This window comes from Carassius auratus, chromosome 21, assembly GCF_003368295.1.
Source record: "Carassius auratus strain Wakin chromosome 21, ASM336829v1, whole genome shotgun sequence".
In the NCBI taxonomy this organism is placed as follows: Eukaryota; Metazoa; Chordata; class Actinopteri; order Cypriniformes; family Cyprinidae; genus Carassius; species Carassius auratus.
This window is the reverse complement of record NC_039263.1, coordinates 8,565,006-8,705,997: the sequence shown is the minus strand read 5'-3', so window position 1 is coordinate 8,705,997 and position 140,992 is coordinate 8,565,006. Positions and strand designations below refer to the sequence as shown.

At 38.4% G+C, this 140,992-nt stretch overlaps 3 protein-coding genes and 1 long non-coding RNA gene across 4 annotated transcripts; 2 read left to right on the top strand and 2 right to left on the bottom strand.

Moving 5' to 3' along the window:
- Positions 1 to 1,721: 1,721 nt before the first annotated feature.
- serpinf1 (serpin peptidase inhibitor, clade F (alpha-2 antiplasmin, pigment epithelium derived factor), member 1) lies at positions 1,722 to 7,229 on the top strand. Its single transcript, XM_026195725.1, has 8 exons — positions 1,722 to 1,873; positions 2,999 to 3,062; positions 3,142 to 3,331; positions 3,439 to 3,594; positions 3,688 to 3,888; positions 4,137 to 4,276; positions 5,128 to 5,338; positions 5,440 to 7,229. Exons 2-8 carry the CDS (start codon positions 3,000 to 3,002, stop codon positions 5,703 to 5,705), a joined length of 1,227 nt encoding a protein of 408 aa, XP_026051510.1. The 5' UTR covers positions 1,722 to 1,873; position 2,999; the 3' UTR covers positions 5,706 to 7,229.
- A 32,729-nt stretch (positions 7,230 to 39,958) lies between these two features.
- On the bottom strand, positions 39,959 to 73,711 carry slco2b1 (solute carrier organic anion transporter family, member 2B1). The gene is made up of 15 exons (XM_026195724.1): positions 73,626 to 73,711; positions 72,789 to 72,894; positions 57,224 to 57,361; positions 56,852 to 57,008; positions 56,508 to 56,726; positions 56,311 to 56,409; positions 55,890 to 56,020; positions 54,040 to 54,145; positions 52,684 to 52,848; positions 51,974 to 52,163; positions 51,285 to 51,417; positions 49,413 to 49,594; positions 47,879 to 47,943; positions 47,159 to 47,279; positions 39,959 to 40,678 (listed from the first exon to the last, which is right to left on the bottom strand). The coding sequence occupies exons 2-15, from the start codon at positions 72,864 to 72,866 to the stop codon at positions 40,465 to 40,467; spliced, it is 1,998 nt and encodes a 665-aa protein (XP_026051509.1). The 5' UTR covers positions 72,867 to 72,894; positions 73,626 to 73,711; the 3' UTR covers positions 39,959 to 40,464.
- A 13,238-nt stretch (positions 73,712 to 86,949) lies between these two features.
- LOC113039170 (uncharacterized) lies at positions 86,950 to 89,808 on the top strand. The gene is made up of 3 exons (XR_003274890.1): positions 86,950 to 87,091; positions 87,193 to 87,424; positions 87,572 to 89,808. It is a non-coding gene; the product is annotated as an uncharacterized LOC113039170 (long non-coding RNA).
- Positions 89,809 to 129,467: 39,659 nt separating this feature from the next.
- Positions 129,468 to 134,617, bottom strand: LOC113038088 (uncharacterized). The gene is made up of 9 exons (XM_026195294.1): positions 134,522 to 134,617; positions 133,917 to 134,034; positions 133,684 to 133,829; positions 132,324 to 132,460; positions 131,577 to 131,670; positions 131,124 to 131,456; positions 130,891 to 131,047; positions 130,661 to 130,785; positions 129,468 to 129,788 (listed from the first exon to the last, which is right to left on the bottom strand). The coding sequence occupies exons 1-9, from the start codon at positions 134,525 to 134,527 to the stop codon at positions 129,468 to 129,470; spliced, it is 1,437 nt and encodes a 478-aa protein (XP_026051079.1). The 5' UTR covers positions 134,528 to 134,617.
- Positions 134,618 to 140,992: the final 6,375 nt, after the last annotated feature.

The following is a 140,992-nucleotide window of genomic DNA, read 5'->3' as shown; positions in this document are numbered from 1 at the left end:
ATTTTTTGACAAGAAAACTTTTTCAAACTATTTGGATGGAGTGCATGTATGGAGAGTATCCCAAATGCAAACTGAAAAGCTTGTTAATTTATTGACTTCTCATAATAAAAAAATAATGACTTTTGATTTATAAAGCACATTTATAAAACCCAATGCACTTGTGTGTATCAGTATAGATCAGTAACCTCAACATATTTTAGCCTATCTATCAGTAGAATAAATAAAAAAAACATGATTTTTAGGGTTGAAAACTGTAAAAACATGTATATTATGTATACTATTTGTAAGAAAAGTATGTCTGTTAAAATTCTCAGTCATCCAGGTCATAGTTATCCAAGAAGGGTTGGCTCAGGGGTGACAACCCCACAGAGGTTAAATGCCTGGCACTCCCCATCAGTCATTTAGAAATGAAGAAACCCCTTGGATGAGAGGCAATAGCTTAAAATATGGACGTACCTAGTCCAGTTGCCCTTGATTTAACCCTTCTTGTGTATACAACATGGGTAAGACACACAAAAGCGTACTTGGGTCAACCCTCTTACCCTGGAATGGTTACAGGGTTGACGGTAACAGGGTTGACGAAAAAGGTTATTGCCGGCCATTACTAGCCATGAGGTATAGGTAATGACACTACATTACGTGCCTTAATGAGAGGCTTAAATATTATCATATATGTACATTTTTAAATATGTACAAAAAACTTTTTAACATATGCTTTTCTGGTAACAGGGCTGACACAATGAGCGTGTCCCTGTCTTTCAGACATTACATAACCTCAAAGAAAATTCATTAAAAAGAAGAGAACACTTACTTGTCTTCTACCATCAACTTCATGAAAGTCAGATAATGTCACTTCCTGGAACTGATGCAACTTTTGGAACAGTCCATTATCTTTAAAGAGGTGTTTTTATAAAAAGTAACAGGGTTGACGAGAACCTAGGGACCCGACTAAATTGTGTGTTTTTTTATTTTATTTGACACGTTAAGAATAAAATCCATTTATGACTAATGAACTGACACTTAAGGCTTTATACAAGTATATGTTTTTTTATGATAGTTTGACTTTTTTGGCCTCGATAGCAAGTAGAAGTAGAAAAATCTTACTGAGGGACAGGCCATTTTCAACATTTCTTCAAGATGCTTTGTACAAAAATGTGATTAAAATCCTTTAAAAACCAAAGAAACAGAAAATAATTTATTCTTATATTATGAGACATTATGGAAACTAAAATATAAAATATTCTATTTCTTTTATGTTTTATTAAGATTTACAGAGCTTTTTTTTTCCTGAGGGACACAAAATGGCACGTTTTCGTATAATGACCCTACTTTGTGTTGTGCAATTAAACTGTATTATTGTTCTTTAGTTGCCAAGTATGTTTCTCATAATTTCTTTATGCTAAAATTTGTAACAAACAAAACACTAAAAATAAACGAATGACTATATATGACTAAATGAGATTTTACCCCTAATGCCTTTAAAGAGCAGCAAATGGATTCGTTACAAACTAATTCTCTCTGACATTTAAATATAAATGTAATCCAAAATAGGTATTTCTGAATTATTTCTGAGCTTATGTTCGTTTTCGTTTACATGTAGGCTACTAACACTGAATATGTTTCGTTGTCACGAGTTGAAAGAATCGGCAAAGAATCCGAACGATCATTTGGTTAGCGGACGTTGAGTCACTGAGATGAATCAAACTCAAGCTCTCACCACTATCTCCTCAGAAGTTACAGACCACCTTCTAGCGTCAGCAAAGGGTGGGATTCTTCACTAAAACACTGCTGATGCATCTGCTCGAGCACAGTTGGCGGAGACAGCTGTGAGCTGAGTTTGCACGAGACGACGGTAAAGAAAAAACAAAAACAGGTCAGCCCCTTTAAAATCAGTATGGAGGTTTTGTAATCCCTTTTAAATTCTTAAATTTAAATGGTTAAGTGTATAAGTTTGTTAAGCTGTCTAGATTCTTCTCTGCTCTGTGTGTTTGCTACAGCGTATTATTTCCAAGTAAACAAGAACTCGTTTGCTTCTCGGGATAAGAACGATGAATGCAACGAATATAAAATAGCTGCTATTTAATTTATATATATATATATATATATATATATATATATATATATATATATATATATATATATATATATATATATATGTGTGTGTGTGTGTGTGTGTGTGTGTGTGTGTCCTCTTAAAGTTTTTTTTTCTTCCTCCTAATAATTATTTTGATACTACATGAAAAGTTTTACAAATGTGTCTTTTTTCAGATTGTAGATTTGGAATGTGAATCGTGTTGAGCTCAAACATATGCACTGGATATGGAGTCACGCTCAACTATTTAACTGCGTGGCAGTGCGGGAGCCATTTAGATGAATGTGAAATCATTCGTGTTATGAGTATTTTTTTCCATTGACGGACAAGAACTCAGCAAGAAAGTTTAATGGCAACCAGATGTGCTCAAGAAGTGGAAAAATGTTAGACCATGTTGGAAACTGCTGCAGGGACATTTCTTGAACCTCTGCCTGAAGTTAACTTTGTCAAGTGTTATGTAAAGGCTAGGCATTTAACTTGCATTTTATGTTTTTATTGCAAATGATTGAAGGTCATTTAGTTTATATGTATACACCTATTATATATATATATATATATATATATATACATATATATATATATATACATATATATATATATATATATATATATATATATACATGTATATATACACATGTATATATATATATATATATATATATATATATATATATATATATATATATATATATATATATATATATATATATATATAAGGAGAGTTTGGTGTAACAGGTCACCATAGGTATTATTTTATTTGTTTATTTATTTATTTATTTATTTATAATTAACACTCTAAAATGGGAATTACTTAGGTACTTGTGATAGTATGAACAAAACTATCTGAACAAGGGGTACACGTGGTCTTCATCACAGATCCTGAGCTTTTAACTTTATATTTACCAGGATGAGGAAGGTAGTCGTGCTGTTTGGTTTATGGAGTCTTCTGTCCCTTTCACATGCTCAGTTGGTAAGGTCTTCATGTATCTCCTCAAATACATTCTCTTCAGTGTAATTCTACTGGCTATTATAGTACACTTCTGCTACAGACAGCTACAGCAGAGGGGGAAGGTGAAGAAGAGGCAGTTGAACTTTTTACTACCCCACGTACCAAGTTGGCTGCTGCAACCTCTGATTTTGGCTTCAACCTATTCCGTCAGCTGGCAGCACGTGATCCCAAGGCCAGCGTCTTCCTGTCACCTATGAGTATCTCAGCAGCCTTTACACAGCTTTCAATCGGTGGGGCTTAGCTTCACTATGGAAGACCATGCTTTTCTTACAGCAGTCATCTAAGATTATAACTTGAGATCATTAATCTCAAATGAGTTTTTTGCCATTTGTCATAGGGGCATCTGATCGGGCTGAGAAACAGATTTACAGGGCCCTCCGCTACCACACCCTAAAAGACAGTCAGCTCCATGACACACTGAGAGACCTTCTATCCTCCCTCAGAACATCTGCCAAGGGCTTCAAGTCAGCAGAACGCATCCTTTTGGCTAGGAGTTAGTGTTTTTCATTTTAAATGGGTGGGGTTGTGCATGTTTCCAAGAGGGAGAAGAGCTGTACATGTTTTCATGTATTTCTCTTTGTTTCAGAACTTCGTCTCAGGCTGGAATACCTCAACAGTGTTGAGAAGCAATATGGGATACGCCCTCAAACACTTGCGGGTGGAGCCCGGGACCTTAAGACTGTTAATGATTGGTTTAAACAGCAAACTGGTGGAAAAGTGGAACAAGTTGTTCCTTCACTTTCTCGTAACACAGCTGTGTTGCCTGTGGGAGCAGCCTTCTTAAAAGGTTGGGCTCTGATTTATTCTCTTGCTCTTTAATATCTCTTATACAGTATGTACTTTAACAGAGGGGAATGAGATGCAAAATGAATGAGACATGTACATGTACATTCGCTTGTCCAGCCTGATAAATATGTTTGTGATTTGAGCTAAATTTGTGACATTTAAAATATGTTTTTGAAATATAATCTTTTTAAGATTTATGCTTTTCACCAGGCAAGTGATAAGAGTGATTTTTATCTATTGTTTTTGTAGGTAAATGGATAACTAGGTTCAGCAAAGCTAATAAGATAGAGAACTTCCAGAGGGATGGAGAAGCCCCAGCTCTTATTCCCATGATGGAGCAGGAGAATTACCCAGTAAAGATGGGTATTGACCCTGACCTTGGCTGCACGGTATCAGTTCCTGTTGTTTTATGCATGTACAATTATTATATTAAGTGTGCAGTTCCATCTCCTTCTCTTTTAATGTGCTATGCACTATACAAACAAAGAAGCTGACAATATGAACAATAGAGGGTGGCCAGTACCAATGAATTAAGGATTTCCTACTTTCCATACAACTCTTTACAAAATTGTATTGTGAACATGCCAGATTTGAACATGGAAATGTGACAATAATAATGTGTCTAGGTTTGAAGGCAACTTGAAATTTGTTTTGTTACATGTGACATGTGGTTGAACACATGATGTCAGAATTATGCTTTTTATTACAACTATCCCTTTAAAGATGTACTTAGTATGTTTTTGTCATATGTTGTGTTGGAATTACACTGACAATTAGTGGTGGGGATGCAGCATAATGCAAATGGTTTCGGTTACCCTTGCAATTGTAGAAATTTGCAGTCAGCTGTAATTTATTCTTTAAGTATAAGTGTTCAATTACTCAGATACTGTAATAAAAAGAGCAGTATTCTGCAAGTAATGTGATCTCTACTCCAAATAGAATGAAGCATATTTTTATCTCACATTTTAAAGGAATAAAAATAAAACAATAAAGGCTGAATATATTACTTTATGAGTTTGCTACTTCAGCTGAACAGATTTGGAGAAATGTAGCATTACATTACTTGCTCACCAATGGATGATCCTCTGCATTGAATGGGTGCTGGAAAATTCCAAACAGCTGATAAAATATCATAGTAAATATCAGTTAATGTCATGTGAAGTGAATAAAATAAAATAAAATACTGAGTGCATTTGAATTAATTTGGTATTTGCTCATCGTATCTGTTTATCTGATACAGATAGCCCAGGTTCCTATGGAGGATGGAATAAGCATGTATTTCTTCTTACCTGATGAGGTGACACAGAATCTAACTCTAATAGAGGAAGCACTTACAGCTGAATTTGTCCAGGACCTTTCCAATACCCTCCATGCAGTAAAGGTGTTGCTTACACTTCCTGTTATCAAGCTAAGTTACAGCACAGACCTGCTGCCCTCCCTCTCTGACCTGGGTAAGAAAAAAACACCATTCCACATTTTTAGCTAGTTTATCACTTTATTGTGTTCTTGTATAAATTGTTACTGTCTCACTTATTTGTTTCTCCCTTTTCAGGCCTTTCTGAATGGTTGGCAGAGACAGACCTTGTCAAAATAACCAATCAGCCAGTCAAGTTAAATGCTGTCCATCATAAGGTTGTCATGGAAACAGCTCCAGAGGGTGCAGAGTATGCAAGCACCACCCCTACTGTCAACGGCCAGTCGCTGGCTCTAACGTACCGCGTAGACCGGCCTTTCCTCTTTCTAGTCAGAGATGAGCCATCAGGCACACTTCTCTTCATTGGGAAAGTGCTGAACCCACGTGACATAGGAAGGGTATGAGACAGACACACTTACACTAACAAATACAAACAAATGAGAAACAAGCAATTTATATATGAGCTCATTTAAACCCAAGTCTATAAACAGAAAATAAATATTTGACATATCTTGACTTACATGGCCATTTGGAGAAAAATGATCACAGCCCATTGACATTTTCAACATACTCAAACATTGGTTTGTGCACACATTCAATGTCCATTTATACTTCTCATGATATTGTCCACTTGTGCTTTTATTATGGATTTTTATGGATAGATTATTGTACATGTTCTAGATTTTAGCCATACAGTCTACATTAGAATTGATGGATAATAACTCTGCTCTGACTAACTTTTCACATGTAAAAAAATTCCTTAGATATCTGTAATGGCCTCCATCTTTTGTTTAACACTTTCTTTCAGTTTACTATACATTTATGACTTTGTGACCATATGAGTTTAATTAACAGTCCCTCAGCAATGATGAAATTATACTAAAATAAAAAAAAAATCAGTTGATATTCCCTGATACTTATTTTACTAAAATAAGTAAAAAAAGATATATAAAAAAAATAATAAAATAATTTTTTCAATCAGTATCTTCTTGTTCCATGACATTTGTTTATCAAATGCTTAAATAACTGAAATCTACAGTTGTTTGTGTGTGTGTGTGTGTGTGTGTGTGTGTGTGTATTTTAGTAAGGGATAATGTACATCCAGCCAGTTGTTATCGCAGAATAACCCCCAACTGGGTGATCAGGAGCCCAACGCAAAGTGCAGAGGTCTTGTATCAAAACTTAACATATAGCACAGTTTTATCACAGGTAAAAATGCAAAATGTTTCACTTCCTCTTATTACACGGCTTCTTGACCCATAGGTAAATTATTAGAAACAGAATATTGATTTCAGTTGAAATTTTTGAATGCAAAGCTTCCATGAACACATCAGTTGGGAGCAAGCAGCAAGTTCAAACTAGATGGAAATTTAAGTTATACGGTGCAGTCAAACCACTGATTACAGAACATTTCACCACATAAATAATTACGGCGATAAAAGATTTAAGACGAAAATGTTTTAAAATCTTACCAATGGGTTAGTTATCTTATAATCCATTACAGTATACAAAACAATCGTAGCAAAATGGCAGCAGCTGCGTTTGTATGAAACAGGAGTCTGCGATACCAGGATGACAATTTTTAATTTGAGATTTAATATTTTATTAGCTTAACAAACGCAAAGTTTCCACCAGGAAAAAAAAAAAAACCTTCCTAGCAAGAGTACAGCGCCAACTTTAGTTACCTGGATGAGCCTGTGTTATTAGTTTCTCCCGGTTATTAATGGATAACATCCCTCGGAATGTCACGACCAACCAATCAGAATCAAGTATTCCACAGAGCCATGTAATTATAATGTATTAGCATATAGCATATATGTATAGGATATTTAGAATTACATATTTTGTTTTTACATTGTATCTTAATTTTAATTCCAGGACTCAAACCACTTATTTTGTTATGATTATTAAAGAAATTTAAGAAACAAGAATATGCAAAAACGTTTTTATTACATGGTTTGATTGTAAATAAGCAAGCTCTAAGATCAGCTATTTTGTTTATGAGAGCATTTAAACCACTGTAGGCAAGGACAATAATATTTAGTGCAGCGGTTGACTTTCACTTCCTGTACTCTAACTTCTAATTCTGGCAATACAACCTTTGATACAGATATAATCTGTGTTCCTTTGGCTTCACAACCTAAAGATGTTGAACTGTAATTTGAATTGAAAAGACTGGAATGGGAACTTATTGAACTGCCATTTACAAACAAAATGACCAGATACCTTCTTTGGTGTTCTGCTTAAGGTTTCTACTGTATTTACAGTACATTTCCATTTAGTCATTTAGCAGACACTTATATCCAAAGTGACTTACAAATGAGAACAATAGAGGCAATCATAATCAACAAAAGAGCAATTTTTTTATTTGACCTTTATTTAACCAGGAGAGTCCCGTTGAGATTAAAAACCTCTTTTTCAAGGGAGTCCTGGCCAAGACGCAACAACATTTACATATAATGTTGCTGCACAATCTGACTTTGCTGCAGCCTGGAATTGAACTATTGGTTTCGTCTGGTCAGAGGAGAATTGACCCCCCAACTGAGCCTGGTTTCTCCCAAGGTTTTTTTCTCCATTCTGTCACCGATGGAGTTTCGGTTCCTTGCCGCTGTCACCTATGGCTTGCTTAGTTGGGGTCACTTCATCTACAGCGATATCATTGACTTGATTGCAAATAAATGCACAGACACTATTTAAACTGAACAGAGATGACATAAGTGAATTCAATGATGAACTGCCTTTAACTATAATTTTGCATTATTCAGACACTATTTTCCAAATGAATGTTGTTCAGTGCTTTGACGCAATGCATTTTGTTTAAAGCGCTATATAAATAAAGGTGAATTGATTGATTGATATAGATATATATATATATATATATATATATATATATATATTGCGGAGAGAGAGATCGAGAGCCGCGTATCACGGACAGCGACACTGAACCGAGCTCTCTTCTGCGAAGTTCTCCACAAAGTCCCTCCTGCACCTGAACGAACAAATACACATCGCAGTTTGAACAAACAAAAAGATGTAAAAGAGCCCAATTCAGTACCGCGGTGTTCTGGTGTTCAGGGCTCATGCAGAGAAAGGCGTCTCAAAACACTTGAACATTGAATTTGCTTATTTTTGCTCTTGTGCCGACAAATACATACAAAATATGTCAAAATATCCAACTTGGAAATTATGCTCGAAAAAACTGTCAGTTATTTCTTAAGTGAAAGTAAACAGTTGAGGAAAAAAATGGGATATGTTTTATATTGGATGCGTTCATCGTCTCTTAAAGTGACCGCGCCTAATTTAGCGACTGGCTGCTGTAATGTTAATCCAAGAAAATGAAAATGAAAATCACTCACTGCTCTTGACTGAATTAGTTCGTAGTTTTAACAGTCAAACCAAAAATTATTCAGACACCAGGTATAATTTTTGATACAGTATTGTTCAAAATAATAGCAGTACAATGTGACTAACCAGAATAATCAAGGTTTTTAGTATATTTTTTATTGCTACGTGGAAAACAAGTTACCAGTAGGTTCAGTAGATTGTCAGAAAACAAACAAGACCCAGCATTCATGATATGCACGCTCTTAAGGCTGTGCAATTGGGCAATTAGTTGAAAGGGGTGTGTTCAAAAAAATAGCAGTGTCTACCTTTGACTGTACAAACTCAAAACTATTTTGTACAAACATTTTTTTTTTTCTGGGATTTAGCAATCCTGTGAATCACTAAACTAATATTTAGTTGTATGACCACAGTTTTTTAAAACTGCTTGACATCTGTGTGGCATGGAGTCAACCAACTTGTGGCACCTCTCAGCTGTTATTCCACTCCATGATTCTTTAACAACATTCCACAATTCATTCACATTTCTTGGTTTTGCTTCAGAAACAGCATTTTTGATATCACCCCACAAGTTCTCAATTGGATTAAGGTCTGGAGATTGGGCTGGCCACTCCATAACATTAATTTTGTTGGTTTGGAACCAAGACTTTGCCCGTTTACTAGTGTGTTTTGGGTCATTGTATTGTTGAAACAACCATTTCAAGGGCATGTCCTCTTCAGCATAGGGCAACATGACCTCTTCAAGTATTTTAACATAAGCAAACTGATCCATGATCCCTGGTATGCGATAAATAGGCCCAACACCATAGTAGGAGAAACATGCCCATATCATGATGCTTGCACCTCCATGCTTCACTGTCTTCACTGTGTACTGTGGCTTGAATTCAGAGTTTGGGGGTCGTCTCACAAACTGCCTGTGGCCCTTGGACCCAAAAAGAACAATTTTACTCTCATCAGTCCACAAAATGTTCCTCCATTTCTCTTTAGGCCAGTTGATGTGTTCTTTGGCAAATTGTAACCTCTTCTGCACATGCCTTTTTTTTAACAGAGGGACTTTGCGGGGGATTCTTGAAAATAGATTAGCTTCACACAGACGTCTTCTAACTGTCACAGTACTTACAGGTAACTCCAGACTGTCTTTGATCATCCTGGAGGTGATCATTGGCTGAGCCTTTGCCATTCTGGTTATTCTTCTATCCATTTTGATGGTTGTCTTCCGTTTTCTTCCACGTCTCTCTGGTTTTGCTCTCCATTTTAAGGCATTGGAGATCATTTTAGCTGAACAGCCTATCATTTTTTGCACCTCTTTATAGGTTTTCCCCTCTCTAATCAACTTTTTAATCAAAGTACGCTGTTCTTCTGAACAATGTCTTGAACGACCCATTTTCCTCAGCTTTCAAATGCATGTTCAACAAGTGTTGGCTTCATCCTTAAATAGGGGCCACCTGATTCACACCTGTTTCTTCACAAAATTGATGACCTCAGTGATTGAATGCCACACTGCTATTTTTTTGAACACACCCCTTTCAACTAATTCAACTAATTGCCCAATTGCACAGCCTTAAGAGCGTGCATATCATGAATGCTGGGTCTCATTTGTTTTCTGAGAATCTACTGAACCTACTGGTAACTTGTTTGCCACGTAGCAATAAAAAAATATACGAAAAACCTTGATTATTCTGGTTAGTCACATTGTACTGCTATTATTTTGAACAATACTGTATATGTAGCAAAACTGTAATAATGTGAGAAATGTTGAAGGTGTCTGAATAAATGTAGGTTTGATTGTATATTTCATTTTTGCATTGAAGACTATCCAGTGCTATGTTTTACATGTACCTTGACACCTACAAACTTGAAAAAAAAAACGTAAACATTGGTGTGAACAGGCGTAATGTTGTTTGCACCTTGTGCAATGTGGAATTAGTTTACAGCTTTTTCAAGCACTTTGTGATGCCTTTTGGAAACAGGAGATGAGCCCCTTTTATAATGCACCACCTAGCTTGATAAACCCCTTCTCAAAGACTTACTGTTTGTCAATTTTATTTGGGTAACACACATATTCTGAATGTCTTCGGCAGAATTTGAATGAGCCATTGGGCCACACTGAGGGCATCAAAACTATGAATTAACACATGTGGAATTATATATGGAATTATATACAGAACAAAAAAGTGTGAAACAACTGAAAATATGTCATATTCTAGGTTCTTCAAAGTAGCCACCTTTTGCTTTGATTACTGCTTTGCACACTCTTGGCATTCTCTTGATGAGCTTCAAGTCACCTGAAATGGTCTTCCAACAGTCTTGAAGGAGTTCCCCCGAGAGATGCTTAGCACTTGTTGGGCCTTTTACCTTCTGTCTGCGATCTAGCTCACCCCTAAACCATCTCGATTGGGTTCAGGTCCGGTGACTGTGGAGGCCAGGTCATCTGGCACAGCACCCCATCACTCTCCTTCTTGGTCAAATAGCCCTTGATGCCTTCAGTGTGACTCTACAATTTTCATAGTCATGAAAATAAAGAAAACTCTTTTAATGAGAAGGTGTGTCCAAACTTTTGGTCTGTACTGTATTTAAATATATAATGATAATGATACTTTATAAGTCTTCTTTATTGTTGAAAATTAAATGTAGTAACATATACTACAAAAAAAAAAAAAAAAAAAAAAAAAAAAACAATAATCACTAATATAGTTTCTAAAACAAAAGGCAAAAGGAAATGTCTCCATATAAAAAAATACTTACGTTATAATTTATTCTAAATTAATGTAAAATCTCTTAAATTATTTCCTGCTTTGGAGCAAAACTGTTGAGGATCTCCTTAAATAAAGGTATGTGCAGACGTGGCTATGTTTGTTCTGGAAAGGAAAATATCTTTTCCCAGACCTCCCTGGAATCTATTTTAGGTTTTGTGGAATGGTGGGAACAATGAGCTTCATTTTGTTCTAAAGAAACATTCAACTGAACTGCCCAAACGTGTAATTTACAGTGAAAGCTACAACAAACTGTTATCCACATTGACTATTTGCAGCACACTTCTGGGTATTCTCTATTTCAACTTTATCTATTCCTTCATCTCTTTTCAACAGTCTTTTCCTTATGAATGCATATTTGCTCTCAGGGTCCACTGCCCAATGTCTATTTATGCATTATTATTAAAAACAAAAACACACACACATATGCACCCTGTGTGTGATAGTGCATCCTTTAAAGGTGTGTAATTTGAAAACGTTAGCAAAGCCGGTCTAATTGCATTTTAACAGTTCCCAATCCTGGTCATCGAGTCACTGCACATAAACACTGACAAACACAGGTCACTGTTCTTAAAACAGTTTTACACAGTGAGCTGAACACTTTGTAATTGTCCTAAACAGATTGTACATTTGAATTTATTTCATACAAATTACAAATCATGCAAATAACTTTCTCAAAACAAGTGTGCACAAAACCCGAAACAACCAATACTTTAAAATATCTGGGAAAAAAAAAGTTTTACACGAATCACAAACATTTACCATTTGTCCAAACACAACAAACAAAACTCTTTAATTTGTCATTCTATCAAATGAACATGGTATATTTTATGCCTTTGATTTTTCCTGTGTAGTCCTCCAGGGACAGCTTCTGTTATTTACTGTAAATATCCAAACATTTTTCAGAATTTAAGTTTGAGATTATTCAGATGGACATTCAAGATTAGCTATTTTGAATGGAACAGGAGCATTGCTGACAGCCACAAAGGAAGAGGCCTGTGGAGATAATAATAACAATAACAATAATAATTTATTATATTTATATAGCACTTTTCTAAACATTCAATGTGCTTTACACTGGGAGGGGGTATCTCCTCATCCACCACCAGTGGATGATGCGACGGCAGCTATTGTGCACCAGAACACCCACCACACACCAGTTTATTGATGGAGAGGAGACAGAGTGATGAATCCAGACAGCAAATATAGGATAGTTAGGAGGCGATGATGGTCAAAGGCCAATGGGCAAATTTGTCCTGGGGGGTAGGAGGCTGTGTTGTGTTTGGTTAAAAGCAGTGCCCAAAGTAGCGCAACGACCATATCCCAAATAACTCAAAACTCAAAATATGTAATTTCCATACCTACTGTAAAATACATATTTTACAGTCACTGCTATGCAAATTGATCATAAACACAGCTAAATAGCTTCTTACCAGTGGCCAGTTTTATCACAGGTATAATGCAAAATCTTTCAATACAAGCATTTCAGTCATATGTAATTTATGCAACATTTCAAACCTTTAACCCACTGGGAAAAATCAGCCCTTGGCAAAAGTAGCCCAATTCCATGAAAAAAACAATAAAAAAACATTGACAACCATGCATCCGACACGAGCTGCAGGAGTCAGATTTAACTGATCACGGATTGAGAAGAGAGATGGCTGACAGGATCATAATGGAGAATTTGATACTCAACAGAGTCTGAGGTCATTGACATATATCTAATCTTCCTTTACACAGAGCGTGCATGATTGTGAAATCGGAAGTCCGAAAATCCGAATCTCACATTTAATATACAGTATGTATTCTCTCAGTTGAAAGATCAAAACCCTGAAATAACTAATAACTCATTTATAAAAAAAAAAGAAAAAAAAAAGAAAAGATGTTGGCTTAGTATTATAAAAGTTATTGCAATATCTGTCTTTTTATGTCAGGTTACCCTTAAGAAAAATAAGTTTATCCAAGTGTGCTATTAGTATACTTCTTTTAAACTAAAAATAGGAAAGTACGCTGTAGTACATTCATTGGAGGAAAGGAAGAGGACAAAGGGGTCGGCTGGATTGCTGACGTATTTATTTATTTAAAATTGCTGAAACTTTACAAACACCAAATGGAGACTTCTATTCTGATGAGGTTTACTCCTTCCGGTTTCCGTTTCCAGTTCGGGTCAGCAGTCCGTCTCTCTCTCTCTTGCTTCCGTCTCTCCTGGCGTTTTATACTCTCTCCACGCCAATTATTGAAACAAGAAACAGGTGATGAAAATTTTTGGCCAAACCACTCACTTACCGCTCGTCTCCTGATTCTCTCTCCGGCTGCAGACTTCGCTAAACCACGCCCCCCCTGCCACATACTCCCACCGCCCGTCTCAGGCAGGGGAGCCATCCGGCCTGCAGCCCCCCCCCCCCATTTCTGGAGAGGAAGTCGGCCACCGCCATCTGAACACACAGCCTGTGGATCACCTTGAACTTAAAAGGCTGAAGAGCTAGATACCAACGTGTGATCCGCGCGTTGGTATCTTTCATGCAGTGGAGCCACTGCAGCGGAGCGTGGTCCGAACAGAGGGTGAACTCCCGTCCCAGGAGATAATAGCGGAGGGTCAGGACGGCCCATCTGATGGCAAGGCACTCTTTTTCTATGGTGCTGTACTTAGCCTCTCTCTTCGAGAGCTTCCGGCTAATGTACAGCACCGGCCGTTCCTCCCCCTCTATCTCCTGGGACAGGACTTCCCCACAGCCCCCTGTCCGACGCACCTGTCTGCAACAGAAAAGGGAGAGAAAAATCAGGAGAGTGTAACAACGGCCCGCCACACAGAGCAGCCTTGATCTGGGCAAAGGCCTGCTGACACGGCTCCATCCACTGGACCGTATCTGGCACCTCCTTTTTAGTAAGGTCAGTCAAAGGGCTGGTGAGGTCCGAATAATTAGGAATAAACGTCTTTAATATCCCGCCAGCCCCAAGAACTGCCTTACCTTCTTTTTGGTCTTGGGACGTGGGCAGGTCGCAATAGCGGCTGTCTTATCAATTTGGGGACGCACCTGTCTGTGCCCCAAGTGGAAGCCCAGATACCTTACTTCCACACGCCCAATCGCACCCTTCTTTGGGTTGGCCGTGAGCCCGCTCCCCTCAGCGACCTCAGGACAGCCCTCAGATGCTGCATATGCCGCTGCCAATAATTACTATAAAAGATATCATATATAAAGAATATAAAGATATCATCCAGGTAGGCAGCTGCAGAAGCAGCATGGGGCCGCAGAATCTTATCCATGAGACGCTGAAAGGTAGCTGGTGCCCTGAACAAGCCAAATGGAAGGGTAACAAATTGGTGTAATCCAAACGGCGTTGTGAAAGCTGTCTTTTCTCTGGACAATGGAGACAAGGGGATCTGCCAATAGCCCTTTGTTAAGTCCAATGCAACTCGTCAACCCGTGGCATTGGATACGCGTCGAATTTCGACACAGCATTCACCTTGTGGTAATCCACACAGAACCGGACTGAGCCATCCGTTTTCGGAACTAAAACTATCGGGCTCGCCCAGTTACTATTGGATTCTTCTATTACCCCCATGTCAAGCATAGCATCTAATTCAGCCTGAACCACTTTTTTCTTGTGCTCAGGTAAGCGATACGCCCGGCTGCGAACTACCACGCCCGGCTCGGTCTCGATATGGTGCTGAATCAGGTTAGTAAGGCCCGGTAGGAGCGAGAAGACATCAGCAAACTCTGCCTGCAATTTCGTTAAATCAGTGAGTTGGGTCGGCGAGAGGTGATCTCCACCTGGAGCCAGGGCGAGGGATTGTGGTTTGACGTTCGCCTCTGGCCCGAGATCATCCTCCCCCCCAATCACCTTTGCCAACATCACTGATTCCACCTCATTTCATTTTTTAAGGAGGTTGAGGTGGTAGATCTGATGGGACCCCGTTCCTATCGGACCGTATTACCTCATAATCGAGATCTCCGACCTGTCGTGCGACCTCAAACGGTCCCTGCCACTTAGCCATTAACTTAGAGCTAGACATTGGGAGTAATACAAGTACCTTCTCTCCTGGTGCAAATTTGCGTAACCTAGTTCCCCTGTTATACAGCTGGCTCTGGCGGTCCTGGGCTTGTAACAAATTCTCCATTGATAGCCGCCCAATGTGTGGAGTTTGTTCTCAAGTCCAGCACATACTGAATTTCGTTTTTGCCCTGAGATGGTCCATCCTCCCAAGTTTCTCTCAGTACGTCGAGCACCCCTCGGGGCTGGCGTCCATAGAGAAGCTCGAAGGGGGAAAACCCCGTGGAGGCTTGTGGGACCTCTCGCACAGCGAATAACAAGGGCTCTAGCCACCTATCCCAATTTTTGGCGTCTTCCTGAACGAACTTACGGACCATGGATTTAAGGGTGCGATTAAATCGTTCATCACGCTACGAGAGAATCAGTCTCCTGATTTCGTTCGGTTCCCCTGAAGCAGACCCCAGCGGTCCTGGCTCAGATTCTCCCACCTGTACCCGCGCGGTCTCCTTCCGTGCCTTATTTCCCCAAGAGGCATCCGCACATAACGACCCCAATTAAACTGTAAACGCGGGCCAATTCGTTCCCAAAATTATCGGATGCCGGAGGTGGGGACTAACCACCACCTCTACACTATGCTTTTGTCCCCGGAATTGGATAATAATTGGAACAACCGGATACTCCACCACATCCCCGTGTACGCACCGCACCTTAACCACGCGGCTTGTATCCAATGCCCCCGGCTGAATCAGGCTTTGATGGATTGAGGTTTGGTTACATGCTGAATCCACCAAGGCCGGATATGTACCCCCCTTGATATTCACAGGTATTTGGTACTCGCCAGCCTGACCTGTGGGACGTCCGGGACCCGGATCATCGTCCCCACCTCCATCACTGGACACCTGTCCACGAAGACCAGGAGGTTCGCCACCGGAAGTTGTTGCGCAGCCACCTGGGCTTCGCCGAAGAGCAGGGGAATGAGGCGCACCGGCCACTGCTCGCGGGGCCAGCCGCACGCCTCCGCCGACTTCTGGAACAGCTCCAGGAAGGCCTCCAGATCATCCTGGGGCCCCATCTTGTGTAGCGGCAGGTGCATGGGCGCGGCGGGCGGCGCGGCGGCCTCTGTACGAACCTCCCGATCGATCCAGCTCCGGAATCTCTCACGATCCTCCTGCTGGGCCTGGACGATGGCTTGGAAGCACCTCTCCTGGTCGGTCCTCAAGTCCAGCAGGGCCTGGTGTTGTTCGCGGTGCAGGACCGCGAGGGAGGCGATGATGTCCACAAGCGGTGTGGAGGACGGGCTTTGCATGGCGGCGGCATTACCTTTTATGTACTTCTCAGAAATGGGCTTTATGTACTCCTCAGAAATATACTTAAAATGACATTTAAGTATACTTGACTTATACTTACAAAAATTCTAAATATATTTGAGCTATACTCATAGAGTATGTTGAAGATGTGTACTAGGGCGCTAGTACACATCTTCTGTACCAAATTTCCAAAAAATACAAATGAAGAAGAAAAAAGAATCACCTGATACTAACCCTAACATGATCATCTGACATGAAAAAGCATCAAAACTGTAACGTTATGGAATAAAATGTCGACTGAGGAAGAGGTAATAATACAAGTCAAGCTTTGGAATGTTGATCGACTCCATCTACATTTTGATTATCATTCTGAATCCAATTCTTAGTTTTTTGTTTTTTTTTTGAGCTTTTTGTTCAAAATGTTATGTTTTGTATGTTCAGTTCCCTTTCGAAAGCTTCAGTAAATGCTCAGCGCATTGGGAAACGTCTTATTCATGCCCAGCTGTGAATAATGTGTGCAACACGTAGATTGATATAATTGACCTGGTGGTGATATAGCCTCGGTTGATGACGTCATCGTAGCGCGCCCGTAACACGGGGCTCAGTGCTTCAATATATATATATATATATATATATATATATATGCTATAATAGAATACCGCTGGTAAGAGGGGTGTCTGCGGTCTTGGTTGCGCTCTCTTCATCAAGCTTTAAAACAAAAAGGGGACAAAAAGTTTGTATTGTCTTTGTGCATATAGATTAATTAGATAAATGAATATCTAAATTCGTGGCGGCACTTGGATGGCCACCCAGCTCAAGGGTAATGGGAGGGTCATCAGCTCGATTGGCACATCAATTGCCTCGAGCTGATGGCCGTATTTCTGGCTCTGAAATACTTCCTCCATCACTTAAGGGGCTGTCATGTCCTAGTACGGGTGGACAACACAGCGACAGTCTCTTATATAAATCACCACTTTGGGGGGTGGGTCTGCACTCACGCAATCTGAACAAAAAAGTGAGGCAGATTCTTCTTTGGGCCCAGAACAGGCTCCTGTCACTCAGGGCAGTTTACATTCCAGAGAGTTTGAATGTGGGAGCAGATTTGGCAGCAGACAGGCACTACCGACGGGGGAATGGAAACTCCACCCAGAGGTAGTGAAACAGATATATATACAATTTTATGAAGCAGAGGTGGACCTCTTCGCCTCTCATCAGACAGCGCAATGTCCCCTCTACTTCTCTCTGAGTCACCCAGCCCCCCTGGGTCTGGATGCGATGGCGCACTCATGGCCCAAAATGCGCCTGTATGTGTTTCCTCCAGTCTCTCTGCTCCTGGGAGTCCTAGCCAGAGTTCGCCAACAAAGGTCTTGCCTCTCGCTGATAGCACCACGTTGGCCGAACAGAGTATGGTTCTCGGAGATAATAACTCTCCTCAACGACTCGCCATGGCGATTCCGCAGAGGAGGGACCTTCGGTCTCAGGCAGGGGGCACGATATTCCATCCCAGGCCCGACCTGTGGAATTTTCAGTTTGTCACCTGAAGGGTACCAACTGAGGAACACAGGGATGTCGCTAGAGGTTATTGATACCATGCTTAGTGCTAGGGCTCCCTCCACCAGACAGACTTATGCCGGTAAATGGGGTTTCTTTGACAGATGGTGTGTGGTACACAATGTTGATGCAGTCAACACAATGTTGAGCCAGATAGCTTCAGTTCTGGACTTCATGCAAAAGAAATTGTCAACAGGCACATGTCCTGCTACTCTCAAGGTTTATGTGGCCGCTATTTTGGCTTGCCACGCCTAGATTGACGGGATGCCACTTGGGAGACACCCTCTGCTCTTTCGCTTCCTTCTTGGGGCCAAACGACTGAGGCCAGCGCTGAAAACCAGGATGCCTTCTTGGGAGCTATAGTTCTCGTGGGTCTGGTTGAAACCCCCTTTGAACCTTTAGAGTCAGCGTCTGATAAATTTCTGACTTTGAAAATGTTTTTTTGCATGGCAATAACTTCTTTGAAGAGAATTGAATATTTGCAGGCTCTGTCTGTCTCACCATTATGCTTAGACTTTGCCCCAGGGAGGGTAAAAGTGACTTTGCATCCTCATTCTGATTACCTGCCCAAGGTTCCGTTTTCGCTTGTACATGCGGTCATACTAGAGGCCTTCTGCCCTAGGAGAAATCTTATAGACTGTGTCCATTCTGTGGTCTTCAGGCTTACGTCCACCGCACTATAAGTCAGAGCAGCTGTTCATCTGTTATGGTGGTGGTAACAGAGGAGCAGCTGCTACCAGGCAGACCATGTCTCACTGGGTCAGGGATGCGATTGCTTTGGCTTATGAGGGGCGTGGTCAAGCTACGCCTATAGGTCTTAGAGCTCACTCCACAAGGGGGGTCGGTTTAGTATAATTGCAGTAAAAACTACAAACATAAATTTAAACTAGTTGTGTACTAAAAGTTTGCTAGTGTTATACTTAATGTATTCTTAAAAGTATAATTTTATATACTAGAAAGTGGGCCAATTTAGTCTCAATGAGTATTGAAATAGTATACTACTAGAACACTGTTATTTGTATACTTGCTACATAAAGTATACTTAAAAATATACTTGAACTTTACTTAAGTATACTTCGTAAAATAAACTTGAAGAATACTACTTTTTGGTAAGGGAAGTATTTAATTCATAATTTTAATCAAATAAAAATAAATGCTGGCTATTAACAATCAAATGAAATCACTATCAACAAAATTCATAGATGTATTGTGCATAAATGTTAAGTTTAAATATAACATCTTAATGTAGAAATATAAAAAATTAAATCATCTACTTTTTAAAATATGAAACTACAACCGCCAGTAGGTGGCAGAAAGTGACTTAATGAGTGAGTTGAATCAACCGATTCATTTAAAATGTTTAACTTTGCAAATTATTTGTTAACTTATAGCCTGATTGTATCATTTATGGTACGTGCAATGCTGAAGAACATAACAGATACAGCGGTTCTGCTGTTTGTTCTATTTTCTTTCTGACGGACCAAAACGGAATATTGTGTCTGAACGTTGCCCTGTAAGTTGTTGTTTATTGTACTTTTCACATTGTGCAGATATTCACGAAAAAAAAAAAAAAAACCTGCACTCTTGTTTGTGTGATAAGATAAGTTCTATGCCATAGGCATAGCTATGTTCTAAAAACTGAAACTCATTAAATTGCTATTTTTTTATTTTAAAATAAATTTGATGACATTTCTTCCCCACTAGCTATGTGTAATGGCAGTAAGATGATCAGATGTTCACATATAGTGGAACATTAATATAGTAATATAGAATCATCATCTGTAAAGAAATTAAGTGTAAACATTTGAGAATTTATCATTATCTTTCTAAATGTGCGCTCTTTGGGGCTAAAAGCTTAATGGAGCGGTTTAAAGTATTCATGTGATAACAAACCAATCGGTGCAGAAATGATTCAATACGTGTCCCTCTTCCATGTGAAATAATCATAAATACCAGTTTATGCTGTTTGATTTGCTTTTAAGTGTAGTGGTAAGCTGTAGCCCCGGCTGTCCCATTTAGTTATTGCGTGCACAGTGGAAATGCAACCAGTAATTTCTGAATTCTGACTGGCATATAACAAACAAATCAAACAAACATAAACGGGCAAAGGCGGGGCCCACTACTCAAGAACAATTGTAAGTCAGGCCATGCATATATACATATCCATCAGTTAATTCAGACACCATTCAATGGTTGTCAAGGGCATAACAGACAAAGCTCTAAAGTTTGTTTGGGATATTTTGAGTCATGTCTGTTATGCCCTTAACAACCATTGGATGGCGCCATGAAATAGGGGATCAGACATCATCCAAACCCAATGACCAAGTAACCACATAAATAAATACAAATAATTATTACTGATGACTTATTCACCACAAGAATAATATAATATAATAGTGTGTGTTTGTGTAATTGTATGCTGGTATTTACTACATTATGAGGACCAAATTGATAAAGTTACATGGTGACAGTACTTAAACAGTAAGGTTTTCAACTTTACTATTACATTGTGTTAAAACATTTTATATATCTGTTGGAAATCAGCAAAGTTTTATTCACATGTATCACATTTTAACAGCCCATAAATATTTTCAAGATGTTAACAAAACATATAACATGATAAGAGTCACAATGTGCTTCTTTTGACATTCTTTACACCCAAATGTTTGTTCAGACTGAGGTGCCTCTGTTAGAAGGAAATGTTTTGTCCCCCCCCCCCACCCCCTTTACAGGAAACACAGTCGACTCCTCGTGAACTCTTTCACAACAGGATGAAAGAGGGAAACTGCCTGGATATAGCTGCGTCTTGAAAAATGAAATCAGCCAAACAGACAGACAGACAGCTTATCTGAATTATTTTGTTTAGAAAGAATAAAATGCATGTGAACAATAGTGAATTATTCAGCAGAGCTCTTATCAGAGCTAAATTACGCTGAAGCTCTTGGCACAAGTCCAGTGTTATGTAAATCATCGGTGATAAAAACATGGCAACTTGACAAAAATTAAATCTTGTTCTTGGTAAATGCCCAGGGGCCATTTGAAATGAGAAAAAAGGGAAATAAAATTTCTAGGAAAGTCAGTGTTTTCACTCTTCTCTTGAATCTATCTGCAGTTCACTAGAGCTGCATTATTTTCTAGGTGAAAGGTAGATGACATTGTAATATTTATATACATATATTGATAATTGGTTGATATTAATTAGTTTTAATAGTTTTTGTATATCATAAACATGGGCAGCAGTAGCATCCCCAAAAGTCAAGTAAAAGTCACCTTTATTTATATAGTGCTTTAAACAAAATACATTGCGTCAAAGCAACTGAACAACATTCATTAGGAAAACAGTGTGTCAAATAAATTGTGACCCAATTAGTGTTTTCCAAGTGGTCTCTGAACACTTTTCTATCTTTCAATGGTTAAACACACCCACCCTAAAATCACAATGTTGTGACAGTGTGTTTGGTTGGTCAGGAGGAGGTCTGTCTGAAGAAAGCATTTTGGGTCCAGCAATGGTAAATTGGGACATACTAACAAACCAATCCATATATTTTTCTACCTTTTACTAAGCTCAGTGGTCTAAAATGCAAGGTGTACTCTGATTGACCAGCTATCCAGTGTGTTGTGACTGGCTGAATGTCTTAAGCGTGTGACGAAAATGTTACACCCCTTGTCATACTGTGATGCATGTCCCTGTCAGAACACTGGCGCAACAAGACAATAAAACCCATTATAACACATTATTAGCCTTTTGTTGCATCCAGTTGGGACATAATTACGGATTATAATGACTTATACTGTGTTTTTACACATTGCGTTGCATTGTGACCCGTGAAAATAAAACCATATCTGCATTTGTGATTGGAGAAATGACAAACAAAAAGCGCTACTTTACACCAGCAGTTTTCAGTCTATGTGGCCCCCAGCTCTGCATATTTTGCATGTCTCTCTTTGTTAACACACCTGATTCAGATAATCAGCTCATTAGAAATTAGTTCTGTGCATGAACTGTATTCCCACTGACATGGTCCCTACACAGTGTTCATTGCTCCCTACTCCCTGAGCAGGGGAAATCTGTTGAAGTTTACCTCATTTCGGAACATTCATTCACGAATTTGTGCTGTGCAACGTCTTCACACATAGGCAAGTGTGACATCATATACATCAGTAAATAAATACTATTTCAGACAGAACCACTTTGGCAAGTTACTTGAGTTTATTGAACACAATTTATCTTTGGAAGTATTGTTCCTTATGGGGGGTTTTGCTACCAAATTAATTGAACATACAAGAGCTTAAACATTAACCCCGTGGAACCATCAGCTTGGAAATACATGAAAATTAAGACACTTAATAATATGCTTATGCTTAAAATGGGGAGGGGGGGGGGTGCGAGCCATTTGAGCATACTTACTGAGCAGTAGTGCCATGCATATATTTCCCATGTCTAATTGGAGAATGGTAGTGATTGGAGCTATTTCACAGCTGACCGCATCAGCTGGTCGCAACATTTGCCTCCGTGGCCTGACTGAACAAAGACTGTGCTCGATTTAAATTCACGCCTTGCACACTTCAATGCACTTTGAATGGAACATATACGTTCACTTCGAACTGGAATCATTGGGGAATATCCTTTGATGTCTACTTGGCAGGGCACCTACGTTTAAATAGAACAAACGTCTGTAGCCATGAGAGAAACAAACAAAATGTGCAGGGGGGTGCAAGGAATTGAGAACTGCTGCTTTGCGTGAACATTTGGGTGGCGTTATGCAATTCTTCCCACATCATGATGTAGACGTGGGGTGTTTAATCAAGGCATTTTAGGAGGGCATAGACAAGTCTTAACTTTTATAAAGAATATCTCTATGGGTTTGAGACTTTAGTCTTTGGAACTTCAGGGATCTTATCTATTCACAAACAGTTTGTAACACTCCAAAGAGAAAGGAAACCTGGAAATCACATCATATGACCCCTTGATTATTACGTTGACAAAGGAGAATACTGCAACATGAAATTTTAATGAAATCAGCAACAGGATAATTATAGGAAGTCAAAGAAGACATTTAACAGCTGACACAGACTTAGGGAAAAACTGGATTTAAATGCATGGGGAAAATTATATAATTAATCAGACACAGCTGGAACCAAATAAGCATAAGGAGGACGGGAACAGGAAGACCAAAAATGGGCATAAGAGGGAGTGAAACACAAGGCACAGGACTGACACTTATGCTGAGTCCCAATTCGCATACTATCCGTCCTAAATAGTATGCGAAACTAGAATTAGTACGTCCCAAATCGTAGTATGTTGTAAATAGTATTCCAAAGATACCCGGATGGTCTACTATTTCCGGTTAGAATTCGAAGTGCAGATCAATGCACACTCTAAGTGCTAATATTGCCCACAACCCATTGCGTACGGGAGGGAGGAGCTTTGCGATGGTTTTGTGGTGATGTCAACATGGCAGCCGGGTGCAGCAGCGGAGATGCGCCCTCAGCTTTTAAGTGTAAGAATTCAAATGTTTAACCCTAATTAAAGTTATATTTTATTTCGTTACACACATTGCACATGAACGTCAGAACCAGCCGCCTCACAAACGACCTGCGTTTGGTTCTACGATGACGCAGCCCTTCTTCCTCACTCCTCAACTTGGTAGAAGCACACATAGTAAAATGTATTGTGAAAAAAAACGATGAGAAAAAATGATGGGAATAGTAAATAAAATTTTATTGGACATAAAGAATGAATGAAACGTTAACAGTTGTGGTGTGCGTAACTAGTCAACCACGTTGTCGTTCATGTTGCATGACGTCATCGAAGTATGTCCCAGAGCGTGCATACTCTTTTGCTACACACTCAAAAGTATGTACTTTTCCCTCACAAAAAAAGTACATACTTTTAGGTCGTAGTATAAGTAGGCGAATTGGGACTCAGCATTACTCACCCCTCCTGGAAAGTACATCCCGTGCCGTGACAATACCCAATGAGGAGTAAGGGTATTACTCAGCCCAGCCACCCATATACCCCCCCCCCCCAAAAAAAAATAAAATAAATAATAATAATAACAATAATACTTGTGGATGGTGATGGCCATCAAGGCTCTTTTAGGGTCCAAACCAGGAACTGGGCCCTTCCCTGGGCTTGACTGGAGATCTGGAGCCCAGCCTGGGCTTAATGGGGGATCAGGAGCCCTCACTAGGCTTAACTTGGGGCCAGGTGCCCTCACTGGGCATAACTTTGAAATAGGAGCCCTCTGTGGGTTATACTCGGGACCAGGAGTCCTCTGTGGGCTATACTTGGGTACTGGGGCCCTCTGTGGGGAGGGAGCCGAAAAAAAAAAAAAAAAAAAAAACACAGGTAGAAGAGGCGCTGCTTACGGTCTTGATTTTCATTTTTATGCTGATGACACCAAGATATACATTCACTCAAATTCTGATGTTAATGTGGCTGCTGCACATCTTTCTGACTGTATCACAGATATAAAAAATTGGATGTCTGCTAATTTTCTATGTTTAAATAGTGATAAGACAGAAGTGTTGCTTATTGGTTCGCCCTACCAGTTACGCAGAGTGAAACCTGTAGCCTTGCATGTGGATGGCTCTGTTATACAGTTCCAATCTAAATAAATCTGGGAGTAATTTTCGATTCTAATTTAAAATTTGATCTTCATGTATGCAATACTGTTAAAGCTTCTTTTTTTCATCTCAGAAATATATCCAGATTACGGTCCATGCTGCAATTTCCTGTAGCTGGAAAAATAATAAATACTCTGGTTTTCTCCAGAATTGATTATTGCAATGCCTTGTTAGCAGGTGCATCCAAATCTATTCTGAACAAACTTAAGTGGGTACAAAATTCTGCTGCATGTATTCTGACTAGGACAAGACATATAAAAGAGATCATATAAAAGATCATATAAAACCTATTTTAGAGACCTTGCATTGGCTACATGTCAAATTTCGTGTTGATTTTAAGATTCTTATGTTGACATACAAGGCATTACATGGACTTGCTCCTCAATATCTTTCTGAGCTTTTAATACCCTACATTCCGACACGTAATCTTCGCTCGGCCGACACTGGTCTTTTAGTTGTTCCGGTAACGCACCTAAAAAAAATGGGTGATAGGGCGTTCTCTTCAGTTGCCCCAAAGTTATGGAATTATCTGCCTGCCGATATTAGAAATGCACCATCCTTGAAAATGTATAAATCCTTACTCAAAACTTATTATTTTTAAGGAAGCATTTGGGTGAAAGGGGATTTTCTGTGGTTGGTTAAGAGATGTATTTTATGAGTTTACTATATGTCTTGGATACTTATTTTTAAATTGTTTTTGGTTTGTAAAATTGTTTGCAATGCTTTATTTATATGGAGTTTATCATCCCTGTTTTATCTATCTTATTTTTACTAATGTAAAGTGCTCTGAGAATTAAATTTTAAAAGCGCTATACAAAATAAAGTTATAATTATTATTAATATTACTGTCACGGTCGGCTGTTCTGCATGTTTAATTTGGAGGAACGAGGAGACGCAGGGGAACACTTCAACATGGAATTTAATGGAATCAGCAATGGGGTAATTACAGGAACTCAAAGAAGACATTTAACAACTGATACAGGAAACACATCGTCTAAATGCATGGGGCAAATTTTGTAATAATAATTATATTGTGGACAGGAACGGGAAGACCAAAAATGGGCATAAGAGGGAGGGAAACACAAGGCATCGATCTGTTTCTTTGTCACTAAAGAAAAACAATTAAAGATTGATAGCGAAAAATAAATTATGGATGGACATAACCAAAACATTTGAATTAAATTTGCAGGGGCCTGATGGCAATGATCACAGAGAAGATAAATACAAGGCTTGATTTTTGCCGACCTCACTTTTTTCTAGTATATTCAGTGAATACATTTGAATTGGATAAGACTGTGATGTGCACAAATAGAGGAGGTATCAATATGGGACAGGATCTGGTTTCAACTCTTGTTATCAAATGTGAGGCAAAGATCATACTCCCATTGTTGTTTAATAATAGAGAGAGAAGAAGTGGAAACTGAGGAAATCAGCCTGTATAGTGGAGACAATACACCCTATTTATCTAAGGCTACTCTGATCAATCCGAATCTGATCAAGTGAAGATTTTGAAGGAAGATTTGGAAAATCAGGGAATGTTGTTTTAACTAAATTTTGGAGCTGCAAATATCTAAAAGAGAGATTTTTGTTTTAAATGAGAAAAGCAGGGGAAAAACATTATCAATGTACACATAGGGCTGTAGTACTCGAGTCCGGTCTTGGATGAATTTGCACTCGGACTTGTCTCGGACTTGGCCATTGGACTCGCCAAGTCTTCTAGTTAGTCTCCACCGAGTCCAGCAAAAAAATAAAATAAAAAATTTCTCCTTCAATACAAAACCACATTTGCATGATGTCGCGATTGAAAACGTGTGGAAAACGCTAGGCGCGCCGCTCTCCTTATTTCCAAAGCACTCTGTAATCTGCGTTTGCGCTCCAGTGGCGTCTGCTGTTGCTGGGCAACCATGACCCGCTCTTCATGATGACGCAGAAGTTTCAGCAAAGAATAAGTGGATTTCTAGCACTAAACATCCCTTGTAGTAGCTCTACTAATAAATTCATTTAAAAAATGGCTATCCTTGTACAACTATGATCATCTGTTTTCTCCATCTTGCCTTAGCTTTCAGTATTGTTCCGGGAAAGGATGTGCATGACCAGTGGTGCACTTACTGCGACCTGAAAAGTTTAGATGTTTCTAATTTAATTTTCTACCTGTTAGATTGTGTTTTATTTACGTCTACACCTAGATAGCCTTTTTTTTTTATCAATAAACGCATATTAATGTATAGCCTTATTCAACAATTACATATGTAAATTTTAAAAACTTTATATATGACATTACATATTTACATTTTCATGTAACAGCCAGTATTTGTATCTGTAACAATCACAACATTTTTCCTATCTGCATTCGGATACAACATCGTACAGTTACTTGATAAGACTGTTATGACTTTTTATATATTTTTTTCGTAGTTATCACTGAACAAGTATGTCGTGTTAAAATGAAATAATTATTAATTTCTAAAATAATATTTATCATGCAAGCAGAGAGATGTCATGACAAACGTTTAGTGATCATTTGAACACGACTGAATCCATTCAATGCACACATTCTCATTACGCAGAACACTTTGAGCGAGTCTTAATGTTAATGTACTTCACTAAACAGATGTGTGTGTTCCACACAAACCAGCAAAAGGTAAAGATGCAAACATGTAGGACAAGTAGACACTGTATCCGTATCGAAGCTGATTATTAGCCTACTCTTGAGAGAGAACTGATTTGGTTTTTTAGAGACTGAGACACGAAGCGCGGCTGTTTGATTGGTGAGCGCGCTGAGCTTTCAATATTTGCCTTTTAAATATATACAAATAATATAACGTGTAGCTATGATGTATTATTATAGGTAAAATTACTCTTGCAACGCTCTGATTTCTGAGAGATAAACAGAGAGGCGACAACAATGCGGTGTTTGATTTGCTCTCTTTTCACTCATAAAGTTTACATTCATTCACTTCTGGCGCTGATCCCCTGGCTCACCTGTTATCTAGCAAACACCAGACTCTGTCAGCTTTAGCCGAGTATTCAGGCAGAATTATTCCTTGAGCGTTATTAGTTTTTTAAGCCATTATCCGTGCCATTCCGAATAAGGTATTCGGCTTCAGGCACAACCCTAATTATTACATTACATATTTTATTTTTACATGCAACATAGATAAGGTCATATAGTAACAGCTCCACGCAATATTGTAATTCTAAAATTCACGTCGTACTTGCAAACACTTTGTATGCATTATGGTTAATACATGCTGGAGTAGTCGATTGTTTCCGACAGTGCTCGACTAGTCTATGCAAGCCCTAGTACAGTATGACAAAAATTTCGCTGTATTTATGTGCGCATGCCCAGTAGAGCCAAACGTATCCATTCTAGCCTTGCTGCGCGCATTTGTCATATCCCGAGCTTTGCGTGTGTCTGTGCACTGTGCCAATTAGGCATAATCATATACATTTTTGACCACAGATATAATGTCAACAAAAAATAAAGTACATAAAAATTATTTGACCTTACAGTTCCAAACTTTGTTTGTTTATCCAAGTTTAGCTCCCAGGGTCGGACTGGGGGTAAAACCAGTACTCATTAGCAAGGCCCCAAAGGAAGAGAGGGCCCTTGAAAAGTATGAATCTGAAATATATATTTTTTACCTGGATATTTTCATGGGTGGGGGCCATGGGGGCCCATCAGGACTGCCTATGCATAGGGCCCAGGATCTTGTTTAACGCCCCTGTTAGCTTTAACCCTAATTATACACAATAGAACCTAATCAAGCTCTTACTAGACACACTAATCTTCCAGGTGTTTTAAGGCCAGTTGGAGCTAAACTTTTCAGGACACTGGCCATCCAGGATGTAGTTTGGAGACCCCTGTCCTACAGAGTTGTTACTTTGCACATGCTTTTTGATCATTACAAATAATAATGTAAAATGATTTTCTTAGAATAGGAGATATGCTTTCTCTCGCATCACAAACATTATCAGTAGTTAAGTATGTGGTCTTGAAGAGGACCCTTTTTTCTTTCATTTGGACTCGGTCTTGGACTTGGACTCGAAACTTTTGGACTTGGACTTGACTTGGACTCTAACCTCTTTGGACTCGGTCTCGACTCGGTCTCGACTAGTCCTGGACTTGGACTTGACTTGGACTCGACAAAGCCGGACTTGACTACAGCTCTGTGTACACATCATTGACAACTGAAATTCCTGTTCTCTGCCAAATATTAAATAACTTAAAGTTATGTGAAGGGTAGAATAAAGGTTTGTATTTTATAGGTGAAACCACTGGTAAGTGCTGAAGGCCATAAGGGTAAAGTGAAATGGCAGTAAGAGGGCCACACAATAGTGTGGCAGGAGAGGCAGGGGAACAGGAACCCTCTTCAAATACTGACCCAAGATGGGACCCAATCACTGAGCCCAAAATGACTTTGAAACCAGAATAATGCAGAATGTATATTTGCTGCCCATTAGTAAAATAAGAAATTAGGAAGGGCAAGCCCGTCCTCAGATGAGAAGATGAGATGTGTTGATTTAGAGTCTTAAAGAAAGATTTGGGTATAAAATTGGCACACATTGAAATAAATACAGTAATCTAGGTAAAATGTTCAACTTCACTGAATTCACATGTCCAGTCAATGAAAGGGGAAGAGCCGAACAGCAAGTAAAATCGACTTGTTGGAGGAGTGTGGTAAAATTAGCCTTAAATAGATCTAAACACTTAAGTGTTTTTGTTACTCCTAAATATTTAAAACTATGTGAAAGCAACTTTAAACATTGAAGTTCTCATTGGTAAATCAGAATTCTCCATTGGCCCGACTGATTGAACTGTACAAACCACATTTTTGTGGGTCTTTGTCTTTTTTCAAAACCAAAGAAATACAAAACTGACGGAGGATTGGAGGCAGGCAGCCATTATTAAGGGAGTCCAATAACATGTTTAGGAGCGGCAATTTAAGTGTTTGAGAAAACCTCTTAAAAAATTAAACAGGGAACCTATCTGGCCCAAAGGTCTTGGCATTCTGCATACTCTCAATTGCTTGCACAATCTCCTCTGCGGAATTATTGTAGTTATGGGCAAAGATAAAAAAAAAAAAAAAAAACTTTCCATAAGGGACCTATCCATGGGGGGTTCTGACTTATATAGCAAAGATAAATAATCGTTAAAATATTTAGTAATACTAACAGGTTCAGTAATCAAATTGCCATCAGGGACAAATCGTAAAAAATACAATAAAATTTAACTGACTTTCCTTTAACTGAAGTGCAAGAAGTTTTCTGGGCTTGTCACCAGAGCTGGATTGGTAATCGGGCATACCGGGCATTTTCCTGGTGGGCCGACACACTAAATGGGCCGACAGAATGTTTTTTTTTTTTTTGTTGTTAGTTTTTTATTTCTTCAGGGGGGTGAAATGATAGAAATCAATACTTTTATTTAGCAAGGATACTTTAAATTAATCAAAAGTGACAATAAAGACATTTATAAGGTTACAAAAAATATATATATTTCAGATCACTGCTGTTCTTCTGAACTTCTATTTATCAAAGAAACTTGAAAAAATTCCACTCCACTGTTATCAAAATAATATTATTACATATTTTCTTTTTTTTTTTTTCTTTTCTTTTTTTGAGCAGCAAACCAGAATATTAGAATGATTTCTGAATGATCATGTGACTGGAGTAATGATGCTAAAAATCGCAGGAATAAATTACATTTTAAAATATACTCAAAATAGAAAAGTTATTTTAAATAGTAAAAGTATTTCACAATATGACTTCTTTTGCTGTATTTTGTATCAAATAAATGCAGGTTTGGTGAGCAGAAGAGAATTATTTAAAAAAACCTTAACTGTTCAAAAACTTTAGAGAGGTTCGAGTTAGGGTTAGGGTTAGGGTTTTGTCCCAGTCCAGTCCTGCTTATCACCAGGCTCAAAAAAAAAAAAAAAAAAAAAAAATTGCATGTTAAGTGTACAAAACTATGCGGAATAAATATGTTGGTTTATGCTATGCTATGCTATGCAAGTGAACAACAGAGGATGCATTTTCTGTTTACTGAAGTAACAGTTATTATGGATTAGACTGGTATTTTGGCCAGAAGTGAAAAGTTTATAGTTAAAAGCCTTGATGGATTTATTTATTTACACAGAGCTTTTCACTTCACAAGACTTTAAATCATGGGCTGGAGTTGTGTTGATTACTTTGTTGATTATTGTGATTATAGTGACACTTCATTTATCATCTGTTAGAACTCTCTTTCTGATGGCACCCATTCACATCAGAGGATCCATTCGGGTGAAAGTTCAATGCTAAATGTTCCCAAATCTTTTCCACTGAAGAAACAAACACATGTACATCTTAGATGGACATGGGGGCGAGTACATTTTCAGCACATTAATTTTTGGGTTAATGTTAGTTAGGGCCCTTGAAAAGTATGAACTAAATATTTTAACGATTATTTATCTTTGCTATATAAGTCAGAACCCCCCATGGATAGGTCCCTTATGGAAGATTCATACTTTTCAAGGGCCCCCACTAAATTTTTGGGTGGATATGTATTTTAACATGAGAAACATTACACACACAGCTACACATCAGGAAAATAGGCAAGCTAGTACACAAAGTCATAATTAGATTATATTTATATTTATATTTATATTTATATATATATATTTATTTATATAAATTAGTGTATTAACTAACATGAACTAACAATGAGTAAGTAATACATTTGTTACAGTATTTATTAATCTTTGTTAATGTTAGTTAATAGAAATAAAGCTGTTCATTGTTTGTTCATGATAGTTCACAGCGAACTAACTAATATTAACACGATTATAAAGTATTATTAAATGTGGAAATTAACATGAACAAAAACGAACAATTTCTGTATAAGTGCAGTTCATTATTAGTTAATGTTAATTAATGTAGTTAACTAATGAACCTTATCTTAAAGTGTTACCGATTTGTTTATTACAGTTAAGGTGTAGAGTCGGACACATAAGCATTATTTTAATAAGAGACAAGAGAGGTATATTTAACTAATTTAAATTATTTACTGTAGAATTAACAATAGACTATATAAAATAGATTATCTTACTAATAATAATAATAATAATAATTGTGTGTTTTACATGAATTTACAAATGTTTGTAGATCGATTATTTATTATGTGGTTTCACTGTTTGAATAGTTTTACAAAGTGTATGCAAACAATGTCAGATATTTTATCAAAAATCAGTGTTCACGCCACCTTATACAATTACTAAAGTTCATTAGCAATTAATATTTTTTAATGAAAACATGTTTTAAGTTGTGATTTACCACTACTGGCACGTCATCAGACCTTTGGTCATCGTGGCCACGAGGGGTGCCCCCAGGCGTCCCTTATTTTTCTGTATTGAAGGTGGCAACCTTATACTTGTTTGTGATTTATTTATCTACAGGTGCTTCTCAATAAATTAGAATGTCATGAACAAAAATCATTTATTTCAGTAATTCAACTAAAATTGTGAAACTCAGGTATTAAATAAATATAATGCACACAGATTGAAGTAGTTTAAGTCTTTGGTTCTTTTAATTCTGATGATTTGGCTCACATTTAACAGAAAAACCACCAATTCACTATCTCAACAAATTAGAATATGGTGACATGCCAATCAACTGATCAATTTAAAACACCTGCAAAGGCTTCCTGAGCCTTCAAAATGGTCTCTCAGTTTGGTTCTACACAATCATGGGGAAGACTGCTGATCTGAAAGTTGTCCAGAAGACAATCATTGACATCCTTAACAAAGAGCCACAAACATTCATTGTCAAAAAAGCTGGCTGTTGACGGAGTGCTGTATCCAAGCATGTTAACAGAAAGCTGAGTGAAAAAAAAAGATGCACAACCAATCGAGAGACCTGCAGCCTTGTCAAGGATTGTCAAGCGAAATCGATTCAAGAATTTGAGTGAACTTTAAAAGGAATGGACTGATGCTGGAGTCGAGGCATCAAGAGCCACCACACACAGATATGTCAAGGAATTTGGATACAGTTGTCGTATTCCTTTGTTGAGCCACTCTTGAGGCGTCTTACGTGGGCTACGGAAAAGAAGAACTGGACTGTTGCCCAGTGGTCCAAAGTCCTCTTTCAGATAAGAGCAAGTTTTGTATTTCATTTGGAAACCAAGGTCATAGAGCCTGGAGGAAGGGTGGAGAAGCTCATAGCCCAAGTTGCTTGAAGTCCAGTGTTAAATTTCCACAGTCTGTGATGATTTGGGGTGCAATATCATCTGCTGGTGTTGGTCCACTTTGGTTTTTTTTTTGGAAATCAAAGTCCCTGCACCCATTTACCAAGGAATTTTGTAGCACTTCATGCTTCCTTCTGCTGACCAGCATTTTTAGATGCTGATTTCATTTTCCAGCAGGATTTGACAAATGAAAGATTCGATCAGACCATGGTTGAAACATGAGGAGCCAAACTCCTCAGAAAGGCAACATGATGTTGTAAATCAATTCCTAGTGCCACAATTCAGAAGCAAGTCCACAAACCAACCAACTCTTTCACAGAAAAGTAACAAGTAATCAAGATTGATGTTTTTTTGGCATGGAGACAGAAATGACATACCCAAAATAAAAATGTTTCTGCTCATGATTCTTTCTGACTAGATACATAATCAAAAAATTTTCACAAAGCTGACACTTCAAAGTTTACTGTACAAGAATCAGAATCACTCAGACTGTTATGATAATAGAGATATATAAGCTCAAACATGAGTTTAGAAATACAGTGTAGCTAAAGTTACAAGTCTTCCAAACCTTCATTAGAAATTTCATAATCGAATCTGTAAAACTGTGAATTTTATTAAATATTTTCTAAGGCCATGTCCTGTGTGTTTTTAGAGAAGGCTAATCTGATTGATTTATGACACTTGTCATCTCTGTAACACTGATTGATTTATGACACTTGTCATCACATGCAAACACTCCTGTGTGCTTTTTCTGTGTTTTTGTCTCTTAAAACTCCCCATTCATGATTCTATTGTTCTAACGAAACAAGTCTTTCACACCTCCGCCAGGTATGACACATTATCCGCATTATTCTTTTATCATTATTCTTTTGCTTTTATTGCACCTTTATTAGCCTTTGTCGTGGTTATTTCAAGCTTTACAATCCACTAAACTGCTATCTCACTTAGTCTCAGTATGCATTTAGCCCTTATTTATCAAAAGTCTTACTATAAAAATACAACAAAACATTTTCTTACGACCTTACATGAATTATTGTGACAGAAATGCATTATGAAGAAGAAATGAACCTGCTATTAGTAGCATTGGAGCTAACGTTAGCATCAAGCTACATCAGACAATTTATTCAATTATTAGTACACTTTTACTCAAAACTCACTTTAAACCCCAATCGAGTGTTTGTAATAACATCCTTTTGCGATCACGGGTGGAATTTGGTCGTTTACTATTGTAAAAAAATGTTATTTATAGCCTTTTCGTCAATGCACAAGTTAGCATTTCCGATGTACATTTTTTTTTTACATTTTTTATAAAATGCCCCAGATCTCAAGAAAATCTCATACCAAGCTTTTCTATCATAATCGCGGGTTTATTATTGGGATATTTCGTGTGTACAGAGGTGTTTCAGTTTTGTTGTGAGCAGATATGAACCAGGAAGTGTTCTCGAAACATGTAACACAATCTGACGTAGTCCGGTTTTGGGACTGTCAGATTGACAAGCCGAACGTCCAATCAAAGTCTGACTGGGTCACAGCTCGAGTACATGAAAGCAAACAGACAGAGACAGCTCTAGGAGAGGCTGTTTATCATAAGATCGCGTAAATAAGGGGAAAATGAATAGAAAAGATGATTCTGTCTGAAGAAATTTGAAGTAAACATCAGTAAATGTATCCATATATCTCCACGGATATGCATCTTTGGTCTATAAATCCTTATTGATGCTGTTCAGTGAGTTTGTGTGAACACAAATAAAACGCTGCAGACGTCACTGAATAGGAATGAGTGGTGAATTTCTATTCAAAATGTGGTGTAATACGGATTTATTATTTTGCACTCCTGAAATAAATTACTAAATAACTGTTGGTCAAATATTGAAGCTAGAGTCTTTAAACTTTCAATTGATGCACAGTTTGTCCAGATCAAGTAAGAAAGAGAGTGATGTTTAACGTGCTGTGAAAGTGAAACAATAATAAACTAATAAACTGGGGCCGTTGGCGATGCTTGCACGTAAAGGAGTTAACTCCATATTCATTTATATGTAACCCACACATTTGAATAATATGTTTATAATCACTTATTGTGTATTTATTTTAATAACTATTGGATAGCTTAAGGTTTCATATTCATGTTTAGTATGTAGGTGTTTGAATCTGTTTGCTTGAAACGTTTCTGACCATCAGTTTTTTTTGTCAAATGCCTGATTTTAGCGTTTGCTTCTTAGCTTTTGCTATCAGTCATGCCACCTCTTAGCCTGCTGTTAGCTTTTGCTTTTTAGCTCTTGCTTTTAGTCATGCTTTTAGTCATCACTGTTAGCATTCTTTGAGTGCGGTTCCAGTGAGCTTCGGATTCCGTACGCCTGCTGCTACTTAGCTACGATGAGAAGAAACACCACCGCCCCGCCAAACTTGACTTCTGTTCTTTTACTTTAGTTTCTTTTTTTTTCGTTGAGAGTTTCATGTTCTGAGTTAAGTTTTGTAATGCCGTGTCTCAGAGTCTGACCTCGAGTGCCCGTTCAACTAGCCCACAACTCTGCATCGTGAGACAACGCCCAACCACAGACTTCCCAAGACGTCACTCCAACAACTACTGAACTTCCAGCCAATCATCAACCTCGGGAAAACCCATTTTTCATTGACAACAAAGGGGACCCCCTTTACACAGGCAATGCAAGTAACTTTACCTCCAGACTCTCATCTGTACTGTTGTATCTAATTTAATTTTTACCTCATTGAGGAACTCAATGCGAGGGTTAATTAAGTGATTGATGGCTATTCATGTTTATGCAATTTCACATGTTGCTGTAAACTTGGGATTACACATTTTCATTCTCTTAAACTCATTCTTCCCTAACTTTCTCTCTTCCTGCAACTTGTGTGAATGTGTGAGTGCGTATGCTTATTTGTTAGATTAATTTATATGTCTTAGATTTATCTATTAAACTTTTATTCATATTGAAAAGAGTAGTATCTTGCGTTTTGTGCTTACAAGTTATTGGGCCCTATAATACACCTGGTGCAATGCGACGCATGGCGCAGTGCAAGTGTGTTTGCTAGTTTCAGTCCGGCACCGTTCACATTTTCCCTTCCAGCTCCACGTCGTTTAATTAGCCAATCCATTTGTGTCTATGGCGCAGACGAGCAGCTACGTTTCATCTCTGAGACGCGTTCTGTCTTTGCGTTTGCCAAATGCCACGTGTAAATATCAAATCCGTCATAACACGAGCGCAACTGGCTCTTAAAGGGAATGGAAGGTGAGACTCTGATTGGTTTATTGCATGTTATGCCCAAAAAACACCCATTACTCATTAAGAGAATAGGGACCCATTTAGACAATGCGCCCCGGCATCGTTTTTACGTTGTTAATATAGCAAAAGTGGATTTGGACACACCCTGAGTGCACCTGCGCCGCGCAGATTACACTTTGCGTTTAGATTGTTAAAATAGGGCCCAATGTCTTAAACTGCCGATCTTGTTACTGTGCTAATTAAATAGTATTTTCACTATACTTTGGGTATGAATATTTGGAATGAAGGATTTGAAGTCAAGGCTCTAGAATTGACTATAACAATAATATTAGATTACCTTCTGTTGATATATGATTATATAAATTTTCTTTTATTTATTTGTTTATTATTATTATTGTTATTATTTTGGAAACAGGATGATTATTGCAAATGCAAGTTTTGAATACTGGAGAGGGGGTAGGATTAAATAAGTGTTTTTACTTCTTCCAACACCTTTTCAGACATGTTACAGAGTGTTAGTGTTTATTTGATGGTGTGCATATGTATGCGTTTGTGTATATATGTAAGCGTTTCTATATGCATTTAGGTATGTATATGTACCCGTATATGTGTATATGTATAGGGGTATGTATGTATGCACCTAGGTGAGGGTATGTGTCGATATATACATGTATGTTCATATGGATATGGATGTGGGTTTCGATGCACATACTGTATGTGTTTATGCGCTCAATCTCATGTGGGAGTTATAGACTGGCTGTATGTGATAGAAACAAAGTGTAGGAACTTATTGACATGTCTGAAATAAATCAAAAGAAAGAAAGAAAGAAAGAAAGAAAGAAAGAAAGAAAGATGCAGTGCAGATTTTTTGTTTTAGGCCTACGGCTCGTTCAATGAATTTTGTATAATGAATTTTTTAACTGGGCGTTTCAGTGATCCGCCATGAAACCTTTGAGCTAAATTGAGTTTCCCTTACAAGAGACCAAACAATGCAGAAGAGCTGAAGGCCACTGTAAAAGAAACCTGTGCTTCCATACCACCTCAGCTGTGCCACAAACTGATCACCTCCATGCCACGCCGAAATGAGGCAGTAATTATAGCAAAAGGAGCCCCTACCGATTATTGAGTACATGTACAGTAAATGAACATACTTTCCAGATGGCCAACAAATCACAAATTTTTTTTTACATTTTTTTTATTTTTATATAGGTCTTATGAAGTATTCGAATTTGTTAAGATTGTGAATTGGTGGGTTTTTGTTAAATGTGAGCCTAAATCATCACAATGAAAAGAGCCAAAGACTTAAACTACTTCAATCTGTGTGCATTGAATTTATTTAATACACAAGTTTCACAATTTGAGTTGAATTACTGAAATAAATGAACTTTTCCATGACATTCTAATTCATTGAGAGGCACCTGTATGTGTGAGGAAAGGCTTTGTGTTTGTTATGCTCTGACATGCTTAAATTAATTTTGAAGGGATATCAGACCATTTTAGGCAAACAGATAAATGCATGAATTCCAAACATGCATTTCAGGGAAGATCTCAAAATAAACTGAATGTCTACCTTGTTGTCTGTTATCTTAATCACTATGTTTTCATCTAGTTTAGCCATACAAGTATCTGCACTACTCACAGCCATAAATGGGAACTTCAGCAGCAGATGACATTAAGATAAAAAAATTAAAAAAAAAGTCTGTGCTTGGAATGATCACAGGAAGTCATTATTGTCCATCCCCCATTCTCCTCATCTCTCCAAGTATTTGAATACCAGTTTTTGTGCAGCAAAAGTTCAACATAGGTCAGCAGCTGTGAAAGTGGACACAGTTATTCTTGTGTTCTTACTGTCCTGGCTCTCATCCAACTGAGCAGAAGCACAGTTATGGAATGTTGAAGTGATTAAGTGCAGTTTAAGCTGAATAACAGTTTATCGCTGCTTCCGTAAAAAACAGAAGGATGCCTTTCCTAAAATAAACTAAAATATATTAAAACCAACCCTATGAAGTTAGATTTCAGCCTCAAAACTGTGTAAATATAGGGCAGGACATTTGATTAAACAAGTCTAGCAAGGGCTGGGTTAAACAAGCCAACCAAGATATGTTGCTCAATTTAGCCCTACAGGCAAAGTTAAAATATTTAACCAGATCAAACCAAGATACCGTATGTTGCAATATTGAATTGATTTTACCAAAGAGGTCATTATTTTTATATTGCTTATATTATATGTAATATGTAATATATTATATATATATATATATATATATATATATATATATATATATATATATATATTTTTTTTTTTTTTTTTTTTTTTTTTTTTTAAATCCAACCACTTACACACAGTATGAGAGGAGAGATATCTAAAAGAGGTGAAATTTTCTAGGACTTGTGGGGATTTTATTAGCATATGGCACTGAGCCACAGTGAGATATCCACTCAAGTTGTGTTACTCTTCCTCTTTATCAGCCCATGTAATAAGCATGAGCAGGGGTTACCAAGTTTGGTCCAAGTTAAGCTAAACCCTGATCAAACACCTGAACTAGCTAATTAAGGTCTTGCTAGGAATACTTGAAAGTTACAGGCAGGTGTATTGAGGCAATTTGGAGCTAAACTCTGCAGGACATAATGTAACCTGGAGATAAATTAGGAAAGTGAAAGATGAAGCATCAGATAGAAGTTGTATAAATTAAGCCAGACATGTGGGACTCTCTCATACTAAGAGAAGTGGCAGAAATAAGTGGTACTCAAGCAACTTGAGATAATACAACTCATCCCAACGCTGTTACACCTATTGCTATTTGGTAAGGAGTATAACACATTCCCCACCTCTGTCAGGATTCTGGGCTGTTCCGTGTTGTGTTTTGCCAGTTTCTGTTCCTGTATTTCCCAATTTGGTCCTTCCTGTTTCCAATAAGGTCCCTGATTAGTTCAGCTGTGTTTAGTTAATTATACTCATGTCCCTGTCTATTTATTTAAGTTATAGTGTGTCTCGGTTGGGTCAACTTGTTATTTTCATTTATTTTCTGCCATTTCCAGTGTTGGATGTATCCTGTGTTTCTTGGATTAAAGACTGTTTATATATATTTATATACTGTAATATTTTGATTATTTTACTTATGATTATTTGACCTGTAAGTATGTAGGGCATTGTACACAGCATTTAATTCAATCAAAACACATCAAACAAGCCATTTCTGAAATATGAAATTTGTATTTTTGTTTCAACAAAACATAGATAAATGAGATGGAGTACAACATATAAAAGTAATATAAAATCTTAGTTGATTAAACACGTACAGTATATTTATGTGAAGTTACATGCCACATGACTGGTTATTCATAAATGTGCCATAGTACAATATAATTCATATAAAAGCTTCAGATGAACCAATTCATAAATGTGCTATAGTACAATATAATTCATATAAAAGCTTCAGATGCACCAATATGAATAGATCTTTCTTACACCATGAAATGTAAACAGATCAAACACATTACATCCACAACAACCAAAAAAAAAAAAAAAAAAAAAAAAAAAAAAAAAATATATATATATATATATATATATATATATATATATATATATATGTGTGTGTGTGTGTGTGTGTGTGTGTGTGTGTGTGTGTGTGTGTGTGTGTGTGTGTGTGTGTGTGCACTACAAAATGACTTACAAACTTTTCATAAACACATCACAATAAACAAAAATGAAAATAAAAAATAATCACCACGGAAGTCGCACCACAACAGAAGGTCTATTTATATCAACATGGCTCCTTGTCTACACTAAATAGCGAGTTCAAATAACGCTACTCACATTTTCACATTTTTAGCATATAACTGAGTGCTCACAGACAAAATATATAAACTCCAAGGAGAAGTAAAGAAATATTTCAGGCTTACTGGCAGAGATAATACATAAACAATATCATGTATTTTAAAGTGGACGTTATTTCTTTGCATTTATATGTTTGGCTATTGGCAGCTGTTTGTAGAAATTAGTCACAGTCTGGTTTCACCCCGTGTCAAACTTAGCCTATTTGAGTAGTTGCACTTACTACTAAGAAACTTCCTAACTTTCACCCCACAAAAAGAAATTCCCATAATTAAATTAACTACGGACTTTACTCTCTGAGGCTCTTTTGTGTATTGCAGTGTCTATCTGAATTGTTCAACATCTGTTTGGAATCTTTCATTTCCTGGGAACTTTCACTTTTGGTCTGATTGCTGATTATCTCATTCTGTTCCTGCGTTGAATATGTTCTTCTTAGCACCATAAAAGACAGGAAAAAACAGACAAAACCACCAAAAATAAAGAAAATTTGAAGTCCCAGGAATCTGTGTAACAAAAAAATATTTAACATATGTTAGTTCACCCTGCTGAAAAAAGAGCTTAAAGCAACACAATAGGTTTATTTTCCAACTCCCCTAAAGTTAAACAGCTGAGTTTTATCATTTTCTTATCCATTCAGCCGATATCCAGGTCTGGCGGTAACAATTAAGCTTAGCTTAGCATAGATCATTGAATCTGATTAGACCGTTAGCATCTCGCTCAAAAATGACCAAAGAGTTTCAATATTTTTCCTGTTTAAAACTGGACTCTTCTGTAGTTATATTGTGTACTAGGACCGACGGAAAATTAAAAGTTGTGATTTTCTAGGCCGATATGGCTAGGCACTAGGGGTGGAACAATACATGTATTTGTACCGAGCGGCAACCTCCCACTCTCTCTCATGAAGTGACTAAAACTGTAATTCATCGACTGGCCACTTAGCATCCTTCGGCTAAAGCGAGCGACCTCGTCTCTTTCGGTGGATTGGAGAACGAGCCGCCTGATGATCTTTCCAAAGCCGTCGAGGAACTCCATCTGGAGTGGGCCCTCCCTGAAGAGCCGACGCGCACCAGCGCTCTGTCCCATTCTTCCCTGAGGTTCATGACGAGCTGACCAAGTCGTGGCATGCCGCCTACTCAGCCCGCCTTCGCACTTCCTCAACATCTCTCACCCCAGTAGACGGCTCTCAGAAGAAGGGCTATGAGCAATTGCTGCCCCTAGATGAGGCCGTGGCTGCTCACCTACACTTCTGCGGGCCAAGCCGCTTCAGCACTGCACACCATGGCCATATTGCAAGTGTTCCAGGCAAAGCTTCTCCATTTCCCTGGATGAGTCTAGCCTTAATGAACCTGCTTTTCATGACCTCCACAGCGCCAGCGCGATTTGGCCCTGTGCACCACAAAAACCACGGCCCAGGCCATTGGACGATATATGGCCAACTTGGTTGTGCTGGAGCGCCACCATTGGCTCAACCTGACAGAAATAAAGGAGGGCAACAAAGTGGCCTTTCTCAATGCCCCAGTCTCTCTGTCCGGTCTCTTCGGGCCAGCCGTAAAGGGATTTAGAGAGTGTTTCACTGCAGCACAGAAGTCGTCCCAGGCCATGCGACACCTCCTGCCTAAATTGTCTAGCTCTGCCTCGAGTCGCCCCACTCCGACTGTGCCGACTCAGCACCAGAACAAGCTTACTCTTTCTTTCCCCCAGATGGCACCCCCAAGGGAGCAACACCCAGCTCGCTAAGCGTGCTAAACCACCTAGACATCAGGGCCCCTGGCAAAGGATTGTGCTGGAATCCTCCTGAGTGTGGGGGAAGAAAGAGGAAGGGGCAAAGTCCCGCCGCGGCCGGACCACCCCAGAAACTCTCTCGCTTGCCTGATTTGTGACCTGGGCCCACTATTGTTGCATCCATGCAAAGTGACGTTATTATGGCAAACGCAATAAATGTTTCACATTTTCAAAAAGAGCATTTTTCCTCCTCCACACTCATCAGTGTTCAGGCCCCTAACCAGCGGCCTGCCATCTGATGCTATCCAGCCTCTTGTCATGTAGGCCGAGGCCTGGCAGGCCATTTCCAGAGAATCCAAGTGGGTGTTGGGGATAATAAAACACGGCTACTCACTGCAGTTTGCCGGAAGACGCCCGTGTTTCTGTGGGGTGATTCCCACTTTGGTAGAGCCAGACAACGCTCAGGTCCTCCGCACCAAAGTGATGACGCTGTTAAGGAAGGGAGCTATAGAAATAGTTCCTCCCTCAGAAAGTGGTTCGAGGTTCTACAGCCATTTTTCCTTGTCCCCAAGAAAGATGGTGGTCTCGGACCCATCTTAGACCTCAGACTCCTAAACCTCTCCCTCATGAAATGGAAGTTCAGGATGTTGACATTGAAGCAGATCATCACGCAGATTTGCCCTGAGGACTGGTTCTTCTCCCTGGACCTGAAAGACGCTTACTTTCAAATTACATTTACTTACACATACTTTTTTTTTTGTCCCAGTCGACCACCAGGAAAAGACCACAAGAAACAGATGATTCTTCTGCACAATCTGACTTTGCTGCAGCCTGGAATTGAACTGCTGGTTTCATCTGGTCAGAGGACAACTGGCCCCCCAACTGAGCCTTGTTTCTCCCAAGGTTTTTTTCTCCATTCTGTCACCAATGGAGTTTCGGTTCCTTGCCGCCGTCGCCTCTAGCTTGCTTAGTTGGGGTCACTTCATCTACAGCGCTATCATTGACTTGATTGCAAATAAATGCACAGACACTATTAAACTGAACAGAGATGACATCACTGAATTCAATGATGAACTGCCTTTAACTGTTTTGCATTATTGACACACTGTTTTCCTAATGAATGTTGTTCAGTTGCTTTAACGCAATGTATTTTGTTTACAGGGCTATATAAATAAAGGTGACTAGACTTGACTTGACATCCAGATAGCCCCCCATCGAAGACGATTCTTTAGATTTGCGTTCGAGGCTGTGGCTTACCAATATACAGTCCTTCCCTTTGGGCTGTCTCTAGCTCCTCGCACTTTCACAAAGTGCATGAACGAGGTGCTTTCCCCTCTGAGACAGATGGGAATCCGCATTCTGAATCTCGATGACTGACTCATTCTAGCCCAGTCGCGAACCGAGCTAGACCTCCACAGATCCATGTTCCTGAGCCACTCAGAGTGCCTAGGACTCAGGGTCAATTTTACCAAGAGCTCACTTCATTAGGTTCCTGGGAGCGGTTTTTGACACAGTCCATATGAGGGTGGTCATATCACCAGAACTCGCTCTGGTACTTCAGCAGCTCATGGCCTCCACCAGGAACAAAGCCTATTTCCCTGTGAAGTTCTTTCCGAGGATGCTAGGGCTGATGGCTTCCACCTCCCCAGTTTTGACTGGTGCTCAGCACGAAACGAAGACCCTGTTGAGTGTGACGTATCTCCGATACTGTCATTTCTCCAAGAGCGTCTAGACAAGGGTCTCACCCTTTCCATACTCAAGGTGTACATAGCAGCCAACACAGCATTTCATGCTCCTTTCGCTGGCCAATCAGTGGGTCGAAACAGCCTCATTGTGTGTTTCCTGAGAGGTTCTAGGTGTTTGAAAACCCCGCGTCCCCTCACCGTTCCCCAGAGATGTATAAAGTACTAGAGACCCATACTTGAGTAAAAGTACAAGTGCTCTATCAAAAAAGTGACTTGAGTAGAAGTTGAAGTGCTCTTTAAGCACCACACTTAAGTAGAAGTACTAAAGTATTCAACATTTTTTGTACTTAAGTATTGCAAGTAGTCTTTTTCAAAATTTACTACTCAAGTACTGAAAGTAAAAGTAGAAGTATTGTGTTATGTAGCTATTAAAGAAAGTAGTCAAAAGTTTGAACATATTGTTTTTACTATTTCAAATAATTAACCTAAAGGACAATCACAATTCCTTTGACTGTAACTTCTTGTAAACAAAAAACAGTTACTAGGGTTAGTTAGCCCAATTTGCAAAATGATGTCATTAATAACTTACCCTCATGTTGTTTCAAACCCGTAAGACATCAGAGGGTCATTTAGAATTTTTTGAAGCATCGAAAATACATTTTGGTCCAAAAATAGCAAAAACTACGACTTTATTCAGCATTGTCTTCTGTTCCGTGTCTGTTGTAAGACAGTTAAAAACAAAGCAGTTTGTGATATCTGGTTCGCGAACGAATCATTCGATGTAACCGGATCTTTTTGAAACAGTCCACCAAATCAAATTGAATCGTTTAAACAGTTCGCGTCTCCAATACGCATTAATCCACAGATGAATTAAGCTGTTAACTTGTTTAATGTGTCTGACACTCCCTCTGAGTTAAAACAAACCAATATCCCGGAGTAATTCATTGACTCATACAGTACACTGACTGAACTGCTGTGAAGAGAGAACTGAAGATGGACACCGAGCCGAGCCAGATAATGACTCGTTCACGAGTCAAGAACCGTTTCTGTCAGACGCGTCCGATTCGTGAACCGATGAGCTGATGATACTGCGCATGTGTGATTTAGCGTGAAGCAAACCGACACACAGAGCGTCTGAACCGAATTGATTTTTTTGGTGATTGATTCTGAACTGATTCTGTGTTAATGTTATGAGCCCAGGTGCAGTCAACGCCAATGACGCCATTGCATCGAGCGCAAAAGAATCGGTGAACTGTTTTCTTCAACTGGTTTATTGAATCGAACTGTCAGAAAGAACTAACGTTACTGGTCATCCGAGAACCGATGCAACCGGTTCTTGACTCGTGAACGAGTCATTATCTGGTTCGGCTCGGTGTTCATTTCTCTCTTCACAGCAGTTCAGTCAGCATGCGCAGTCTTCTTAATCGCTTGTTTCGCTCAATGATGTGCCAGCTTCATCAAACCTGCCATCTACAGTTCTGGCAGTGGTTTGTAATGGAATGATTCGTAACATTATTATAATTGTAACGAGTAACGATGCAGCACATAAAAAAAATATCGGAGTAAAAGTATTAAACTCAGCGAAAATATGTACCGAAGTAAAAGTGGAAGTAGGAGAAAAAAATAATACTCCAGTAAAGTACAGATACCGCCTTTTAGTACTTAAGTACAGTAGTGAAGTAGTTCTACTTCGTTACTATACATCTCTGCCGTTCCCACTTAGGACCTTCACACGGTCCTTGGAGCACTCAAAGGACCTCCCTTTGAGCCGCTGTGGTCAGCTGACCTTCGGCCCCTGATGCTCAAAACCACTCTGCTACTCGCTCTAGCATTGGTCAAGCATGTTGGCGATTTGCAAGCCCTCTCGGTGAGCCCTGCATGCCTTGAGTTTGGGCCCAATAACTCAAAGGTCATATTAAAACAGGCTTGGCTACGTCCCTTAAATGCTCTTGAAGCCATTCAGAGCACAGGTAATTTCCCTCTCAGCTCTGTCTCCGATGTCAGGTGAGCGAGAGCTGGATCTACTCTGCCCAGTCAGGGCTTTGGGGATAAATAATGAGCAGTCACAGCCGTTCAGGCAGTCTGACCAGCGTTTTGTCTGCTTTGGTGGCCACACCAAGGGGTCTTCGGTCTCAAAGCAACGGCTCTTGCGTTGGATAGTCGACGCTGTTGCTCTATGCTACTCCTCTATGGGCCTTGAGTTCACCATAGGAATAGGAGCCCACTCCACTAGCGGGATGGCCTCTTCATGGGCATGGTATAGCGCATCTGTGAGGCGGCCGGCTGGTCCTTGCCGTTCCCTTTTGTCAGATTCTATAACTTGGACATCCCGACCTTGCACGCTCAGGTTCTTTGGGTTTGATACGACGGCCTTTATCAGACTCCGCCTTCATGCCACCTCCAGGGAGCTAGCTCCCTCTTAGCAGTGTAGCGTCAAGGGATCGACAGATCCAGGCTCTCACTTATCCCTGGCCCTCAAGGTGTTCAAGATAAGTCTTGTCGTTCCCTACAGTGGCACGGCGCGGTTGAATTCGTTCCCCATACGCAGTATGAGTGAAGTATTGTAAGGGAATGTACTCGGTTACAAACGTAACCTCGGTTCCCTGAGATACGGAACGAGTACTGCGTTTTATGCCGTGCCACAAGGCTACGGCTTCAGTGTCGTTGCTTCAGTCATATGACCTGATTTCCTTTGGTGATTTGCCTGCTTATATAGCTGTTCGCCCCTCCCATTTTGGCGGGCTTTGGCGTGCTGCAGCGCTGTCATTGGTCTTAAAAAGTTTACAGATTAAACCAATGGCAGTGCAGTTGCACTGCGTTATTGAAAAACGGCTTCAGTATCGAGGAAAAAAGGAGCTTTTCCCCATACGCAGTACTTGTTTCATATCTCAGGGAACCAAGGTTGCATTCGTAACCGAGTGCGTTTACAGCCTGGTGCAAAAATGAGTTTGGTCTATATAGTTAATTTTGTATTTCATGACAACTGACCCTTTCATGACACAAGGTGGGTGAATTTTTTTATAACCCATCCGTTTAAATTATTTTAAGCCTTAAAGTTATGCATAATTAAGGGGGTGGTCACTTGAGTGACAGGTGGATTGCCCGTGCTGTCACCACTGTCAAGCTAGGTGGGCGAAGCTTCAGTAACCAGCTCCCGCCTTTTTGCCCATTTTCGATTGTCCGGGAGAGTCGTGCGGTGACGTGCTGCCAAAATGGCGATACCCTGCTTTGCACACTTTAAGCTTCAAAAACACTCTTCAGGAGTCTACTTTTTGATAAAGTACCAACTGTGCTGTCAAGTTAGCAATTATGTTTTTTGTGTGTGTGTGTGTGTGTGTGTGTGTGTGTGCATGCACTGGCACGATCACTTCAACTGTTTCCTTAGGGCAGACAGGGAGACACTTTTCCAACCTTGGCCAGATGGGAGGCCAACTAGACCAGTTGAACCAATTAAGACCAGCACTTGTTTTTTGTTTTTTAAGGAATGATATTATTTCTTTTGTTATAAAATCCATAGTAATACATACAATATAAGCCACACTCTACTTTTCATAGCAGATTAATTTTGACTTTTACCTGTGTCTGAAAAGATCTAAATCGTAGTAGCTACATGATGTTGTCTTATTGCATTTCTTTCCCCACAAAATGCATGCGGTATCGATGGCACGGCCATACAGAACTGGAGCTGGAAGGAATGCTGTCAGGAAATTAAAGTTCCTTGTTAATATATCTTTTAACAAAACATTACTAGACTTTACTACTAGTAGACATTGCTAGACGAGTTACATAAAGCACCACAAAATGACTAAAAGACCCATAACTGAAAAACTCAAATATTGTCTTAACACACCTATTCCTGGTAATGACATGAAATATGTTATGATGTTTTATGTTTAAGTTATCACTGCAGCTTTCACAATACTGGGAAAACTTGTTGTATAAACAAAGACAGATAACACTAAGCTAAACAGGGCAGGTCTGAATATGCCCGAAAACATTTCGAAACACTTCAATTTCACCAAGATTTTGCCTTTTTAATAGATTAGACATAGTTCAAGTGCAGACCAGATTTAAACCTGTTTTAAGCACATGAGCACCATGGCTAAGCATGCGTGTGAAATGGTGTACCAAGGCTTCCAGTACTACTGCCTGAAATTGTTACTATCATGCTTTGATATTCTTGCTTTAGATTTTTTTTTCACTAACTCAGTACCCTCATACCAGGTTTTGGTTGTAACATGTTTCTGTTAAAATATGACATGTGTCTGTTCTGCATGAACAACTTCTTTTGCTTACCAAGTACTCGAAACAGCATGAACTGAATTCCCAAGGCAAACGATTTGTCTTCTGGAGTCACAGTCCTGAACAAAAGCCAGCAAATCACAAATCGTTTTACATTGTTTGTATAAATAAGACATTTCAGTTACATTTCAGGAATATCCTATTGTATATCCTATAGTATGAGCACTTTGAAATAAGTTTTCTTTAACATATCTTTTCAGAGTAAGTGCCTGTGGTCTGTTATTACACTGATAGCATTTTTTTTCATGATGTTGACAGGGCCTGCACAGGCAGGTTTTTGACAATGGTATAAAGATACTATGACGTATTATAGCTGAAGGGCTTAGATGCATAAATGCGTGAAAACATTAGTTAGTGTAGCGATTAAAAAGTCAACCAATGCTAATTTTAAGGATTCTATCATTTGGAAACTGACACTGTAACATGCTTTAAGAAAAGAAACATGTAAATTGCAATTCTGATTTCATAAAAAAAAAAAATAAATAAATAAAAAATGCATAACTATAACTTCTGCACTACAACTAATGAGGAAAGGAATAATTAGTGTGATAAAATAAATACATTTTATTATGCTGTAGGTAGCAACTATGGAAGTGTTGCACTACAACAAGTTGCAACCTGCTAAGCAAGTTCACCTTGACACTCTCCCTTTTAGACAAATCATGCCACAACGTTCACTGCCATTAGTATGATGGCAAATCAATGCCAAAAATTACTGGGCATACAAATGATGCTTGCGCACGGTAAATCACTTCCGCGAGAGGAAAACTAAATCGGACGCGGGGAAACGGGAGCTCGCGAGCTCATTTCAAACGTGCATGGTCATTCCCCACATCCTCGCGCTCGATCTTCGTACCTCTGCTCGCGCGAACATTTTTATTTTGTCAGTCGTGGGGCGGGGCTTGCTGTTCTAGTTGTTATCTCAAATGTAATTGGTTATTCCCCTTTACATGAAGTCAGTATTGGATGCCAATAAAATTGTTCGCGCAAGCAGAGATGAGAAGATCGAGCGCGAGGATTAGGGGAATGACCATGCGCGCGCAAGGGCTTGAATGGCGCGCAGAGGACATGTTACGCACACGCTGGAGTTTGAAATGAGCTCGCAGGGTCCCGTTTCCTCGTGTCCGATTTAGTTTTCCTCTCGCGGAAGTGATTTACCGCGCGCGCAAGCATCAGTTGTATGCTCGGTTATTATTGGCATTGATTTGCCGTCATACACTAGTTTTAAAGTAGCAACATTCCATTGTTCTTCTCATAAATGTATTTTCATTCGATTTTCTCTACACTTGACCAAAATTATGAAATTACATACAAATTTAAATAATAAACACATTTTCAAAGCTTAACTCAATACTTAATTGTATTATATACAGAATATGAATATAAAACACATTAAACTTTAGAAAAACAGACATACAGATATGTAACTGTTAGATATTTATTAAAACATAAAGATGTAACATTAGATGTTCACTTTAAACAGATCACAGTTACATAAAATAAAGGGAAATGAAAATAGACAGCATACCTGAGGATCATCATAAAAGATGTAGTGTGGGAAAGTGAAGCCACAAAGCATGTAATGGAGGACAGGATCATGAAGGGAATGAGCCGATTAATACACTTATTTCCACAAGGTCCTGAAAGTGCAAAGCCTGGAGAGCCATTTGATGCCACACATTCACAATCTGTGTAGTTATGTGGGAGGTACTGAAAAGTTAAATTTAATAGTTTTGAGAGGTTACTTTCAGAATAATTATATTTTGCAATATTTCAACTATTGTTGTTATTCTCATATTTGCAGGGAATTAAAAAAAAAACTTGTATGAATTAAAAAAGTCAATATCAATAAATCTGTACCAGAATTAGGCAATAAACTCAAAGTATTAAACATGCAGCCACTATATATATATTTTGCATCATTATATGTTTGTTTGTGCTACATACCATATTAATGAATAACAGAGACTTTAAACAGCTTCTAAGAAACCTTTAAATCCATTAACACTATTTTGTCTCATAACATTTCTCTATTGCTAACAACGCCTGGAAGATAAGTAGTATACTTTTCAGGAAGAGAAGTTTGTTTGTTTTAAAAGCAATTAAAAGGATAAGGCATGGAGGAAGTTGTTAAGGATTTTTCTTTTCATGTCGCCAAAGTAGGTTACGAAACATTTGAATTTATGCAAAAGCAAAATTTAGGTCCAAAACACATAATATGCATACAGCCACACACAAATAAAAATTTTGCAGATAGAAAATGCTTTGTATATAAAAAATAAAAAAAATCTATGCACTTTTCAAAAGATAAACATCTTAAATATTCAAATGAACATTCCATTATGACATGCAAACAGCATATTTCTACATAAATACTGTCCTATTTCCTGACTGCTCCCATTTTATTTTCACTGATTTGCTCTCCCAGTGGACAGAGGCTGTTTCTGTGTATCTAAAGGTTGACAATCTGTTTTGGAAGGCTGAGACTGAGTTACTTTCCCACTGTGTTATATTTATATAGTAATGTATCTGCGTCCTCATTGCTGCAGTCATAGCAGTATGCTGACATGCTCTACTTTCACTTCCAACTGCAGTTGGTATGCACTTAAAGCAAGTAATTGTCTTGGTACTTTGAGCAATTGGTTGTTTTAACATCTACATTTGTGTTTTTTGGGTCTGGGAATGTGTTTGTTTAAACCACTTTTAAACCATTTCCCAAAGTAAAATTCCCTAGATGATGTACAACTCCATTAATGACAGAGTACATGACAACCAGAATATATATATATGTGTGTGTGTGTGTGTGTGTGTGTGTGTGTGTGGTCATCTTGTTAGTGGCATGTATCATTTTCTCTTCCACATGCCTCTTTGATTCATTGCATCTGTGATAACATGCAATGATGTTCTGGGTGTTCCCTAAACATTTTGAAACTCTAAGGGATAAGGGAATTTTAGTGGTCATCACTTACTTACCCTCATGTCGCAGTAAACTTGTATGATTTACTTTTTTCAGTGGAATACAAATGCAGTTAAAGTTAGTGGGTTCAAAAACAGCATTGCACCCAACTGACTTTTTAAGGTCCTATTTGTGAGGTTAAATGCTGAATGCTGAGGCAGTTCACAAAATATCTTATTTTGTGCTCCATAGAAGAAAAACATCTTACAGATGTGGAATAACATAAAATGACATGGATAAATGACAGAATATTCTTTATTTCACATGAACTATCATATTAATCATCCACTGAGTTCAGAAATTAATTACTTTTCTTAATATTTCAGATGAAATCCTTTTGGTTAGTTCAAGCCAACCACTGCAAAACTCATGTATCAGCCTCCTTTTTTGCATCATTAACAAAGTACCATGCAGTTCCAGTAATGGAAGTTAAAGATAACTTACTTTCTTTTCATTGGGTTCTACTGTCTTACATCCAGCATGACAAGGAGAAAGAAATTCCACTCCATCTGAGCCACACACAGGGTTAAAGGCTTCATCAGAACAGGAACATGCATTGCTACACTGCTGAGAAGATCTGGGGACAAAAGTAAACAAAATCAAGGCAAAGGCTCATGAAAATAACAGGATGCCTTGTGGCAGAATTTTAAGCATTTAAAAAAATTGTTCTTTGCATATTAAGAGAATTAAAAAGAAAAACTACTAGTCTAAAATCCTCGAGGAATGTAGGAGAAAATGTAAGTGAAAATTTCAGCCTGCAGTTAAAATGTGGTCCACATCCAAAACTTTGTAATGGAAAACAGCTGTCAGAGGGTTTACACAGAACAAGACACTGTTGATTATTTTGTATGTTGTAACTGGAATTGTGGGCTGAATCACTTAGATGTTGGCAACCCAAATGAACACTCTTTTATATTTTACCTGTATGTAAACAGAATGCATTTAAATCAGCATATAAAGAAAGCATATATATAAAAAAATCCTAAATATAGGAAAATAACTAACTTGTGTATTTTCTTTCCTACAGGTTTTATGGTCAGATTTATTTTGGGGGGGGGAGGGCCAAATGTGTGTTATTTACCATATAAACTGCCACAATATTTAAAACATTTAAACATCAAAAAACAACTCACAAATGATAGTTGACACCAGAAACATTATGTGTGGGGCAGCCAATGAAGAGAAGTGGAATTGCGAACATAATGCTAACAAAAACTGCCACCGTACACATCGCCGCTGAGGACCTCACAGTCAAGCCCAACTTGCGTAGTATAACCCCTCCAGCCATTATACCTAACATGGCTGAAGGAATATTTAAGCCACCTGTGAACAGACATACAGACAGAACAGGTACAAATATATATATATATATATATATATATATATATATATAGTGTTTAATGTAATATACAATATATAGTTAATGAACTTTGTAAGTGTGTGTGTGTGTGTGTGTGTATGTTTTTGTGTGTGTTTTAATGCTTCAGGTTCGGGTGGATCCCTGGGAATGTTCAAGTTGAAACCCCTGCACTACATTCCTTTATTAATCCCATTGAACAATACATAATGAAAGATGTCAAATTTAGACAAAAGGCTTCTTTCTTCTCTTGCTTATTTCTCAGGACTTTGGAATCTTTCTTAGCGACATATGGTATTGTGTGTGGATTAGCAGTGGTAAAAGTTTTGAATGAGTAATTTGTATCTTTGAACAATATGATATGATTTCACTGGCCACAAACATACAGCACATATTGTTATGGTTTTGGCGGAGCAAAAGGTTTTCTTCTTCAATAGTAACCTCAACCTTAACCAAAGACATAATTGATTTCCTTCAATAACTCACCCATCATCAAATTAGAAAAGGAGGCAGTCTGTGCAAACTGCCTTTCAATGAATTTGCCCATAAAAGTGGCCAGCCCCGCAACCATGGCAGCAAGATTCACTTGAGCCAACACTACCAACAAATAAATTGGGTTCCTCAGAGTCCTCATTACAATTTTGGGGAAACCTGAGGAAAGATAAAATACACCAGACAATATGAAAAAAAATCCAAATAACATTTGTACATTATAGCACAAAAATAATTCTCAAGAAGGATAAAGAACATTATATTTTGGAATATTAATGAATATATCAATGGATATAAAGATCTTTAGATCCAGAGACTTTTACATTAAACATCAACAACCAAATACATTACATTTATCTGGAATAAATAATTAAAACACTGAAATATATAAATATTGCCAGAAATGTTAATATTAGACAAAATATTTTGGAGTTTGATAAATGACTTTTAAAAACAAAACACATAGAAAGGCTTTGTATTTCCTGTTGTGTGCTGCCCACCCATTAAGAAAGTGTGCTAAGTTCAAGAAATCTAACTGTTACCGGAACAGAACATTTGAATCATGATTTTGCAGTTCAGAAAAACAGATTGAGTCATTATTTGGCTTCTAATCAGGCATCTGGTTATGACTAAGTAGGTCAAACTAAGCAGCATTATATACTAAATTTTGCATGAGCAGCATTATGATTGCATGAGGGGATTCTTTTGAATCTGGACATGGTAGTTTCATTATTATGCCAATGTAATATGGCCTAACAAATACAGTAATCCCATTAGGTTCTAAAATAGGTCATAAACCTACATCTTTCTAACTAACATCCATAATCCAGTTTGACCAGATGCTGAATGCAATGAGATTTTGTATGTGCGGTTTTGTTACTTGTGGAATGGCTGCTAAAACAATACAGACAGCATGTGCAATTATACAACTAGCAGTGGGTGTAATTTATTTTAGTAAACTACTGTACACCACATTGATGTTTGACACCTAAACTTTGAAACTTTTCTTGTCTAAAATCCATAACATTGCCAGTGTAAAATAACACTTCCAGTGTAAAAGTCATCCTGTCTGAATCAGGAGAGACATATGCACAGATCAATCACTGTTTACTTGGAGCTGTTCACTTGATGGACTAGAGCCATGTGGATCACTTGTAGATTAATTGTGATGTTTTAATCAACAGTCACTGGAGATGACCAATTGGTGAGCAAGTGATGTTTAATTTCTCGAAATTCAGATGAAGAAATACCTCATCTACATCTTGGATTTCCATGGGGTGTGTACATTTACATTGTTCTTTTTTGGTCAGCTATTCTTTAATGTGCGATAAAATAAAATGGCAAACACACTTTTTAAGAACTCAGTGAGAGATGCCTCTTCCTTTGTTTCAGATTTGGGGTTCTTTTCCTCCATCATTTTTTCTGTGGATGGCTCAACAGGGGCCTCTACAATTTCCTGAAGAGATTGAAATCTTTGATTAAATTTCATTTATTGTTGGGAAAAAAAATACTGTTAAACAACCACATTATGCTCAAAATCAAAGTGCAAAGTGGTAGAGAGGAACATACACTCTTAAAAATAAAGGTTCCAAAAGGTTGTTTTTGTAGTGATGGCATAGAAGAACCAGTTTTAATTCCAAAAAGAACCTTTCAGTGAAGGGTTCATAAACAAACCATTTTGAAGAACATTTAAAAATCTTAAGAAACTTTTTAGACTGTACAGAAATTGTTCTGCATTTGAAAGGTTACATGGATGTTGAAGGTTCTTCATGGAAGCATTGATGCCAATGAAGAACCTTTATTTTAAGAGTGTATCGCAAACTGATTGTCATTTGCTTCAATAATGCCATCTTATATTTTTATAGGGGTCATATGATGCGATTAAATAATTAAATCTTTGGAGTATTACTAGCTCTTGGTGCATAAAGAAGATCTGCAAAGTTGCAAAGACTAAAGTTTCAAATCCAAAGAGATATTCTTTATAAAAGTTAAGAGTCAACCACGCCCTCCTAAAATGCCTCATTCAAATATTCCCCCACATGTCTACGTCACAATGTGGGAAGATTTGCATAACAACACCCTAATGTCCATGCAAAGAAAGAAGATTTTTATTGTCGCTGTTGTTGCAGCCGCCATGTTGTTGAGACAATGTGTGTTTGAAACTATTTTTTTTTTTTGGCTTTCCAAAAGAGAGCACAACTAGAAATCAGTGTTTAAGTTGCATTTACAACACTGTTCCAGTTCAACCCAAATATTCAGATGTGTGCAGCGCATTTTACGGAGGATGAGGACTGTTTCCTGGAAGAGTAACCTACAATGTTATAAAGTGGGGCAGTTCCAACTTTGCAAGGACAGTCTGGCGCTTCTGACTCAGTCTGTAATTACATTGACATATTTAAAGAATTTGACACTGATGATTCAAATGGGAATTTTGAGCAGTGTAGAGTAACGCTTGATGTTTATCGTTTCTCCGATCACAAATTCAGAAATGGTTTTATATTTAAGCAGCGCAATAAGCAATGCGATGTGTAAAATGACAGTATAAGTCATTATGATCAGTAATTACATGCCTACTGGATGCTACAAATGCCTCGTTTGTATTGGGTTTTATTTTGTTGCAGCGTTCAGAACACTTGATCTTGGCCTCACAGTATTTCAAAGAGCATAACATTTCTGTCACACACTTGAGGAATGTGGCCTATCACAATGCACTGGACAGCTGGCAAATCAGCTTACACCTCGTTTTCAGAACGATAAGCTTTGTAAAAATCTATGCATTTTAGAAAGGCAGAGCATAGAGGAGTAACAAATAAATGTACACTGTAGAGTACACTGTAGAGTAGACTTTTTTTTTTAGCAATGTCATATGGCCCCTTTAAATATGAGATTATCTGATTCACATTTACAGAACACAAGCATTTAGTGCAAAAACATGTATGGACGCTAACTTTCATGAGAGGTTAACCTGTTATTTAATCTAGTTGAGCAAGAGGGGGAAGAACAGGCTGAGACACGCTCCTCTGGGACTCATGTTTCTTTCCGTGGTTATAGTTTTTTTATTTAAAAACATGTTCTGTAAGACCCAAGCGTACTTCAGGCAATGCCTAAAACTTATTTGCCAAACTCTCCATCACTGATTATTCAAAATTTACCAAATAATATTCAGAATCAAAAAGGCTAACAAAAGATTTTTGATATACCTCTCTAGACATCTTCCTTGGGAAAAATAGGTATGGCAAAGAAGTCAGGAGAAGGAGGGTGGCAGCCATCAGGAATCCCAACCACCAAGCTCCAACCCATCTGGGGTCATCATTTTTCAAATTTAAATCTTCTGAAAAGTATAACAGCTCATTCAAAAAACATATCTTATATATGAGAGACATAAAGCCAAACTTACTAAAAGTTCCTGTCTGTTTGATGCACCAAGCAACATTGCTAAACGTGTTGTATCTTGAGGTAAACACTTTTTAAATTCAGTTTATCTTGTCTAAATGCACTTGTCTAAAAATGATTAGTACAGTTTTTAAAAGTATTTACATTAGACTCTGTTGTTTAAGCTCAGTAAAGTGTATACATTTACTTTACATTTATGAAGGAGAAGACATTGCATATCAGACTTACTTGAAGACATCTTATCAATGTCAACATAGAAACGAAGCAGAGCAGATGACATCATGTAGCCAAATGCCGGCCCAATTACAGTAATTGCGAAAAGTATGCCTATAGAAAAAGATAATGGTTGATTATTTCTTGAATTTACCACTGTATTATAAAAATTAAACCACCCTATATGGAAATCAATAATCGAACATTCAAACCTAGGTAGAAGGGAGAATTCCTTTTTTCTGCATAATCATCTATGTAGGAAATCCCAAAAGGTTGTATGGGGACACCACCAATGCCCAGCAATAACTGGCCCAGTAAAAGTATTGGATAAACTCCAAGGTGAGAATCACTCTTTCCTTGATCACATGTCTGTTTAGATTTGTTGATTGAGTTCAGTGATTTGCAAAGACCAGAACTGTTGTCTGTGGTATCTGTGTAACAAATACATTGTTCATTTCAGTTGTTAGGTACTTATATATATATATATATATATATATATATATATATATATATATATATATAAACAACAACAAAAAAAAAAACAATCCTCACTCACTATTGGAGTCTGTAATGTAATTCTCACTAATGAAGTGAGGTAGGGCTATAAGGAACACCCCCACACTTGCGATCATCGCTCCGATTCCAATACATCTTGGCCGATGTACACGGCTCCCAAAGAAACTCACAAACACAATTAGAATGGTGTTTCCCACCTGTGGTCAACAAAAAAAGACTTAAACGCATGATCAGATATAATAGTCAAGAAGTTGTCCTTGCTGATGTAATATCAATTTCATATTTAGACTTTGTGTCTAAACTTGTAAATTAATATTGAAATAATTGCAAACCACAAATGTGTTTTTTTTCTTCAGGCGATTCATGACATCCTGTCATCAACATTCATATAAAGTTAGCAGATTATCCTTGCCTCATTAAAGGCTGCCAGGAGTCCTGATTGCTGACTTGAAAATCCATATCTTTTCTCAATGGTGGTTATGGAGCCTTTCAGATAGCCAGACACCAGGAGCTGAGCAAGTTGTAGCATCCCATGACACAGTACAAAAAACTGAAACACACACACAAACACACACAAAAGTGCTAAAATGTAAACACATTTTGTAAATATGCATAGGGAAAAAATACAACAAACATTAAATTGGAAAATATTAATCTGTTAACTGGTTTTAAGTGTTCAGGCCATACCAAGTTGTATCCTAGCAAAGTTAAATTCTTTGGTTGAATAGCAATTTCAGAGCATTAAACAAAACACAACAGAAGGATGTGCGGTAAATACAAGGACATTAAAATTATGCAGAAAAGCATCAGGCCCAGTCTGTGGGGAATAATAAACTTAAGGAACTTAACACCTCTCAAAAAAAAAAAAAAAAAATTCAACAATATTCTATTGCTAATTAAAAAAAATGAGATAAATGCTTCGATAAGTTAAATTAAACTAAATTCTTATAGTTTTCATTTTTAAAGACTCCATAAACAAACTCTTTAACCTGTTGAAATCATGTCTCACTGCAGGCAAACACCCCCAATACTAGGGCTGGGTATCGATTCAGATGTTCCAGATCGATTCGATTTCGATTCACAAGCTCACAAATCTATTAGATTTCGATTCTCGATTAGATTTTCGATTTCAATTCTTGATTCGTTTTTCTATATTCGATTCTCGATTCAACTCAATGAATATAGATTTATTACAAATACTATATCTATAAATAATAACAGTGAACAAAAGTTTACAATTGGGTAATTAATCAAAATAAATTAAGAGCCACAAACCTGTATATTAAACTCTCTTATTTTAGGTACACTTGGGTACATTAAAACAGAACCCATCTCTAATTTTCAAATGCATACAATTGTTAGATAAATACAATACAATTTTGTTGCAAGATGAAAAATGCTTTGTTCTTGTCCACAGCACTTGTCGTCGTCTTGCTTACAAAATCTAAAATGCTTCCATACCTCTGACTTTTTATGTGAAGGCGGCATCAATGTTGACAAAGCAACTGAAACCACCATTTTAAGCAATGAATGAATGAATGACAGGTTTGCCTCTCGCTCCTGGTAACATCGCACAAGGCAAATAAGAGGGTGACATCTAGTGGAGAACACTTGTAATTAGATTAACGTTAATCTTTCATTCAATGTTTGCGGAAATAAATATGGGAAAAAATCCCACTAGATTGGGCCACCGGAGAGATTATATATTGGGGCTGTGATTGCATTAAGAAATCATGTACATTCTCCTTGTGACAAGCCAGATTCCTTGATGATTAACTCTACATCTATTGAAAGCCCAAAGGAAAATGTGGGTTGTTACCTTGCATTGATTACAGGTCCTTAAATAAGATCACTGTGAAATTCAGTTACCCACTTCCATTGATTCTATCCTCCCTGGAACAACTCCGTGATACTCGCATCGTCACTCCAGCGACTCTTTTTTTCCCCCTTGTTTGTGAAGGCAGTAAAAAATTTATCTTTCACCAGACTTCTGTGGAATTCCTAGGATATCAGATTAACGCTAGAGGGGTAAAGATAGATGACTGAAAGACACTTGAGTGGACTCCAGAAGCAGAACAGGCCTTCCAAGTGTTAAAGACTGCCTTCACAAAAGCCCACAGTAAACAGATCTGGAGAAAAAATTAATTGTGGAAGTGGATTCCTCCACTATGGGGGTGGGAGCCATCCTCTCCCAATATTCTGAGCAAGCTGAAAAACCAATGCCCTGTGCTTTCTTTTCCAGGAATCTATCATCCGGCGAAAGAAACTATGACATTGGCAATCGAGAGTTACTGGCAGTGAAGCTGGCCCTTGAGGAATGGAGGCACTGGTTAGAGGGAGCCCGGCAGGCTTACCTTGTACTCACAGATCACAGGAGTACCTAAAAGAAGCTAAAAGACTCAACCCTTGCCAAGCTAGGTGGGCGCTATTCTTCACCCGGTTTCATTTCCTCATATCCTACCATCCTGGGTCCAAGAACACGAGAGCCGACAACTTATCCCGCCTACACACTGAAGAGGAAGTCAAGGAGGAAACCATCTTGCCCACCAAACTATTTGTTAACCCGATTCAGTGGGACCTTGACGAACTACTCTGTGAACAAGCCCAAAACCAGCCCGTTCAGCCCATGTGTCCAGTAGGGAAGATCTACGTAGCAGAGGATTACCGTTTACCCCTCATCTCTGACGCTCGTTCCTCAGTAGGAACCGGTCATCCAGGAGTCAATAAAACATTGTCAACCCTCCAAAGGAAGTACTGGTGGCCAAGGATGCGAGAGGATGTCACAGAGTTTATTCAAGGGTGCGCACTCTGCAATGACCAAGATACCTCGACAACTACCTACTGGAAAACTCCTTCCCTTACCGATTCCTCAGCACCCCTGGTCCCACATTGGAGTTGACTTCGTTACTGACCTCCCAGCGTCTGACGGTAACACATGTATCCTTGTAGCCATTGATAGATTCTCCAAGGCATGTAAACTTATTCCGTTGAAAGTCCTGCCCACAGCCTTTGAGACTGCCGAACTTCCATTCAATCATGTATTCTGTAATTTTGGTATTCCGGAAGATATTGTTTGCGACAGGAGACCTCAATTCATTTTGAGGGTCTTGATGTCCTTCCTTGCCATGCTCAGTGTCACCGTCAGTCTGGTTACTCTGGTTACCATCCTCAGGCAATCGGGCAAACAGAACGCAAGATCCAGGATGTCAAGCCGTTTCCTTAGGACCTTCTGCCACCGGAACCAGAACATATGGAACAGGTACCTAGTCTGGGCTGAATATGCCCAAAATTCCCTCCGAAAAACATCAAATAATCTCACCCCGTTTCAGTGCATTCTAAAAGAAACCCCTGTCTACCAGCCCGGCCAATTAGTATGGCTGCCCACCCTGGACATCAGGTTACGGCAACCATGCAAAAAACTAAGCCAGAGGTACCGGATCCAACCTACCTTTCACATCTCCCTGTTGAAACCCCATCACTTACCTGTTTCTGTTCCCTCTGCAGACCCGGTCCCTGACGACGAACCCCCATTGCCACCCATCGACGCGCAACCCATTTACACAGTTAAGGAGCCTCGCCAATATATCCTTGACCCAAGTCTGCCTACTGAATTTCAAGCCCAGCATCCAGAGAAACCTGCTCCACGAACTCGAGGTAGACCTCCACGATGCCAGAGAGTAAGGCCCGCTGGCGCAGACCCTGGGGGGGGTAGTGTCAGGGATCGGGCAGACCCGGTCCCAGCCAATCATCAGCGCTCACACTCCCCTGAGTACTAATTACCAGCACCCGATCTCCATTACCCTGGCACTATAAAACTCTCACAGAAACACAAGTTCACTGTCGAGCCTCAAACAGGAATTGACCTCACGATCTTGTCTCCAACTCATCGCATCTTCTCAGCAAACACCAACTGTAACGTATTCTCACATTTGGAAGTTAACTTGTGTGTCTTTGTTCTCTTGTCTCCAGAACTCTTATGGCACTATCCATGATGTGAATTCTCCTACCTACCTCGATACCTCCTGAGTGCCCATGTGATTCTTGAACATTGTTCTCCCACTGCAAAGAGAAGAGACAAGTATCGATATTCACGTATTGTGTGGCTTTGACGTCTCGACACGTAACGCACTCACCTGGCTTTCACAGAAGCAGAATTCCCAAGTCCAAGGCCATGGTTCTTAGCCGAAAAAAGGTGGCATGTCCCCTTCAGGTTGGTGGAGAGCTCCTGCCTCAAGTGGAGGAGTTCATGTATCTTGTTTACGAGTGAGGGGAGGATGGAGCGGGAAATTGACAGGTGGATACATGCAGCTTCTGCAGTGATGCGGTTGATGTACCTGTCTGTCATGGTGAAGAAGGAGCTGAGCTGCAAGGCGAAGCTCTCGATTTACCAGTCAATCTACGTTCCTACTCTCACCTATGGTCATGAGCTGTGGGTCATGACCGAAAGGACAAGATCCCGGATACAGGCACTCCGCAGGGTGGCTGGGCACTCCCTTAGAGATAGGGTGAGGAGCTCTGCCACTCGGGAGGAGCTCAGAGTAGAGCCGCTGCTCCTCAACATCGAGAGGAGCCAGCTGAGGTGGCTCGGGCATCTGTTCCGGATGCCTCCTGGATGCCTTCCTGGGAAGGTGTTTCGGGCACGTCCCACCGGGAGGAGGCCCCGGGGAAGACTGAGGATACGCTGGAGGGACTAGGTCTCTCGGCTGGCCTGGGAACGCCTGGGTATCCACCCTGAAGAGCTGGAGGAAGTGTGTAGGGAGAGGTAAGTCTGAGCATCTCTGCTTAGACTGCTGCCACCGCGACCCGGCCCCGGATAAGCGGAAGAAGATGGATGGATGGATGGATGGATATATATATATTTCCAGATTACAGAGTAAATAATTTAAAATGCTCTGTCAATTTTGATTGGACACATAAAATAAATACATAATTGAATTTGTAAAGGATTTATTTTTATTTGTTTATGCTCAACATATATTTGTGCTTTTGTAAAATAAAGAACATAAACAGGGTGTGCTCTCATTCTACACTGTCTCCATGAACTGCTTTTAAAAACGCATTACCAAAATGAACTGAAAATCTGTGAATAATTTATATATAGAATTTAAATATATATAGAAAGCCTGACAGGTGTTTGATTTTAATATTTTATTAATTAACTTTTTTCTTCATGTTATTCCAGACAGATTGGATGATTGTGAGATCAGATTTCTGTGTGGAGCACTGGCTGTTGTCAGACTCACTGGATTATGTTTGGAAATATAAACTGGTATTTACTACTGGCACACTACAGCAAAATATAGAAGTAACTGATTTAAAACCATTTTTTGTTGGTGAAAATACTAGTGGCCTAAAACTTTTGAACATTAAACACACACACACACACACACACACAAACACACACACACACACACACACGTATATATATATATATATATATTTACTATTTTCCCCCTCAAAATTAAATAAATCCATTGAATCAATATGAAAGTTATTTTTCATATTGAAACTGATGAAAATACACAACATAGCAAGTTGATCCACAAATGACATACATTCATCAGTCATCGCTTCCAAAATGAATTCAACGGGTCATCTTGTTAATGCTATAAATTCATTACAGCAATAAAATTAAATATAATAATGAACAATATCACATTAGACCACAGAAATTGCAAAATTACATTTCCCTTACATTCAACTTCCAAAAGTGCATTCATCTTTGCCATGTTACATTCATTTAGTTGACTAGTGCTATGTGCTGTATTAACAAAAACATAAATGGCATTTATTATAACACTGACAAGCTACGCAATATCACGTTCATAATCTAATGCAATTCATCTTGTATAGTGAAACTTGTCATCGATCTATGGCGCTGTATGTTTGTTCTGAAAGCACGTGGTGGTGATTTACGGGTAATGTTAATCACATAACCAGCTTTACTTTTTTACATGCAATTTATCATGCAGCTCTTATTTGTTGATTACAAAGTACAAAGTAGATGAGGAAAACTAGGATGCCAGGTTTATTCAGAGTGCTGCCATTACCGTCTAAAGTGCCTGGAATGGTGCACTGTAGAGGCCGACAGATATATCGGGCCGATTTCTGTCATTTTTTTAATATACTGGCATCGGCCGATATCTGTGTTTAGTAGCACCAATTTAAAGTTGGGCACATCGGCAGGCAGCCCCGTGTTATTGGCGCGGTGGAAAGTGTTGCTGCCGCATGTGATGGACCCCAAGCCAAAACTTTTGGAAGATTCAACAACAGTCCTGGGAGATAAAGGTAGTTTGTAACATTGGTTGTCACTCTGTAAATGAGGTGGAGATCTTGTCAGCTCCCACAAACACTGCAGCATGATTGAGGGCTACGCTACTCTTCCCCGCTCACAGACAGGACCATGCTCGGAGCGACAGCTTTCCTGGAGCTGCCCAGTATGGTGAATGACATTTGTTCGGAATGATGGTTTGATGCAGACAATAGCCAGGTTTCCATCCAACTCATTTGAATTTAGGAATGTCAGTATTTGATAATTTCCATGATCGATCATTGTTTAAATTAACAATCAGTTTATTAATGCTGAAAAATGACTCTGCAGCTGTATTATTATTATGTGCAAAAGCCACTTGGAAAAAAAGGTTTCTCAACCGAAATAAAGGGGTTTTAGTCTTAATAAAATTCTAGTAGCAGGACTGTAAAATGAAGAGATGTGATTATGATCATTTGATAAAATGAAGAGAGCACACCATACGTTTGAGATCATTTTACTTTGTTGACTGTTAACCGTCAAGGAGACCGCAGAATGCGCCTTTTTAAATGGTTTCGTGGTGCTCGTTGTTGTATTTTAAAATGCAATTGCAATGTTTTCAAATGACACTATAGTATTAAAAATAAAATGATCCCAAACGTAACTGTGGTGCTTGTGGCTGTGCTGCACAGTCAGTGAACCACTTTTTTGACATCAAACATTTTATCCAGGTATTATGACCAGTACTTTTTTTTTTTGATCCTGTTCTGCAAAATGTTTGATTTTAAATTTTTGCGTTCCGCCAGGCCTATTTGTTTTATAAAATCCGGCATTTACAGTGCATTAGATCATTACAATACATGAGTTCTTGCATATGAGGAAGAGCAAGCGCGGGTTTGGCTAGATGTATTTAGAGGCTATTCATCACTATATATATATATATATATATATATATATATATATATATATATATATATATATATATTACCTGTTTTATATATTTAATACTTGGTCAGTTGGATACATTTTTTATTTAATACCGTTCAGTGCACAAAATTAAGATTCGAGAGATGGTTCAAATCATTGTCAATAAATGATAAGTTTAGAAATGTTGTGCATCCACTTTTTATTAGTGTGACATTTTAGCATGCAAATGTAGCGGAAAACTTCAATATATTGGCCATAAAAATCTGCATCACATGATCTCTAGTGCACTGTGATTGGTTGATCATTCTGCAAAAAAGGGAGACTGGCATTTGTCACAGTTTGGCAAACAAGGGGAGAAAATATAACCTATCAACTCTGTGAATATCACATTTTGCGTAAAAATGTAAAATATAATTTTCAATACCAACCAGATACAATACTGATTTTGGCGGAAACTCGGGTTTATCACATTTTGGAACCAAACTCTTTATATACAGTATACATTTCTTTTGTCCTCAAATTCTGTCTTGTAACTTCTCTCTCAGGTACAGGTACATACCTGACTGAAAGACTCATTATGCAACTCACTATGTGGGCCTTTGTCTTCTCAGGTGTGAATCACACTATTATTCATGATCATTCACACGACTCCTCGCATACAGGCTTTCTAGACAAAAAGTGACTTAGAAAATTTAAATCAATATTTTGTTTTCTGTGAATGAGTGAACAGGATAATTTTCACATAATTTTGAAGCAAAACTCTAGGCTACAAGGTCCAATTCTCAAATGTCTTCTGAAGTAATTAGGGCCCGAACACTGGTGGTGTGAGGACCCCCTTGGAATTGCTTTGTTTATTATTAATATTCTCCCGCTTCTTCTTCTCCAAAGTGAATTGCATTTTTAGGGCCTAAACCCTAAAACTCATTTACATCTGATATAGGTTTCAGAAGTGGGTGTGGCAAAATGGCTCGATAGCACCACCTGTAAAATTTCAACAGAGTGGGCCTCGAGGTACATTTTACGTACATCCATGAAAATAGGTACACATTAGGGATGGGCATGTCTGCTTTTTTTTCAACCCGTGGATCTCACTTTTCTTAAATGATTTGACCTGCCCCGCAAGTAAAGTTACATTTCTTGACCCACCCGACTTACCACGTGCATCGGGGACATTACAGAAGTTACATTGCTGTTTAGACCTTCGTATTATAACCTTATCAAAGAACCTAATAAAATATGAAAATTAATAATCCAAATATTTAATATAGGCTATAGGGAATTACACTAGTGATGGTTCGTACATGATTGAATATTTTAGGTGAACAAATCGTTCTCGTTCACCGAATCCATTGACTCATATTTCTCGTTCACTGAAGTTCCTCGCTCCACAGCAGCTTTCATATAACATTATCCAGAGAAACAAATGTTAATGATAAATCCCCTGTTATGTTTGTACTGGCTACTGTATACAGGCCACCAGGGCACCATACAGACTTTATAAAAGAGTTTGGTGATTTTACATCTAAGTTAGTTCTGGCTGCAGATAAAGTTTTAATAGTCAGTGATTTTAATATCCATGTTGATAATGAAAAAGATGCATTGGGTTCAGCATTTATAGACATTCTGAACTCTATTGTTAGACAACACGTTTCAGGACCTATTCATTGTCGAAATCATACTTTAGATTTATTACTGTTACATGGAATTGATGTTGATAGTGTTGAAATTATGCAGCCAACTGATGATATCTCAGATCATTATTTAGTTTTGTGCAAACTTCATATAGCCAAAATTGTACATTTTACTTCTTGTTACAAGTATGGAAGAACCATGAGACTGCTTTTTAAGTTATCTTCCTGATGTATCCAAATTCCTTAGCATATCCAAAACTTGATGATGTAACAGAAACTATGGACTCTCTCTTTTCTAGCACTTTAAATATAGTTGCTCCTTTACGCTTAAGGAAGGTTAAGGAAAACAGTTTGACACCATGGTATAATGAGCATACTCGCACCCTAAAGAGAGCAGCCCGTAAAATGGAGCGCAGCTGGAGGAAAACAAAACTAGAGGTATTTCGTATTGCTTGGCGGGAAAGTAACCTATCCTACAGAAAAGCATTAAAAACTGCTAGATCTGATTACTTTTCTTCTCTTTTAGAAGAAAACCAACATAACCCCAGGTATTTATTCTATACATTGGCTAAATTAACGAAAGATAAAGGCTCAACAAGTGTTGATATTTCCCAACACCACAGCAGTAATGACTTTATGAACTACTTTACTTCTAAAATCGATACTATTAGAGATAAAAAGCATTAATCAGCATTAACCATTCAGCCGCCAGCTACTCGTTTTCTACTATAGGAGAGGAAGAATTGTATAAACTTGTTAAATCATCTAAACCAACAACATGTATGTTAGACCCTATACCATCTAAGCTCCTAAAAGAGGTCCTTCCAGAAGTCATAGATCCTCTTCTGACTATTATTAATTCCTCATTGTCATTAGGATATGTCCCCAAAACCTTTAAACTGGCTGTTATTAAGCCTTTCATCAAAAAACCACAACTTGACCCCAAAGAACTAGTTAATTATAGACCAATTTCGAATCTCCCCTTTCTGTCCAAGATAATAGAAAAGGTGGCCCCCTCACAATTATATTCCTTCTAAGAAAAAAATGGTATATGTGAGGATTTAGACCGTATCATAGTACTGAGACTGCTCTCCTTAGAGTTACAAATAATCTGCTCTTATCATCTGATTGTGGGTGTATCTCTCTATTAGTTTTATTGGATCTTACTGCTGCGTTTGACACAATTGACCAAAATATTATTTTGCATAGACTTGAACACTTTGTTGGCATTAATGGAAGTGCATTAGCATGGTTTAAATCATACTTATATGACCGCCATCAGTTCGTAGCAGTGAATGAAGATGTATCATATCGATCACAAGTGCAGTATGGAGTACCTCAAGGCTCAGTACTAGGGCCGCTACTCTTCATGCTTTATATGTTACCCTTGGGAGATATCATCAGGAAACATGGTGTTAGCTTTCACTGTTATGCTGATGATACTCAGCTCTATATTTCTTCATGGCCCGGTGAAACACACCAATTTGAAAAACTAATGGAATGCATAGTCGATATAAAAAACTGGATGACGAGTAATTTCTTACTACTAAATTCTGAAAAAACAGAGGTTTTAATTATAGGGCCTAAAAACTCTGCTTGTAATAACCTAGAACACTGTCTAAGACTTAATGGTTGCTCTGTCAATTCTTTGTCATCAGTTAGGAACCTAGGTGTGCTATTTGATCAAAATCATTCCTTTGAAAGCCACATTTCTAGCATTTGTAAAACTGCATTTTTCCATCTTAAAAATATATGTAAATTTTGTATAGAACATTTTATCTAAACATTGTATGTTTTAGATTTTAAAATATTGCTTATTACTTATAAAGCCCTGAATGGTTTAGCACCTCAGTATTTGAATGAGCTCCTTTTAAATTATAATCCTCTACGTCCGCTACGTTCTGAAAACTCAGGCAATTTGATAATACCTAGAATATCAAAATCAACTGCGGGTGGCAGATCCTTTTCCTTTTTGGCGCCTAAACTCTGGAATAACCTTCCTAACATTGTTCGGGAAGCAGACACACTCTTGCAGTTTAAATCTAGATTAAATACCCATCTCTTTAACCTGGCTTACACATAACATACTAATATGCTTTTAATATCCAAATCCATTAAAGGATTTTTAGGCTGCATTAATTAGGTAAACCGGAACCGGGAACACTTCCCATAACACCCTATGTACTTGCTACATCATTAGAAGAATGGCATCTACGCTAATATTTGTCTGTTTCTCTCTTATTTCGAGGTCACTGTAGCCACCAGATCCAGTCTGTATCCACATCAGAGCACCTAGAAAGGACCTCTACTACCAGGACCAGGACAACTAGAGCCCCAGATACAGATAACCTGTAAAGACCTTGTCTCAGAGGACCATCAGGACAAGACCACAGGAAACAGATGATTCTTCTGCACAATCTGACTTGCTGCAGCCTGGAATTGAACTACTGGTTTCGTCTGGTGAGAGGAGAACTGGCCCCCCAACTGTGCTCGGTTCTTTGCCGCTGTCGCCTCTGGCTTTGTTAGTTTGGGTCACTTCATCTACAGTGATATCATTGACTTGATCGCAAATAAATGCACAGACATTATTTAACTGAACAGAGATGACATCACTGAATTCAATGATGAACTGCCTTTAACTATCATTTTGCATTATTGACACACTGTTTTCCTAATGAATGTATTTTGTTTAAAGCGCTATATAAATAAAGGTGACTTGACTTGACAATAATTTCAAGAATGAAATTATTGAGTATACAGGGTCAGTAGACCAAGCATGTGAATCTCGATCAGCAATCCGCAGATACAAAGCGTAGTTATAGGTGCACATACACTTGTTTTCGTTATGAGACGACCCACGCATCACTAGTACACACGTGTAGCACACCATTACCTACAAAAAAGTATCTTGGTACAAAATCTAAAACCCGACAGGAAGTACATTATTTTGAATTTCTTGTACTATTTTTGTGCAGTTTTTGCCATTTCCATGCAAAAATAACAAACAAACAAACTCCTCCTACAGTTTTAATCGGATCATCAAAGGAAGTTGCTGTAACTAAGGCAAGCAATGTCCGATCTGCCCCAAACTTCACACATTTAACAAGAGTTCCATCCTGAACACATCAACATGCCCATATTAGGTTATAGTCATAGAGCCGCCTGCTGGCAACAGGAACTGTCATGTTTAACACTGATATGGACTCCCATTAAATTATTAAATTAATAAATTAATAACATTAAAACCTGTCAGCAAGTGCTAAATACACTGGCAACATGCTATAAACATACTAAAACATGCTAGCAGTACTAGCAGCAGGTTTCAGTTATAGACATACCGCCACCTGCTGGCAACAGGAAGTGACATTTTTTAACACTGTTATGGACTCCTAGCAACATAATAAAAAGCATCAACAAGTGATAAAAAAGCTAGCTAGTAACATTCTAGAAGCATGAAAAAACATGCTAGCAAGTGTTAAAAATGCTATTAATGCAGAGAAACATTATTGTAACTCGTGCATACATTGTCCAATCTGCTTCAAACTTTACAAGTTTTTATTAGAGTCCTGACCTGAAGATATCTACATGCTCATATTTGGTTTTAATTATAGTGCCAGATACTGGCAACAGTAAGTAACATATTTTACACTATTATGCACTATTAACAACACAGTTAAATATGCAATTTTGTGTGCTAAAGAATGTTATTAATACTTTGAAACAGGAAGTTGTTGTAACTCATGCATACAATGCCCAATCTGTCTCAAATGTCACAAGTTTTATAAGAGTCCAGGCCTGAACACATCTAAAGGCCGATATTCAATTATAATTATAGTGCCAAAAAATATTTACCATTTTATAAGCATATGGCCCAACGTTTGCTGTTCACCTATGGCCACCGGGTGGTGGTGATCCCGAGTGAGAGGGCCCTTTCATCACTGCTTGCGAACTTTAATGTTATGTATGTGTTTTATGGCTTTATTCAAGTGATTTAAAAAATATAATTATTTTCACTGACCACACAAACATTCCTTTCTCAAAAGCACAATCATGTATATACATGCTGAACACATTTACATTTAGCCCAGTTTGTGCTGATAACAGTGTTATTAGATTTAAGCCATTAATATGTTTATAAAAAAAGCACAAATGTCAGAGTTAATCAACACTTCTCCAGGCCCCCAAAACACCATTAGACCTTAGGGGATCAAGCAATGGTATTTCTAAAGAGTTGGTTTAGTCCAGCCCTTAACAGGTAAGTTATTTTAGGGTATGCAACTCAGGCCCTTGGCTGAAGGGGATAATGCTACCGACTACTGTCAAGAGGTCTTTGGGGCAACTCCCATGGCTATGTTAGAGTTGGTACTTAAGGCTGATTTATACTTCGCGGACCTATGCCATAGACTAATAATCAGTTTTCATAAATACTTCTGTGTCATTGTCCGTGTTGATGTGCAGTACACATACAAACTGCTAGTCTGCAGTGACCACAGGCTTGTTGCTTGTGTAACCCGCAGACCATGGCAAAAGTCGAAGAAAAAGTGGCTCATCTGAGAAGCATTATAGCTGTGACGTGGCAAATAAATATCAAATCAATAAATTATTTAAAACCAGGGCTTGAAAACGAAAAAAATAACTCATTCGGTTCACTCTGAGCAAAATCGATATGCTAACGTTTCTGTTCTGCTTTCCTCTGATATTGTTACCATTCCGAAACCGGTTCGGGTGGGAAAAATACTGGTTAATAACGTTTTTTTTTTTTTTTCTTTTAACAATATTCTTTGCATATAATTTGCCTAATAATAATATAAAAATAATAAAGTATAGTGTTTTCTTTACTCAAAAAGAAAAGGAAAAAATTGAGATCTAACGCTTAGTCACAGTCAAACAGCATAATCTCTAGATTTTGGCCAATTTTGAGAGTAAAAAAGTAAAAAAGAAAAGAAAATCTTAAGTCGCGGCTCACATCGCAACGTATCTGGATGCTAAAATGTTATTTATTATATAGTGTTTGTACTTTCAATTATTATTATTTAAAATAATCTTGTTGGTAAATGGTTAACAATCGGTTAAGGAGTGTCGGTTAGGAAAAATATCCGAAAATAACATCCGTCACAGTGCAAAGAATATAGAATAATAGTTACTGTATAATAAGTAATGCTGTATATGCGTTCAAAAGTCAGACTCCAAATTTCATTCTAAAAATTATTTTGAGGTTAATATATCAAATGAAAACTGTTCAGCTTCCAGGAAATTTGAGAAGCTCTGTTAGGCTATTTTAGTTCCCCTCACTACACAACAAATCATTTCAATTAACAGTATTTAGTAAAGAACAAGAATTACAAATATAAGAAGCTATAGCAATATTAATGACAAACCAAAACAAATTAATTTAGGCCAAAACGAAACTGAAACCAACGTTGGGTCTCTCATTCGATACAAAATCAAATGTTTCCGTATTTGCGATGTATTTGAATGCCAAATAAATGCCAAATGAATTGCCTAGCTATGTTTACAGTGTTTATTATAGCCTAATTTTTGTAAACATTTTGCGTCTGCATTGTCTATTTCTGAATAAAATAAATTTTTCTATATATATATATATATATATATATATGTTGTGTAGCGTATTTTAACCATGCAGCAAACCTTTTAAAATATTTTGATAATTTACTGAAAACAAATAAATTACTTTTTAAACCGTTTAACTGATTATTAATCGGTCAAAATTAGCTGATACAGTTTGCTGCATTCATGAACGAATCAGCAGAGTTTGAACAAGCTTTTGTCATCGTTGAATCTTTCTGAGATGTTTCCAAATGTTGAAATTGGGTTGCACATCTATCTGTGCATAATGGTGTCCAATGACTCCGGCAAGCAGAGCTTCTCAAAGTTGTGAATAATCAAAGGAGAGCTGCTGTCCTCTTTTCTTGGCCAGGAAAGGCTAAGCATGCTGGAGCTTAAGTGTCAAATGCACATGCACCAACGCAGAGAAAAAAAATAGGCCCTTTTTGTGCTGCAGAATCTCAGCCCAAATTTGGTCTTATTCCGGCCTTGAAGGCGGTGCATTGCCATTGAGACTTGCCTATGATGAGTTCACAGCTGAGCAGACATTTCACTCATTGTGTTTAGCATCACATTTGCATATGCCACACTGATGGAATTCGTGATTGGTTGACAGCAAATTTCAAATATTAAATGGAACGATAAAATAACATTATTGATCGGTTAGTGGCCATTTCAAATTTTCGATTCTGTTTGGAACTATAACATTTTATTTTTTTCCTGTTTCTGGTTCTGTTCCTGTCAAAATTTCGTTCGTTTCTGGTTTTCATTTTTATTTCTTGAACTGGTTTAGAGCCCTGTTTAAAACTACAAAAGGAGACAACGACAGAACAGGAGATGGCAGCATTCTTTCAGTCTCCACAAGGACTTGTACTACAGCAGATCAACATTGTTTGTCATGGACAATTACTAATGTATAATGCTATTTAGTATAATAAATGATAATACACTTTTTCTTTGCTTTGTGTTATTTTATATAATAAAGTGTAACAATAAAATATATTAAAGTGCACATAAACACACACAAAACTCTAGTACATACGGAGGGAGGGGTTCTAGCAGACCAATCACAGTCCGAATAGAAATGATCCATAGTTAGATTTTTTAAGACGTGCATGTCAGGCTAGATAGTGTAAGGGAGTGCGTCTATGCATTTTTAGTGCTCGCCGTGGTTTCTGGCATGCCTTCCCCTAAGCATGACAGCATGGGTATACCGTTCCCCATAGTGACCTCTTTAAGTAGAGGACACAGATCGAAGTTCCCTCAGAAGGGAACATCTCAGGCTATGTATGTAACCATGGTTCCCTGAGAAGGGAACAAGACACTGCATCCTCTTGTTCCATTGCCATGCTTTGGACACAAGCTTCAGACGAAGAAGCGGATGACGTGTTCTCCCAGAGCCATTTTATACTGTGGTCGTGCTGGGTGTTGACGTCACAGGCTGTTGCCGGCCAATGTTATTGTCGTGTTTAGATGTATGCTTCAAACACCGGTCATGCTGAAGGCATTCCCCCATAGCGAACTCTACAGGTTGCAGTGTCTCATTCACTTTTAGGGAACCATTATTACATACGTAACCTGAGACGTTAAATTTGGAATCTTACCTTGATGTTGTTAAAGAGACCAATTGATCTGCAAGGTCTCGATGTCTGTGGGTTTCCCTGGACTTCAATAGCTGTCATTTTGTTTTATCCCAAAATGTAACACATTCTGGAAAGAAAAAAAAAATCATAGCTATTAATAGTATCTTCCTTTTTCTCAGCAAAACAAATATGAATTCCCCTATTTTACATTTTTCTTTTTTCTTTTTGATCTAGAAATCTCCAATCTGCAATCCATTACATCTTGTTTACTGCATGCTTTTAAACGTACAGGGTATGCTTGTGTTTTTCAGCTTAAATATCATTATATTTTGTTCATTAATGTGCAGTTTTTTAAGGTTGTTTTTATGATGACATTTTTTTTCAGGTAGTTGGCTGCTCACACAAAAGCAGCATGGCTTAGTTCCCATCTGTTTCTAAGGAACAGGGAAAGAAGTTAAACTAGTATCACTATTGAGCAAGACTTTGCTCCAAAGGTGCCTTTGTCTTTACAGCTAGTGATTCGATTCAGTGCTTTCAAATATTTGAATTCAACACCAAAATAGAAGTACTGAGGAGAAAGTGTCCAGATAGAGGCTACTCAGTATAATACAACTGAGATAAAATTTTACTTATTAAAGAATGCATTCATTTCGACTTTTTAAGTATAAAAAACACATATAATTGATATTTCTTACGCATTATCAACATCTCTATGACCACATCTATATGTGCATCTTGATTAGCCTATATCATTGTATTAATAAAACTAAATTCAGTCCATAATTATGCCACATTCCAATTAGTGTGTCCAAGCTGTTCAAGTAAGTTGAGTTCATGAATTAACAGAAGTGTACTTACAGCTTGCTGAGACTGAAGAGTTGGAGAAAGTCTACTTTCACTTTAAGGAAGTTAGGTACAGTACAAAAAGTCTCGAGGTGGGCGGGCTTTCAGGATTGTGCAATCTCAGCTAGTACTTGGAAGTGATTTCATATATATATATATATATATATATATATATATATATATATATATATATATATATATATATATATATATATATATATATAAGAAAGACATATTTAACATAGTTTGCAAATCTATGCAGGTCTCATTACTGACGATGGATACAAACAAAAGACGGCTAAAAAGGTCTGACCAGCAGATGGAGACAAAGGACAGTTTTAAAACTACACTCTCTTTATATGACAGCATCGCATTCACAAGAAAAGACACTGGAAAAGAGTGTTGTTGGATTTAAGGTAGTCTTTAGTTTCTGTTCTGATATTGGTGGAAAGCATGTAAACAAGTGAGAAATTTGGTTATAGATCAGATCACATCTGATGATGGCTGACTCTCCTTCATTTGTCCCTAAATATATGAAGCAAGATAGCTTACTTGTTAATACCCTAACTGTTGTACAGTATATCTCCTCGCATAATAGTAAATTTCTCAGAGTTACATATTACACTTTTTTTTTTTAAGATAGGTACTCACAAGACCAATTTTAACTTGTCATGAAAATAAAATAATTTCAGCAAAGTCTTTCAAGTGCTATGGAACATATATGGACATATATAATATAATGCAGTGTAAATTTATTCATTTTAAGTTATTGGCTTGCATTTTTCTATCTATTTTTTCTATTTTTCTTGCATTGAAACATAAAATTACAAGTTAAATGGTGGTTAAAGGGATAGTTCACACAAAACTGAAAATTTTGTCATTACTCAAATGTCATTCCAAACAAGTAAAACCTTTGTTCATCTTCTGAACACAAATTAGGATATGTTTATTAAATCTGAGTCTCCAGCGAGGGTATTAACATGGTCAATATACAGAAAAAGTAAGGAAATTGTTAATAGTCCATGTAACATCAATGGTTCAACCGTAATTTTAAGAAGTTGCTGGTGTTGGCGCAGTGGATAAGGCACATGCCTTTGGTGTGAGAGACCCGGGTTTGAATCCACTGTGAGACACCAATGTGTCCCTGAGCAAGAAACTTCCAGTATGAAAAAGTGAATGTTATATTCAAAGGGTATTAAAGTGCGCGAGACGTGACTTCTATGCAAACCTCATGATAATGGTTAAGGTACATGAAAGGAAAAATTAGGGAATGTCAGGCCCTTTAAAAGTATTTTATATGACTTATTCCAAGTTTCTAGCTTTGTGTTATATATAAGGTATAAAAAAGTTGCTAGATTAAGCGGTCGCATGACAAAAGAACCAAAGGCATGTTTGTCAAACAAAGCTTTCAGAACATTCGGGCTACACCACACAAATCGCTTGCAATATGGATTTTAATAATTATGTAATATTGTTTATGATGCCTTTCTTGCCAAAATGATTATAACTGCTTATTTAAATTATTAATGCATTAATAAAATATTTTAGTAAAATATAAACATTTATATTTTATGTAAAAAAAAAAAAATTCTTTTAAGTGGTGCTTCTAGTCCCCCATACTGGTCACTGCATGTTTGCATTACTACAGTGGAGAATCATGACAACTTTTATTTTTGGGTGAAGTGTACAGATGTCCCATGGGCTGGAAGCCAGTGTGAGAGAGTTGCGGGTTCGCTGACAGACTGTCTTTTGACTCATTGGGCCACTGTTGCTACATCTTGCATTCACTGATCATGCACATGTGTTTTTATGCCTTGCCAACTTAAACATTTGGTTTTCTATGATGTACCGAACATTATTTTTGTGAACGCTGTTAACATTATCTGGCTGGCTGACATAGACCAGGTCTGGCGAAGTTGCAAGAATGACTTGTGATAGTCTTGAATGAAATGAGAATAGATGGGCCATAATTGACATCCTAATGCAAACATTTTTATGGTGAGTTTCTTTGCTCCAGCATAATGCTCAGGAAGGGTGCTGCATCTCGGTGCGCTCATAAGCCACCACCTGGGTTTGGGAAAGGACCTGGAGTCATGCCAGGGTCCGCCGTGGAGAAGGCCAAGCCAGCGACACATAGATTCCAGAGCTGTCAGGGCTCCAGCTCCTGCTCCGTAAGCATCTTCAACTGCTGATCCAGTCAGACAGCTGTGAGCTGCAATTCCAACCCGGATTTACGGGATGAAAACCATTATTTCTCAACTGAAATGCAAGATGGGTTTCTTGCACCGAGGACGATTGGACCAGCTCTGTGCAGTGACCCAAGACATAATGTTAAATCCATCTGTTCACATTCCTGTGGGTAGCTTTAAAGGTAAAACTGTTATTACCACACGCTGTACAGACCAAAAGTTTGGACACACCTTCTCATTCAAAGACTTTTCTTTATTTTCATGACTATGAAAATTGTAGAGTCACACTGAAGGCATCAAGGTCTATTTGACCAAGAAGGAGAGTGATGGGGTGCTACACCAGATGACCTGGCCTCCACAGTAACCGGACCTGAAGCCAGTCGGGATGGTTTAGGGGAAGACCATTTCAGGTGAAGCTCATCAAGTGAAGCTCATCATGAGAATGCCAAGGGTGTGCAAAGCAGTAAGGTATCAAAGCAAAAGGTGGCTACGTTGAAGAACCTAGAATATTACATATTTTCAGTTGTTCCATATATAATTCCACATGTGTTAATTCATAGTTTTGATGCCTTCAGTGTGAATCTACAATTTTCATAGTCATGAAAATAAAGAAAACTCTTTGAATGTGTGTGTGTGTGTGTGTGTCTGTATGTATGTATGTAAATATACATATATATATACATATATATATATATATATATATACAGTATTGTTCAAAATAATAGCAGTACAATGTGACTAACCAGAATAATCAAGGTTTTTAGTATATTTTTTATTGCTACATGGCAAACAAGTTACCAGTAGGTTCAGTAGATTGTCAGAAAACAAACAAGACCCAGCATTCATGATATGCACGCTCTTAAGGCTGTGCAATTGGGCAATTAGTTGAAAGGGGTGTGTTCAAAAAAATAGCAGTGTCTACCTTTGACTGTACAAACTCAAAACTATTTTGTACAAACATTTTTTTTTTCTGGGATTTAGCAATCCTGTGAATCACTAAACTAATATTTAGTTGTATGACCACAGTTTTTTAAAACTGCTTGACATCTGTGTGGCATGGAGTCAACCAACTTGTGGCACCTCTCAGCTGTTATTCCACTCCATGATTCTTTAACAACATTCCACAATTCATTCACATTTCTTGGTTTTGCTTCAGAAACAGCATTTTTGATATCACCCCACAAGTTCTCAATTGGATTAAGGTCTGGAGATTGGGCTGGCCACTCCATAACATTAATTTTGTTGGTTTAGAACCAAGACTTTGCCCATTTACTAGTGTGTTTTGGGTCATTGTCTTGTTGAAAAAACCATTTCAAGGGCATGTCCTCTTCAGCATAGGGCAACATGACCTCTTCAAGTATTTTAACATATGCAAACTGATCCATGATCCCTGGTATGCGATAAATAGGCCCAACACCATAGTAGGAGAAACATGCCCATATCATGATGCTTGCACCTCCATGCTTCACTGTCTTCACTGTGTACTGTGGCTTGAATTCAGAGTTTGGGGGTCGTCTCACAAACTGCCTGTGGCCCTTGGACCCAAAAAGAACAATTTTACTCTCATCAGTCCACAAAATGTTCCTCCATTTCTCTTTAGGCCAGTTGATGTGTTCTTTGGCAAATTGTAACCTCTTCTGCACATGCCTTTTTTTTAACAGAGGGACTTTGCGGGGGATTCTTGAAAATAGATTAGCTTCACACAGACGTCTTCTAACTGTCACAGTACTTACAGGTAACTCCAGACTGTCTTTGATCATCCTGGAGGTGATCATTGGCTGAGCCTTTGCCATTCTGGTTATTCTTCTATCCATTTTGATGGTTGTCTTCCGTTTTCTTCCACGTCTCTCTGGTTTTGCTCTCCATTTTAAGGCATTGGAGATCATTTTAGCTGAACAGCCTATAATTTTTTGCACCTCTTTATAGGTTTTCCCCTCTCTAATCAACTTTTTAATCAAAGTACGCTGTTCTTCTGAACAATGTCTTGAACGACCCATTTTCCTCAGCTTTCAAATGCATGTTCAACAAGTGTTGGCTTCATCCTTAAATAGGGGCCACCTGATTCACACCTGTTTCTTCACAAAATTGATGACCTCAGTGATTGAATGCCACACTGCTATTTTTTTGAACACACCCCTTTCAACTAATTCAACTAATTGCCCAATTGCACAGCCTTAAGAGCGTGCATATCATGAATGCTGGGTCTCATTTGTTTTCTGAGAATCTACTGAACCTACTGGTAACTTGTTTGCCACGTAGCAATAAAAAAATATAAGAAAAACCTTGATTATTCTGGTCAGTCACATTGTACTGCTATTATTTTGAACAATACTGTATATATGTGTGTGTGTGCGTGTGTGTGTGTGTGTGTCATGGAAATCTCGCTGTACTGTTGATGGAATATTGAAGTCGTATTATATTCTGTCAGTTTTAGAAGATTTTTTGTCTGATGCAAAAAAAACATAAATGTATTTTCTGTAGGTATTACTTCACTGTTGTCATTGTAAAGAAAGAGCTCTAGATAACAATACCACCATAAATGTCTTGAGCAGCTGTTTAGTGAATGCTTTTTCTGTTAAGTCTTGGAATTTGTGCGCGTGGGGGAGCAGGGTAAATAGCTATATTGTGGTATATGGTTCTGTAGTGATATTCTGTCTAAAGGGATATGAACTATGATAAAGAGTAACACAACTTCTGTTTTGGGAAGAGGCACAAGAAAATAGATGACGGTCCGAAGGCATTCATTTGATAAATTTACTTTAAATGTTTAGCCATTTTAGGAGGGTTTTGTCCTCCTCTCCCTGTCTTCTACTCTTTTTCTGTCTAAACTATCTAATGACAACAAATAATATTTGGAAAAAAGGGAGATGTTGGGCATTTTGACACAATTTGCAAAGCAATTTGGTGCTGATGGGTCAGTGACAAATAAGAGTATTCAAAATGAATGTGCAAAGTTTATAGAAAGGTATTCTCTGCATTCTTGTCAGCCTTTTTTATACCATTTTCCGCAAATATGCATGTCTCTGAATGAAATGTTTTGTGGTTAAACCATAAAGCAGGGATAGACAACTCTGTCAACTCTCAACACTGTCCTGCAGAATTTAGCTCCAACCCTTATTAAACACACCTGAACAAGGCAATTAGTGTTTTCGGGATTACTAGATAGATACAGGCAGGTGAGTTTTTATGAGGGCTGAAGCTAAACTCTGCAGGATAGTGGCCCTCCAGGACCGGAGTTGTCTATCCCTGCCATAAAGTATAAATCTTGGATAATACGAGATGAGCAGGAATAATACTGCAAAATTGCAAAAACTGGAGAGACGCTGAGCTTCGCAATGTATTCAGACCAAGATGGCGACGCGAACACATCGCGAGGCTCAGCGTCTCTCCAGTTTTTGCAATTTTGCAGTATTATTCCTGCTCATCTCGGGTCTGTTCGTATTGAACAGCTTTACTTTAACATCATACACCCGACAGGAGCTTTTGGATATCGGTGAGGACTTTACCAGCAGTTTTATCACCAATCTTCGACTCATCCCAGAGATCGCTAGAACACCCGAGGCTTCGCACTCTACCTGGCCGGGCGAAAGTGCTCGCAGGCGGCGTCAAGATCGTAAACAAAGGCGGGGGAAGCGCGGAGGTCTAAGAGTCAAGCTAAAGCTAACACCGCTCCGGCTCTCTTTACCCAGAATTTTCCTCGCTAATGTGCGGTCACTGGTGAACAAAATGGATGAGTTACGACTCCGCATCACCCACAGTAAGAGACTTCTGGACTGCAATGTCATGGTTTTCACAGAAACATGGTTACACAGCGACGTACCCAACAATGCTATTGAGCTAGCAGGACGCTACACGCTCCGGGCAGATAGAACGGCAGATGACTCCGGCAAGACAAGAGGTGGTGGATTGTGCATTTATGTCAACAAAGCTTGGTGTACGAACACTGTCATTGTTGGGAGACACTGCTCAGCTAACCTAGAGTTTCTCATGGTTAAATGTAGATCTTTTTATCTGCCATGGGAGTTCACTTCCACCATAATAACCGCAGTCTATATTCCACCGGATGCTAATGCCAAGCTTGCTTTGAACGAACTTCATGCAGCCATTAGTAAACAACAGACTGCTCACCCAGAGGCTGCTTTTATTGTCGCGGGTGATTTTAATCACTGCAAATTAAAAACTGTACTCCCCAAATTTCACCAGCATGTTTCCTGCCACACCAGAGGAGACAAAACTTTGGATCATGTTTATACAAACATTAATGGAGCGTACATCGCGAGCCCCCTCCCCCACCTCGGACAGTCTGATCACCTTTCTTTGTTTCTCACCCCTAAGTATTCACCCCTCATCAACCGTGTGAAGCCATCAGTGAGGACCATCAAAGTGTGGCCAACTGGAGCAGACTCTTTACTTCAAGACAGGTTTCAACACACTGACTGGAGTATGTTTGCTTCACAGGCTGCCTGTGGCTCTCACACGGACATTGATATCTACACCTCCTCTGTACTGGATCACATCAACTCCACCATTGACAGTGTGAAAACAGAAAAACAGATAACAACATACCCTAATCAGAAGCCATGGATGAACAAGGAGGTTCGACTTCTGCTGAAAGCCCGCAACACTGCCTTCAGGTCAGACGACGCTCAGGCCTACAGTAAATCCAGGTCTAACCTGAAAAGGGGCATCAAAAAGGCCAAGTACTGCTACAAGCTGAAGGTAGAGGAACACTTTTCCAACTCTGACCCCCGACGCATGTGGCAGGGCATCCAGATCATCAGTGACTACAAGTCAAGCAACTCCACACCAACAGTCAAGGACATCTTCTTCCTTAACGAGCTAAATTACTTTTATGCTCGCTTCAACAGCGACAGCAAGGAGATGGCCACCAAAATCTCACCCTCAGCAGACCACCAACCCCTTAAACTCACCTCCTCAGATGTCCACACTGCACTGAGCCGGATCAACGCACGCAAGGCTGCTGGCCCGGATGGCATTCCTGGACGTGTGCCTAGGGCATGTGCAGAGCACCTTGCAGGGGTCTTCACAGACATTTTCAACATGTCCCTCACCCAAGCAACTGTGCCAACATGTTTTAAGTCCACATCCATTGTGCCAGTTCCCGAAACACTCCTCTCCAATGTGCCTCAATGACTATCGCCCCGTAGCACTCACACCCATCATTATGAAGTGCTTCGAGCGACTGGTCCTAGCACACCTCAAAGACTGCCTCTCACCCACACTGGACCCACACCAATTTGCCTACCGCAGAAATAGGAGCACAGAGGATGCAGTATGCACAGTGCTGCACTCTGCACTCACACACCTGGACCATAACAACACGTATGTTAGGATGTTGTTTGTTGACTTCAGTTCAGCATTTAACACCATCATTCCCTCCAAGCTGACCACAAAACTTGGAGACCTGGACTTTAACACCTCCAACACCTCCCTCTGCAACTGGATTATGGACTTTCTGACCAACAGGCCTCAGCATGTTCGGTCAGGCCACACCCACTCCACCACCATCACACTTAACACTGGCGTACCACAGGGCTGTGTGCTGAGCCCATTCCTCTACTCCCTTTACACCCACGACTGCAAGCCTGTGAATGGATCCAACTCCATCATTAAGTTTGCAGACGATACCACGGTGATTGGCCTCATCAGTGACAATGATGAGACTGCCTACAGGGAAGAGATACAGCACCTGGCCACATGGTGCGCTGACAATAACCTGCTCCTTAACACCAATAAGACCAAGGAGCTCATTGTGGACTTCAGGAAGAAGAATGGAAGCACTCATGACCCCATCCACATTAACGGGATGGTTGTTGAACGTGTCTCCAGCTTCAAGTTCCTGGGAACCACCATCTCGGAGGAACTGTCCTGGGCCACAAACACCTCCAGCCTGGTCAAGAAGGCTCACCAGCGCCTCAGGACACTGAAGAAGAACCAGCTGTCTTCATCAATCCTGGTGAACTTCTACCGGTGTGCGATCGAGAGCATCCTGACCAGTTGCATCACAGTCTGGTATGGGAACTGCTCAGTGGCTGACCGCAAGGCACTGCAGAGGGTGGTGAAAACTGCCCAACGCATCACAGGGACACCACTTGCTGCTCTTGAGGACATCCAGAGGAAACGCTGTCTACGACGAGCTCCTCTCACCCTGACCACGGACAGTTTAACCTCCTCCCCTTCCGGGAGGCGTTTCAGGAGCCTCCGGACAAGGACCACAAGATTCAGGAACAGCTTTTTCCCTAAAGCTGTCTCCTTGCTGAACTCTGCCCTCTGACACCCCTCAACACCCTCCACACCACACATAGACTCCTCCCCCTCTTCAACACTCTGATTTATTTATTTATTCACAACAAGCAAAAAACAGTAACTTGTTATTACTTGCACTGCTGTCTGTTCATCCAGGAACACTGTATAATCCATTTGCACACTGAAATATTTTCTATGCACTTTACTGTCCATTGCAATACTGTAAATTATGTTCATAGTTCTGCCTATGGTGTACATACACTTTTACATAGCCCATCTGTATAGTATGTTAATAGTACACCTATCTGTATATCGTGCTTATAGTATTTAATATCTGTAAATTATGCCCATAATACTTACCTGTATAGTTATTGTACATATTATAGACCTTTATTCTGTACTTACTGCTTATTGCACTTCTGGTTAGATGCTAACTGCATTTCGTTGCCTTGTACCTACATGTGCAGTGACAATAAAGTTCAATCTAATCTAATCTAATCTAATATATATATTTTTTTCATTTTACTCACAATTTCTATATTTGCGAATGTACACTACAGCTACGGACATTTACTACAGCTTAATCATTAAAAAATAAATAAATAAAAAAGTTAATAAATTGTAAATATTATGTCTTTTGGGGAGTTACATTTTTACAACCTGAACCAAACGCTCTTCTAATTAGTATTTTGCACATTTGTTTTCAGTAATTTTGCCTGCAACCGGTGATGGCACCTGGTCCATTTTTTCTGCACTTCTGATTGTAATCCAACACTCAAGACCTCTCCATGTGAGCCTCTTGATTAGAGCAGAGAACTATACCCTTTGTTTGAGTGCCCGTGTGTCAGCGTTTGTGGCCGTCTGCAGGATATCTTGCCAATCGGTTGGACAGATCGGCGTTATGTTAACATTTTTGGAACATACAGTAGCTGGAAAAGCTTGTTGGTTCTCTTGCCTCTTTGCAGGATGACAGACTGTAAGATATTACTTTTTTGGAGAAACCTAATATCAAAAGACCATAACCAAAAGATTTACTCTTCTCGAGTCAAGAACTGTTTCTGTCAGTCTTCTGTTCATTATCTGGCTTGGCTCGGTGTTCATCATCAGTTCTCTCTTCACAGCAGTTCAGTCAGTGTACTGTTTGAGTACATTAATTACTTCGTTAACTTCGTTAAGTTAACAGCTTAAGTAATTTGTGGATTAATGCGTATTGGAGACGTTTAAAACGATTCAGTTGGATTTGGTGAACTGGTTCAGAAAGATCCGGTTACATCGAATGATTCATTTGTAAGAGAAGACAATGATTAATAAAGTCATAGTTTTTGCTATTTTTGGACCAAAGTGTATATTTGATGCTTCAAAAAATTCTAACTGACCCTCTGATGTCACATGGACTACTTTGATGATGTTTTTCTTACCTTTCTGGACATGGACAGTATACCGTACACACAGTTTCAATGGAGGCCCTGAGAGCTCTCAAACTAAATCTAAAATAGGTCCCATGATGGGAGCATCATGTTGCCGCAAAGACGTCTCGACAGACGCCTCCCTCACGGGCTGGGGCGGGGTCATGGATTGCCGCTGTACGAGAGGTCAATGGCAGGACCATCATTCTTCCTGGCATATAAACTGCCTGGAAATGTTGGCGGTGTTCAGAGCTCTGAGGAGCTTCTTCCCGCATCTCAAGGGTCACCACGTCCTTGTGAGGATGGACATTATGTCAGTGGTGGCCTATATAAACCATCAAGGCGGTCTGAGGTCTCGCCCTCTATGCAGACTGGTGCATCAGATCCTCTTGTGGTCCCAGGGGAAATTGCTGTCTCTCAAGGTAACATACATCCCAGGGAATCAGAATCAGGGAGAAGACATCCTGTCAAGGCAGGGGCTGAGGCCCGTTTAATGCTGGTTTTGTGACAGAGCAAAGGAATCCGCATGCGAGCAGAGAGTTTCGCGCTCATGCATTTTCTTTATGTGCATTCGCGTTATAATAATGCGCTCTTACTGCTGCTTCTGCACCTCATAAACATACTGTATATGCACTGCAGATGGAGTCCGTGTGAACCTGTATAATATATAACAAATCTATTTCAACACCTGAGGTACCGCTACAATTAATGAGCTCTATGAACAATGCATGGCAAAAAAGAAAAAAAAAATCCCTGCACACGGGATTTATTTATATTTTTGCCATTAAGTCTGTTAATCTTGTTACACCTTTACATAGTGATTTTTTTTTTTAGTTATGTCTGTTCTAGAGATTTTACAACTCTTTGATAACTTTAATTGGTTTTCTTTTGGAAATATGTTTCAAATTCATCCTGAATGCATTCATGACTTTTTTTAGTTTTTTTTTTTTTTTTGGTCCATATCGCACAATCCTAGTTCATCCAATAAATACAGTTAAACCATCTATCTTCTGAGTACTAAGTTATTAACCCAACCATAGCAGGGTAAGTACATTTTGTTGCAGTGGGCCGCACAAACATATGTGTTTGGTTGTGTGGGGGCGCAAGTTGAAACCTGGATAATAAGCGTTATGACCGCACACATAAGGCTTGCGACAAAGAACCGGTTAAAGTAATTATGAATGTGTCTAAATTAGCAAGAAGACATTTGATTGTTTAGTAATAAACTGGTGTTTTCTGTGTAGCTGCAAAGATGAAGTTGACGATGTGAACTCGCCATGAACACCAGAGAGAAATTTTCACATTTCATATGGATTACATAATCAGAGAGTAGCCTATTTATTTTGGTTCAAATATTTTAGTTTAAAAGTAGACATTTCAAGCTTTCTGTAATATATTGCCTATATTTACTTTTAAACCCACCGACTAAAAGATTAAGACACCACCTGACCCAAAATATCAACCAAAGTTTCTACAGCTTTTTTCGTAGCTATTTCAGAATCTGGAAAAATTACTGGGGCTAACTTGTTACTGCAGTCAATAGAGCGATATGACTGTGTGTGATGTACGGCATGCTAAATGCTCGTCACTTCTGCTGCCGAAACTTTGTCAGCCTGTGGGTCATTTGGTTTATTGAAAAACGATTGCACTGATTTGCATATTTCTTGGTGATATGCTTTTTTCTGTGGTACTCGCATGCATGGCCGTAGTCAGCTATGAGGTCACCGAGCTCTGGTCCTCGGAAAATTTTTCATGTTCGAAAATAAAATTTGTTCTCTGATTGACTACTTCTAGACTCCTCATTAGGGTTGGGAACCGAAAACGGTTCTTATGCAGAACCAATTCTGTTTTTTTGAAAAAATACCGGAACCGTGCTAAATTCCTACGTTTCGGTTCCGAAAGCGGTTCTTTTGCAATGTGTGTGCAAACTGCAGAGCGCTGGGAGCGTATCCTTTAATAGCGATGTCTCAACATGAATATTGATTACATTGTCCGCCGCTTCCAGAAGCGCAACCAATTAATGCATACACTCACTCGAACACACATTCACTCACACACAAACTCACAATGCTCACTCACACACAACGCTACTCATTTACTCCTTGCGTGAGATATTTTCTTGTTGACCAGCATGGCGAAGAGAAAGTCAAAAGTGTGGCTTCATTTTGAAAGGTTAAATGATGATGAAGCAAAATGTAACGCATGTGACAAGCTAATTACATGCAAAGCAGGCTGTAATAGCAATATGACTAAACATTGCAATGTTTATAAACATGTAATGTTTTCGACTGTTTAAGGAAGACAACTGCAACTTATTTATAGTGAAAGGTTTACATCCTTTTTCAACCATTGAGTCCCTATGATTAAGGTAGGTGTTTAAGGTACATGCAAGCAGCTGAACTACCATTTATTACAAAGTTAACTGAATTACTATTTATTACTTGTAAATTAGTATACTATAAATATAACTAATAAATTATCAATTATAGCTGGGTTTTATGCAGAGACAGAGAGGGAAATATATAAGACCGTTTCAGAGGTGTTCATTTGAACAGAATATTTCATTTCCATTTAGTTTTTCTTCATTTTAGGGAGATGACCAAGTGTCTTAACCCCAAATACCAACCAACCTCTAGGGACTGTTTAGCCAACCAGCTTATTCCTGCTTGGTATGACACTGAAAAGCAGAATGTAATTGATGCTCTCAAAAACATCCACAGTAAAGCAATAACAAATGATGGATGGACCAGCATTACACAGGACCACTACATTACAGTCACACTACATGTTGTTAGTGAGGGGAAAATGAAACAAACAATCTTTAAAAGTAAGGCAGTCTATGACGTTCGGACAGGTCCTAATGCTGCACAAGAAATACAGACAATTTTGGAAGAGTTTGGAGTTAGGGAGACAGGTCCTAATACTGCTAATGTAATTGATGCTCTCAAAAACATCCACAGTGCAGCAATAACAAATGATGGATGGACCAGCATTACACAGGACCACTACATTACAGTCACACTACATGTTGTTAGTGAGGGGAAAATGAAACAAACAATCCTAAAAAGTAAGGCAGACTATGACGTTCGGACAGGTGCTAATGCTGCCCAAGAAATACAGACAATTTTGGAAGAGTTTGGAGTTAGGGAGAAAATAGTTGCAGTCACAGTGGACAATGCTGCAAACATGAATGTAGCTGTCAGTAGACTCCAGCTTAAAAAATGTTATGCTTTGCACATACACTGAACATTGCTGCACAGAAAATCTATTCAATTGACAATCTATTCTATTCGTTTCTCGATGGTGTGCACGAATCAGAAGTGTCATTGTATGGCTGAAGAGATCTTGAATGGCCAAGACTGTTTTGCAAGAGAAGCAACATCTCCTTAGAAAGTCATTTAATATTACTAAATAATGAGTTTTTTTTATTTCATTATTATTTTACTTTATTAAGTTTTATTTATTGTTTTTCAGACCTGACACAGCATACAGTAATCCTGGACATCAGAACTCGCTGGAATTTAATCTATCTAATGATAGACAGATTTCTTGAGCAATATCCTGTCATCCAAGCAGCTTCCATGGATCCAAGGCTGAGAGACTCAATGGAGAGGGACAGGTAGAAGAAATTAATGTGATACAGGATAACTGATAATGATACTGATTAATTGTATAATGGACAATTTATTAGATGCAAGATTTAATGTTTGCAAATTTCAGATTGGAACGGATCACTGACGAAGACCTCAAAAAGGCAGAGGAGATTACAAAGCTCATGAGTGTAATGTACACTTCCACTCTATGTGTATAAAGTGACAGTAATTCAACCTGTGGCCAAGTCCTTCCTATCCTCCAGAAACTTGAAGAACATTTTCAAGTTCAAGAGAATGACACACTCTTTGTGGCTGGAATAAAGAAAAAGGTTTGGGAAAATCTGTCCAAGCATTACCAGGTACAGCAGACAGTAAAATACACTACCCAGCTACAGAGCTACCACTTGTTATTTCATGATGATATTCATGACATACCAAGTACAGGTTACTGCTTAGTGCTTCAGTACCATTTACAGATTACTTGTTTTGAATTTATTATCTTAAAGAATGAGGACATCAGGCACTTCCTTGAAGAGGCAACAGTAATGGATCCACGCTTCAAAAATAAGCTACTTGCAGACAACATTTGGGAGAGGGTGAAACTGGCTGCAGTAATGGCATGAAACAAGGTATTGTTGTTTTCTTTCACACAAACACACATAGGGAACAATGTTGTAAGAATGGAGCCGAATCGTCTGGACTGAGGGACGACTTCTCCCTAAGAAAACAAAGGACTATCCTGATAATTAACATTTGAACCCTCTATTTGAATACCCTTCATCATAAGTAACGGTGCCATTGAAAATGCACCACACCTGGTAGTTCACACCTCACCATCACACTCCCTCCACTTAGTTTCACTCACTTGCCAATAGTATAATATTCTGCATTAATGCAAGTGATATTTACAGACAAGTTTGGTGTCATTTGAATTGTCTCAAGGCGACTGATACAATGGTCTCAACCTTAGAAAATTAGATTAAAAGATAATACAGATCCTAAGAGTTAAGAGATATTTTGATTAATGTAATGGGAGTGCCCTTTTCCAGGGTCTTCCATGTAAATTACCTTCTGTTCCCATTGAGGGGTAAACTACCCTGGTCTGAGACCTGACCTAATTAAATTCAAATTGTTAGTTTCTGTCTTCCATCTCCGGGGGATGTTGGTTTTGGTCTGAGGTATTTAAAGGATTGCAGAAAAAGGATCAGGGCGATTCTGTAGCCAGAAATCCTGTAGTGTGGTGTGTCTCTTCACTTCATGTAGTTAATTGGTATTAACTAAAGTTTCGAGGCAGGGGCACGCCCAAACAATCACCTGACTTCTAAGAACCTCAATATATACCGGGCCACGTCACACCGCACTGCTAGTCTCATTCTCTCGAAGGACAGGTGTACTTGCCTGGTTCTGGGCCACGAGTGCCCACTCTCAGGCTCATCTCAGGTGGATTCTGAACTGTTACCGGCCTCCTTGATCCCCGTCAGTAAGATCCGCGGGCCGAGTTCGCCATCATCATTTGCATGGTGGACACAGAAACTGAATTCTTGCTCCCGTCGCGCCCGCTCTCTCACACTTCCTCAGCGCTCTGATTGCACGTCTTCTATAACCCAGAGCCGAGGACAACTGAATCACTGGTCACCTTCAACACTTCAATCCAAGGTATCCAATTCCATCATACAGATAACAAAGTTATTTCAACTAAATTTAGTTTCTATAAAACTTCTGTCATGACAAACTTTGAGCCCTCAGCACTTCCGGCAACTCCACTCTCCGTCACACATGACGTCACAGGAATTCTCCTTCACAGCATCAAACAGCAGCGCCCCCTAGCGGCAGCAAGACATAATTCTATCTGCACTCATTCAACCTGATCTCTCTTCTCTGCACTCACATTTCGTTCATAAAACTCCACTCACAAACATCCTTTCATCCTAACATCCATTCCTATACCCTTCTTTCCAGCTGATAACAGCAATAGAGTTCACAGCTCAAAGACACGCAGGCTGGTCAAATTGAACAGTCTAAATTGTTTCCCCCTTGACTCGTATGTATTAAAGACTTGTGCATGGATTGATTTTATGTATTAACTGATTTTTGCCATGACATATAGCCTCATATGCTGGTATGGCTTAATAAGTAAATAGACAACAATCAGCAATACGGCTCCATGTTTTCTAATAATTCTCTACAGACCAGCTCATGCAGACCAGCCGGTCTCCCTTCAACCTACAATTCTATTTAAATCTTTTTTTCATTCTCTACCTCCCAACCTCCCTCTCTCACTGCATCTTGCATCACACCCCACTCACAAACATCCTTTCATCCCAACATCCTTTTTCCACCCTAACTTCAGCTGTTTACAGGAATATGGCCCTGTGTTTCTAATTATCCCTAACAAATCTGACATCAACCGTGTCATAATGTTGTTACTTTTGCACAAATAGCATTATTAAATCCGCAGCTATCACCACCACCACGGCGGTACCTCAGGTGGATGACCACACAGCTAACAACAGCACCACCACTACAGTGCCTCAGCGGTCGAGCCTGCAATTTACAACGAACATTCAGCTACAACAGCACCGCCACCAGCGCCTCAGGCGAAATGATCATTCAGCTACAACAGCATCGCCACCAGCGCCTCAGGCGAAATGATCATTCAGCTACAACAGCACTGCCACCAGCGTCTCAGGCAAAATGATCATACAGCTACAACAGCACCGCCACCAGCGCTTCAGGCGAAACAATCATACAGCTACAACAGCACCGCCACCAGTGCCTCAGGAGAAATGATCATACAGCTACAACAGCACCGCCACCAGTGCCTCAGGCGAAATGATCATACAGCTACAACAGCATCACCACAGCAGAGCCTCAGGTGAAACGATCATTCAGCTACAGCAGCACCACTACAGCAGAGCCTCAGGCAAACAGTCATACAGTTAACAACCACACCACTAAGGCAGCGCCTCAGCGGAAGAGCCCACAGCCAACCACACCACCATGGTGGTGCTTCAGGTGGACATCCCGCAGCTAACAACAGCACCACCACAGCACTCTTCTCTTTTAGAAGAAAACAAACATAACCCCAGGTATTTATTCAATACAGCCTCAACAAGTGTTGACATTTCCCAACACCACAGCAGTAATGACTTTATGAACTACTTTACTTCTAAAATCTCTACTACAGGAGAGGAAGAATTGTTAAATCACCTAAACCAACAACATGCATGTTAGACCCTATACCATCTAAGCTACTAAAAGAGGTGCTTCCAGAAGTCAAAGATCCTCTTCTGACTATTTTAAATCTCTCATTGTCATTAGGATATGTCCCCAAAACTTTCAAACTGGCTGTTATTAAGCCTCTCATAAAAAAAAAATAAACACAACTTGACCCCAAAGAACTAGTTAATTATAGACCAATCTCGAATATCCCTTTTCTGTCGAAGATACTAGAAAAGGTGGTATCCTCACAATTATATTCCTTCTAAGAGAAAAATGGTATATGTGAGGATTTCCAGTGAGGGTTTAGACCGTATCATAGTACTGAGACTGTTCTCCTTAGAGTTACAATTGATCTGCTCTTATCATCTGATAGTGGGTGTATCTCTCTATTAGTTTTATTGGATCTTAGTGCTGTGTTTGAAACAATTGACCACAGCATTCTTTTGCATAGACTTGAACACTTTGTTGGCATCAGTGGAAGTGCATTAGCATGGTTTAAATCATACTTATATGACCGCCATCAGTTCGTAGCAGTGAATGAAGATGTACCATATCGATCACAAGTGCAGTATGGAGTACCTCAAGGCTCAGTACTAGGGCCACTACTCTTCACGCTTTATATGTTACCCTTGGGAGATATCATCAGGAAACATGGTGTTAGCTTTCACTGTTATGCTGATGATACTCAGCTCTATATTTCTTCGTGGCCAGGTGAAACACACCAATTTGAAAAACTAATGGAATGCATAGTCGATATAAAAAATTGGATGACGAGTAATTTCTTACTGCTAAATTCTGAAAAAAACAGACGTGTTAATTGTAGGACCTAAAAACTCTGCTTGTAATAACATAGAACACTGTCTAAGACTTGATGGTTGCTCTGTCAATTCTTCGTCATTAGTTAGGAACCTAGGTGTGCAATTTGATCGCAATCTTTCCTTAGAAAGCCACGTTTCTAGCATTTGTAAAACTGCATTTTTCCATCTCAAAAATATATCTAAATTACGGCCTATGCTCTCAATGTCAAATGCAGAAATGTAAATGCATGCATTTATGACTTCAAGGTTAGATTATTGTAATGCTTTATTAGGTGGTTGTTCTGCACGCTTAGTAAACAAACTACAGCTAATCCAAAATGCAGCAGCAAGAGTTCTTACTAGAACCAGGAAGTATGACCCTATTAGCCCGGTCCTGTCATCGCTGCACTGGCTCCCTATCAAACATTGTATAGATTTTAAAATATTGCTTATTACTTATAAAGCCCTGAATGGTTTAGCACCTCAGTGTTTGAATGAGCTCCTTTTACATTATACTCCTCTACGTCTGCTACGTTCTCAAAACTCAGGCAATTTGATAATACCTAAAATATCAAAATCAACTGCGGGCGGCAGGTCCTTTTCCTATTTGGCGCCTAAACTCTGGAATAACCTACCTAATATTGTTCGGGAGGCAGACACACTCTTGCAGTTTAAATCTAGATTAAAGACCCATCTCTATAACCTGGCATACACATAACATACTAATATGCTTTTAATATCCAAATCCGTTAAATGATTTTTAGGCTGCATTAATTAGGTAAACCGGAACCGGAAAACACTTTACATAACACCCTATGTACTTGCTACATCATTAGAAGAATGGCATCTACGCTAATATTTGTCTGTTTCTCTCTTGTTCCAAGGTCACCGTGGCCTGCAGATCAGAGGGTCACTGCAGTCACCCGGATCCAGTACGTATCCAGACATGATGGTGGATCAGCACCTAGAAAGGACCTCTACTGCCCTGAAAGACAGCGGAGACTAGGACAACTAGAGCCCCAGATACAGATCCCCTGTAAAGACCTTGTCTCAGAGGAGCACCAGGACAAGACCACAGGAAACAGATGATTATTTTGCACAATCTGACTTTGCTGCAGCCTGGAATTGAACAACTGGTTTCGTCTGGTCAGAGGAGAACTGGCCCCCCAGTTTAGCCTGGTTTCACCCAAGGTTTTTTTTCTCCATTCTGTCACCGATGGAGTTTTGGTTCCTTGCCGCTGTCGCCTCTGGCTTGCTTAGTTGGGGTAACTTCATCTACAGCGATATCATTGACTTGATTGCAAATAAATGCACAGACACTATTTAAACTGAACAGAGATGACATAACTGAATTCAATGATGAACTGCCTTGGACTATCATTTTGCATTATTGAGACACTGTTTTCCAAATGAATGTTGTTCAGTGCTGTGTACTGCAATGTATTTTGTTTAAAGCGCTATATAAATAAAGGTTATTGATTGATTGATTGATAAGCATGGTTTAAATCATACTTATATGACCGCCATCAGTTCGTAGCAGTGAATGAAGATGTATGATATCGATCACAAGTGCAGTATGTAGTACCTCAAGGCTCAGAACTAGGGCCGCTACTCTTCACGCTTTATATGTTACCCTTGGGAGATCTCATCAGGGAACATGGTGTTAGCTTTCACTTTTATGCTGATGATACTCCGCTCTATATTTCTTCGCGGCCCGGTGAAACACACCAATTTGAAAAACTAATGGAATGCATAGTCGATATAAAAAACTTGATGACCAGTAATTTCTTACTGCTAAATTCTGAAAAAAACACAGGTGTTAATTATAGGACCTAAAAACTCTGCTTGTAATAAACTAGAACACTGTCTAAGACTTGATGGTTGCTCTGTCAATTCTTCGTCATCAGTTAGGAACATAGGTGTGCTATTTGATCACAATCTTTCCTTAAGAAAGCCACATTTCTAACATTTGTAAAACTGAAATTTTTCATCTAAAAATATATATCTAAATTACGGCCTATGCTCTCAATGTCAAATGCAGAAATGTTAATCCATGCATTTATGACCTCAAGGTTAGATTATTGTAATGCTTTATTGGGTGGTTGTTCTGCACGCTTAGTAAATAAACTACAGCTAGTCCAAAATGCAGCAGCAAGAGTTCTTACTAGAACCAGGAAGTATGACCATATTATAGATTTTAAAATATTGCTTATTACTTATAAAACCCTGAATGGTTTATCATCTCAGTATTTGAATGAGCTCCTTTTACATTATAATCCTCTACGTCCACCACGTTCTCAAAACTCAATTTGATAATACCTAGAATATAAAAAACTTTGGGCGCCAGATCCTTTTCCTTTGGCGCCTAAACTCTGGAATAACCTACCTAAGATTGTTTAGGAGGCAGACACACTCTTGCAGTTTAAATCTAGATTAAATACCCATCTCTTTAGGCTTACACATAACATACTAATATGCTTTTAATATCCAAATCCGTTAAATAATTTTTTGGCTGCATTAATTAGGTAAACCAGAACCGGGAACACTTCCCATAACACCCTATGTACTTGCTAGATTATTAGAAGAATGACATCTATGTTAATATTAATCTGTTTCTCTTTTATTTCGAGGTCACCGTAGCCATCAGATCCAGTCTGTATCCAGATCAGAGGGTCACTGCAGTAACCCGGTACAGGTGGTCATTCTATTCGCGCCAGTTATTCAGCCAATAAAGTGTAGGCCTATGTATTTCAAAAGTGTGTCTAGTACTATATAAATTACATAATTTTAATTGGCATATTTATTTCAAACGACCCAACCGACCACGACCCGAATATCATTAAAAATATTTGTGGATGATTCGTAACCGCGGGTAACTCATTTTCGATCAACCCGCGCATCACTGGTAGGTACAGATTGTCAATTTACATCCATGTGGATAGATTGGTAAACTGTGCGTAGTTTTACAAAACTACACACATGGAACAGTTTATTTATTTTTCTACTTTATTTAAAGTTTACATCACTCACTGACGACATTTTCCTATACTATATAAATTACAAAAGTTTAATTGGCATCTTTATTTCAAACGACCCGACCGACCACGACCCGAATATCATTAAAAATATTTTTGGATGACTCGTACTGCTGTCTCCTGTGTGTATGTGAAGAATGGAGGGACAGAGAGAACAGGCTAGAACTCCAACGTTTAAATAACATATAGAAAATATCTGCTTGATAACTTATTATGGAGCTGGGAACAAGCCTTAATAAGCAACTACATTTTAGAAACAAGCCCCCCCCCAAAAAGAACGCGATCCGCGACTACCAATATGTGTAAGCGACTTTACAGAAAAACATGCCCAAAGTTGAGATAATAAGCGGACTTGGCAACACTGTTTCTATTTTGTGTTACTGAAGTAAGAAGAAACACATAAGCCATAAGAATAAATGATCAACTATAGACACACAAAAGGAAAATAAAATACTGTTTAACATGTTTACCTTTTTGTCCCCTGACTTTCTCTTGCTCTCATTTGGAAAAGTTGTTTATAGTCTTCTATCTTGTGCTACTAAAGTGAGAAAAAAAAACACACAAGCCATAAGAATTAGGGATGGGCATGATTAATCGACGATCGATAATTGATCGTAAAGATTTTCCTCGATCATGTTCATTTGTTATCGATTAATCTAAAGCATTTTTTTTATCTAATGCAGGTTGCGTTGCATAGTGCGAGTCTTGAAGCAATTAAATTAATTTCACTGTGTGGCAGCAATTAAATATTTTACCACCACGGTGCAATATTTAACACCCTACTCGGTTATCTGTGATCTTCCGTTTTGATTTCAAAGAATAATCATGAAGATGTCACGGCGAAGTGTGGCGTGGGGCCATTTTGATTTAAAAAGCGAACTAGTTAACTGCAAACATTGTGATGGGGTGTTTAAGTACAACTCGGCCACGACTAGTTACTAAAGTTAGTTATTTTTCATGAGGCTTTAAGTAGCATAATTTGTTACGTTAGCATAATTGTTAGGAAGGCTAATATCTGGCCTTTTCTTCTGGCTTGGATAGTTTTGAGTTACATTTTGACAAAATCTGTCAGATCTAAGTATTATAATGGTTTTTTTTATGTTATTGTTTAACATGATTCTTTTATCATTATTATTATTTTGGAACAAATGAGGTCTCTGTTTAAGAACGCCTGCTAGCAGCTGCAGGTTCCGCTGCTTTAGAGCACTGCATATATACGCGGATATATGTTCGGTCTGCCTGAACGTAGTTTAACTGTCTGCCACAAGTTGATCTTGTAAGAAATGTCTCACCGAGGAAAAAAACGCTGTTTTTTTGTATTCATTGCATTTTTTAATTATAAAAATTAAATAATTAATTATATTATAAAAATATTAATGATTAATCGATAGTCGATCGTTAATTCTCCCGACGATCGACTAAGAAAATTTAATCGAATACCCATCCCTAATAAGAATAAATGATCAACTATGGACACACAAAAGTAAAATCCTATATTGTACTTGTACCTCTTGAATGTACTTTTATGTACATTAAGTTTATCTTACATTCTCTTAGTAATAAACTCTGAAGTATTCAGAACAGCGATTTATTTTTTATGAAATTTATCATAAAAATGTATTTATTTATTTAAAATGTATCATATTATAGCACATCATACGGCATGTGGCTATTTTGTGAATGGCTGGGATGTTACATTTAGATGTAGTTACTCAAACCTGACCTTACAAGCTTTGGCCTTAGAAAACCTTGCAATCACATATTTCATATCCAGTGACTTCCTAATTTCCTGCTCGATGGAGATAACAACAAGTACAAACAGCTTTTCTGGAGACATGTTGAACTAAGGTATGCTTTGATTAGTTTCAGTGATAACAAGCTTCTTTCATTTAAAGCTACTATTACAGGAAGAGTGAGAAGTAGTCTAAAAGCTATACTCAAAATTGTATACAAGTCTAGTATATTATTTTTATATAAATATACAGGTGCTTCTCAACAAATTAGAATGTCAAGGAAAAGTTCATTTATTTCAGTAATTCAACTCATTTGGGGTTGAATAAATTCAATGCACGCAGACTGAAGCAGTTTAAGTCTCTGGTTCTTTTAATTGTGATAATTTTGGCTCACATTCAACAAAATCCCACCAGTTCATAATACTTCATAAAACCAATACTACTATTATTACTACTACAACTACTACTACTACTACTACTACTAATAAAAACATTCGGTGAATTGTTGGCCTTCTGCAAAGTATGTTAATTTACTGTACATGTACTCAGTACTTGGTAGGGACTCCTTTTGCTTTAATTACTGACTCAATTCAACGTGGCATGGAGGTGATCAGTTTGTGGCACTACTGAGGTAGTATGGAAGGCCAGGGGCCTCATGTATAAAACTTTGCATAGATTACATGCTTAAAGTGTGCGTATGCACATAAGGCAGAATTTGCGTACACACAAAAGTTTTCAGATTTATAAAACCGTACGTACGCCAGAACCTGCTCAAGGTTCACTTTATAAATCACAATTATCTGAATATTGTGCGCAGGTGCACGTGCTTATAGCTTACCCCAATCTCCTCCTGAAATAACCATATTTAGAGGTTGAGACCACCTATTTTGAATATTTATGATCGCCCTGCATATTAATACGACCGATAATTGTCAATGATCTGCTTGGCTAAAAATGGAAGAACAGAATTCCAATGTGATACGGATGTGATTTGCAGTGACGATGGTTAGTAATTTATTTATCTACACATTACCATATTTTCCGGACTATAAGTCACACTTTTTTTCATAGTTTGGCTGGTCCTGCGACTTATAGTCAGAAATAAAGTGTTACTACGCATAGGCCGTATTGATTGCAAAAATAAGACGAGTAAAGAAAACGCGGTACTTATTAAAATAATCTCCCTTTACTTAAGTATATGAACACAGAAAACCGCTGTTAATAGGTTATATAATATTTCCCAGTCTATGACTAGTAAAATAATAACAACTTACTCTGATGAACACAGCTCTCCTCAGAGTAGCTGCGAGTGCTGCGTCTTCTTCTTGTGTGACAGGTGTCAGAGTTAAGGCACGATACTGCCAACTGGCCACTCAACCAGGTACTGTTACCAAGTATTTACATGTGGTGTCATCATAAGAGAACTGTTCATTTTAAATATTGCGGTTATCACGAATACCGGTATATCCTCATACACTAAATTAACACGATATCGATAATTGTGTATTTGAATATCACAGTTATCATCAATACCGGTATATCGCGACAGCACTATTTCACACATTTACAGATATGAAATACAACCTTTATTTAATTAAACTTTTTTTAATGATTATAGGAACAGTTAATCCTGGAATGCCTTCAAGCACGGTGAGTGGTCCAAGTGGGGTAGACAAGGGATGTAGGCTTAGAACCTACGTGCCACCACCGCCGCCATCCTGTGTGCCTCCCCCACCATCTTGTGTGCCACCACTGGCATCTTGTTTGCCTCCACCACCATCCTGTGTGCCACAACTGGCATCTTGTGTGCCTCCACCAACATCCAGTGTGCCGCCATCATCAAATGACCAAGCAACCCCATCCTGTGCAGCATCATCATCATCATTATCATCATCCTTTGTGCCAACACCGAGCGCTGGTAACTCAAGGGGAGTACTGATGGAAGAAATCATGCAGACCCAACGTCACATGGTTCATGCTGTTAATGCGATGTGTTCCGAACTGAAAGAAATAAAAACAATTTTGTCAGAAATAAGTGGTTCACTTAAAGAACTTGTGAAAAAATTAAAAGTTTGAATTCACTTGCCTTTTTACATTCCATTTATATGCCGCTGTATTGCCATAGCATTATGCACTGCATTAAGAGGGCCAGGGGCGGGTTCATTATCTTCAGTATGAGCGTTCGATGGAACAGGTATACCATTCTTTTGAGCAATGTTGTGCAACACTGCGCAAGCCACCACAATGTGGCAAACCTTTGTAGGGCTGTACAATACTGTGCCACCAGACCTATCCAAGCACCTCCAGCGTCCTTTAAGCAGACCAATAGTGAATTCGACCACTGAACACGTCCGACAATGCTTGGCATTATAACGCCGTTCTTGTTCGGTTTGGGGTCTAGTTAGTGGAGTTAGCAGCCACGTTCTAAGGGGAAAACCATTTAAACATAAAAAAAAAGAAAAATTAAAGGGGGTGAAATGCTATTTCATGCATACTGAGTTTTTTACACTGTTAAAGAGTTGGACAAAATGTCAAAAATGAAGTTGTACGTTTAAAGGAGTATTTTTGTTCCAAAAATACTTCTTCCAGTTTGTCACAAGTTTCGGAAAGTTTTTTTTGAGTATGGGTCTGTGTGACGTTAGATGGAGTGGAATTTCCTTACATGGGTCCTAAGGGCACTTCTCCTGGAAGAGCGCGCGCGTGACCAGAGCGAGAGAGCGAAATGTCACAAAAGAAGTGTGTTTTTGGTTGCCAGGGCAAGACAACCCTGCACAGATTAAAAAAAAAAAAAAACAGCATTAAGGGACCAGTGGATGGAGTTTATTTTTACAGAGCATCAATGGAGTTGTGCAAGTGTTTGTGTTTGTTCCCTGCATTTCGAAGATGCTTGTTTTACAAACAAGGCCCAGTTTGACGCCGGATTTGTATATAGTTTATTTCTTAAGGATGATGCAGTCCCAACGAAAAAGGGTCACGATCGTGTGTTGGAACTGCAGGCGGTGAGTAAAACTGCTTCAAATATCTCTGTGTTGTTAACTTAACTATCGGCGCGTAAGCACATCAAGTAAACAACATGCGATGTTGGCATCAAACTGCTGTAGCAACAATGAGTTTTACAGAATAATTAGCTCAAATGATATATAGGGAATTTGAATAATTAATCAGGAATATGATTAATTTATATCTCAGATGACAGTTACATTAAATTTGATTGATTATGAAAAATAGCTCAATTGCCTATACCAATAAATAATCAGAGGGCACTGTAACTTACCCATTAATATGTCAATATTCCATTCTTCATACCAATTATTGTGATATCTCTTACTGTAAAATACTGCAAATCAAACAGTGGTATGTCCAGCAAACCACTGTTGACCTATCGATTTTCCATAAAGTTATCACGCCTTATAATTCAAGGAAAAGTATTCTCTGGCCATGAAAATATTATCCTATCCTTATGATAAATTTAGTTTCTAAATTTAGAGCTTGTAGCTATAGATCAGACATCTCAGTGACTCGTAATATAAGTGGGGGGGAGTCCAAGCCAATCGTCAGTATATGGGTTTTTAATAATTAAACTAGTAATACATCAAACTACAAATCACACAGAGTAAATATGCGTACGACAATACAAACAGTAAGCTTTATGCAAGACATAACGGAATCCAAATAAAAAAGAGAGAGAGAGAGAGAGAGAGAGAGAGAGAGAGAGAGAGAGAGAGAGAGAGAAAATAGAATGAGATCACATAAGGAGCTCAGGTATGGAAATCATAGTCAGTAACTTTTGGAAGCCAACAACGATCAGATCATAACAACACTTTAAAGCAGCATTTAAATCTCCATAGAGAAGGTCATACTTGCAAAGTGTCCAATGTGAGCGTGCCGTGAGATCGGCGTCGAGCTTGTGAGCTTTGCGCGCTGTTCCTTTTGAAAACAGCGGGCGTGTGCCGGAGTCCATGTGACGCGCGTGCACGCTGCGCTGGATCTTGGCGTGAGCGTGGAGCACGTGGTCCTTTGTTCTGTCCTCGCGCGGTATATGAAAGGTTCAACAAACAATGTTCCAGTGTCTTCCTTGTGTGGAGAGGCGAATAGTCGAATAAACTTAGTAGAGAAAAGAAACAACAAAAACGAAAGCTTCCATAGGAGCCATTAAAATGGCTTTTTCTCTCAGCCCCTGTGCTGAGGGGGGCTTGCGCTATGAGCGCGGCCTAAGGCCGTGCGGAAGCAACGTTGGTCGATGCAGGAGGGAAGGGAGTCAGCGTAAGAAGAGAGAGGGCGGACCTTGTTCGGTCGTTCTTATGGCTTGAAATGGTTCACGCCCCTTTTTCGCGTAAACAGCCAATGAAAGTCCGCAATCTGAAGCGGAGGGAAAAGTTCCTTTGTCTCTGTGGAGACAACCCCCCTGGAGATCTAGGGCTTGTCCAAATTCCAGGGATTATTCTAGCAAGTTTGTAATTCAGATTACATACATTTTTCATTACTTTGCTCTAGATAAATGGGTCTGTCAGAGCATGACGATCACAAAGATACTAAACATAATATATATATGATCAAAACATGAAGTTACATTCAAATGCAGAATTACACATATTTAAATATTTGATTAACACATGATAACACTGCAGATAGTCCCAATTTATATGGGAAATTTCTAAAGCACCGCAAAATCAATAACATACACATTAAGACTACATTTGAGTACATTTTACCATTCTTTTGTAAGGATTAGGATTCCTGTCCTGTGTGGTCGTAAAGTTTTACGACCTGCAGGGGTGGGGGTTGCAGGAACATGGCTCTCTTTGAGAAAGTTGAAGTGAGGAGAGACATTTCCTAAAGTATAAGCTAGCAACTTATACTCTTCACATAACAAGAATTTACCATTTTATGCAATCCATAAACATATTTAAAATACATATTAATAAGGACTTACAAAAGTAAGGAACTTTACGAAAGGTTTCTTTTTGTGTATGTTGGAATGTGGTTGGTTTAGTGTCTCCTTTGAGGCTCCCCCGGGCATCGTAAATTAATTTAAGTCCAGCCAGGCTGGCGCCAGGCCAGGCAATTAGTGCAAAATGGGTTTCATTTTTTTATGCCTGAATTTAACCCATGAATCGATGATCTGCATATCTGTTACACTGCACTTCCCACATGTACATGTACAAAAAAAAAGTCATTTTGTCATTTTCCAAAACCGGTAAGCAAATATATACAGTTTCAATACATACCACATAGAGACGTCCTGCTGTAGTCGTTGCTGCTGCTGCTCTTGTTCAATATCAGCCTCGGGATCTGATTCTGGATCATAGATATAAGGCTGAATCTGACTGTTAGCCATGGTTTGTTTTGGATGATGGTTTTTTCCTCACGGTAATGTCATGTTTTTTTCCTCACGGTAATGTCACAGACGCTCTCAACGCAAAAGCCTTCTCGCGCTCGTGATTCTTTAGCTCCGCCCACAAGTCACGCCTCCAGCCGCTCGTGTTTTTCCGAAAAAAAAAAAAACAGTACAGACTATCTTTCTCTTATAAATATAATAAAACTAAAGACTTTTTGGAGATATGAAGGATGCAGTACTACTCTATAGGTACTCAAGATTAACAGGAGATTGAGTGAAAATGAGCATTTCACCCCCACTTTAAAGAAAATATAACAAAACAATGTAAATACAATGGGACAATTAATATAACATTTCAAGTGCTAAACAGAGGTAACAATTATAAACAATATTATAAGAATACTTTAAAGAACGTAGCCTACATGCTTGTAAAATAGCCTACAGATAGCGTTTTGTTTTTTCCAGGGCAATATTGATTCAATATAACATTTCACTTATTTTTTTAATTCTATAAAACATGTTTTGTTTCCTGAAAATTTACATTGATTAATGTGAAATTTTGCTTTCAAAAAATATTAAAATATGTGTGGGTTTGTTTATCATTGGAGATTATAATTATACCTAAAAGAAAAAAAAAAAAAAACATTTTAAAAGGTATGCTTTAAACACATTTGCTTCATTACTCAATTACAATTACATGCGCATTCCTGCCGACTTACCAAGAAGCCACAGCTTCACGCACGCACAGCTCCTGTTTGCAGTCTGTTCCCTACACTGCTGTTGGACAAAATGTAGGAATCATGAGTTGACCCAGGCCATCTCGCAAGTACATTTGTCAGAGACATATGCACATCACATATGATCTGCACGTTCAAAGAATGAAAATGTTACCGGTTAACAAAAGCAAATTCATTCTCAGATGGTGCCTTTATTGCAATATGAGTGCAGTCAATAGCACCGATTACATTGGGAAAACCGGCGATTGCTGCAAATTGCATTTTGATGTTGGCCTGTTCAGCTTGTGTGTAAGGAAAACAGATGTATTGGGGTGCCATCCCCACTATGGCATCCCATACATATGGCATGACACGGCTCAGGGATGACTGCGACATACCCGATCGGTCTGCCAACTCTCACTGGAAAGTACCAGTGGCCAAGTGGCCTAATGTGGTCAATACTTGTACAGGAACACACAGCGCGTGGTTTCTCCGCGAGGGTCTTTCCAATACTGGCCGTAATTCAGAACACAATTCCAAGAGGATGGCTCTTGGGAATCAAAATCGGCTCATGAGCCAATCATCATTATGAGCAAGGAAATCTTCACGGTCTCTGAAAACACGCTCCCTCCGTAGAGCATCATTTGCAAGGTCTTCTAACAGCGCTAGAGCATCCATTATGATGATATGTTATATACGCACATACCTTTTTATAGCCTATTCATTAAAAAAAAATTGTAAATTCAAAGTATTTGCACCTGGTTAAGAATGCTGATAATGATAATTCGGGTTGATGCAATTTGATTTATTGGGTGATGTAATAGGATAATTTAGAAGTTTTTCATTTTAAATAGTTATTGCTATTTGGGCCAGTTGGTGTCGCCAAAACACATACTCTTCTAAAAGAGTGGTATGCATGGTCAAGAGCGTCCTTACGGTGCACTCTTATTTACGCCAAGTTTGTTTTTTATAAATCCCGATATGTGCGTGGAAAAATACGTATGCATATTTCTATGCCCATTTCGTGTGTACGCAACGTTTATACATCAGGCCCCAGGTTTCTTTAACAGTGACCTTCAGCTCATCTGCATTGCTTGGTCCGTTGTTTCTCATCTTTCTCTTGACAATAGCCCATAGATAGCCCAGTCAAGCACACCAGCACCATGGACATTTAACCAACTTTTGCTGCTTTTGGCAGTGCAGGCAGGTGCCAAATCCTGCTGGAAAATGAAATCAGCATCTTCAAAAAGTTGGTCAGCTGAAGGAACAATGTGAAGGGTGTCAATGATTGTCAGAGACCATTTTGAAGGCTCGGAAACCTTTGCAAGTGTTTTGAGTTGATTAGCTGATTGGCATGTCATCATATTCTAATTTGTTGATATTGTGAATTGGTGGCTTTTTGTTAAATGTGAGCCGAAATCATCACAATTAAAGGTGCTGTAGGGAACTTTTGTAAAAAAATTTTTTTTTACATATTTATTAAACCTGTCATTATGTCCTGACAGTAGAATATGAGACAGATAATATGTGAAAAAAAATCAAGCTTCTCTGGCTCCTCCCAGTGGTCCTATTGCCATTTGCAGAAAGTCATGCGCTCCCGGTAAAAAACAACCAATCAGAGCTGCGGTCTGTAACTTTGTTTGTGTTCAAAATGTAGAAAAATGAACATAATGAGCGAGTACACCATGAATCCATTTTCCAAACCGTGTTTTTAGCTTGTCCCGAATTACTAGGGTGCATCTATAATAAGTGTTTATATTCTGACTATTTTAGATTGCTTCGGGTTACCGCGGCGGAGTAACCCAGTACCTTTGTGATTCTTCATAGACATAAACAGAGAGAAGTAGCTCCGGCTACAATGTTCTTCCGCAAGACGCAAGCAGTTCTGTTTATTAACCGCTAGAGCGTCAAAAGTTCCCTACTGCAGCTTTAAAAGAACCACAGACTTAGACTACTGCAGTCTGTGTGCACTGAATTGATTAATTATATGAGCTTCACAATTTGAGTTGAATTACTGAAATAAATGAACTTCCTCAACATTCTAGTTTATTGAGAAGCACCTGTGTGTGTGTGTGTGTGTGTGTGTGTGTGTGTATGTATATATAAATATTGATGGGGTGGCGAGAAGGGGGCAGGAATTGTGACTAAATTTCAGTATACATATGTATGCCTTATGTTGCCACCCCTCAAAAATTCCTGCCCCCTTCTCGCCACCCCATCAATATTTTTGAAAAATATTGATGGGGTGGCGAGAAGGGGGCAGGAATTTTTGAGGGGTGGCAACATAAGGCATACATATGTATACTAAAATGTAGTCACAGTTATCACAGTTACTACAAAAGGGCACAGGCTGCCATTTACAAATTTAATCTCATGCAATCAATGTCTTGCATTTGAAACAGTTCATATAAGGAATAATTGACCATACAATGTGATCTCACTTAATAGGAGATAGAAGTGTGATAGAAGTAAGGGGAATTATCACAGGAAAGGCATAAAATTAAGACACAGGTGATGAGTGGCAGATTTTTTGTTTTTGACTGTGACTGTATATACAAAATAAAAAAAAAACACTGCTTCATATTCAGAAGGATTTACACCATTTACACCAGTGTCACATTTTAAACTTTATTTCTCACTAGTGCATTCATTATGCATCAACATGTAATTGAGAGCATTCTGAAAGATTAAGTTTTATCAACATGTCAATTTATTATGAGAAACACAAGACTTTAATAGCCAATGACATTTACAGCTGGGGGGACTAAACTCATTTTCTACTGCTTAGTGTTAATCACCATCTAACTCAACCAGTCAAGAGCTACATTTAGCATGATGTCATATGAATATGGTCCCTGCAGAATAGGTTTTATTAGCTGACAATAATAATAAATGAATTAACATTATAGGCACAAATACAAATGTACTTTTAGAAATGTTTTTTGAAAAATATGTTGTTATTGTTTTGGCAAGTTTAAATTAAAACATATATGAAAACTTGTGTGATATTCCTTTAAAATAACGTTTTAGTATATATTTTATTAAGTATATTTTACTGTGCAATTTCTTACCTAATTTCTTTGAGTTAGACCACACTTCTATTTTGGTGGGTTAAAGACATTTGTGGTAGTGGGTTGTAGACAGAGTTTCTGTGTTTTTTAAATATACTTTTATTATTATTAGCTATTAGGCCTACTTGGAGTATATCATAATCTACTGTGCAATACAACTATATTTCTGTTTAAATTTCTTGAAGTTATACCGAAATTACATTTTGACAGGTTGTCGTAAAGTTTATGTCTGTGTATGATACGAATGAATGACAATAGTTTTATCAAATTGGTGAAATCTTAGCACGCTTGTGTGCACGTTGTAGCAAACACCACGCGTGCTTCTGTGTGTGTAGTAGTAGAGCACACATAGATCCCAGAGACGTGTAGAACAACAATTGCAGTCTCTTTGACCTTTAATATTCACAGACAGTAGTCCATATTGAGATTTGATTAAATGTACAGCACTCGTTTTTATTTATTAATTCAAAAATGGCCAAATTTTGTGACGTTCTGCTTTATACAGCAAGTTCCATTTGTGACTGAATTCCGCGATTCAATCCCTGTCGCTTTTAAAACACAAACGGGGTGAATTTATGAATTAAAGTGTGAAAGTTTCAAATTGGGTAACGTATCACGTAGTAGACTACACCACTGTAACATAAGTTAGCGAAATAATGTTCTTCAACCTGATATTTATCATCTCAAAGTCAACATTACAACTATGCCAGCACTGTGCTTTCATTGTAGCTTAACTTCTTGATAGACAGATAATAAATTTTTTTTACCTCTTTCAAGGCTTTCTTTATGGGTGGCATTTGCCACCCCATACCACCTTGGTAGATCCGCCCCGTTGTGTGTGTGTGAATATATATATATATATATAGTCCAGCATCTCAAATGGTGAAGAGAAATGCGTTGGAAAGGACCTAACTGCACCCTTTAACTCAAGCTTAAGGTCTTCTGCATCAATGTCATCCATTTTCAACTCTATTCTCTGGCAGCATTCATCCAGCTTTCCTTCATTCTTAGTATTTCTCATTATTTCAATAAAGTAGAGAAATCCATGAAGCTTGTAGAAGATTTTCATGTTGGAAATCTGCCATCTGTTGTGACAAGATCAGTATACTGTATATTAGAGGTAGAAAAAAAAAAACTCTTTTGAAGAGCTCTTTTAATGTTGACTGAGCCTGCTGTTCCCTCATGCTCAAACTGTTTTTATTTTTCTCTGACACTAACCCCCACCTCAGCCCAGTTCATCACCACTTCAAGCTTTTCTGCTGTCTCCCTAGCATCTGTTTTAGCTAAATTAAATCCATGATTGCGAAATTCCTGTAGAAATTCTTTCACTACCCTGATTTCTTCCCTCACTGTCTCAAAATGAAACTTTGGGGTACTGTAGGATCTTTATTTATCCGGAACAACACATTGTACCCAATTGTACACAATAGTACTTACCACAAAAGGCCATCTCTGCAGCTCTTGGCAGATGCTTTCAGCGGTTGAAACGACATCTGCATCTGGTTTATCTGTGGCATAATCCTTTAGAGCAGTTAATGCCTTTACAATTTCAGGCAGTTGGTAACGAATAGCTTTAACATCTTCAACTCTACACTCCCACCTGGTGGCTGACAATGTCTTCAGTGTAAAATTCTTGACATGTTCTTTGAGAATTGTCCAGCGGTGAACTGAGGAGCTGGAAGGAGCTGCATGTTGCTCCCATTATCGTCACACTGGCCTATATAGTTGTACAGATCCAGTCCTAGTGCTTCTAAGTGGCCTAAAAATGTATGAAATCAGTTTTTTCCTGTTGTCAAATGCCTGAAGAAATCCAACACAGTGCTCGTGGATGGAGACACCCTTTGATAACTCAAAATTAACAATTCTTAGCACCACTGATAGCTGCTAATTGTGACTGAGGTCTGGAGTGCATCCATGATCATTGCATCATGCATCTCTAAACAGTTGCATCAGTTGTACATTTTGACAATGGAAATTAGTTTATTTTGAATATGTTTACTTAAAAAAGTGCCACTTAGCTCTTTTGCCTGAAATCTCCTCAAATGCTCACACTTCACTGGATCAAACTGAGCCGTTAATTGTACTTGTCCAAGATAATTTCCATTACCAGACTCAAACAATCTATCGGAGTGGCCACGGAAAGCAAGTGTGTGGTCTGCCAGATGGTTTACAAATGTAGTTAGTCTTCTTAAAGTCTCATTCCAGTGGATGACTTCAAGAGCAATTCGATGGTTTGTTTGTAGTTTTTGTAAAATATTACGCCAAGTATCCATGGTTGTTATATGTTCAGCAGACTTCATATGCTGTCTCAAGTGGGCTGCAAGATTTTTCCAGTTATTGAACCCATCTACACTTAGATGAGTGTCATTTTCTTGATTAACAAACAGGCGGCAAAAAAAGCACATACAGTAACACAGTTTATTTTTCTTTTTTCACTATACATGATCCAGGACCTCTTTATCTTTCCTCTGTTCTTCTTTTGCAGGTATTAGTAGCTGTTTCTAAATCTTTGCCCTTCTTTTATTTTTTTATAAGTGAGAGAAAACGTTTTATTAATTTAAAAATTATTTCCTATATGGTAACACTTTATTTTGATGATTCCCTATAGATAGTCTGGTGACTATAAGTTACGTTGGACATCTATATCTACATACTCTCATCAGGGTAGAATCTGTAGATAGTTTATTAAACATTCTGTAGCAATCATTACATTGTCTATAACACATAAGCATCTATTAAACATTTGGTCAGTAAAGTGTTATCTACACATTATAAATTTAGGTTGTAGATGTTCAATGGCATATTAGCAGACGTACAACAAATCCTCAACAATTTCTCAGTACCTTTATATGAGTAAGTATTTACTCCTGATCTTCTGCTTTTGCGAATATAAATTACATATTTTATATTGTTGCATATAAATTACCTTTCAGTAGACAGTCATTTTTCTCTGAGGGACATTCATCTATTCATCATTTGTCACTTTAAACGCATTAAAATGAAGTGAAAATCTAAGAAATGCTGTTGAATGACTCTTACTGGTCAACACCACAGATAGCATAGCTGCTAGTCATTGGAAGTTCAGCAGACAGTTAATAAACAGTTAGTACCAACACTGGTAAGAACAGCATTCTTAACATGTTCTTTGAGAATGGTCCAACGGTAAACTGAGGAGCTGAAAAGATTGTAAAGCCACTGTAACAGCCCAAAGAAGATTAGGGACATCACAGAAGATTAGAAGTTGCATCACCAGTAACAAGATTCAGTGTCTTCCACAAGCAACACATAAAGCAAAGCTTTGGGGTTAAGTTCCAGGACTCTCTTTTGGACTCCCTGCTTTTTAGCTTATATGTTGCTCCCATTATCATAAGACTACCCTCGATTGTTGTACAGATCCAATCCTAGTGTTTCTAGGTGGCCTAAAAATGTATCGCATCAGCCTTTTCCTGTTGTGTCAAATGCCTGAAAAAATCCAACATAACTTTCAGTAAAGTTCAGTAAGTATTTGATTTAAGATGAAGAAAATAACAACACCACAGTATAAGCGCATTGTCTGTCAAATGGAAAATAAATACCAGAGTATTTATTTTTCAATTTCTTTTAAATGGTGAAATGCATATATATGATTAAACTTAAATATCCTTATTTTTCTTAAATTGTTCACAAAAATATTACTACTTTACATGATTTTTTTTGTTTTATTATTTTGAAACATTCTCTGTAAACTGTAAATCTTTTTCAGTTAACCATTACCTAGCAACGGCACACATGTATGAGCTAATTATATTGCTTTCATACAAAACTTACTATAAAAAAATATATATATCTCAGGGTTAGATGTTAATGTTTACCAAAAATATAAAAGTTTGAAGACACCATTGTGGAGACAAGTGTTTGCTTTTGTTGGGCTCTTGTTAGGGCTTTTGGCCTATATATCCTAAATAAAATCCCAGATTTTTCACCCCCCCCCCCCCACACTTAAAGTCAATATTCAGATGACAAATAAACTGTTCAAAACAAGTTGTTCTTTTATTTTATTTAGATTTTACCTTCTGGGCTTTGATTTGTATTTCCCCCTTGAAGTAAAAGTGCAATCAGAAACAACAAGCCAAAAAGACAAGATGGCAGGCCCTGCCATTTTAAACAGTGAAAACATTATGTAGCAACTGTTGAGCAACTGGGTAAGTTGATCCACATCCTGCATCTTGGCAACTGTACAGTTTTAGTGTCATGTGACCATGCATTTTGGAAACATGCATCCAGACTGTGAAAAGCAGAAACAAATTGGGGGAATGGAAGGCACCGTGGCCATAGCCAAGGTGTGAAAATTAGTTTGGTCTGTGTGGGAATTGTGCTATAATAACCCGACTCATTATATACACTAAACACTAAAGAGACAGTTATGTAGATGTTTGTGAAAGATGTTTTCTGTGTTTTGGAGGAATGAGCAATGTTAAATTATGTTCACATTGCACCATTATTTTAGGTTAGGGGTATATAATTTTATCAGTTTTGTTTTTATTATTATTATTCAGCAATATATATATATATATATATATATATATATATATATATATATATATATATATATAGGACTATTACTGTTCTAGATTACCAGTCACTAGGGATGTAAGGATATTGACGATATCGCGGTGGTTAACGGTTAACTTGTCTCGATATCGTCGTGGTTGGGTTACAATATTAAAATGACAGGTGTCCGTTAAAAAGCAAGAGGAATAAACACAGTCCCGCGTAACAAATCATTGTTAACTACATAGACCATAATCCTTTGCGCTGCTTCTTCACAACAACCGTTGTTCAGCCAAGAGGATTGCACGCTGTCCACACAAGCTCACAGCAAGCCAGCATGGCCGACAGCGATACTTGTAAGGATGAAAACAACAAAACTGAAGTTGAGATTGTGCCAGCCCCTGCAGCTTTTAAATCAGATGTCGGGAAACATTTTGGTTTTGCCGTGTCAAAAAACGCAAAAAGAGAGAAGGTGGTGGACAGACAATGGACTATGTGCAAGCACTGCCACAGTAAACTGCGATACAACACAGGCAGGGATGTAGTGGAGGCTAAACGCACGTAAACGCCGTTTACGCACCTCCCAAATTTCAGAAATAGCGTTTACCCACCTCCGAAGTGCTTTTATCCAGCTCTAAATTGAGTTTATCCACCTCTAAATAGCCTACAGTTCCTATGACATTTTAAATTAAGCTAATGTCGTTTTAGTTTCATATTGTTCATTATTAGTTTCATAGGTTGTTTGTTGTTAAAGACGAAGTCTATCATATTGCGCTGCAACTTGTCAGTGTTGACCAATTGCATGCGGTGTTGCCAGTAGTGGGAAGTTCGGATCAACACATGTGCTGTCAACACAATATGAACTAATCACTCTCTGAGACAACTCGGTAGTCCTGAGTCATATCAAAGATTCATTCAAAATGAACGACACGCAACAGACTGCATCAAGATTCAAAAATGGATATCAGGCAAATTAATAATAATAATAATAATAATAATAATAATAATAATAATAATAATAATGTTAGTTATTTTGAATAGAAATCATCACTCATACAGCAGCCATTCATCTCATCTCAGGTTTATTTGTGTTTGTATACTTACAATATCCACGATCCGCCAGGGCTATAGTCCAATGGTGCGTACATTTGAATAGATAATAATTTTATGACATGTTTGTAAAATATTTCGTCATACAGAATAACATTTCTATTCATTTTACACTGATTTATTCGATCTGAAGGGCTACAACAGCTAACAGAGCTAGCGAATACTCTCCTCTTATTGTTTCGTGTCAGCTATGACATCAGTGCAATATCATTAGTTTGTAAAGCTGTCAATCATCTCACGTGAACAAAAGGATGTCTGTGTCATTGCAGTCTGTGTCATTGATATAATATATGAAAGACAAAAGTAAAAAAAAAAAATTTGATTCCAGCTTGTTAAATGTGAATATGTTCTAGTGTCTTCTCTCCTCTGTGACAGTCAACTGAATATTTTGAGTTGTGGACAAAATGAGACATTTGAGGACCATTCCTGGGCTTTTGGGTAAACACTGATCCACATTTTTCTGACATATTATAGACCAAACAACTAACCGATTAATTGAGAAAATATTCAACAGATTAATCGACTATGAAAATAATCCCAAATCCCTAATCATTGCGTACAAGTGCATTGCATTGGAACCCCTGGATATAAGCCCCCCTCTCTATCCCTCTTAAAAAAAAAAAATTGTTCTCTCTGTTTTATCATTTAGTAAACTTTACATAGATTTCAACTTTATTATTCCTTCTTGAGTCTCTTTAACAAGGACTTAGATTAATGTATGAATTGAATAGTGATTGTGTGACCTATATGAGGGAACAACCAGTGATACCCTTGGTAGTAATATCAAATGATAGCCTATAGCGATGTCATCAGGATACACGTAAACCGGTAGGCAGTGGCCCACCTTACTTTGACCATGATGTGGTCACCCAGAATTTATAGTTTACCCACCTCTTTTTTTACCACTACACCTCTGAACACAGGAAACACAAGCAACATGCGAAGTCATCTGACGACCCATCATCCCGAAAAGTTTGCAGATTCTCTCACAAAGAAAGTCCTGTCCGGCATTTTCAACAACTATGCAACAGCGCAAGGGCTCAAGAAATCACGATTTACATCGCAGAATACATAGCATGTGATTTACGTCCCTTTTCTGCAGTAGATGCCAGACTGTTTAAAGATTTTTTTTACTGTTTTTTTTTTCTTCTCTCTTGCAATGTAGATATTTTGATCTTTCTAATGAAATGCGTGAACATAAGCTAAATGATAGGTCAGTGTTTTTAAAGGCTTTTAACTTGATCTTTGTTTGCACTTAAAGGGAATTCACTACTGTTTACAATTGTTCTAGTTGCTTTTTAACTTGAACATTGCACAGAAGAATCAGTAATGCTACCAAATATTACTATACAGAATATTGATGTTCCTGACTACAACTTGCACTTTAAAAGCACTATGTGATCAGCGTTTTATGTTGTCATGGATCCATAAATACAACAATAAATTGCCTGTTGACTGGCAAAAGCAGAATAAATGTCAGTATTTTTTCGCTATTATCATCGCAAACACTATCTTGAGATATTTAACAATACCGTGAGCTTTTCCACAATATCGCAATAAATATCGTACCGTGAGGTCAATATCGAAATTGTATTGTACCGTGAGATTTTGATATCGTTACATCCCTACCAGTCACCCCCCATTTTTTGGCATGGAGACAGAAATTACATACCCAAAATAAAAAGGTTTCTGCTCATGATTCTTTCTGACTAGATACATAATCAACATTTGTTCACAAAGCTGGCACTTCAAAGTGTACTGTTCAGGAATCAGAATTACTCAGACTGCAGGGAACTACACTAACCTTTTTCACTGGTGGCACTTGCGCGACTAACTTTTTCAGTTACTGGCAAAAACATGATTTGGTCGCAATTTTTTTTATAGTAAGCCGCTCTGGATTGCATTCAGATGTGGTTTTTATTTTACTTGCCATCTTTTAAACCACATGCCTTCTTGTTTTATTTCTTACAGTACTTGTCTTGGAACCTTAACCCAGGGCTGCAGCTGGGGTTAGAGGGGCCATGGTGCAGGTTGTGCAGTGGGCCCTGTTTGAAACGGTTTAATTTGTACTGTATGTTCGTTCTATTTATTTATTTGTGCTATTTACACAGTGTTTACTTTTTTAAGTTTGTAGGTGTCCAGAAAATAATTTAAAATAGCACTGCATAGTCTTCACTGTAAAATAAAATACACAGTCAAACCAAAATGTATTCAGACACCTTCAACATTTCTCAAATTATCACAGTTTATTTGCTAAAGTTTAGAAATTGGTAATAAAATATGTCAAGAACTCAGAGTTAAACTGTGTCAACACAGAACAAATTAATCTTGATAATGTCAGATATCTTTGATAGAAAGATATGCAATGGAATCAACCGAAACTTCAGACAACTGTCAGTATGACAATATTTACACAACTAGAAATACTTTGTTGAACAGTTATCAAGCAACCAATGCTTAATTTTGTTCACTCTGTGGTGTAAAAAGTTTGAATTAGCAATTAAAAAAAGAAATACTTAAGCAAAACATGGTCAGGTCCCTAATTTGTATTATTATTATTATTATTATTTTTTATTTATTTATTTTTTATCAATTTCACTGTTAGTCTACAGTATTAAGAATTATTGGGTACAATATTTCACAGTTCGCTGTATTTTGCTATACTCACTTACATAAATGAACTAGTGTCCTGCACCCACCAGTAAAATAATATAATCAATTATATCTATAGTTTGACTGTGAATAAATTATTGTTAAAACTACAAAGTAATTCAGTCAAGAGCAGTGAGTGATTTACTTTCATTTTCACACATTAAAGACACCGTCAGCAGATTTAGTAAATTAGGTGTGGTAACTTTAAGTGCATCCATTATAATGATACACGTCTAATTTCTTTCCAACTCTTTACTTTCACTTAAAGGTGCCATCTGTAATGTTTGGCAAAAAAATCAAGTCATACTCCACATTCCATACCAGATGTTGGCAATATGCCTCAAGTGAATTGGTCTACTCTAGAGTAACAAACGTGAAATGGCATATTCTCTATGCTCCGCCCCTACTTTCACAACAACACTACAGCCATAGCCGAAGCCTAACTGTGCGTTCACACCGCCGGCATCTAGAGCGTCAAAAATCGCTCTTGCCGCTCTGCTCACGACGCTGCAGAAAGATTTGTGAGCGCTCAGACGCTCTAACGTAGATCGAATGCTTATTTTGTATTTAAAGCGGCCGCAAAGCAAACAAGCTTGTTGATCTCGTGCAGACTAACCACAAGGAGTTATAACCTCATTAAATATTGTTGTGGACGAAATATTATGATCCTTTACTTAAAATGAACAATCTCAGACACATTGGTTCACGTATCACTTTTAATTTATTTTTTATGTCCTTGTACGCAAACAGGGACACATCATAGATTAATACAAACGCTAAACAGCAATAATCAACCTGTCCTTTATTCTGCTTGGGAAATAATGTGCCAACTCTCAAGCATTCAGCGTGAGACACATGCAATTGACTCTTTTCACACGCTTTCACGCCACACATCAATTTTTTCACGCACAGAAAAATAGGGGTGCTCCGATCACGATCGGCCGATCGTTAATTCCTAAACACACACACACACACTTTTCTTTAAACTCTTTATGTAAGTCCCTAATAATATGTATTTTTGAATATGTTTGTGCGTTGCATAAAATGGTTATTCCCTATAATTTGCTGACTTGTAAATTGGAAATGTTTGTCCTAATTTTAATGTTCTCAAATAAAATCATGAGTTGTAACCCCACCCCTGACCAGCTCATAAAACTTTATGATCCCACTGGGAAACAGGACAGGAAAAGTCAGCCACTGGCACCTTTTCTCAATGTATTCTAAACTATTACCCTTTTCTCAAATATTCTAAATGTATTAAGTATTGCTTTTTGGTGCATTAGATGTTTTCCTTAATTCAAAATTGGAGTATCGACAATTTTATTGTGTGTTAATCTTTAAATGTGTGTAATCCTGCATATGAATGTAACGTCATGTTTCTATCAGTTATATTATATGTAGTTTTTGGTGTCTTTGGAATTGTCATGTTGTGACCCAACTATCCACCTATGTGCAAGGTGTGTAAAATTTATTAATCTGGAATTACGAACTTGCTGGAATATCACTGCTGAATTCTTATAACCCAGAACTTATTAGAGTGGGTGTTTCCCCAGAGACAAAGGAACTTTTTCCCGCTTCAGATCGCGGATGTTCATTGGTTGTTCACGCGAACAGAGGCGTGAACCATTTCAAGCTATAAGAGCTGACCCAGGAAGTTCCTCCTCTCTCTCTCTTCGCTTCCCCTTTTCTGCACTTCTGCTTGTCCCTCTGTGCGGCCTTGGTCCGCTCTCCTATCCGTACAGCCGTTCTCATGACTCCTTCAGGAGCTTTAATCTCCATTGTTTTTGTTTCTTTTCCTTACTAAGTTTATTCACCTATTCGCCTCTCCACACAAGGAAGACAAATTCTGAAACATTGCTTTGTTGGACCTTTCAAATACCGCGCGATTCCGCAGCAACCCCCGGAAGACACGAAAGAACAAAGCATGCTGCTCACGCAGCTCACACGCACGCCGATCTGGCGAGTCACAAGAGACACCTGCAAGTATCATTCTCTATAGAGATTTAAATGCTCCTTAAAGTTTGTCTATGATTTGATTCATTGTTGTCTTTCAAGGGTTACTGTCTGTGAGTTTGCATAACTGAGCTTATTCTCTCTCATTCATTCTCTCTAGCACCTCTCTCTCATTCTCTCTCATGCATTCCCTATCTCTCTCTCTCCCTCATTTGGATTCCGTTATGTCTTGTACAAAGTTTACTGTCTGTATTGTCGTACGCGTATTTACTCTTTTGATTTGTAGTTTGATGTATTATTAGTTAAATTATTAAAAACCAATATATACTCATGATTGCCTCTAAACTGCTCACATTACGAGTCAATGAAATGTCTGATCTTTAGCTACAAACTCTTTACTTTTTAGTAACTAAATTTATCATAATGATAGGATAATGTTTTCATGGCCAGATAATATTTTTCCTTGAATTATAAGAAGTAATAACTTTATTGAAAATTGATAAGTTAATCTTACGGCCGTTTGCTGGACAAACCACTCTTTGATTTGCTGTAATTTACAGTAAGAGAGTTCACTATAATTGATATGAAGAATGGAATATTGACATATTAATGAGTAAATTACAGTGCCTTGTAATGAGTTATTGATATATGCAATTGAGCTATTTTTCATCTTCAATAATTTTAATGCAACTGTCATATGATTAACATATATATATATATATATATATATATATATATATATATATATATATATATATATATATATATATATATATATATATATATTAATCATATTCCTGATTAATTATTCAAATTCCCTATACATCATTTGAGTTAATTATTATGTACAACCCAGTGCGGCTACACAAACATATTAATATATCTTGTAATCATGTGTCTCTGGGCTGCACATAAAGCACTTTTTTTACACAATTATTTGGCATTATATAAATAAACCAGTGCAGTGCAACACCCTACCCCAAACCCCAAGTGCTTTACATAAAAGAAAGTAAAATAATAATGAAAAAAATAATAACAAGAATGAAACAAGAAATTTTAAAGGGGGGGTGAAATGCTCGTTTTCACTCAATATCCTGTTAATCTTGAGTACCTATAGAGTAGTACTGCATCCTTCATAACTCCAAAAAGTCTTTAGTTTTATTATATTCATAAGAGAAAGATAGTCTGTACCGATTTTTCCCAGAAAAACACGACCGGCTGGAGGCGTGACGTTTGGGCGGAGCTAAAGAATCACGAGCGCCAGTAGGCTTTTGCGTTGAGAGCGTTTGGAAGTTGTGACATTACCGTGAGGAAAAAAAAACATCATCCAAAACAAACCATAGCTAACAGTCAGATTCAGCCGTTTATTTATGATCCAGAATCAGATCCCGAGACTGAAACTGAACGAGAGCAGCAGCAGCAACGACGACTCACTCCGAGCGGGGCTCGAACCCGGGTCTCCGGCATGGGAGGCGGACACACTAACAAGGAGGCAGAGATATTTTAAGCAGTTTTACTCTCCGCCTGCGGTTCCAACACACGATCGTGACCCTTTTTCGTTAGGATTGCATCATCCTTAAGAAATAAACGATACGCAAATCCGTCGTCAAACTGGGCCTTGTTTGTAAAACAAGCATCTTCGAAATGCAGGGAACAAACAAAAACACTTGCACAACTCTGGTTATGCTCTGTAAAAATAAACTCCATCCACTGGTCCCTTAATGCTGTTTTTTTGGTAATCCGTGCCGGGTTGTCTTGCCCTGGCAACCAAAAACACACTTCTTTTGTGACTTTTCGCGACGCTCACGCTCTGATCAGTGAATGAATGTCTGTGATCAGCCTCTCAGTGCTCTGCTATACAGGAGCGAGCACTCTTCCGGCAGACGGGCCCTTAGTACCCATATAAGGAAATTCCGCCCCATCTAACGTCACACAGAGCCATACTCGAAAAAAACTTTCCGAAACTTGTGACAAACGGTTGTCTTTTCATATTCTGAACTGCTTTGATCTTCTCCAAACTGATTTAATGGCTGTTTGTTTTCTTCCTGGTTATTATTGGAGCAATATCATCAATAACATTCTTAACTTTTGAGTTAAAGGAATCAAGGAGAATATCAACAGAGTCTGCAGAAATGCTTGGTGTTAAAGATATAGCCTCCATAAATAGTACACTTGTGTTCTTGTTAATGCATCTCCTACTGACAGAGACCGATCTAGATTCAGTAGTAGCAGACATCAAAATATCAAAGAAAATACAGAAGTGATCAGATAGTGCTATGTCCTTAATAGCAATGGATGAAATGTTTAGACCCCTACTGATGATTAAGTCTACAGTGTGTCCACCTTTGTGTGTGGGTTCATGCACATGCTGAGTCAAGTCAAAAGTGTTTAGAACCTTTATAATTTCTTTTGTAGTTTTGTTTTCTGCATTATCAATGTGAATATTAAAATCCCCTGCAATAATAATAAACAAAATGCGTGGAGCACCTTTCAGCACAATCCCTAGATATTAAAAATAAGCACTGACCAAATGACACTTCCTTGCATTGATAGACATATTTAAATAGAGCAGCTACACCACCACCTCTCCTAACAGTCCTGCAGACACTCATGTAAGTGAAGTTAGGAGGGGCTGCTTCATTTAGGACTGTTGCATTGAATCAGAATCAGAATCAGAATGAGCTTTATTGCCAGATGTGTTTACACATACGAGGAATTTGTTTTCATGACAGAAGCTCCGCAGTACAACAGAATGACAGCGACAGAACATAAAACACATAATAAAAGAATAAAAAATACAAATAAGTAGATAGTGAATGACAATATACAAATTGACAATTGTAGGCAGGTATATTACAAAATGCAGTTATGTATGTACATGTATATTATGTGCAAAATGTAAGTGTATACTAAGTATGTGTGTTAGATAAATAAAGTGTATGTGTATATAAATATAAAGTGTGGTGTGTTCGCAGTTATTATCAGCTGTTCATAAGATGGATTGCCTGAGGGAAGAAACTGGTCCTGTGTCTGGTCGTTCTAGTGCTCAGTGCTCTGTAGAGTCGACCAGATGGCAACAGTTCAAAGATGGAGTGTGCTGGATGTGAGGGGTCCAGAGTGATTTTGACAGCCCTTTTTCTCACTCTGGATAAGTACAGTTCTTGAATAGAAGGGATAAGTACAGTTCTTGAATAGAAGGGAGGGTTGTACCAGTCCGGACTACCCTCTGTAGTCTTCTGAGGTCAGATTTAGAAGCTGAGCTGAACCAGACAGTTACTGAAGTGCAGAGGATGGATTCAATGATGGTGGAGTAGAACTGGTTCAGCAGCTCCTGTGGCAGGTTAAACTTCCTCAGCTGGCGAAGGAAGTACAACCTCTGCTGGGCCTTTTTCACGAAGGAGTCAATGTGAATGTCCCACTTCAGGTCCTGAGAGATAGTGGTGCCCAGGAACCTGAATGACTCCACTGCAGTCACAGGGCTGTTCATGATGGTGAGTGGGGGGAGTGCAGGGGGGTTTCTCCTGAAGTCCATGATCATCTCCACTGTTTTGAGCGTGTTAAGCTCCAGGTTGTTGAGAGTGCACCAGACAGCCAGCTCTTTTACCTCCTGTCTGTAAGCAGGGACTTCGCACAGCTCCAGCGATCTGTTGAAGATCTGTGTGAAGATGGGGACCAGCTGGTCAGCACAGGATTTCAGACAGGCTGGTGTAACACAATCTGGGCCTGGTGCTTTTTTCCTTTTCTGCTTCCGGAAGACCTGTCGCACCGCATCCTCGCTGATCTGAATTGCAGGTGTGGGGGAGAGAGTGGATGCAGGAGGTGTGAATGGTGAGAGCACTTGATTGGAGAGGTGTTCAGGATGGGTTGCAGGAGCTGTTAATGGTGTGAACGGTTGTTTGGAGAGGCATTCAGGGCTGGTTGCAGGAGGTGTGAATGGTTGTGTGGGGAGGCATTCAGGGCAGGTGATGGGTGTTCTTTCAAACCTGGAGTAAAACACGTTCAGATCGTCTGCCAGTCGTTGATTCTCCACAGTGCTGGGGGTGGTGTCTTGTAATTGGTGATCTTCTTTAGACTTTTCCACACTGATGCGGAGTCGTTGGAAGTGAACTGAGTCCTTATTTTTCCAGAATAATTCCCTTTTGCCACTTTGATCTCTTTTTCCAGTGTGTATTTAGCCTGTTTATACAAAACATTGTCCCCCTTCACATAAGCATCTTCTTTGGCCTGACGGAGCTGTCTGAGTTTGAGTCTTTGTAGGAATACACATATCCTCACAGAAACTGATATATGATGTTACGGTCTCTGTCAGCTTGACCAGATCGGTGGCAGCAGCTTCAAAAACACTCCAATCAGTGAGGTCAAAACAAGATTGTAAATCCTGCTCTGCTTCATTAGTCCATCTTTTTACAGTCCTTGATACAGGTTTAGCTGATTTTAGTTTCTGCCTGTAGGACGGTATAAGATGAACCAGAAGGTGATCAGAACGTCCCAAAGCTGCTCGTGAAACAGAGTGATATGCATCGTTTATTGTGGTGTAACAGTGATCCAATATATTACTGTCTCTTGTGGGACATGTAACATGCTGTCTGTATTTTGGCAGTTCACAGGAGAGATTGGCTTTATTAAAGTCCCCGAGAATTATTAAAACAGAGTCCGGGTGTTGTTGTTCTGTGTCTGTGATCTGATCAGCAAGTTTCTGTAAAGCTGAGCTCACATTCACTTGCGGAGGAATGTAAACACTGACCAGAATGAACGAGTGAAACTCCTGCGGCGAATAGAACGGCTTGGAGTTAATGAAGAGTGTTTTGAGATTTGAGCAGCACATTTTCTTTAACACAGTTACATCTGTACACCACCGTTCACTGATGTAAAAGCATGTCCCGGCGCCACGCAATTTGCCCGTTGATTCTGCGTCTGAAACTGATGGCAGGAATATAACTAAAGACAGGACAAACTAACAAAAACACAAAAAACATATGCAGAGCATGTCACGGAGGCAGCCATCCTGTATCGGCACCAGCAAGAATGACGCAGCTGTCTTCAAGCCATGTTTCGTTTAGAAACATAAAATCCAGATTGTTTGTGGTTATAAAGTCATTGATTAGAAATAATGTATTTTTTAGTGAGGGAATGTTTAAAGATGCTAACTTGATGGCAGTGCTTTGTGTCTTTATATCGATCTTAGTTTGATGCATAATAGGCCGCAGATTAGATGAGTTTGCCCTTCGGCGTGAGATGGCCTTAGACTTTCTTTAGATCTTTTTTTTAGATCACGTGATAAAACTGAAATAGAGAAAGCTACAGGCACACTGGGTTCCCGCTTGTTCTGTAGGTATCTGTGAATGTTGCTTTTATTATAGCGGGGACCAGATGTTTTTGGTTCACCCTCAGCAGATAGAGGGTTTTGGCCCTGGCTGTTTTCCAGAGAGTCGTCCTTGGGTGGTGAATCTTGTAGCTGTTTTGATACATCACAGTCTGTCTGTGAGGAGCTCTGTGGGCAGGGCTCGGCCGGGATAGTGTCTATCAGCAGTGCTTGTTTTGGCTGCATGGTGTTATCAGTGTCCTTGTGGGATATGTCAACCAGATGATAACTTGAACCTGGTGTGTGTGTGCTGAATGGATTGACACAGTCTGCTGAAGAATGACGGAGGGAGAAGTAGATATTGTCCTTAAACACTCTAGCACCAAGTTTGTTTGGGTGGAGGCCATCCGGTTTAAACAGTTGTCTATGGCCCCAGAACAAAATTTAAGTTGTCAATGAAATTCACTTCTTTTATGTTACACGATCTGTGTAGCCATGTGTTCAGCCCAAGCAACCGTGAAAACATACATTTTTCCACAGTAAGTTTGGTAATTACATTCTGGATAAAACTGAAACTGAACAACATAAAATAAAAAATTAAATTCCCCCAGTGCTCATAATGCACCACCTAAGTTAATTACTTCCCATATGTGCTCTGTCTCACGTTCACATACTATCTAAAGGTAAACAGATGACCCGGATAATGCTATAACTGGGCAAGAGGGAAGAGTGTGTACATGTGAGTGAGTGAGACAAAATGTCCACCGTATAGAAGTTGCTGGACAGTATAGCCACCATTTCAGCTCGGAGGTCAGGATAGCTGTTGTAAATTGATGGCAACTCTAAAGTTGGGCCACAAGCATGTGCAATAGGCCGCCTTGATAACCCTTCCAAAGGGGTGAATATGACTTGAATGTCTTTAATGCAGATGACAACAGACCCTGTCACAAATCTCAACATCTTCCGGGGGCCTATCTCATCCAATCCCCTGATGTACTGATGTAAAAATCGCAAACTTCGGTTCTCTGCTGGAGTAGCTGGAGAGGCCGTGATCAACTTTAATACCTTTCGGGTTGATGGTTTAAGATCCTCATACATCTTCTGCATATCCAGCACACTGGGGAAGAACTCCCTGAGAGTTGGTCCTGCAACTGCTGCAATGTTATCCAGTGTAATTTTGGTTGCTGGATTATTTGCTTGTGGGCAAATTGGAGACAGCTTTCAAGTTCTCTTGTGTTGGTACTGTTCTTACTCCCATGCGATCCATAAGATCAAGAACCTCATCATCACCATCAAGGGCATCTTGCAAAGCAGTGGACAAGAGATCGCGCTCAGACTGACTAAGATAGAACATTAGTGAGTCAAACAATAAAGGTGAGACAGTGTGTTCACCAAATGTGATTGCTGCTGTAAAGGTTTGAGCCAGCTGAGAAGGAAAATATCCATGGTCCTTTAACCCCTTGACCATTATCCTACCAACAGATTTCCATTCTTCCTCTTGCCGTTTTGGGGATAGTGATGGCACCCTCACATCTGCACCCTCTGCTGCACAGTCTAAAACTCTGTCTAGACGGCAGCACATACATCCCTGGACACGTCATCAGCATCTGCCCCCATTTCATTAATGAAGCTGTATTTCACAGTGTAGGACATCATCGCTTCATCCTTGAATTGGGTAATCAGTTCCTCTAAGAGATTGACTCTGTGGAGTTTCACAGTCACATGCAACAGTTCATAACTAAGACTTAATGGGCCAGCAGGCACTGTGTCAGAATGGACAGGAGCTGAGCTGTTGGCGTTGATGTTTATCTGTGCCTCTTCTATAGGCTCATGTAAAATTGTGTCATCAAGATCTTCTAAAAATGGTCCACATTGCCAATGGCCAAAAATGACCTCCGATGTATCACACGAAGATATAAAATCAGTTGCTGTTCACAATTCACTGTCATGTGGTTTTTGTGTCAGCTGCTCATTATCTTCTGTTGTGTTTTTCTGTTGCTAATTTAGCCTCACTGCATTTAACCTTCTGTCCTCTCTGTGAACATTTCATCTCCATTTGTCAGGTGCTCTGTGAACAAGTAAAATCTTAAAATCCCCAATTTATGTGTTTCATCGAGCTCTCCTACACTAACACCCTCATCAAAGTATGCTTCCTGAAAGTCAACAATGTTGTGACTGAACTCTTCCCACTTTCCCTTTCTCGATTTCTCATTGGGGAAAAATAGCTTTTTAGCTTGTGATAGAATCTCTGTTTTTGTGGCTTTCTTGGATCAAGAACTCTGGTTTCTCCACCATTGCATTCTAGCCGCACCGGGTTGTACATAATAATTAACTCAAATGATATATAGGGAATTTGAATAATTAATCAGGAATATGATTAATATATATGTAACAGAAATGAGTCGAACCAGACAAATTAAAGAGTCTATCAAAGCTGTATGCATTGAAACACGAGAGCCGAACTCCTCAGGAAGTCATAAATCAGTTCTAGTGCCACAAGAACCAAGCAAGATAACCAACCAACCAACTTGTTCACACAACAGCTTTCAACATTAACACCAATAGAACAATTATTGACAATTTCAATTCGAAGAAGAGATTGTCAAATTTATTGTTCGTAATTGAAATGCAATGCTGGACATCACATGAAAACCCATGAGAGTACTGCACAAGTCCCATTGACTCCCCCCCCCACCTAGCAGAACCAGACTGAAATTCCTAAGGGGGGGAAGGGCTTTACACCTTTGTCTTCACAGAAAAGTCCTTTGCCAGAGAATGGCAAAGAAACTTCTTTCGTACAGATATATGGACCAGAATGAACTCAAAAAAAAAATATAAATCAATCATTCCATTGCTTAACTCCATATTCATTTATGTGTAACCCACACATTTGACTATCATGTATAATCACTTATTGTGTATGTCTTTTGATAACTATAGGATACATAGTCATGTCTAGTATTGATATAATCAAATTTTCTTGCTTGATATTGTCCTGACAATCATTTATTTGTAAAATATATCATAATCGTGTTATAGGAATCATGTCCAAAATTAGACCCTGCCAGAGCAGGAACATTCGGACCACATGCTTGGTAAGATAAACATATGATTTATGATACCCCCCCGAGCCAAGACAATATCTGATTGGTCAAGACAACATCTGAGGTGTGGCCAACAAGCCAGTTTAAATACCTAGGACATCGTAAAATCTTGGCTTTTAGTCCCTAGCTGCTGCTATTAGCCATTTCTGTTTCTAGTCTCTAGCTATGCTTCTGCTAGCTTGTAGCTTCTAGCCATGCGGTTTAGTCATCACTGTTTGAGCGCGGTTCATGCGTGCTTCGGCCTGCCTGCTGCTACTATGCCACGATGAGAAGGAACACAACCTAGTCTCGTCAAACTTTATTTCTTTTCTTTTCCGTTTGAGAGTTTCGTGTTCTGAGTTAAGTTTTGTAACGTCGAGTCTCCGACGCCTGACCTCGGATGCCCGTTCAACTTCGACCAGCGCACACGACTCTGCACTTTCAGCCAACGCCCAACAACCACGGGCTTCCCAAGACGTCACTTCACTACTGAACGACCAGCCAATCAGCGACACCGGGATACCCCTTTCAACGGGAGTCCCTTTCACAGGAAACGAAGGCAACGTATCCCCAGATATTTGTTGTGCTGGTGTATCTAATATAATTTTAATCACATTGAGGAACTCAATGCAAGAGCTAATTACGTGATTGATGGTTGTTCATGTCTATACAATTTAACGTATTGCTGTAAACTTGGAATTCCATATTTACATTCTCTTAAACTCATCTTTTCCTAACTTTCGATCTTCCTGCAACTTGTGTGAATGTGTGAGTGCGTGCGTTTATGTGTTAGATTAGTTTATATGTCTTAGATTTATCTAATAAAGCGTTCCGTGAACAGCCGTGAAACAGTGATTCTGTTCAAATTCCCTTTAAAATGATTCCCTTTGAGCTAAATTGACCTGTTTCCCTTACATATATCCAGAGATGTATAGTAACGAAGTAGAACTACTTCACTACTGTACTTAAGTACTAAAAGGCGGTATCTGTACTTTACTGGATTATTATTTTTTTCTCGTACTTCCACTTTTACTTCGGTACATATTTTCGCTGAGTTTAATACTTTTACTCCGATATTTTTTTTATGTGCTGCATCGTTACTCGTTACAATTATAATAATGTTATGAATCATTCCATTACAAACCACTGCCAGAACTGTAGATGGCAGATTTGATGAAGCTGCCACATCATTGAGCGAAACAAGCGAGACTGCGCGTGCTGACTGAACTGCTGTGAAGAGAGAGATGAACACCGAGCCGAGCCAGATAATGACTCGTTCACGAGTCAAGAACCGGTTGCATCGGTTCTCGGATGACCAGTAACGTTAGTTCTTTCTGACAGTTCGATTCAATAAACCAGTTGAAGAAAACAGTTCACCGATTCATTTGCGCTCGATGCAATGGCGTCATTGGCGTTGACTGTACCTGGGCTCATAACATTAACACAGAATCAGTTCAGAATCAATCACCAAAAGAATCAGTTCAGTTCAGACGCTCTGTGTGTCGGTTTGCTTCACGCTAAATCACACATGCGCAGTATCAGCTCCTCGGTTCACGAATCAGACGCGTCTGACAGAAACGGTTCTTGACTCGTGAACGAGTCATTATCTGGCTGGGCTCGGTGTTCATCTTCAGTTCTCTCTTCACATCAGTTCAGTCAGTGTACTGTTTGAGTCAATGAATTACTCCGGGATATTGGTTTGTTTGAACTCAGAGAGAGTGTCAGACACATTAAACAAGTTAACAGCTTAATTCATCTGTGGATTAATGCTCAATGGAGACGCGAACTGTTTAAAACGATTCAGTTCGATTTGGTGGACTGTTTCAAAAAGATCCGGTTACATCGAATGATTCGTTCGCGAACCAGATATCACAAACTGCTTTGTTTTTAACTGTCTTACAACAGACAAGGAAGAGAAGACAATGCTGAATAAAGTCGTAGTTTTTGCTATTTTTGGACCAAAATGTATTTTCGATGCTTCAAAAAATTCTAAATGACCCTCTGATGTCTTACGGGTTTGAAACAACATGAGGGTAAGTTATTAATGACATCATTTTGCAAATTGGGCTAACTAACCCTAGTAACCGTTTTTTGTTTACAAGAAGTTACAGTCAAAGGAATTGTGATTGTCCTTTAGATTAATCATTTGAAATAGTAAAAACAATATGTTCAAACTTTTGACTAATTTCTTTAATAGCTACATAACACAATACTTCTACTTTTACTTTCAGTACTTGAGTAGTAAATTTTAAAATAGACTACTTGCAATACTTAAGTACAAAAAATGTTGAATACTTTAGTACTTCTACTTAAGTGTGGTGCTTAAAGAGCACTTCTACTTCTACTCAAGTCACTTTTTTAATAGAGCACTTGTACTTTTACTCAAGTATGGTTCTCTAGTACTTTATACATCTCTGCATATATCTCATATGACAGTTACACTAAATTTTATTGATTATGAAAAATGGCTCAATTGCCTATACCAATAACTCATTACAGGGCACTGGAATTTACTCATTAATATATCAATATTCCATTCTTCATATCAATTATTGTGATATCTCTTACTGTAAATTACTGCAAATCAAACAGTGGTTTGTCCAGCAAACGGCCGTAAGATTAACTTATCAATTTTCAATAAAGTTATCACTTCTTATAATTCAAGGAAAAATATTCTCTGGCCATGAAAACATCATTCTATCATTATGATAAATTTAGCTTCTAAATTTAAACAGCATGTAGCTAAGATCAGACACTTCATTGACTCGTAATGTGAGCGGTTTGGAGGCAATCATGGATATATATGGGTTTTTAATAATTGAACTAATAATACATCAAACTACAAATAACACAGAGTAAATACGCATACGACAATACAGACAGTAAACTTTGTACAGGACATAATGGAATCCAAATGAGGGAGAGAGAGAGAGAGATTGATTTTTACAATTACTTTATTAAAACAGTTGTAAGAACAACACTCAATCAAATAAAATCACATTAAATAAACACACTCTTGAAAATGAGATTATTCTCTACAATAGAGCAAAGCACATCCACACAGCAAAATTGCCAGAGTTAATTCAACTCTATGAGAGTTAATTTTAACACTTTACTGGTGTATATATAATCCACACTGGCCTGAGTTAAATAAACACTTTCAAAAGTGTTAATAAAGTAACACTGACTCAAGAGTTAAACATTAAATTCTTACCTATCATTAATTATTCCCAAACTTTATATATAAACACAATGCACTCTGTTCTAATCATACATTATAAAACAAAGACTTAATTATTTTAGGTCCAGAGTTAAATAATTGTATAAATAAACCAATACAAAACAACAACATACTTTCACAATTCATTTTTAATGAAACACTGAATGCAGTGCATTTTGATGTGGGTAAAGCTTTGTAACATTTCATGTATAGAAAAACACTGCCTAAACAAAACAATGAAAAGGCACCACAAATGTATCCTCATTTGGTCCATATGCATTTTGAATGTTATAGGGTTTATATTGCATAAGATCATCAGCTTTCACAACAGCAAACTCTTTTCCATCAACAACTCTGAATGCATAACAATGCTCACTGAAGAGCTCTGTAACAAGTTTTTCAACCACAAAGTAAACATTTTCACCCAACACAAGAATGTTGGTAATTTTACAGAATAATGGCATCTCATGTTTTATCTCTGTGCATATGGCAAGACCAGGTCTATATTCAGTGCCATCAAGTTTAGTCCAACTGGTAGAGTAAATGTCTGTCTGTACTGTGATTTGCAAAGCATTGGCCAAGTCTTCACCATTTTCATAGTCACTTAGGGAAAAATAGTTCATTGGTCCAAATTCTTTCTGCTGTAAACTGAGCGTTTCCCAGTGGTTTCCTATTGCCATTTGATGTTTTTTCGCAAGCGACTTTGTGATGTTCTTAAAACTTTTCAGCATGTTTTTGAAAAGTTTGTTTTTGGCTTCAAATCTCATGCTCCAAGCGTGCAAAAGAGGTCCTATTTTCCTTATGCACGAAGGATAATGAACCATAAAATGGTGCTTTGCAATTAACTTTTTCTGAGGGTACACCAATTTGAAAAGTTGATGATGCTCGCTGATCAAGTGTTTCAAAAAAACAGTCATGCCATAAGTTACAACAGGCGAAAAGACAATATTAATAATGTGCAGCAAGATGATCAACAAGTTCCAGTTTGGATTTCCTGGAGGTACGAGGTCACCAAAAAGTAAGGGTGTGTTCCGCACCAAACAGAGTGTCTGTATAGAGTTCAATCCAATGGAATTTCCACCATGTTCCAAGTTTACATTCGTTGGGCGGTTTTTGCGCTCTGTGTAACCGAAGTCAAAAGAATAAATCCTTAAAAGAAGATCATTTTTTGATATGAAATTTTCAGTCATGTATCCAAATAAAAGTTTCAACTCATACTGAGCAACACCCTCTAGTATGTCATGCATTATATCAAAGGAATAATTGGAACAAACATGAAAATACTGTAAAGTGTTCAACGAAGAGTCTCTTTTAACCCCATATACAGAGTTCAACTGTGTATCTGACTGAAGGTCCCTGCAGTGCATCTCAAAGCTGGCTTTATCACGGACCACTACTCTTGGGTCATCCTCACTATAAACATTTTGGGCATCAGATTTTTCAGTTAGACACAAACGACAAAAGTAATTACTGTTAAAAGACTCATTAAAACCAAGAAGAGCATGCATTGCCAAGTTATCTCCTACAACCTGACAAATTGAACCATAAACCTTTTCAGAAGAAATGGGCAAATAAATCCCCTCATTCTCTAGAATTTTAATATCATTTACCAAAGGAGCTAAAATGGTATCAAATCCATATTTTTTAACATCTTGAGAGTGAAAGAGAGAAACTAAGTGGATGTTCAGTACAGCAGAGTTGAACTTCGGTGGAAGATTTCTCAGAATGAAATATAGACAGCCAATCTTGTGAATCCCATGTTTTGACCCCAAGGGATTGCACGTCTCGAAATCATCGTAATACAGTTGGATTTGTAAGGAATTGTGTTTTGAAAACAAAGGGTGGCCTCTGCAGTAACTTCCATCACTAAAGTCTTTGTATACATCTGGACTGATGTCAAACCCCAATTTAAAATGCTTACAAATATCAGTGTTGCGAAACATAAATTTTAGACTATCCAAAATGGGAATGTACACAAAAGTCTCTTTAACTGGAACCTGGTCATAGGTGCCAGTTCTTTTGTTTCTTCTATTGTCATACCGAACACCAAGAACTATTTCTAATGGTTGAACAATTCCCCATCTTTCACTGAAAAACTTTGCTCGTTTAGCTTCTGAATTAAAACTGGTAAACGGATTTTCAAAACTCTTTTTAAAAGGTTCAGGGGAGTCTGGTCTAACAACATCCTGCTTCGTTTGTAAATGTAACTCTGTGGTAAACTCTTCAAGATCACATATAATCAATGAAACTGTGGAACCAGAAGCACCACTTCCCTGCAGCTTCGCAACAATGGAAGCACACATGTCCTTTAAATCCACTTTAGGAAGAACTGGATCACTTTCAACACGATCATCATCTAAACGAGGTTCCTCATCTGAGAGTGCAGACTGTACTGTATCTGACTGGGTAGAAATATGAGTGGGACGAACAACTGAACAAGGAACATGAATTTTGTCCAAATGTTTTCTAAACCCAGAGTATGTTGAAAACTGCTTTCGGCAACGCTGTTGATTGCAAACAAGTCTAGACTTAGAAGTGGGATAGAAACCATGTTCACACTTCAAATGTGAAATCAGTGAATGGGCATCAGCATACAACCCTTCACATCTGAAACAGAGCAACATTTTTTCAAGATTCAGCTCAGGTGCTATTCAGCAGTTTAGCTCGCAGTTCTTTCACTCTTGGTGCCCCTTTTGTTTTTCCAACATCTATGTTATAAACCGTGGTCTGCAGGAAAGTGTAGAAGTTGATGAGAGTGTTGTCATAGGATATATTAAAAATGTAGTGTACTTTGAAGAGCTCATCCAAAGCACCCAGAGAACCAGCCGTCTGACAAGGGATGAGCTTGTTATCCAGAGCAATGTAGTAGCTGTCAATCACGTCTCGACTCCTCCCCACGGCTAGAAGATATGGTTGATGACTTTGGCTTTTCCTCAGGTGCTCATCAATGCTGCAGCATGACTACAAAGGTGAAAAACAAACAAAGTTACCCTTCCAATTTTAGTCTTTTTAAACATTTTACTGGTAACAAAATAGACCTAAAAAAATTTAACACTTGGTAATCTTATCTCATTTATCAGACTATACAACCTTTGTCTTTTGAAAAACTGCAACACATATTCCATTATTTATTTATTGCACGTCAACAGACAGCAAGAGTTTTATCCTGCACTTCAAGTATTATCTTTGTAAGAAAAGTGTTTTTGGCCACTTGCTTTGTAGATGCGTGTCACACATTATATGCACGTTCTTGCCTTTGACCACAATGAATTTGAAGTAGTGCTTTCCACATTGAAAATGGCAACTTTTCATCGGATTGCTCCTGACTCGCCATTTCTGCTACTGCTGCGAATCTCTGTGTAGCTGTTGCGTCACGCCCGCATACACGTGTGTGTGTGTGTGTTTGGCGCTGCTTGCGCGGGTGCTGGCATCTGTGCAAAAACACTGTCTCTGATTGGCTATGGTAGAGTCATAAGTTTCATGGTAGCCAATCATAATCGCTTATCTCATTATTAACCCATCTCCTCACTCGCTGTGTGAGCCAGGGGTGCGTTCGGATTGCATAGTTTATTAAATCAGTGCATAGTAATTCAAAGCATTTAACGTCCAGTAATGTTAACAGCGTTGTAACGACGGGAAAAGTAATTAGTTAGATTAACCCGTTAATGAAAAAATAACGTTGTTACCTAACACTGTTCTTTTAAACTGTGTTATTCCAAACACTGCTTATAAATACGGATACATTTTTAAGTTTGGTTAACTGAAGAAAGTACTGATTAAATTACAAGGTTTAAACTGATTTTAACCAAGTATAAAAATAAAAAAACCCTTACCTTATGAAACACCACAAGTTTCTCAACTGCATCAGAGGCACTTATTTTTGCAGCAATCTTTCGCCCAGCAGATGGTGGAAGAAGGTGAACCAGTAAAAGCAGTGTGGATAGATCACTGTCCCAGTCTGTGGTAAAATAAAAACAGCAACAACAAATAAAGAACATTACACTCGAGTGGAATGGGACCAAAAGCATGACTATAATCAGATTTATTGACTATTTTTGCCTACTTGAATCTGTGGCATTCTCAGGGGCTTTCTCAGCTGACATCAGGAGACGTCGGTTTCTTGCTTCTTGAATGATTTTTGGCTTAAAGGTTCCATTCCACCTTTCCAAGAGCTTTGAGGATGTGTTCAAATCGAACAGAAGAACAAAATCTTGGTTCACCTTGAAAATATTTATCAGCATTAGACACTTACACATGCACTTAAAGCAACATTCAATCATTTTAAATATTACTTACTAATCCTTTGGTGTCTAGAAACCTTGGAAAGGTTTTTAGAATATTTGTTGCTGTATCAGCATCGTGAACAAGTCCCTGGCGATAGCGAAATGTCTGTCTCATCTTTTCAAAAATGGTTTCTTCAACTCCTGTATGAGCAAGAAGTGAAATGGCCTCCACAAGAGCATCTCCCTCAAGCTGATGTTCTAAGCTAATGTCTCTCCTGATGTTTGGACCTCCTTGTTCAGAGCTAGGCTTATTCTTTCTTTCAGTGTGACAAGAGTGGTTTCTTTGAACGGTTTTTAAACGCCAAGCTAGATAACCACTTCCGCTTGCTGCATCATAAAAGTGCTCCTGTAAATTTGGGGGGAAAACAGGACCATTTTACATTCATACATCTAAATCTAAAGATTCCACTTATCAATCAATTCCTTCAAGTAAAAACATTTGATAATTTTATGGAAAAAGTCTTACATATCCCTTCTTGGAAAATGGGTCTTTCAATGAAGGAAACAAAGACACAATTCCAATGGCATACTGCTCTCTCTGCTTCTGGGTTGGAATCCTCCTACCAAAAATAAAATGTACATATATGGGATGGGACAGCACGTACCATATTTTTCGGACTATAAATCACATCAATCCAAAAATATATCATGACTAGGAAAAAAAAAACACTGGACTATAAATCACATTTATTTAGAACCAAGAGAAAACATTACTGTTTACAGCGGCGAGAAGCCGCTCAATGCTGCTCCGTGCTCCTGTAACCTCGACTACCATTTTCCGCTACATATTTTACTACCTGTAGTTTGTAATCTGCAGAATAGGATTTTCTTTTTGGGGGCATTTTGTTTGCATTCAGTCTTTCTCAGTTGTCTTAATATTTCAGTTAACAGTTTTCAGTGGTAGGCTACAGGAGCACTGATCAGCATAAAGCGCGTAGACAGTAATGTTTTATCTTAGTTCATTTCTCTCGGTTCATGTTAAATTAATTTAGATAAATAAGTCGCACCTGACTATAAGTCCCAGGACCAGCCAAACTATGAAAAAAAGTGTGACTTATAGTCTGGAAAATATGGTAAGTGACAGCTATGCATAAAAAAAAAAAAAAAAAAAGTCTTCCATTTAGATGATAGATTTAGGTCTCTGCCTTAATTTTTAGCTGAACCCCCCCAACATATTATAGTCAATTATCTTAAATGTGTAAATGTAGCTTACCCATGCCTCTCTGTCATGTGCCCCACCAGTATGTTAACAAGCGCTCTTCTCATTTCATTTGACAAAGTCTCGGTGGCCTTGTACTCTTCAAGAATTTCATCTCCTTTGGATTTCTCTTTTAAGGCAGCAAGCACCATCTATGTTAAAACAATAAAAGCATAGTTTGCTCATATATCATTCTTAGGCCTGTCACGATATATACACTTTTTGGTGCTACATATTGTCCCAGAAATCAATTGTGATAAATTACTGAATTTTTTCATCAGTTAGTCTATATTAGCATAATTATACAAATATTACACAAGCACAATGTGGAAGAAATGGCATCACAGACAAACACAGATAACACAATGTTCAACTTTAACTGTAACAGTATTTTAAATTGTTATAAGAGGTATTTTAAACATCTTTTATTGTATTTAGGGGTTGTAACGATATTTGGAAGTACAAAATTGATGGTGATATTTTATGATTTTATGTCTTTCAATTAATTAACAAGTAGGTCTTTAACATAACCCATTACAAAAATGTCTGCTCCATCACAAATAATTTGTTTAATTTTTGTTTAAAAAAAAAAAAAAAAAGCTTCATTAGAAGATGGAAATATATAAAAGCTATTTTAACTTGTCCTGTCCTATGCCCTATATCTATGCACAGTTGCATAGAGTCTGCTCTATATTACATGTAGGCTATAATGTCTATAGTTAAATGTGTGCATTTAAGTATTTTAGCAGAATAAAATATAATAGCGTGCTTGTACCGCAAGACATTTAAAATGAGGTGCCGATGCGATCACTTCAAATACAAGTTTCTTAGCAGTTTCTTAACACTTTAAATAACCAAACAAGATACTATTTTTGCCACCTGGGTCCCTCTGACCTTAAGCATGTAAAAAATGAACCGAAACTCCATTGCCTCAGACATGAAAAATAGATCTATAGAACATGGAATGTTTTAATAATAAAACCTGTATATAGTGGGCATTAGGGCTGCACGATGTGTCGTTTAATCATCGATATCGCGATGTACGAATCCACGATAGTCACATTGCAGGATGTGCGATGTAGGCTGTCGTAGTTTATCTGTTATTCATTAACTGTACTGGCCAGCTGCTCCCCGGCCCTTGTCGAATGTGATTTGCGGATTAATTGCACAGCTTAGAGAGAGACAAAGAGAGCGCGAGTGAGAGAGACAGAAAGAGAGGGAGCGCGAGAGAGACAGAGAGTCATTTAAAAACCAATACAACTGTAATACTCAAAGATTGATTAGAGTAAGCAACTTGAATTATTGAATTCAATTGAATCTCATTTTTCATAATTTTTAAATGGTAACAAATAAAAACATGAGAAACTCATGTCACCTCCTTTGCTGATCTTTGCTCCTCTGCTGCTCCAACTCTGTCATCTTGCTGTGATGTTTTGAGCCTTTTGGCACATCTTTCAGAGGGTACATCTTGTTCACTAGATGAATGACTTGTCAGTGTATCTGTGGAGCTGGTTGCTTCCTCTGCCAAAAAAACACACACACATAAAAATACTATAACTGTGACCAATGTTTGTAACCTGCACTATTTTATGTATGGAACAAAAGTACCTTCACTAAGATCTTTTATGATTAATGTTGATTTTGGGTTTGCTTCTAGCAACTCTTCCAAAATGTCTTGATCAATTTCAGTGTGGGACTCGTCATATATCTTCAAGTCTGCTCCAGTCTGTAAATCAAATCTGCTTCGCACTGTAGATCAATAAAAGCAGTCATAACTATACTAAAATAATATGCCTAAAAATATGAGTTACAATACATAAATATAGATTGATACATCATTTGATTAATCGCATGATGCATCAATGTACACACACAAAAAAAGTTTTTCACAGAGGTTTTTTCTTGTATATTTTATGCGTGTAAAGCGCAGAAAATTATGTTCTTGTTGTGCTTAAATTATTAATTTTGCATACAAATGAATCAGAAAGAAAATACTAAGAAACTTATTTTTCTTAATGTCCTTATTATGGTACAGGAGTGAAATATTCACAATTGCAATGTTCATGTTTTAAACGTTGGTTGATGAATTAATAAAGTTGTATAGAATAGACATATATTATTGTAATATTGATCACTGCAAATCACTGCAATTAAAGTGTGAGCAAATATCAAATGCCCATAATTTCAAATAAGATAAAAACAAGGACACTTACCTTCATTTATGAAATCTGTAAAAGTGAATCCATTTTGTAACTTTATGAATTTCTTGGAGTTTTTGAACTGCACTTTCACAAACATGACGTTAACCTAAAGGGGGAAAAAAGCTCTTAAAACATCTGTGTAGGTCAGGGATCCTCAAATCTGTACCGCAAGATCCACTTTCCTGCAGAGTATAGCTCTAACCCTAATCAAACACACCTGAGCATGCTATTCTGTCTTCAAGATCATTAGAAAATCTCAGTTAGGTGAGTTTGATCAGGGTTCGAGCTAAACTCTGCAGTGCATTGGACCTCCAGGGCAAGATTTGAGGAACCCTGGTGTAGAGATTCACTTTATTTTATTTGTCTATGGACATCATAAAATAATTTGCTATATTTTTTCAGTTCTTTAAGTTTTATTATTATCTGAAACCTGCTATGATTTATATTCCATAGTGTCTTAGGATTTTCAATGCATTTAACACCAAATAAGCAATCAAAAAAAAAAGAAAAAGAAAAAGAAAGAAAAAAAAACATTACCAACAACAATTCAGAAACAAATACAGGCAAATTAGAAGTGGGCACTTCAAGGTTTCTATAGAAAAATTACTCAAGCCTCATGTATTTCAAGGAAAATGTGTGTTGTATTACTAAAGAGAGTTTATACGGTCAAATGTGGACTGTTTAAACCTGCCGTTAACGTTACTCCCTCCCACACTTAACGTTACTTAGAAATAAAAATGAGTCCTTAGACTATTTTTCCCGTCAGGTATCTCTGGCTTCACAGCTTTGAAAACCCCTGTCTAACTAAACTACACGGAGTACATTTTTTAGGACTGGGTTACAGTGATATTTTTATAGATAACTGATATACCGTTTTAACTGCTTAAGTTAAGAAACCCTGGTCTCCACATGGCGAGTCGAAGAAAATGGCGTCTTCGAGAAATTTCAGGCTGTAGCGCGCGCAGCACGTCATGAACGCTACACAGACCTGACTGTTAACATCATATACACATAAATACACACAATATTCTAAACTGAATTTGAATTATTAAATAGATTTGATAGTTGTTTCAATCAACCAGGTAACGTTAAAGTATTAAAGTCAATGTCAAATCAATTTGAACATACTTTTATAACAAGTGCTGCTAAACCCAATCGAAAAATTATTTACATTTATGAAATACATCACTTACTTTATGCACTTCTCCACAGTCCTGTATGCTTCCAGTTAATAAAACACGCTTCTTCGCTAGAGTGGCGATTCAAATAAAATGGCGTCAGTGAGAAAAGTTTTGGCTGGTTGAAGCTTGCACCACGTAAATGTCCCGGATGTGTAATCACACTACCAGTGTTGATGAGCTCAGATTCTTAGTAGTTTCACCAGCCAGAGTAACCTTTTTTACACCATCAGTGTTAATTCAACACCATAACATTAACACTTCACTCTAAAACACCGTAACACCAGGATTTTAACTCTGGTGATTTTGCTGTGCATGTAACACCAAATAATGGAAAACTTTCCCAAATCGTTCATCAATCTGTAGTAATTAAAATAGATTCGTAAACGTGATTTCACCATTTTCACAAATACAAAAACAGCATCATCATCTGTAAATCCTTCAAACTTATTTCGTCTACTCATATACACAGCCATCTTTGCTCTTCCCAAAATAAAATTAAAGAGTTGACACTGTTCCCTCTTTTTTTGGGAATACCTGTACCCTAAGATAAACAACTGTTTGGAAAAAACTACACCAAACAATTTAAAAAGCTCTTCCAGCATGGAGAACAGTGGCACAAGATGACAACAGTCTATAAAACAGTGAAAAACTGTCTCACGAAGAGTGCAAAAAGGACAGTCATGATTAACATCAGGGTTTAAAACAGAGATAAAAGAGTTAACAGCCACAGCGGTGTGTAAAACTCTCCGCTGCAAGTCTGCAACCTTCTTCAGCAATGGTGGTTTGTACAGCGATCTCCATTCAGGTCCAACACCGTCTATCAGACCTAAGCGAGCTCTCCATGGAGTGTCAGTTTTACCATTTAACTTATCTTTGTTCAAGATTTTTACAATCAATCTGTATAAAAATTTCTCATCGGCATCATGAATAGACAGACAGGGATTATTGATTTCTAAAAAAAACCCTGTACAATCCTTAAAGTCTGGGAGAACCTTCATCAAGGGAAAGGAATCATCAACACTATGTTGAACAGAATCACCACCATAAAAATGCAGCAATGTGCGCTCTGCATCTGTTAAAGCCTCTTTCCACAACATAATGCACCTTTAAATGAGAAGCAAGGAGTTGAGCATTGTCCATGTCTACACCTGTAAAGTGAATTACATTCCCCAAAGTCACAACATTGGACAAACAGAACTGTTTGAGTAAACTGGGACCTATTGGACAGGCCGCACTCAAACGCGTCCCATACACCACTGGCTCTTGAAGAAGCCAATAGAGTGATGTGTGATGCTCTGTCCTCTCCGTTTTAAACAGATTCCAGACTCTGAACAGCCCACGGTAGAAACTTGGCAATCCACTGGTGTTAAGCTGCTTTAAGTCCATCAGAAACAGTGTTTTGTTTAGGCCAAGTCCACCTAATTGGTTCAAGATCGTACATGCCAACGGTCTCCACACTAGGTCTACGGGACCACACAGAAACCTCTGCACGAACTGAAAACGTAAAGTTGCCCCTCTACTGTTCAGATGAATTAAACCTTGTCCTCCTTCATCCTTCGGCAAAAATAGCACACTTTGAGGTGTCCAATGCAGACGATCCCAGAAGAAGTCAACAAGAAGTGCCTGAATCTTTGACAACAAATCTGAGGGAGGATCTACACATGAAAGACGATGCCATAATGTGGATGAAATCAGATTATTAATGACAAGAACTCTACCTCTATAAGGAATTTTCGGTAAAATCCACTTCCATCTGGCAAAACAACCTTTAGTCCTTTCAAGAACATTATCCCAGTTTTTAAGGACAAAGGTTTCATCGCCCAAAAAAACACCTAAATATTTTAACCCCCCGTCTGTCTTCCAATTTAATCCCACCGGTAACTGAAAATTGTTTTCCATCACTCCTGTACGGAGAGCTTCGCTTTTGCTCCAGTTAACTCTGGCTGAAGAGATGACACCATATTGATCTATAACATTAGTTAGCATATCAATATCTTGTTGGCTATCCACCATGACAACTAAGTCATCTGCATATGCAGATAACTTTAAAGGTAAACTGTACCCTGGTAAAATCACACCTTGTAAGACAGATCTAAGCTTATGTAAAAACGGTTCAAAAGCCAGAGAGTATAACATGCCAGAGAGGGCACAACCCTGTCTAATTCCCCGCTGGACCTGCTCAAAGGAGTGCTCAAAACACCATTGACTTTTAAAACACTCTGAACATCACAATACAAAGTCTTGATCTTGTTGATAAAACCAGAAGTAAACCCAAAGGCGATCATTGTTTGCCATAGATATTCGTGTTCAACACGATCAAAAGCTTTTTCCTGATCGATTGAAATAATTCCCATTTTAAGACCAAAAAGCTTAGAGATTTCTAACAAGTCTCGAATGAGAACAATGTTATCAGAAATCAACCTGCCAGGAACGCAATAGGTCTGATCAGGCAAAACAATTTGATCCATCACTTTAACAAGCCTATTTGCCAAAACTTTGGATAGTAACTTATAATCAGTACAAAGCAGGGACACCGGCCTCCAGTTTTTTAAGAGCTGCAGGTCACCTTTTTTAGGCAGCAAAGTAAGAACTGCCCTCCTGCAACTTAAAGGCAGATGTCCATTGGCTAAGCTATCCTTTAGCACTGCCAGGAGATCTTCTCCAATTATGAACCAAAAACACTTGTAAAAATCAACAGGTAAACCGTCTAGTCCAGGAGTTTTCCTGCTCTGCATACTCTGCAAAGCTATATAAAGTTCCCCCAGGGAAATATCTGCTTCCAACACCACATTACTTTCCTGTTTAACCTGGGGAAGACCAGAGTAAAAACTCTGAGCTAACATCTGCTCTTCTTGGTGTTCACATTTATACAAATCACTATAAAAACTGACAGCAAGCTTACGGATAGCAGCATGATCAGACAGCACATGTCCGGAGTCAGACTTTAGACTGTGAATATACCTCTTTTGACCATTTTTCTGCTCCAATCCAAAAAAAAAAAATGTGATGGAACATCCATTTCTGCCACACTCTTAAAGCAGGACCTAATAAGAGCTCCTTGTGCTGATAACCCAAGCAGGGACGTTAACCCAGACTTTTTTATCTCAAGAGCTTCAAGATAACATTGATCCTTTGTGGCTTCAGCCAAGACCTGAAGCTCTTCTACTTCTGCCTCCAGAGCTTTTACTGACTTCAATAACCCTTTGGTAACATTACAATTATACTGTTGACATAGCTGTTTTGTTTGAACTTTTCCAAAGTCCCACCATTGTTGTAAAGACATAAAATCATTTTTTGTACTTTGGTGATTTTTCCAAAAAGAGACAAAAGTGTCTTTAAAATTTGAATCTTCGAGTAGAGAAGTATTAAAATGCCAATAGGCGCTACTGGGCTTTACACACCTCAGAAAGACACAAATCACAACAAGTGAGTGATCAGAAAAACCGGCAGGGCTAATAAAGCTATTTTTAACAACACTAGAATGATGCTTAAAACAATAAAAACGATCAAGTCTGGCCATAGACAATAAATTGTCTTTACAATGAGTCCAGGTATACTGCCTGTGATTGTTATGTAACCCTCTCCACACATCATGTAGCTCATGAGTCTCTAACATCTGAATCAGAAGAGTACGAGAGGCAGGATGAGGCTCTACATGATTTCTGTCAAGTCTACTCTCTGTGCAATTCCAGTCTCCACCTAGAAATAAAAACTCTTTATCATTGCAATCTCTAATAACATCATTTACCTTTTCTAAAAAAGTCAATCTCTCTTTACCAACAGACGGGGCATATACAGTGATAAATACAAATTGTACATTTTCATATAATACTCTGACTTTTAATAGTCGACCTTCAATAAACTCTTCACATTCAACAGATTGAGGATTGAAACTTTTGGAAAAAAGAACACCCACTCCACAACTGTTGCTAGTTTTGTGACTTAAAAACACATCACCCTCCCATTCTCTCTTCCAATCGACTTCATTATCAACAGTGCTGTGTGTCTCTTGTACAAAGATAACATCTAATTTTTTGAGGGAGCACAGTCTGGAAAATGTAGCTCTTTTTCTTTCATCTCTAGCTCCATTCAAATTCAGACTGCCTATTTTCAACTCATAAAACAAAAGAAAAAAAGAAAACCAAAAAAGAAACCGGAAATAAACAAATATGAAATACTAAACATATTCGCCATCTTCTAACTGTCTTCTAACTTTTAAAACAAGTTTCTTTAAGCGAAACCTCTCTTGATCAGTAAAGATTTTTTCCCCTGCACTTTCAGAACTTTTCTGAAAATTCTTAACTGAATCAATAAAAAGTTGCAGATCAGGAAACACATTCTCAAGTCTAACATTCCTAGCACCTTTAGTGCTCTTAAGAAACTTCTTAATACTCAACATAGAGTAGCCCCCTCTTTCCAGGGGCAAGGATTGTGAGGAAACTACAGAATCTGCATCAGAGTTTACCTCAACGTCACTATAAGAAGTTTGGGAGCAATCATGAAGATAATTTTTTTCCTGAAACTCATCTCTTGCTTTTTTTTCCTTAACAATATCATCGTCATATTTGTCATCTACCAGCATCTCACTTTCTTCAGTCGAAGGACATTCCACTTCCTCTACTCCTTTCTGAGTGCTATTTCTGGCCTTTTCCATATCATGTCGTCGACTGTTTTTAACTGGAGATGGGGCCTGAAAAAGCTCTTCATTCCTCTGTCTTGATCTTTTATTTTGTTCAAGCTTCTGAGCTTTGTGTGATTTTTCAGTTTTTAACCCGTCTGATTCATTACATTTTTGTCCCTGAAAAAATTGTAATTCATTCTGTTTTTTCCCCTGAGTTTTATCTGATTCACTCTGTTTCTGTCCCTGAATCTCATGTGATTCACTCCGTTTCTTTCCCTGAATCTCATGTGATTCACTCGGTTTCTGTCCCTGAATCTCATGTGATTCACTCGGTTTCTGTCCCTGAATCTCATGTGATTCACTCTGTTTCTGTCCCTGAATCTCATGTGATTCACTCGGTTTCTGTCCCTGAATTTCATGTGATTCACTCTGTTTCTGTCCCTGAATCTCATGTGATTCACTCTGTTTCTGTCCCTGAATCTCATGTGATTCACTCTGTTTCTGTCCCTGAATCTCATGTGATTCACTCGGTTTCTGTCCCTGAATTTCATGTGATTCACTCTGCTTTTGTCCCTGCATTTCAATTAATTTGCTCTGCTTTTGCCCCTGTATTTCAATTAACTCACTTTGTTTTTGCCCTTGATTTTCATTTGATTCACTTTGTTTTTGTCCCTGAGATTC

Excerpts from the sequence above, each read along its gene's own strand:
- LOC113038088 (XM_026195294.1), bottom strand. Across the intron at positions 133,830-133,916 it reads CATAAAAGATCTTAGTGAAG|AGGAAGCAACCAGCTCCACA; the intron begins GTACTTTTGTTC and ends TTTTTTTGGCAG. Across the intron at positions 131,457-131,576 it reads CATTTTCCAAGAAGGGATAT|GAGCACTTTTATGATGCAGC; the intron begins GTAAGACTTTTT and ends CCAAATTTACAG.
- slco2b1 (XM_026195724.1), bottom strand. The coding sequence starts at position 72,866 with ATGACAGCTATTGAAGTCCAGGGAAACCCACAGACATCGAGACCTTGC. Across the intron at positions 52,164-52,683 it reads CTTTTCTAATTTGATGATGG|GTGGCTTAAATATTCCTTCA; the intron begins GTGAGTTATTGA and ends GTCTGTTCACAG. Across the intron at positions 49,595-51,284 it reads TAGAACCCAATGAAAAGAAA|TACCTCCCACATAACTACAC; the intron begins GTAAGTTATCTT and ends TTAACTTTTCAG.
- serpinf1 (XM_026195725.1), top strand. The coding sequence starts at position 3,000 with ATGAGGAAGGTAGTCGTGCTGTTTGGTTTATGGAGTCTTCTGTCCCTT. Across the intron at positions 3,332-3,438 it reads CTTTACACAGCTTTCAATCG|GGGCATCTGATCGGGCTGAG; the intron begins GTGGGGCTTAGC and ends CATTTGTCATAG. Across the intron at positions 3,595-3,687 it reads ACGCATCCTTTTGGCTAGGA|AACTTCGTCTCAGGCTGGAA; the intron begins GTTAGTGTTTTT and ends TCTTTGTTTCAG.